The 121,896-nt window shown below is 41.8% G+C and overlaps 2 protein-coding genes and 1 non-coding gene across 3 annotated transcripts; 2 read left to right on the top strand and 1 right to left on the bottom strand.

Annotated features, from left to right (window-relative positions):
- Positions 1-872: 872 nt before the first annotated feature.
- Positions 873-13,925, top strand: Hbegf (heparin binding EGF like growth factor). The gene is made up of 6 exons (XM_042692080.1): positions 873-1,173; positions 1,402-1,569; positions 3,887-4,064; positions 10,703-10,858; positions 11,643-11,733; positions 12,500-13,925. Exons 1-5 carry the CDS (start codon positions 1,128-1,130, stop codon positions 11,713-11,715), a joined length of 621 nt encoding a protein of 206 aa, XP_042548014.1. The 5' UTR covers positions 873-1,127; the 3' UTR covers positions 11,716-11,733; positions 12,500-13,925.
- Positions 13,926-38,686: 24,761 nt separating this feature from the next.
- Positions 38,687-109,019, top strand: Pfdn1 (prefoldin subunit 1). The gene is made up of 4 exons (XM_042692060.1): positions 38,687-38,754; positions 42,274-42,440; positions 67,444-67,528; positions 108,622-109,019. Exons 1-4 carry the CDS (start codon positions 38,722-38,724, stop codon positions 108,703-108,705), a joined length of 369 nt encoding a protein of 122 aa, XP_042547994.1. The 5' UTR covers positions 38,687-38,721; the 3' UTR covers positions 108,706-109,019.
- On the bottom strand, positions 44,123-44,195 carry Trnaa-ugc. Its single transcript has one exon. It is a non-coding gene; the product is annotated as a tRNA-Ala (tRNA).
- Positions 109,020-121,896: the final 12,877 nt, after the last annotated feature.

Raw genomic sequence — 121,896 nt, 5'->3', positions numbered from 1 at the left:
GGCAGCACGTCCCTGGGAGCTGAAATACCCACTGAGAGAGTCATTTCTTAGGGTCAGGACACTGCCTTCAGAAGATCCCTGTAAAAATGGAAGGGTTGGAAGGGAAGCACATCAATCTCCTGGCACCTGTTGACCAGAGCCTCTCTGATCTCAGAAGTTTAAGGATTATAATCCATCATAAAAATTCTACCGTGGGCTCTTGTCACTAGACGAAAGCGGGGAGAAGCTACTCTAAGTTTCTTCTGCTGGGGCTAGATTGGCACCAGGTGTGTGCAACTTCAACTCTGCTCACCTCGGGCTCCTAAGAACCGTTTTATATTCTTGTGTTTCGATTTTAAATGATTAATGAGCTAGCTAGTCTGCATTGATAGGCAAAAGAAAGAAAGAAGGAAAAAGAAAAAAAAGAAATGAAAAAAATAAAGCGAGCTTCTGAAACTCTGGTGACACTCACGGGTGGAAAACCCCACTGGTACGGAGCTGGGATGGTCTAAAGAATCAGGCCCGAAACCCAGCTCTCTGATCAGCAGTTACAACGCTGCAGCTCTCCAGGCGTTTGGGGGAAAGGTAGGACCGGTCCCTGCCACCTGCCGATCGGTGGCCCTACCCACTGCCAGGCCTCCACTGCCCTGGCTTGCTCCCCAAAAATGTGAGCGCGGCCTGCTCCACACGCCGCTTTCCCATCGCGCTCGCCCGCCCGCGGGTCCGGGGCTACGTTGGTTGGCGGCGCCATGGGCCGGGCTCGCTTCCCGGCCCGAGAGGGGGGCGGGGAGGGGAGAGAAGGGGGCGGCGCCCGGCGGGGCGGAGCTCCGGCGCCTCGCGGAGCCTTATTCCCCACGGCGCGACGAAGGAGTGCTCAGTCCGCCCGAGGAGCTGCACGCGGCACGCGGCTGATCGGCCTGACGGAGGTGTTAGGGCTCGGGCGCGGACCCCCGGGGAACAGACCGACGCGCGGCGGCTGTGAGCTGAGCAAAGGTCCCAGCCAGGCTTGCACCCACAGAGGCAGGCGGCTCACAGTGCCCGGCGGAATCCTCTGCGCCCCCCTCCCCGCCTGCCTCCCGTGCGGGCTCTCAGTGCCCGCCGCTTCCAAACTGATTGCTGCCTTGCTGACTCTGCCCGGGTCTGGGAACATGAAGCTGCTGCCGTCGGTAGTGCCAAAGCTCTTTCTGGCTGCAAGTAAGATAGCTGCTGACGCCCCCGAGGTCGGGGGCGGGGGGGGGGGGAATGGGGGCGCTGCGCGGAGGGGGGGGGAGCACAAGGAAAGATCGCTGCAGCGTCCCCGACGCGTGCCACTGCGTGCCACTTGGTGGGGCCCGTGCGCTCCGGCGGGAGGGCGTAGACAGCCATGCACGGAGGCGCGGGGTCTAGGTGGGGGTCTTATGCGGCCTTGCCCTTGGTTCTCAGTGTTCTCCGCGTTGGTGACTGGCGAGAGCCTGGAGCGGCTTCGGAGAGGGATGGCAGCTGGAACCAGCAATCCGGACCCTCCCACTGGCTCCACGGACCAGTTGCTACCCACGGGAGGTGCCCGAACCAGGGAGGTCGTGGACTTGGAAGAGTCAGCCCTTTTCAGAGGTGGGTGAGGGGGCTGCCCACTACTGGACTCTGGTGAACAGTTGAAGAATAATCAGATCTAAGATGCATCCTTTTGGGCGCTCCTGTGGATTATTTATGCAGGACTAGAAGCAAAAGCTGATGGCATTGCAGAAAGCTGGGCATCTTGAAATGCAGGTCCCAGGTTCTACTGTCTTTTTTTTTTTTTTTTTTTTGGTCTTTGGGTTCCACTTGGTGAGTTATCACCTTCTGGATACTTTGGAGCAAACTGAAGCAGGCAAGTTGTCCTCTGAAGTAAGCTAAGCTAGGTAGTAGGAATATAGTTGAGATGCTTTTCTTAGAGTTCCTATGTGAAAATGGATACAAGTCCTGCTTTCCAAATCCAGTGATATGGAAAATATCTAAAGTGGAGATAACAGATGTGCCACTTATAAGCACAAAATCGGTTTGCAGTGATCCTCTCCACCCACTTATCTTCAGATTGGGGAAATGGAAGGGAATGAGGAACTGGTGGCCTACCTAGGTGAGACCAGCTCCTTTGGGGAGGCTTTAAAAGGTGAGCCTTGGGGCCTTAAGGGGCTGTTTTGAATATTCCTGACACCCGAAGACTTCTCAACCAATTGAATCCCCAAGGAGACTCCAAGGGGAAAGAACCACGTGGGTTCCTCCCACCTGCCTGTGTGGCTAAGGTTGAGAACAGATATTGATTGGGCATAGTCCAGATCCTGCTGGTTTCCCTGCCTCTGGCTACCTGAAGTGATTCTCAGGGGTGGAGCAGAGTCTAAGCCCTGTGACCCGGAATAACTATATTTGGTAGGGAAGATACTCACCTGTTCTAGCCCCGCCTGTCACTCAGCTGCCTTTCTCCCCCTTACCTGAGAGCTTCACTTGGTTGCTCTAAGTGTTTGCTCCAAAGCTGAACCTGTATTCCCAGACTTCATCCTCTTATAGTGGCCCTTGGGGTCACCCATAGCCTAAACAGCCTAGATTCTCCTGGCTCTCTCTTCCTAAGCTGGGCAGGGCTGGGCTAGGCTGTGACTCACTCTCCTTCCCCCACCCCCCCAGTCCCCCACCCACATGGCTGCTCCTCATACCTCTGCAGACCTGACTCACTCTGGGTAGAAGCCTAGCTGTCACTCTGCCATTCTCTCACTCTTTATGATTATTTGGACTTCCTGCCTGGGTCTCTGTGTTCCTCACTTGGCCACCTGCCTCACCTGGGATGGATTACATTTTTAATCCTTCATGGCTGTGGGCAAGTCAGTGCCCTTCAGGATTCTAAGTTCTTGAAAATGTAAGGCCATAATCTTTGGGGGAGCCACTTCTAGCTTGAGAACTTTTCAGTCTCCAGTCTAATGTTTCATTCTCGCCTTTCTGCCAAACATAGGCTATAGCCATAGACACTGGACGCTTTTCTATTATTGGGTGCAGGTGTGGGAAAGAAGCTGGTGTCAGACCCTGGAACTAGTGAGCGTAGCCTTTGTCAGTCCCAGCTGAGTGTCTGGGTAAGATTGTTTTCCCCCCAGCCTCTGAATTCTGGGAAGAAGTGGGGAGTCACTTTTAACCTCCTTATCCCTTATACACATGTATTTCCCCCCAAAAGATCAGAGAACTATAAACATAATATTTGAGGATAGATGTAAATGGAGAGAAGGGTAAATATTTTGCTTGAAATGGGAAAAAGACAGCCTTTACCAGGGAGGGATAAGCTGCTTGCTATTTCTGAGCTGGGCCTTGATACTAATGGGAATCCCAGAGGGGGGTCACCTGAACACACAGACGCTCTTCTTATTTTAGAAGCCTCCTACCCCAAAACATCCAACTATCTTCTCCAAAAGCAATTTTTGTCTGTGACACTATCTTCCTGCAAGTGGGTCACTGAGTGAAGTAACAGGAAATGAAGACTAAAATAGAATGAAGTAGATGCGGGGGGAGTTGGAGATGGAGGTGGGAGGTGGACAATGGTGTGGGAATGAGTTTGGTAGCCTTGCTTGCTACTATTGGCTGCTATTACTCAGGAGCGATAGCATTTCCTGAATGAGGTTCTTAAGTTGGGACCTATCCTAGCCTCTACCTCCTCCTGAAATGCCATTTTTCTAGTGGTTCTACACAGTGTCCCTCTAGCACGTGAGAGGTACCAAACCAGAGAGTCTTCCCAAACCTCTGATGCTAGGTAGGATCAAAGCATACACAGGTGTGGATGGGCCCATGACTGTAATCCCAGCACTCAGAAGGCGGAGGCCTAAGGAGCACAAGTTTAAGGCTAGCCTTAAAACAGACTTTTTCTCAAAAAAGTGTCATAGAATCAAAGTCTTACCAGCGTACCTTCCTCCTGCAGTTGCTTTATCCTCCAAGCCACAAGCTCTAGCCACGCCAAGCAAAGAAGAGACGGGGAAAAGGAAGAAGAAGGGCAAAGGATTAGGGAAGAAGAGAGACCCATGTCTTCGGAAGTATAAGGACTTCTGCATCCATGGAGAATGCAAATATCAGAAGGAGCTCCGGGCTCCATCATGCATGTAAGTGCCCCTTCCCCAGATGGAATCTCAGCACACTCTCCGCCATGTGGCTGTTTCTCCTTGTTACTGTTTCTTGAAGTCACAATTTCACCCACGCTTTTTTTTTTAACCTTCGGGTGGAAGTTCAGAAGAGGGAAAATATTTTTAGTCCACAGAAGCCCCTTCCCCCCACTACCAAAGAGAATGCAGTTTCCTGTGGTATGGGTTTGTGACACTCTTCAATCCTCAGGGACATTTCCGGCTTGTCCAGAAATGAGCATGTGGCTAGGAGAGCTAACTCCTGGAGGCAGCTGGTCCTTCATTCCTGCCTTGTGCATTTTTCTGTGTGGGAGGTGGTAGAAAATATGGCAGAACAGGTTCCTGGGTACAGTGGAGCTTCTGTAAGCAGAAATGAGGTGCATTCGATCGCATGCTGTGCAGGTATTGTATACTAGGAGGATGTGTGCTTATGAATGAACAAATGTAGGTTAGTTCTAAGGCATGGTAGGGCTGTATAGAGAAGAATATATACAAGGAATGTACAGAGAGGAATCATTGTGGGGCAAAGGGAACCCCCCCTCCCCAGTACTGCTTGCTTCCTCACTGCACCATGGGCCAGGAGAGTATTGGCCTTTGGTCAGGGGGTACTAGAACACATTCTTTGTGTAAGATTAAAAGGAAATAGAACCCAACCCAGCAGGCAACATCAGTCCTTCCCTGGCAGGAGTGTGGGTGGAGGGGCTGTGGGTTGCTTAGCTTCTCCTAGCCAAACCCAGCATTCGGCTGCCTTGGCAACCCCTCAGGGATGACAGCACTGCCATGTTCTCTGGAGGCATAATGTCACCACTGTGCCTGAGGCCAACACCCCACGTCAGGCTGCAAACATCCGTCTTCTTTCCTGTGGGGACTCAGCAGACTCCGGGGACCTTGTGACCTGGAGATTCTGGGTGTGCTAACTCACTATTGTGTGCATTCTGTCTCCCATCTTATCAAGAAATCTCATAGTGTCTCTTTTACCTCTGACTGGTGCAGATCCTTGGCTTTTTTTTTCCTTTTTTTTTTTTTTTCTTTGTCAGTTGTGGGGCTTAAACTCAGGCCTGAGCACTGTTCTTTAGCTCTTTTGTTCAAGTGCTCTACCATTTTGAGCCACAATGCAGCTTCTAGTTATCTGGTGGTTAATTGGAGGTAAGAGTCTCATGGACTTTTGTGCCCAGATTGGCTTTGAGCCACGATCCTCAGCCTCCTGAGTAGCTGGGATTATAGGCATGAGCTATCAGTACCCAGTGATCCCTTGACTTATACAAACTTCTTTGTCCAGAGCCTGGTACCTGTGGCTCACGCTCAGAATCCTAGCTCCTCAAGAGCCTAAGATCTGCAGTATCACAGTTCAAAGCCAGTCCAGGGCAAAATAGTCCAAGAGACTCCATCTCCAATTAGTCATCCAAAAGCTGGGTTAGAGGTGTGGCTTAAGTGGTAGAGAGCCAGCTGTAAGCAAGTAAACTAAGGGAGGACTCTTAAGTTCAAGCCCCGGTACTGGCACAAAAGCAAAACAAGAAAACATCTTGACTTGTGAGTACATACTTAGCAGAGCTGCCCCATATTTGGCAATCAGCAGAGAAACCCATCTACAATCATTGTGTCCTTTCTTGCAACATCCTTGTTAGGAGCTTGGCATGGGAAGAGATTGTTTAAGAGTGGTGTAGAGCCATGCGCTGGTGGCTCGTTCCTAGCTACTCAGGAGGCTGAGATCTGAAGATCACGGTTCAAAGCCAGCTCGGGCAGGAATGTCCGTAAGACTCTTATCCCTAACCATCTGGAAACCAGAAGTGGCACTGAAGCTCAAGTGGTAGAGCACTCACCTTACCCTGAAGAGCTCAAGGACAGTGCCCAGGCCCAGAGTTCAAGTCCCAGGACCAACAACAACAAAAAAAAGTGGTGAAGAAAGTCTTCTTAGGGCTGGTTGAGTGTTTGCTTTGCATGCATGAGGCCTTGGGTTCAATTCTTCAGCACCACATAAGCAGAAAAGGCCAGAAGTGGTGCTATGGCTCAAGTGGTAGAGCGCTAGCCTTGAGCTGAAGAGTTGAGGGACAGTGCCCAGGCCCAGAGTTCAGGCCCCATGACTGACAGAAAAGAAAAGAAAAAGTCTTCGTAGTATCCTTCCCAATGTCTGGAACAGAAAGAAAATGTTTTGTCTTACGTTTGTAAAATGGCATCATTAGCTCAGGATGGAGAAAGTGACTCTTAAGGCAGTCAAGATGGACTGAGACCAGGAATCTTTCTGGGCTACATTGGCCCAGGGCATTTTGATGAGTGGATGTGGGACTAAGAACCCTTATAAGGCTACTGTCCTGAAGAGTTAAATCTCAACTGACCACCTGAACCCAGAGATCCTGATAAGTGTGCCCAAAGCCATCTTCTCAGTGGCCCTAGGATAATAGTGGTAGTCATAATGTTAACATCTCCCCCTCCATCCCAGAGCTTAGTGTTTACATTTAATATAAATGAAACCCAGTGGGTGTATTAAGTACCTACTTGTTGCCAGTTGGTCTTCTAAGAGATGGGGAGAAGATATGGTCCTTGTGGTTTCCAAAAGCCCTTTGCTGGGTAGACAAGATTTTCTATTTCTACTTGAAAAATGAGGAAACTACAGCCAACAAGTTGCATGAGATCAGCAGCTAAATAAGTAGATAGAAATAGAACCAGGGTCTCAGGTGCCTTACTCCAAGGTCAGCATGCTTTCCATGTCTCCAGGCCCCACTGTTGGCTTTCATCTTTCTTCCCAGTCCTGACCATGAGTTTGAGCAAGATTTTATAGAGGACAGCTGTTGTTCTAGAGCACTCTTAGGCTTAAAGCGTAGCGATCTGACTTGAAGATCCATGCCAGCTTGCTGGACAGATTTTCATGGGGTAGATTCTGTGTGTGGTCTGGCTGCTTCATATGTCCAGGTACTTAGGGGAAAAAAAAAAGAGCTTTTGGGTTGGGGCAGTATGACATCTGTGCATTTATCTCTGGGGAGTCTTTGTGGTTCCTCCTTGTTTCCAGATCCAGGAACCACCAGCCAGGGTGTGTCCAGGCTGCTGTGGTAAACTTGGGGCTATCGGGCTTCCTAAACCAACCCTCTGCAGCCACCATAAATAGGAAAAACCTTCTGTGTCATCAGCCAAGTTACCCTCAAACAGTTTCCTGGGGCTTTGTCCTGGCCACTGACCCAGAAATTGGCTGCGAAGTTTCCTGTGGCTGAAGGAAACCTGGGAGCATATGTGTTAGGGAGGACGTAAAGTTGGAAGAGAGACAGGCGTGGAGCCTGTATTTGGTCACACTGCCCAGATGCCCAGAGGATTGTGAGCCCTTTCAGTTGACTCCAGCTGGCTTGGGTTCCCTATTTGAGATAGCAGCTGTACCCTCTGCAGGTCCAATTATATAATAAATCACACCTATGTAGGACCTTCCTTCCATTAAGTGCTTTCATCCATATTATCCACTTAGATCTATTGACAATGCTCCAGTGATATAGTCACTTATTGTATTAGGACACCAGTCTTAGAAAGGTAATGTGACTTGCAAAAAAAATCAGCTGGCTAGAAATAGCAGCAGAAAGCTGAGCACTGGTGGCTCATACTTTGTAATCCTAGCTGCTCAGGAGGCTGAGATCTTGAGGATCCAGGTTCAAAGCCAGCCTGGGCAGGAAAGGCCATAAGACTCTTATCTCCAATTAACCACCAGAAAACCGGAAGTGGCGCTATGGCTCGAAGTGGTATAATAAGCAGAAAAGCTCAGGGGGTGTCCCATGACTCACCACCCCCCCAAAAAGTAGTGGAACCAATCTGATGATATGCTATTCCTGGTGTCCTCCAGCAAATGATGCCCCTCCATCTGCTGGAGTCTAGTCCCTAGAGAGTTTTGTATTGTTGTTGTTTTTGTACCAGTCCTGGGCCTTGAACTCAGGGCCTGAGCACTGTTTCTGAACTTTTTTTTGCCAGTTGAGCCACTGCTCCACTTCCAGCTTTTTGGTGGCTAATTTTGGGTAAGTCTCACAGACTTTCCTGCCTAGGCTGGCTTTGAACCTCAATCCTGAGATCTCAGCCTCCTGAGTAGCTGGGATTACAGGCATAATGCCACCTGTACCTGGGTTCTTGCTTCTGTTATACATATTCTGAAATGGGTCACAGACATGGAGCGGAGGAATTTGTCCTAGTTTGATGGACATGGGTGCTGGCTTTGGACAAGACACATGATCTCACCCCCACCCGGGGATGCTTGGAATGTACTAGATCCCCCCTCCCCCTTTCTTCCCTAGGGGAAGCCAAGAGATGGCTGCTAAGGGAGGGAGAAGTGGGTAATATTAGGATGTTTACATTATTATCCTTTTGACTCAGGCTGGAGGTGGAGGGATTATGTAACTGAATTGCCGGACTCTGAGGCCAAGCTTTATTTCTATCATCTGAGTAACTACCTGTGGGGTTTGAATGATAGACTAGAAGTACAAACAGACTTAACTTCAGTTCTCCTCTTCTGGGCCAGGACAGTCTCTGAAGTCATGAATCTTGGTTCTAGCACTCACTAACTTTGTAATTTTGGCAACTTATTTAATGAAAGTTAAGCCTCAGTTTCTTCATCTTCAAAATGAGAATAGTAGCTAGATGCTGGTGGCTCATGCCTATAATCCTAGTGACTCGGGAGGCTGAGATCTGAGGATCACAGTTTTGAAACCAGCCCAGGCCGTGAGACTCTTGTCTTCACTGAAACACCAAAAAATAAAACCAGAAATGCATCTGTGGCTCAAGTGATAGAATACTAGCCTTGAACAAAAGAAGTTCAGGGACAGCAGCCAGTCCTTGTGTTCAAGCTCCAAAACTAGCACACACAAAAACTGGGGATACTAACTCCTTCATAGACATGGTTTTAACCTGAAAGGTCCCAGGTTCAATCCCTAGCACCAATCAAATAAATAAGATTAAGCGAAGCATCTTTGTAAAGCAGCTCAGAGTACTTGGCTCATAGTAGCCTTTGATGTTTGCTACTTATTAGTGCCAATTATTAAGGCTATGAATAAATAGAAATAACAATACAGTCAGAGAGCAGGGCTAGATAGACCCAAGAGCCTGTCAGATGTGTTACCTTACATATGTGAACCTTTACTGTTCCAAATGGGAAGAATCAGAAATCAAAGTGGCTTCTGTTTAGTTTTGCTGCTTTCTAGTTAAACCTAAGTTCTCTAACTCCTGATCACTGTGCACAGGTGATTTTCCAGGATATTCCTGGCAGCTTCCTCCATGCCTTGATAGGTTTGGGGTGACTTTTTATCCCCCCATCCCAGGTGATGCATGCCATGCATAGAAAAAGCTGGGCAAAAAACTATGTGTTCTGGGCATGACCTACCTTTATCCTGCAGTGAGCTGGGTCTTGGGGAGGGAGAGGTACAAGGCAGTACTATGGTAAGGACAGAGATGCAGCACTACTCAGCCTGACTTCTGTGCACTGCTGAGTGGCTCCTTGAGCATCCCTGCTGCCCTGTCAAGAGAAGGATTCTCCCTGAGGCATCAGGTGCACAATTTCCTTCTCAAAGAAAGTGCAGTTAGAGGACCATACAGTTCTCAGTGCCTTTGTCAGCAGCTAGTGGCTTCATGTCCCCAAGCTGACAGGCTGTCCCTGCCCCTGGCTGGGTAGGTTGGCAGCCTGCTGAGCCCAGAGTCAGACAATCCCCATCAGTGCTTCTGCACTGCTGTGTGACCTTGAGAAGCCACTTCACCTTTTTGTAGAATAGGGCTCCCATAAACATCAAAGGATCTCTGGAGTCCAGAGAAAGGAAGGGATATGAATGTGTTTCTTCAGCAGTTTTTCTAAAAGCTTCAAGGAAATGCTTTGTTAGAAGAAGCAGTTGCCACTTAAGAAGAGCCAAGGGATTGTTTGTGACATTCTTTTACTGTGGCAGGGCAGCTGGGCAGGAAGATGCTATCTTGGTTTTGTTTGCTTTGTCCTGTGATGAAGGAGGCCTGAAAGCTCCACATTCAGAGGCAAAGGCTATAGTGAGGCTCCCAGGTTGGGCCCTGTACTCAGAGGGAGCTGCGAGTTAAATGAAAGAAACTTGAGAAAAATGACTCCTGGCAAGGGAACAGGGCCTATTAATAGGCTAAGCAGCAGTAGGGAGGGACTGGCCGCTGGAAGCATTGATGGGCAAGGCTTGATTTATTTCTGGGTTAGAATGTTGAGGGGCCTCACTGGAGGGAGTGATACTGAATCCCCTCAACTCAACCCACCGCCCTGGGGCCCCAGCACTCTTAAGTGGCTTAAACAGATTGTCTTAACACACATGTAATAAATCAGCCACACATGGAATAGATCTAAACTGAGACCTTCAAGTCCATCCTCATTTTTTCCCTGCCTGGAGCAGGACTCTGGGACCAGAGAACCAGAGGAAGTAGTAAGTGGGAGGACAACAAAGGAAGGATGAATGCGAGGGAGCATTCAGAGGGCCATTTTCAGAATGCTCTTAAAGGAGAAAGCTAGAGGAAAGGTAGAAATCATGAGCAGAGATCGAAAGACTGAGGGTATAGAAAATGGAGTTTGGCTTAAATAGGTAGAACAGTGCAGAGAGAGACATAGACAAAGATGCCAAATCATTTACCCTCCTCTCCTTTGTTTTTTGGTCTTATAATAGCTGCCATCCAGGTTACCATGGAGAGAGGTGTCATGGACTGAGCCTACCAGTGGAGAATCGCTTGTATTCATATGACCACACCACTATCCTGGCCGTGGTAGCTGTGGTGCTGTCATCTGTCTGTCTGCTTGTCATCGTGGGACTTCTTATGTTTAGGTGAGTTTTGGGGAACCCATCATAGTCTGGGTCTGCCAATCTCTCCCTTTCTACTTCATCTTGGGATTCCCCAACTGTTGAACGCATGAACCCCATTCTCATGCCTCTAAATCCTGAGCTAGATACCGGGTGCAGATTCTCTAAAAATCTACTTTGTCGGGCATGGCATGAGGCCAGCTAGTGTTTTAGAGCCCAGGACATACATAACAGACTCTGTTTCCTCACAAGGGTTTGTTTCCTGTTTCGGGGGCCCAGGGACTCACCCATAAAGCCACCGTTTCACACATTTCTTTCTCTTGGCTCTGTTCTTCAGTGCATTCGTGTGTTATTTGGTAGTGAAGATCTGAATGATACTTTTGATATATATACTTTGAATTCTGAGATATCTGAATCAGGCTAAACGTCCAGTCTGGGTATATTGTAGGTTGGGGAGACCTGAAATATGTGTTTTCAAGTGGTACAACTCATCCATTGTGAGACCTAGAGCAAGGTACCTGTTTTTTTTCTGAGAACAGTAATCTTTCAGTTTTTATACTATTCACCTACCTCATGAGGATATTGTAAGGATCAAATAAATGTAGGTAAAATGTAACCTGCTGGTAGATACAGGCATCCCTCAGTTGGCCTTTGTCCAGAGATCTATGGGACTGCCATACTCTCTGGAGTTTTCCAAGTAACGGAAAGAACCAGCAAGGCAGAGTTCTTAGGAAGGACCTGCTCTGAGACTTGCACATTCTCGTTCTTACAGTAGGCAGCTCTTGCTCACAAACCTTACTTTTCTTAGGTACCACAGGAGAGGAGGTTATGATGTGGAAAATGAAGAGAAAGTGAAGTTGGGCATGACTAATTCCCATTGAAAGAGACCGATGCTCAAGGTAATAGCACATCCTTTGCCCCTAGCAGCATCAAGAGCCAGGGTATAGGTAGTCTCCTGGTCTATTTCAGTGAGTACTGAATTTTTCTCTTGACTAAGGGCTGGGGTATAGGCTAGGGGATTGGGAAGAGAGGTTACAGTGCACAATTATTTTTAAAAAGAACACTGGTGAATTATCATCAGGGTGTACGTTGTTAGATACCCATCCCCCCACCCCTACCCCCTGCAAAAAACCCAAATACTTAGAAGGTCAGCTTCTCCTTACCTCAGCCCCTTTCACTCCCTGACTCCCCCTTTTGTGTACAGGTGTTAGAACTCAGGGCCTAGCACCTGCTAGGAAAGCACTCTTATCACTTGAGCCGTGCCTCAGCCCTTTTTGCTTTTTCAGGTAGGGTCTGAAGCTTTTGTTTGTGGCTGTTTCAGGCAGAGATTTTCCCATTTATGAATCCTGTGTAGCTAGGATTACAGGCATGAGACATAGTATTTGACTGCTCTTTTCATTTGTTTTCTTTTGGGGGAGCAGACTGAGGTTTAAACTCAGGGCACAGTCTACCACTTGACCATACTCCCAACCTACTCTTTCCATTTCTTAAAACTGGACCATGGAGACTTTCTGAGACTTCTTTAGACTGGACCCAGCTTCCCCCTTTCCCCACAGTATTGGAGATAGAACCCAGGGCTTCATGCATGCTAGGCTAGTGCTTTAATACTCAAGCCACACCCTTAACCCTTGACCTAACTTTAAATGTCTTTCTCTTGTGCTGTAGGAATCTGCAGGGATGGCCTCCTCTGAGAAGACACTAGTTGATTGCAGGTCTGCAGAGGGAAAAACTTTCCAATAGTCACAAGACTTTATCAACCCTAGCTTTGGTATCTCGTTTGGGCCTCCCATAATTGCTTTGCGAAAATACCAGAGCCTACAAGTGCCAAACTATATGTTCAGTGGGATGGAGATCAGAAGAAAACAAAAATCAGGACCTTCAGGCCCTTCTGATTCCCCGCCACCAAACCCACTTCTCCCATCAGTTTATTTAAACACTTGTCTTCTGGACTAAAATACCAGCTAAATTCCATATGCTCCAGGATCTTTCAAGAGAAAAAGAAAAACAAAAGAGGAAGAAAGAAAGACTGTGGCCTATGGAAGAAAGCAACAAAGTTGAGAAGCCATGTACTCAAGTACTCACCAAGGGATCTACTATTTGGACCCTCCAGTGCTGGACGAGCTAACTGTGAAATACCACAAACCTGAGAACTCGAGATTTTGAGACTTCTACCCAGAGGGGAGAGAAAAAAAAAACAACTATTTTTTGTTGTTGTTCGTTTGTTTGTAAAATGCCTTTTAAATTATATATTTATTTTATTCTATGTATGTTAATTTATTTAGTTTTTAACAATCTAACAATAATATTTCAAGTGCCTAGACTGTTACTTTCGCAATGTCATGGCCCTCCTTGCATCCCCACCATCTGGCTCAGTGCAACACACTGTCACAAATCTGAGATGGCTCTGTGACCTATATGTGGCAGTTCATTGTTTGTCTACATTTCTAAAGATACCCCAGGAGCAGAGTGCCCCCAGGGAACTGCGTATGGTCAGGATGCAGGAGTTGACTTGGTCAGACCCACTCTATGAGTTGGATTGCCTAGGCGATTTTGTCTACTGTTTGTGTTTTGAAAGCCCAAGGTGCTGATGTCAATGTGTACCTGATATCGGTGTTTCCCTGTGTCCTCTACCCACCAAATCTCAGAAGAGATTGGTTATCCATACCTATGGCTGTCCTAGCCTCTTACCCCTACAAACCCAGGCCCACAGAGTGGAAACCCGCTCTCCCTTGTGTCAAGACATTTCTCTTACTCCTGCCATTCTTCTGGTGCTACTCCATGCAGGGGTCAATGCAGCAGAGGACAGTCTGGAGAAGGTGTTAGCAAGGAAAAAGACTGAGGAGGAACAGGAAACGTTAGCATCGACCTGTTCTTGAAAAATTGATTAACTTGTTATTCTCTATAGAAGAGCTGTTTGGAGTTGGTGAAAGTTTTGGGTAGCGTCACCCATCTTACGAAAACTACAAACATTTGCTGTTATGGTCCCTTCTGGAAGTTTCTGGTGCCATATCTGAACTGTTACAACCTGTATTTCCAAACCCGGTTCATATTTATATTTTGCAATCCAAATAAAGATAACCCTTATACCACAGTCTGCTTGTTTTAACTGGGCACTTGTTACTATTGTTTTTGGTGATTACTGGTTTGAATTCAAGGCATCACTTGCTAGGTAGCTACTCTACTACTTGATGTCCCCAACCTTTTTGCTTTAGTTATTTTTCAGTTAGAGTCCTATGTTTTACTTTCTCAGGGCTGGCCTGAATCTTGATTCTCCTACTTACATCTCCCAGGTAGCTGGCATGACAGATACATTCCACTATGCTCAGCTTTTTATTGGTTGTGATGGATTCTCATTAGCTTTTTGTTTGGGCAGTCCTGAATCCCAGTCCTGTAGGTTTCTACCTCCCAAGTAAAAAGATTTTTCCAAAATTAAGGGCACTTTTTTGCACTCCACACAGTGCTATTAAGGACCAATGCCTGACTTTAGTAATCAGTTAAGATGTCGAAAATAACTGGTGTACTGAGTTTCTTTGAACTCTGTGGGTTCCCTTTCCTGCTTCCAAGTTTCTAGTCTCAAGCCCTTAGGCTGGATTGGACTTTTCTGAGCATACTTTGTTTCTCCAGCTGAGGTTTCCTGCAGGTTCAGGGTTTCCTGTCTTTCAGCTGCTCTCTCCTGCTGCCTCTGTTACTAATGGAGTTCCTCTCAGAAGTCCTCTAGGCTGCTGTACTATTTCAATAATGAGGATTGAACTCAGATCCCTTTGTATGCTAGGCAGGTGTTCTGCCAATTGAGCTATGCCTCCAAGTCCTTAGGCTTTTGCTAGGTTGATAGAGTGGCTCTGAGAACTTCTGAATCTTCATCTATTACTTTTTTCTCATTTTTTCTTTTTTTATTTCTTTCTTTCTTTTTTTTTTTTTTGCAAATCCTACGGCTTGAACTCAGGGCCTGGGCACTATCCCTGAGCTTCTTTTGATCAAGACTAGCACATCTGAGCCATAGCACCACTTCTGGCTCTTTCTGTTTATGTGATACTGGGGAATCAAATCCAGGGCTTCATGCATGCTAGGCAAGTACTCTACCACTAAGCCACATTCTCAGCCCTATCCACTTCTTTAAAAAAATTTAAAAATAAAGTAGTACAAAGGGACTTTTAACATGTCAGTTTATGAGTACAATGAATCGATTGCTTCTGCACCCACTTTTTTTCTTTTTTGGTTCAAGTCCAACACTCAAACTTGGTACCTAACACTTTCCCTCATTAACTAGTGCTCTATCAACTGAGACATGCCTCCAACCCCTGCATCCACTTAAGATTGCTCATCAGAAGTTGGCCCTCTGAGCACTGAGAAACATCTACCTTTTCTTTCTTTTTCTTTTTGTCAGTTGTAGGGCTTGAACTCTAGGCTTGGGCGCTGTCCCTGCGCTCTTCAGCTCAAGGCGAGCACTCTACCGCTTGAGCCACAGCGCCACTTCTGGTTTTCTAGTGGTTTACCTGAGATGAGTCACACGAAGTTTCCTGCCCAGGCTGGCTTTGAACCACGATCCTCAGATCTCAGCCTCCTGAGTAGCTAGGATTAACAGGAGTGAGCCACCGGCGCCCGGCCATCTACCTTTTCTTGACAGGCCCTCTTTTAGCTTTCTATATTTTAATTTTTTGTACTTAATATAATCATCAATAGGCTTATAAACATTTAGCACTCACTGAATGCTTACTACATATGAACACTGGCTACATGCTTTATAGGAACTATCTCACAACTTACAACAATCTGGACGGTAGGTGCTTATTATTAAAAGAAAAAAGACAAGATGTGTATTGGCAAAACCTGACTCCCAAGCCTGCACTCTAACCACTAAGTTACACTCTTAAGTTCTACAGCCTGGACTGGTTTTTCTCTTCTTCTAGAGATAAGAAAATGAAGAAATCATATGTAAAAAGAGAACAACTCCTTATCAGAGTTCCTTCTGCCTCCAGTTCACAAATTCATGAAAGGTGGTCCAATGTGCCTTATTAGGGTATAGTAGAGGAGAAAAAGGACAAGCTAACTAAAATTTTGGTCTAAGTCCATGCTTCACTGTTTGTTAGGGCAGTGCCTTCATGTATGATACTTAGTCTCTGAACCTGTCTGTAAAATAGAGATACTTATATGAGCTAGCGGCTGGGAATGTGGCTTAGTGGTAGAGTGCTTGCCTAGCATGCATAAAGCCCTGAGTTCAATTCTTCAGTTCCATATAAGCAGAGAAGGCCAGAAGTGGCACTGTGGCTCAAGTGCTAACCTTGAACAAAAGCCTATGGATGGTGCCCAGGCCTTGACTTCAAGCCCCGGGACTGGCAATAAAAAAAAAAGGACTGGAGCTAGGGAGTAGCTCAAATGGCAGAATGCCTGCATTGCCAGTACTGAGCCCCTGAGTTCAAACCCCAGTACCACCAAAAGATTGAGGGTATGGATGGGTTTGGGAAAGATGAGAGAAAATATTGAAAGGGGTTATATTGATCAAGTGCATTGTACTCATAATCTGACTTGTTATATTGTATTGAAACCTCTTTGTACAACTACTTAAAACAAACAAAAAAATCCAGCATCTCTGGATCATGCCTAAAATCCTAACTACTGAGGAGGCTGAGATCTGAGGATGTAGTTCAAAGCCAACCTCCAGGCAAGAAGGGCTCTTCTCTCCAATTAACCACCAAAAAAAATGAAACTAAAACAAAAGCAAACCTGGAAGTGAATGTCTCACTCAAGTGATAGTCTTGAGCAAAAAAAACTCAGGAATAGCACCCAAGCATCAAGCCCTAATTTCAAGCCTCAGGACTAGCACCAAAAAAAAGAAAGAAAGAAAAAAGAAAAAAGATATCTATTTATCCTGAAGGTAAGCTACACTTTTGCATAATATGCAGAAGGCCCTGAATTTGATGTGTACTGAAATAAATTACATATACATATATATTTCTATATCTATCTTAAAGAGTTGCAAAGTAGTTGACAATAATACAGTGAAATCTCTTGATCTGTTGAAATCATTAGAGAAGGAGTAGAGGGATAAGGGAGAGGCATAGGGGGTGAGTTTGATATAGATATGTATATTTGTACAGAAGTTCACAGTGATACCCTCTTGTGCAACTATTAATACATTTCTTTTTTTGGGGGGGGGGGGTCCAGTCGTGGGGCCTGAACTCTGGGCCTGGGCGCTGTCCCTCAGCTCTTCAGCTCAAGGCTAGTGCTCTACCACTTGAGCCACAGCGCCACTTCCAGCTTTTTTTTCTTTTTGTTTATGGGGTGCTGAGGAATCAAACCCAGGGCCTCATGCATGCAAGGCAAGTGCTCTACCACTGAGCCATCTTCCCAGCCCCATGAATACATTTCTTTTTGGACAATGTCACCCCTTCCCTCACTCTCTCCCAGTTATGCTAATAACTATCATTAAAAAAAAAAAGAAAAAAAACAAATTGCTTATCTGAGTGCTGAAGTTCAGTTTTCATAACTGCAGGAGTCAATAAGCAAATGTTTCCTTTTTATATCTGAAAGAAATAGCAAAAAAAAATATATAAGGTTCATTTTATGTTCTACAAGATAGTGATCTCTTTATCTTTATTTCTTTTTTTCATTCTTTTTTTTTTTTTTTGGGTCCGGCATGGGGCCTGAACTCTGGGCCTGGGCGCTGTCCCTCAGCTCTTCAGCTCAAGGCTAGCGCTCTACCACTTGAGCCACAGAGCCACTTCCCGTTTTTTTCTTTTTGCTTATGTGCTGCTGAGGAATCAAACCCAGGGCCTCATGCATGCAAGGCAAGCGCTCTACCACTGAGCCACCTTCCCAGCCCTCTTTTTCATTTTTGAGACAAGATCTCATTTTGTAGCTCAGGCTGGCCTGGAACTCATGATGCTCCTCTCTGAGACTCTGATATGCTGTTAATGCAGGTATGTGCCATCATACCTGGCTCATCTATTAATAATACTAGAAGCCAGCTTGGTTACATAGTGAATCCACTAAAAAAAGAAAGAAAGAAAGAAAGAAAGAAAGAAAGAAAGAAAGAAAGAAAGAAAGAAAGAAAGAAAGAAAGAAAGAAAGAAAGAAAGAAAGAAAGAAAGAAAGATTTCTATTACACTTTTTTTTTTTTTTTTGCCAGCTCAACTCTGGGCCTGGGCTCTGTCCCTGAGTTTTTTTGTGCTCAAGGCTAGCACTCTAGCATGTGAGCTATAGTTCCACTCCTGGTTTTCTTTGTAGTTTTAGTGGAGATAAGAGTGTCACTGACTTTCCTGCCCACACTAGCTTCCTCAGATCCTCAGATTTCAGCCTACTGAGTAGTTAGGTTTATAGAGGTGAACCTCCAGTACCCAGCATGTTATACATTTAAACAATTTATTTTTTAAATATTTAAATTATTTTAGCCATAAAATGCTCCTAAAGTTCATAGTTCCAAATCTAAATAATTATACTTACATTATTTAATTTTTTGCTCTTAGATACTTTAGTAACTATATATTGTATTATGTATTATATACACAGTTTTTTCCTTAGAAAATTACTTTCAGTATTTTTTTGAGGGGGGTGTGGTTCGGTTGTAGGGCTTGAACTCTGGGCCTGGGCACGGTCCTTGAGTTCTTCAGCTCAAGGCATGCTCTTTACCACTTGAGCCATAGAGCCATTTCCAGTTTTCTAGTCGTTAATTGGAGATAAGAGTCTCATGAACCTTTCTGCCTAGGCTGGCTTTGAACCATGATCCTCAGATCGCAGCCTCCTGAGTAGCTAGGATACAGGTATGTAATACTGGTGCCCAGCTCAGTATTTTTTTTTAATAGAGAATTCCCTCAAATAATGGCATAAATAACCTGGTTACTCTATCATATCATTCTGAAGCCACTGTTTTGGATTTCTCATGAGTAGAAGCAGCATCATTGGTCTATTAATAATCATTTGGATAAAATGGTAGTATTTCCTCCCAGAACTTAAATGACCTATCCAAGGAGCAAATTAATGGCATGTCTAGGATTGAAAACTAGGCCTTTGCATTCTTTCTTTAGAAACAAACATTGCTTTTTAAGCACTGTTTCATATTTAACCTCAACTGCAATTTCAAAGGAGCCCTAAAGATCTTTATAGGTCTTTGAGGATTTAAGCACCCATGGAACTGTGGAACATTGTCCAAATATATCACTTTAACTAGACTGGTCTGAAATTCTTCCCTTTGTCAACAATGCCTGAAATTCAAGCTTCCTGTTGGAGAATGCTAATACTCTTGGGAATAGCTATGCTTTAAGCCAGTGGCATTCTTTGCTGGGGTAATTCATTTTAGCCTTATTCATTCAGCAAATATTTGTGAAGGCCTCCCTATCACCTTCCAAATGAGATTCCTGTTCTGAAGGAGAGGGTATTTTGACACAAGATGGGGGTGAAAAGAACTCATTTTGGAGCAAAGACATTCATTTATTCTCTCCAAAAAAAAAAAAAAAAACTGCCTGTGCTTAGTACAGGAGGCTCATACCTGCAATCCTAGCTACCAGGAGGCTGAGATCTGAGGATCATGGTAAGAAGCCAGCCCAGGCCAAAATGTCTATGAGACTCTTATCTCCAATTAACTACCAGAAAAAAAAAAGTGAGCTTTGGTTCAAAGAGGTAGAATTCTAGCCTTGAGCAAAAGAGCTCAGGGACAGTACTCAGGCCCTGAGTTCAAGCCCCACAATTAACAACAATAACAAAAAAATTGACTGGGCACTTCAAAATGTCAAGAACTAGGGCTGGGAAGGTGGCTCAGTGGTTGAGCACTTGCCTTGCATGCATGAGGCCCTGGTTCGATTCCTCAGCACCACATAAGCAGAAAAGCTGGAAGTGGCGCTGTGGCTCAAGTGGTAGAGCACTAGCCTTGAGCTGAAGAGCTGAGGGACAGCGCTTGAGTTCAGGTCCCATGGCTGACCAAAAAATAAAAATAAATGTCAAGTACTGTTCTTGTCACTAGAGAATCAGTCTCTTATCAATGAATAGTACTGACAGTGGACCACAATACATGCATGCATAAATTGGATAATTTCAGATATAAGCAGTTTCAGAATAAGCAATGTGCTGATGTGGGTGGGTACAGAAGTCATTTGTATAAGGGCGGGGGCGGGGGGGGGGGGGGCTTCTTCTTTGACAAGGTAACATTTGACCTGAGACAAGCAGGGATCAGGCATGTAAAGTCCCTGAGACAAAAAATAAGCTCAGTGTGTATAAGGGACCGGGGGAACTGTATAATGTGGAGCCTCCTGGACATGGTAAACAATTTGGAAACCAATAGAGTAGTGTGTGTGTGCGTGCGTGTGTGTGTGTGTGTGTGTGTGTGTGTGTGTGTGTGTGTGTGTGTACCAGTACAGGTGCTTGAATTCAGGGCCTCAATGCTATCCCTTAGCTTTCATGCTCAAGGCTGGTGCTCTACCACTTGAGCTTTCTGGTTGTTAATTAGAGATAAGAATCTCCCTGACGGAGCCAATTATGAAAAGTGTGACATAGATTAAGATGCATTGTACTCATGCACTGACAGGTTGAATTGTGACCCCTTTGTACAACTACTTAAAATAATAAAAAATACAATTAAAAAAACTCTCATAGATTTTCCTGTCTGGGCTGGCTTCTAGCCAAGATCTTCAGATTTCAGTCTCCTAAGTGTAGCTAGGAGAACAGGAATAAGTCATTGGTGTCTGGCTCACCAATGTAGTATTTGTGGCAAGGAAGTGATATGATTTGATTTACATTTCAGAAACATAACTACTTACAGAAAAGGGGTTCTAGAAGGCACAAGTGGAAAAAGCTAGATTACTTAGGATACCTCTACTGGTGTAGACAAGAGGCAGTGGTGGACAGAAGTAGGACTGTAGCAGAGAAGTGGAAAGAAAGAGAGAGAGAAAGGAAGGAAGGAAGGAAGGAAGAAAGGAAGGAAGGAAGGAAGGAAGGAAGGAAGGAAGGAAGGAAGGAAGGAAGGAAGGAAGGAAGGAAGAAGGAAGGAAGGAAAGAGGAAGGAAAGAAGGAAGGAAAGGAAGGAAGGAAGGAAGAAAGAAAGAAGTCAAATACAGGATCTGTTTTGGAAGAATCACATGTTAACATATGCTGATGAACTGAGTGAGGGTGTGTGAGGAAAAGAAGAAGCAAGGATGACTTCTTGGAATTTAGCCTGAGCAACTGGGTAAACAATGGCTCTTTTAATCAATACAGAAAAGAATGGGGGCAAGTTCAAGGGGCCATGGAAATCAAGAATTCTTTTGCAGCTATGTTAAGTCCATGTAGGGTGAAGGACGGCACTGCAGAGAGGGAAGTGGGAGGAAAGATGATGTAAGGAGGAGTAAAAAGAGGCTAAAAACCAGGGGGCTGTGGCTCCTACCTGTAATCCTAGCTACCTAGGAGGCTGAAATCTGAGGATCAAGTTTTGAAGCCAGCCTGGGCAAGAAAGTCTGTGAGACTTTTATCTCCAATAAACTATTAATAAACTACTCAAAAAAAAAAAAAAAAAAAAGCCAGAAGTAGCACTGTGGTTCAAGTGGTAGAGTGCTAGCCTTGAGCAAAAGAAGCTCAGGGACAATGCCCAGGCCCAGAGTTCAAGCTCCAGAACCAGAAAGAAAAAAAAAAGAGGCTAAAGCAGTGCTTTTTGTTTTTAACCTGAAAATGGGGAGTGGGGAGGAAGGATTCTTGGTCCTTGTATGATGTTCTATAGCTCTAACATCCATTTCTCATGTAGGATATTCCTTAAGCCTCACATGTCCCAGGAGATTAACCCCAGAATTAATGGTCAAGGGCTCTGAGGCTCAGAGGGGTGAAGTAACTTGCATTAGGTTACTCTTAGATAATATAATTTTCCTTAATGCTGACCTTACTCAGCTGGACCCAGGCTCCTCAATGACAGTGAATTCATCCTGGCAACTATTCTTCACAGAGGTTAAGGCAAGATGCTGTGTCTTCCTCACTGTGGTAAGGTACCCAGGCCAGACCAGGCCTTCAGGGAATCAGGACAACAGGCAGTTGGATATACTGAGGCCAACCTCATCCAAGAGCAGAGGAAGAAATCAGAACTGCGCCTTCCCATGATTGGTTTCCGGAGTGTCAGGCCACCACCAAATTAATGTAATTTGGAAGTTGTTGTGGTTTGGGTTTTTTTAACTTTTAAAATTGCACTCCCCCCCCCCCCTTGATTACCCCTTTGATTGATGGAGAAGAGAGCAGGGACCTCTTAGCTCACTGCCACCCACACAGCTGTGAAGGAAGCCAAGCTGCCCCTCTTGCTCTTTTTAGGACATCCTTTCCTCTCTCTTCTTCCCTCCTTCGTTCTCTCCCTCCCTCCCTTCTCCTTTTATTTTTCCCTCCCAACATCTTGTCTATTACTAATCAGCAGGGCATCTCAGGAAAAGGGCTCCTTTCAGGGCAGAGTGCTGAAGTTGGTGGGTCAGACCCTGTGTGGGAGGCTTTCCAAAGACATATGATGTGGGTGTATGAACCAGACAGATGGGAGGAATTAAGTCATTCTTTTCCCCAACCTTTATTTCCTTGCCCAACCTAAAAGTCAGTGGGGTGGTATGCCCACAATGAAAGGCTAGTTTTATTTCTACTGTCTCCCTTGCTTTAACGGTGGGTAGCCTTTAGTGAGGGAAGCTACCAGCTCATTCTCTCTTCATGCCTTTAATGTGTGAACTAAGGATGGCTACACAAACCAAGCATTTACCCAAGGTTTTCTAGAAAGTCTTGACCTCTTTTTATTTTCCTAATGGCCCTGGGAAACTCAAGAAGGGGCCTTAATCAGATGCATTTAGGACTAAATGCTGCCCTGAGAAGTCTGACATAAATTCAACCCTATAGACATAGATAACATTTCTGTTTTTTGTTTTGTTTTGTCTTGTAGTTTGTTTTGTCCTGTAGTTTGTTTTATCTTATTTTTTTTTTTTTTTTGCCAGTCCTGGGGCTCGAACTCAGGGCCTAGGCACTGTCCCTGGGCTCCTTTTGCTCAAGGCTAGCACTCTTACCACTTGAGCCACAGTGCTACTTCCGGCCTTTTCTGTTTATGTGGTACTAAGGAATTGAACCCAGGGCTTCATGCATGCAGGGCAAGCACTCTACCACTAAGCCACATTCCCAGCCCCATAGACACCATTTCCAAGGTAAGTACTTAATAAAGACCTGGAGAAAATCAATCATTCATCTCTGGTCCCTTCTGAGTTGATCACTCTTCCTCTTGCTCCCATATCACCTAGCCTTGGAAAATGCAAGGAGAAAAAAGATTATCTTCTCATAACAGCTCTGCTATTTCTCTCCTATGGTGTTCATACCATTGTGCATTGCTGGTATTTGTTCATCCATTTCTTCTACTGTGGAGTCATGTAGGTCACGGAGTCCATCCTTCTACAGTTCTGTATTCATCTATACTGCACCCAGTATAGTCTGTCTGTAGCATGTCATAGGTCCTCATGAAATGTTTGAGGCATGCATGAATGAATGGACATTTGAGTAAGTGAATGATGAATAAATAATGAGTGGAATAGAGGTTAAGAGTTCAGGTTCTGAATCAGACAAATCTGGGTTCCAAGTCTGATCATGTCATTTGGGTGAATTATTTAATCTTTCCAAGCCTTAGTTTTCTTATTAGAGTTTTTCTGTGTATAAAGCATGTATGACAGTGTCTGGATAAATACTCAATAGATGATAGCGATTACTATCCTCTGCTATTTTATCCATGGTACATCTCATATGTATCTCCTTTTCTAGATTCATGGTCTAGTGAGTCTTTTCTGGACTCGGGGCTTGACTGGGCTTTCCCTATGGATACAAGTTGAGGTCAGACTCCATAAGGGAAAACAGCATGGGGGTTGCAGAAAAGAAGCAACAATGATAGAAGTCTGCAGAAAGCCAGGCAAACAGGTCCTCATTGTAGCAAGCTTTCTTTGCTGGCAGTGTCCTCAGGAAAAGAGTGCTGCATTTAAGGTGCCTGAATGACAGTTGCATCAAATATGTGACCTTTGCTTAGGAAGCCCGGTTTCCATGGTGAGCAAGACCTTACACTCTCTCAAGCCACGCACTGTGGCTCTCAGCTGGCCTGGAATGTGATGGCAGAAGACCCAGTAGCTGGATGGGGACATCTGTCCAGGGCTGCCCCCTCCAACATCTCCAGGGTCGAAGAGGGGCTGAGATAGCCACCTAGGCTGTTAGATACCCACACTAGCATTTCAACTAGGAAGGATTTACACTGAGGCCTTAACACCATCCCCTCCACCCTATCCTATGTACACAGTCAGTTGGGCATAAGCCAACTGTCAAGCTGACCAGAAAGAAGTGCCCCTTGCTATGTCCCCTCTTTCTCCCCCACTCCCATGTTAGGCAGAGGTCCTGACCCTTTCTACTTCATCTTGGCAGACTGGGCTAGGAGAGAGTGTCCGCCTTCCGAGCTTTGGCAGAACTTGTGTTCAGTCTGTTCTGCAGCTGCCAGAACAGGAGCTGAATGCCCAGTGCGGCTGCCAAAGCTCACTAACTTCTTTCTTCTTTCCCTGAGCTATGCAAACGGAGGCTGCTGAGGAATGCAGCAACTAACCTCCCCACCTCCCGCCTCCCTCTTCCCAGAGTCTATGCTCCCCCACCCCCCCAGGCTGGAGTCACACCAGAAAAATGCAGGAGAGGAAAGAAATCCCCCAATGTGTCATGACATTACATTTCCGCCTGGTGCTCAGAAACAAGAAAAGTAGGGGGCAGAGGCCGGAAGGTAGGATAGTCATAGCCAGTCCTGTGACTGGCTCACCTCATTGTTCCCTAGGGCAGATCACCTGCTCCGTTAGGGCTCAATTTCTTCATTAATAAGTGGAGACCAATCACCCTGATTCAGATCATGAAGAAACTCTGAGAATTAACCATTTCTATCACTAAGGAAACTCATGTTTCTATGAGGCACCAGAAGATGCCATATCACAACTTCTATGTGGCAGGCATGGATTCCTGCTTTGTCCTCGAGACTAAGAACAGCCCTCTAACAGGAAAAACAAACAATTAACAGGCCACAACAATGAAGTATCAAGGGAGTTATAATGGGCAGTTGGAGGTGGTAGATGCAGGGGTCAGGAAGGCCACTTCTCTGAGGAAGTGAAATTGAAGCTGGAACTTGAAGAATGACCGGCTGTGGTCCTTGTGATGAGGGAGGTTGAGTTTATCCTATGTAGAGGGAAACGTCAGAGCAGAGAGGAAGGACAGTGTGAATGAGGAACCAAAAGGAGTTTGGTGCATTCAGGGGAAGACTGCTGAGTTGGGATCAGGAAGGGGAGGGCAGTACTAGATCATTCAGGGCCTTCATGACAGTGCCACAGAGTTTGGATGGATCATCAGGGTGATAAAGAGCCAAACTAGGGTGTTCAGGTGAGGGTGGGAATGGTGTGGCATGAGTACATCTACTTTTTGGTTAATGACTAAGGCTGGAGAGATAACTGAAGTAGTGAAGAAGAGATGTATATGAATGAAAGAGATAGGTGGAGGATGAGAGAAAGGGAAAAGAACTCAAAGGGGTAATGGATAGGAAACAAGAAAGGCCCTGAGTTTTAGGCTTGTATGTTTGGGTAAAAAGTGTAGTATCCCACAAAAAGGTGCGAGGTTTCCAGGGACTGAAGACAGCAAATCTAATTTGGGCCACAGTAAGTCCATAGAGGTTACTACCATGCCATTAGGAATGGCTAGTATACAGCTGTGAGAATGGAGTCTGGAGTCAGGAGAAGGGCTCTGGGATAGAGAGGTGTTATTGGCTTGTAAAGAGTTGGGGAATAATTAAGATCACAGAGTAATTGCTCTAACAAGAAACTTCCACTGTGATAGGCTTAGTACAGTAGTTGATTTCTCATTCAGGTAATGGCTAACGTCCAAAAAAGGAGATTAAGTAGGAAGCTCTTCTCCAAGATCAGGGGCCCAGGTCCTTTCATCTTATGTCTATGACATTTTTGTTGTTGTTGTTGTTATTGGTCAGGGGACTTGAAGTCAGGGCCTGGGTACCGTCCCTGAGCATCTTCGCTCTAGTCTAGTGCCGTACCTCTTTGAACCACAGCTCTATTTCTGATTTTCTGGTGGTTAATTGGAGAAAAAAGTATCATGAACTTTCTTGCTCAGGCTGGTTTCAAACCACAATTCTCAGATCTGAGCCTCCTGAGTAGCTAGGATTTCAGACATGAGCCACCAGCACCTGGCTCTGTGCCTTTTTTTTTTTTTTTTTTGCCAGTCATAGGACTTGAACACAGTGCTTGAGCACTGTCCCTGGGCTTCATTTTGCTCAAGGCAAGCACTCTACCACTTGAGCCACAGCACCACTTCTGGCTTTTTCTGTTTATGTGGTACTGAGGAATTGAACCCAGGGCTTCATGTATGCAAGCACTCTACCACTAAGTCACATTCCCATTCCACTCTGTGCCATTTTTAATCCAGGGCTTACAAGGTTGCTGTGATAGAGGATCATGTATGTATGGGATCTTCTGTCTCTCTTACCCACATAGTTTAACTGGGTGCCCACAAGCAAGAAAAAATGAGTTTGTCATTCTATGGTAGTTGACAGGATAAGAACTGGGCCTTGTACTCATTCATTTATCCCTATTTTTTGGTGCCTAGACACACAAGGCCCAAAAATGAAAACAAGCTGCTTATTCCTCTTCCTTCTTCTCCTCCCTTCTTGGAGGAGAGAAAAGGCTTCAACCAATTTTAGTGCCTTCTGTAACCTGAAGTTGAAATAATTCGTTAGTATTTAATCATTTTGGCTGTGACACTGGCTATATCTGCTCTTCCCCAAAACTTGCTTCCATTTACCCTCACTTCACTTTTCTTCTCCTTAGCAAACACTTATTGAGTATCTGTTATGTGCTGAGTACAATGGCCAGTTTTTAAAATGCAGCGATATAGTAGGCAGAAGTCCCTATATTAATTAGTTTATTGTCTGCCTCTCTACTAGAATGTAATGCTCAAAGTATAATGTGTGTCTTTTCTTGACTACTCTATCCCTTGCACCTAGATCAATGCACCTGGGAGAAACTTTGGGAAAAACTGTCAGTAAATAGATGGGTGAATGAAAGCCCTTGGAGAACTCACACCTATAATGAGCATTATTGAAGCAAAAGAACACAGTGACTACATCTGGTTCAGGAGGTTGAGGGGGCTCTTCCTAGGGAAGTTTAGAGTTCTAAGATAAGTGACTGACAAAGCAGATGGAAGATTATCGAAAAGCTAAGTATAGATTGAGCACTAGTGGTTCACCCTAGTAATCCTAGCTACTCAAGATGCAGAGCTGAGGATAATGGTTCAAAGCCAGCCTGGGCAGGAAAGTCCTTTTATGTCCAATTAACCACCAGAAAACCAGAAGTAGAACTATGGCTCAAAGTGGTAGAGTGCTATGCTTGAGCAAAAGATCTCAGGGACAGCGCCCAGGCCCCAAGTTCAAGCCTTACAACTGACCAAAAAAAAAAGTTTTCATGGAAAAAAGGTCACTGAAGCTGGAATGCATAGGTTTCCAGAGGAGAAGCAGCATTTAGAGGCAAGAAAATGCTTGACATGTTTTAGAAATTCAAAGGAAAACATGGGATGGAGCCACTAATATGAAGGAAAAGTTCTCTCGAACGCCATTTTCAGTCTGTGAATGAATCTAACACCTCTGATGGACTTAAAAAGAATAATAAAATAAAATGTATTTTGTTCACTGAGAGAACAGAGAAATATCTAACACTCTACAGCCACAAATTCTTGCTACATGCATAAATGAACAAATGAACAAATTCAGTGTATGAATAGATGTTTTTTGGTTTGGAAACTCAAAATACCAAGAAATAATGGAGTTGTACAAATGTTCTATTGTCCTAGAGGTTGAGGACTTGGAGAATCTGACCATCTCTGAAGAGAAGACTCAGGGAAACCCAGTGGGGGTAGGTCAAAGAACCTATTTTCCTGGATATCAATTGTGGTCACCATGAAAAAGGCACTTTGGCTGCTTTTGGATGTTGGTGTTTTTCTCTATGGCTTGTTGAGTATCAGGTCTCCTTTCCAGGAATTTAATTTTTCTCCTTGTCATAAACACTTGAAGTATTTACATCAGAATGAATTTAAATGTCAAGGCTTGAAGTAATTTTTCTTTCTTTCTTTCTTCCTTTCTTCTTTCTTTCTCTTTTTCTTTCTCTCTTCCTCTCTTTCTCTCTCTCCCTTCTCTCTTTCCCTCCTTCCCTCCTTCCCTCCTTCCTTCCTTCCTTCCCTCCCTCTCTCCTTCCCTCCCTCCCTCCCTCTCTCTCTCTCTCTTTCTTTCTTTCTTTCTGCAAAGTGTTTCTTTACTATTTTCTTATAGAACTCCAACCTCTAAATCCATTGAGGTTTTTTTTTAAGTGCACGTTTTCTGGGTCTCAATACTGATCCTCATTGAATCTACTCTTCTGAGACGGCTTGATCTCAGGTATTTTAAAGCTCCCTGGTAGGCTGGGAGCCAGTGGTTCATGCTTGTAATCCTAGCTACTCAGGAGGCTGAGATCTGAGGATCATGCTTCAAAGCCAGCCTGGGCAGGAAAATCCGTAAGACTCTTATCTCCAATTAACCACCAGAAAACTGGAAGTGGCGCTGTGGCTTGAGTGACAGAGTGCTAGCCTTGAGCTGAAGAGCTGAGGGACAAAGACCAGGCCCAGAGTTCAAGCCCCATGACTGAAAAAACAAACAAACAATACAATTTATATTTAGTGAAACAGAGAGACAGTATTCAGTGTCTTTGAGCTAAAAAAGCCAAACAACATTAAGACTTGTCGCTAATTTCTTTGAATGGGACCCTCACGTCCAAAGATCCAAGGTCCCTATTGCAAAGCAAGGCTGTTTCCATGCTATTTGGGGAACATGAAGGATTATCTTCATGAAGTTCATGTACATTGAAAAGCAATTCATTTGTTCATTAGGAGAGAATGAAAACGATCAAATTTTGGCCTTTTTTTTTTCTTCTTTTCAATACATGTTAAAATGTTCTCTTTTTTGGGGGGGAGAAGGAGGGTACCAGTACTGGGGTTTGATCTTACATCTTTTTTTTCCCTCAAGGCTAGAATACTCTACCACACTCCACTTCTGGCTTTTTGCTCATTAATTGGAAATAAGAGTCTCACAGACTTTTCTGCCCTGATGGGCTACTAACTTTGATCCTCAGATCTTAGCCTCCCAAGTAGCTAGGATTATAGATGTGAGACACCAGCACCCAGCTTAAACTGTTCCTTTGAGAGATATATTTTACTGTTTTGGAAAGAAGCTAGTTATCTTTTACCCTCAGTTCATATGTTTTATGAGTGGGAAATGATACCCCTAATCTGCCAGCAATAACAAGAACTGCACCTTGCCAATCAGAACATTTTATGCCTCAGGCCCTTGGGTTTGGTTCAGAGACAGTCAGGTGACCCATGGTAGGCCAAGGATGTCCAGTCCTTGGACTTTTTCTGGAACTGTAAAGGAAAGAGGTATTGTTTCTTTCTACTACAGAAGAATATAAGCCTAGAGTTGCTAGTAGAGAGTATCACCTATGTAACCTAACAGGTGGCTGGATCTGGCCCTTCTTTCTTTTCTTCCTTCCTTCCTTCTTTCCTTCCTTCCTTTCTTCTTTCTTTCTTTCTTTCTCTCTCTCTCTCTTTCCCTCCCTCCCTCCCACCCTCCCTCCCTCTCTCCCTTCCTTCCTTCCTTCCTTCCTTCCTTCCTCCTTACTATCTTAATGTTGGTCATGGTGCTTGAACTCTGGGCCTGGGTGCTTTGAGCTCTTCAGCTCAAAGCGAGTACTCTACCACTTGAGCCACAGTGCCACTTCCGTTTCTGGTGGTTAATTAGAGATAAGAGTCTCAAGTACTTTCCTGCCCCAGGCTGGCTTTGAACCATGATCCTCAGATCTCAGCCTCCTGAGTAGCTAGGATTATAGGCATGAGCCACTGGCACCTGGTTGGGCTTTCTTATTTTAAGTAAGTTCATTGCTTACTACATGATACATATACTCATGTTCTAATTCACAGAATGAACAATATTAACATTTTAAATTTCTTGTACTTAAAAACTCTTATTTAGGGCAGGGAATGTGGCTTAGTGGTAGAGTGCTTGCCTAGTATGCATGAAGCCCTGGGTTCAATTCCTTAGTACCACATAAACAGAAAAAGCCAGAAGTGGTACTGTGGCTCAAGTGGTAGAGTGCTAGCCTTGAGTAAAAGAAGCTCAGGGACAGTGTCCAGGCCCTGAGTTCAATCCCCAGGAATGGCAACAAACAAGCTCTTATTTAAACACTTAGAGCTAAGCCTGTGGATGTAGCTCAGTTGTAGAGCACTTGCTTTGTGTGTACAAAGCCCTGCTTCCATCAAACAACAATAAGAAAAAAATTAGAGCTATTAAAGTGGGTGCTCTGGGGGAAGCCTTAATCACTTGTCCTAGGTTTGGTTCCAAGAGTAGAAAAACATTGCTTTGAGGTGTTATTTTTGGTGCCTATTTATAAAGTAGTTGTGAAGTTTTGTCTACATTGCAACTCAACCCCATTGTACTCCTCTTCCTGTTCTAAAGGACTTTGGTGAGCTGGGGTGATAGAGGCAAGGATTCCCCACGAGGCTATTGATTTCCCTGATTTTATTTTCCAACTCTTGGGCAGTTTCTATTCTTGGCTATCACTTTAGCAGATCCCACACCCTCACTAAGCAATGGGATATCTAAGGCAGACTCTGCTAGGCTGTGTTTTCCATACCTTTTTCTTCTATACATTTAAGTCATCAGGGTTGATTAAAAGTCCTAACTTGCAAAAAAGTATGAATTTTCTTTGATTTTTTTTTTTATAAACAAATGAATGTGGCAAGACGCCTAGGAAAAGCCGACATCAGTTCCTGCCAGTGACGACTCACTTCCTCTCCTTGCAGAATTTCCTATGACTGTGTCATTCGCTAGGCACAGTGAAAGCGCCTTTTTCCTGCCCAGCAAGGTCCCAGCCCAAACTTACTTTGTCAGCTGGAAGGTTTAGCTCAGAGTTTCTTAGCAATGTGTCACTTGGAAAGGTTCCTTCCCTGTCTCCTTTCCTTAGACTCTCATGAAGCAACTATATAATCTAACAAATATGTCTACTACCTTCCATCATCCTACCCCTAGACAGATTGTTGTACAAAATTCACTTTCATAAGAAATGGGACAGATTGTTTTCTGCAGTGTGTGTGTGTGTGTGTGTGCGTGTGTGCGTGCGTACAGACCCAAGTATTATACATGTGGAGCATGTGCTTTACCACTTGGCTAACTATGCCCTTTTTTTCTTGAGACAGGGTCTCACTATGTAGTCTAAGCTGGACTTGAATTCATGATTTTCCTGGTTCAACCTGAGTGCTGTGATTATAGGTGTGCATCATCACACTCAGACCCTTGCTCCAATTTTTTTTTTTTTTTTGTGCTGTTACTGGGGCTTGAACTTAGGGCCTAGACACTGCCCCTAGCTTTTGTTCACTCAAGGCTGGTGCTCTACCACTTGAGCCACAGCTCTACTTTGGGATTTTTGTTGGTTAATTGGAAATAAGAATTTCACAGACTTTTTTTTTTTGCCTAGGCTGGCTTTGTACCAGAATCCTCAGATCTCAACTTCCTGAGTAGTTAGGATTAGAGGTGTGAGTTACAGGTGCCCAGCTTGGTTTGGTTTTTTAAGTAAGTTGTGGTGATACATACATGCATGGTGATACATACACACCTGTAACCCTTAGCTTGAGTGACTAAGGCAGGAGGTTTCTGAGTTTGAAGCTAGGCTACATAGCAAGTTCCAGACCAGCCTGGACTCCATAGGAAGTGATTGGTCACTCCTCTGCTCATAGTCCCCCAGTTCTCTTGATGACAAGATAGAATCCAAATTCTTGAGCTTCACTTGGAAGGTCCTCCAGCACTGGCTTTGCTTGCTTCTCTAGCCCCTCTTCTTCTTCTTTTTTTTTTGGGTCCGGTCGTGGGGCCTGAACTCTGGGCCTGGGCGCTGTCCCTCAGCTCTTCAGCTCAAGGCTAGCGCTCTACCACTTGAGCCACAGCGCCACTTCCGGCTTTTTGCTTATGTGGTGCTGAGGAATCGAACCCAGGGCCTCATGCATGCAAGGCAAACACTCTACCACTGAGCCACCTTCCCAGCTCCATAGCCCCTCTTCTTGTGATTGACATGTCTCTGTGTTCCAGCCATACAAAACAACTTGCATTTTCCTGAAGGTACCAATCTTTCTCTTGCCTTGGTGTCTGTCTCTTCTAGGAATTCTCTTTCTTCTTTCTTTGCCACACATAACCTTATTTTCATTTGAGCTGAAAGCCTGGTGTTGGTGCCTCAGGTCTGTAATCCTTGTTACCCAGGAGGCTGAAATCTGAGGATTGTGGTTTGAAGCCAGCCTAGGGGAAAAAGTCTGTTAGACTCTTATCTCCAATGAATCAGCAAGAAGGTGGAAGTGGAGATGTGGCACAAGAGGTAGAACACCAACTGTGAGGGAGAAAGCTAAACAAGAATGCAAGGAGCTGACTTCAAGCTCTACTATTGACACTGAAAAAAAAAGACTCCTGAGTTGATCTGAGAAGGAAGTTTTGCAGTAAAGCACCTGCCTAGCATGATGAGACCTGAATTTCATCCTCTTACAAAGATATAAAAAGATTCCTGATTTAGGAATCCTTGTCCTCTGTTCTTCCATTTCTGTGATTGCTTCCTTTTTCGCAGAATTTTCATGTTATTTAATAATTCTCTGTTCATTTATCTATGACCTCTATTATACTGTAGATTGGTGTTTTATCGATTTGTAGATCTGCAATGCTTGACATATAATTAAAGCTAATGTTGAGTTAATATAACAATATGTCAGGAACTTTATTTTTTTGGCCAATCCTAGGGCTTGAATTCAGGGCCTGGGCACTGTCCCTGAGCTTCTTTTGCTCAAGGCTAGTGCTCTACCACTTGAGCCACAGTGCCACTTCTGGCTTTTTCTGGTACTGAGGAATTGAACCAAGGGTTTCATGCATGCTAAGCAAGCACTCTACTACTAAGCCACATTCCCAGCCCCTATGTTGGGAATTTTGCATAATGTATTATCTCTTCATCATCATATAACCCATGAGATGGGGTACTACCACCAATTCCAATTTTTTTTTAGTGCCAGTCCTGGGGCTTGAACTCAGGGCCTGAGCATTGTCCCTGAGCTTTTTTGCTCAAGGATAAAGCTCTACCACTTGAGCCATAGCTCCCTTCCCAGCTTTTTGGTAGTTAACTGGAGATATGAGTTGCATGAACTTTCCTGCCTGCACTGGCTTTGAACTACTATCCTCAGATTTCAGCCTCCTAACTAGTTAGTTATGATTATTGGTGTGAGTCACTGATGCCCAGCCACAATCTCTATTTGATAGTCAGAAAGACGGAAGCTTTGACAAGTTAAGCAATTTTCCTTGAATAACACAGCTAGTAAGTGGTAGAAACAAGATGTGAAATTTGGAGGTTAGATTGAAAACCCAAACTCTTACCACCATTTTAAACTTCCTCTCAAACTGAATGAATCTTTGTGAGTTTATTTAGCTTACAAAGGGTGAAGACCAAATTATAAGACAAATAGAAAATAGCTTCATAAGCTGAAAACATGTGTCAGAAACTGATCACTTCCAAACACCTGTCCTCTATTTTTCTATCATAATAATAGAATTCTTGCTGTTTAAACACATAGTTGCCCATAATAAAAAAACTAAAGTTCCCAGCCTCTTTTACAGCCAGGAATGACTATGTGACTGTGTTTGGGCAGAGATGACGGGAACAGAGCCAAGTCTATACTTTCTGAGACATGCCTTTAAATGGAAGAGGTGAGGTACAGGTCCTAGGCCCTTCAGAACTGAAAACTTACACTATGCTGACCTGAAGACCAAGGCAACTTGAAACTTGTGGCTCTGTGATAGGAGAAAACTGAGACACAGAAAAGTGACTGGCCCAATATCCCATAGCTTTCTTTTCTCTTCTTTCTTTCTTTCTTTCTTTCTTCCTTTCTTCCTTTCTCTCTTTTTTTTTTCCATTGGTCCTGAGGCTTGAACTTAGGGTCTGGGGGCTGTCTCTTAAGCATTTTTGCTAACGTCTAGTACTCTACCACTAGAACCATAGGTCTACTTCTGCCTCTTTTGGGGGTTGAGATAAGAGTCTCAGGGACTTTCCTTTCCCAGGCTAACTTTGATTCCTGATCTTTGTATCTTAACCTCCTGAGTAGCCAGGATTACATGGACCCTGTCTCAGCTTTTTTTTCCTATAAGTCTAACATAGTGAATCAGCAAGATCTAGATCCAAGTAGTATCACAGATGTGACAGATGTGGAAGTTGAGATAGACATTGAAGAACTTATTAAAAGATATGAAGAAATGTGGAGAATTATGCAAAGTGTCAGAATAACGTATCATTTATTGGAACTGAGAGACTAATTAAAGTGCTCAGTTAGCATTATTAATTATGTAAGTGAAATATTTGACTGCTGAACTCAGCCAAAAAACACTTCAAGTAAGTGCCTTGACTGAAGATGTTCTGAGCCAGGAGTGGGTGGCTCATGCCTATAATCCCAATTGCTTCCAGTTTTGGCTTTTTTCTGGCTCATTGGTTATAAAAGTCTCGTGGAGGTCTGGAAAGGTAGCTCAGTTGTAGAGTGTTTGCCTTGCATGCGTGAGACCCTGGGTTCAACTCCTCAGCACCACATAAATAGCAAAAGCTGAAAGTGGTGCTGTGGCTCAAACCTTGAGCTGAAGAGCCCAGAGTTCAAGCCCCACGACCAACCAAAAAAAAAAGGGGGGGGGGGGCTGGGAAGGTGGCTTAAGTAGAGTGCTTGCCTAGCATGCATGAAGCCCTGGGTTCAATTCCTCAGTACCACATACACAGAAAAAGCCGGAAGTGGTGCTGTGGCTCAAATGGTAGAATGCTAGCCTTGAGCACAGAGAGGCTCAGGGACAGTGCCCAGGCCCTGAGTTCAAGCCCCAGGACTAACCAAAAAAAACACAAAAAAACAAAAAACCTCCAAAAAAAAGTCTTGTGGATTTGTCTTCTCATGCAGACTTTGAGCCTTGATCTTCAGATCTCAGCCTCCTGAGTAGTAGAATAAATTTTTTTTGTAGTACTAGTGTTTGAATTAGGGCCTAAATACGTGGTAGACAGATGCTACCACTTGAGCCAAGTCACCAGCCCTAAGGAATAATGACTTTAAAGAAAGTTAGAAAGTGTTATATCTCCTTTTCCCCCTCCTCCTTATTGCTTTGTTGTGCATGCTAGGCAAGCATTCTACCAAGGTACATTCCCAGCTCTGGAAGTGTGTCTTGAGAGAGGCAGAAACCTCAGGGAGAGTTCAATGGGGACATTGTCTTTGGCTTGTGTGATGGGAGACGTGATACTCGCTTTACTTTGAAAGATACACTCTAGGACAATGATAACTTAATTACATCAACTAATTTATGGAGTGCATAGTATGTGCCTAGTGCTAGGTTCAGAGAATATTATCCTCATCTCTGATCTTATTTATTCCTCACAATAGGTCAATATTTTTATTCTCAAATTGAATTTGATGAGATTGAAGCTCATTAAAGATAAGTGGATTGTTCCAAGTCACACAGCTTGTAAATGAAAATGGAGCCAGGCTAGTAGGCCAAGTCTTGAATCTGGAGTTAGAGGTTTTCAAATTCTCTCTTCTTTTTCTCTCTATGTTTAGAATAGGTATATTTCCATTTCCAAAATCCAATTGCTATCCATTCTTTTAGTTTAAATACTAGGTCTTTTTATAGCAAACATTCCCAAAATTTCGCTCTCAAACAATTACATCATATTGATGGGAGTGTTGGCAAAAATACAAATTTCTCAGCCTTACTCTCAGAAACTCTAAATTTGGGTAAATAACATTTATTTATTGCTGTCCTGAGAACTTAATTCACTCCCACATACTAGCATACCTTCTACTACTGAGTTACATCTCTAGTGTGAAATCTTTTTATCTTTTTTTTTTTTTTGTCGGTCTTGGGGCCTGAACTCTGGGCCTGGCGCTGTCCCTCAGCTCTTCAGCTCAAGGCTATTGCTCTACCACTTGAGCCATAGCATTACTTCTGGCTTTTTTCTGCTTATGTGGTACTGAGGAATTGAACCCAGGGCCTCATGCATGCAAGGCAAGCGCTCTACCACTGAGCCATCTCTCCAGCCCTAGCCTGAAATGTTTTAACAAAGTTATTTGGCCTCTGAGAATCACTGTGTCTAGAAGATCTTCATAGGAAACATCAATAGAAATAAATTCTTTCAGAGAATACTTCAACCACGTCTTTATTTTTTAAATTAACATACATTAGTTTTAAAAGGGGAGATTTCAGTGTGACATTTACACACACACACACACATATAATGTTTTCCAGTCAAACTTACCTCCTCTATCAATGTCCTTTACCCTTCTCCCTCCTTCTAAAACAATTTTAACAGGTTTCATTGGTCTATTTTCAAACATGCAAAAAACTCATTAGTTCTCCTCCTGTTTGTACTCCCTCTCCCCAGCACTGTTTGTTTTACTTTTCTGTCTTGTATATGTTGGTACTGAGGCTTGAACTCAGGACCTCACACATTCACTTGGCTTTTTCTGCTTAAGGCTAGTGCTCTACCACTTGAGCCATACCTCTACTTGTACTTCTGTTCTTTTTCCTCCCTCCCTCCCTTTTTCCCTCCTTCCCCCTCTACCCTCCTCTCTCTGTCAGTGCTGGGTCTTGAACTTGGGGTCTTAGTTGTTTGTTTTTTGTCCCTGAGCTTTTCTATGTTGATCAAGGATATGTTCTACCATTTGAGCCACAGCTCCACTTCTGGCTTTTTTGGTAGTTATTGGAGATAAGAGTTTTATGGACTTTCTTGCCCCTGATGGCTTTGAACTGAGATCCTCAGATCTCAGCTTCCTGAGTAGCTAGGATTACAGGCCTGAGTCACCAGTGCTTGGCTTTTTGTTGGTTAATTAGCGATAATAGTCTCACAGATCAGGTTGACTTCAAACCTTGATCCTCAAATTCCAACCTCCTGAGTAGCTAGGATTGATTATAGGTGTGAGCTATTGCCAGCTCTTGGCTTTAAAAAATAATATTATTTTAAATTTTTAGTGTGTTAATTGTATCAAGGGCCACTGCTAAGTGCTCCTTTTTATACTGGTTTGTCTGAAACTCAGGGCTTTACTCATTCCTGACAGCACAGGTACTAGTTGAAGTCTAACTGAAGTTTTAAACCTAGGCCCCAAACTCCAAGGATTCGTACCAGATTTTCCCACAGGCCCCCATGTGGGAGATGTTAACGATGAAAGGCTGAGAAAGGAATTATTATTCAGCCTGAAACATGACTTCAGAAGAGGCAAAATGAGTACTTCAGCTCATCTTCAGCCAGAATGTGGCTGTTTAAATAGACAAAGAACTGAAGGCAGAAGAAGAAAGCATTGCATGAATACTAAACAGTTCTGGTCAAAGTGTGGCCTGGTGGCTCATTATGGAGGAGTCCTGAGCAGAGCAGGTGTTAGCAGTTGAGTGAACTAGTTTTGGTCAGGATAAACAAGTTGTTGTTGCCTAGTGGATAGTCTATAGGAGAGAGGAATTTTTTGGAGCGTGGGGAAGAGGAGAGGGAATACTGGGCTTGAACTCATCTTCGCTCAGCTTGTTTGCTTGACTGGTGCACTACCACTGGAGTTATACCTCCAGCTATATTTTTGTTTTTGAGACAGTCTCAGGGGACCTTTTTGTCTTGCTTGGCTTGAACAGCCATCCTCTTGATCTCAGCCTTTTGGGTAGCTATGATTATGAACATGAGCCACCAGTGCCAGGTCTGAGGAAGAAAATTCTGCTGTTTTTTTTTTATTATTGTGAAAATACTGTACAGAGGGGTTACAATTACATGGGTAAGATAATGAGTACATTTCGTATCAAGCATTGTAGCCTCCTCCTTTGTTTCCCCTTTCCATCCCTTCCCATCCTTCCCCCCTATCCTTCTCTCCCTCCCCCCCCACCAAAGTTGTAAAGTTCGTTTTCGACATAACCTTGTACATCTCATTATTGCAATGCGTCCACCTGTATCCCTATTTAAACGATTTTTTTTCCCTTCCCCTCCACAAATAATAACATCAAATACAGTGATAGTAGGGGTTATACCGTGGGGGAGGGACATACAGAGCAACAAAGAAATAATCTTTTAAATGTGTTAGAAAGAATCACATGAGAGAAAAAAAACATTTGAATGCATATCTTGGGGTTCATTTCCCTAACATCAACTTATCTGACCTTTTCTGCTTCGCTCAGACATATACTAGTTATTGCAAATAAGGGAAACCATGGGACCTATGTTTCTTTGGGCCTGGCTTACTTCACTTAATATAATTTTTTCCAAGTCTTTAATTCTCCTGTTCTTTATCTTGGGAGCAGTTTTCTCCTTCCTTGTAATGATGTTACCCCTAAGCCTAGTATTTCTTAGGTTCTAAGGTGATTGTACAGAGAATGGCTTAGAGCAAAGGCAGGTAGAAAATGGATGCAGGGGTGAAACATTTCTCCTATTTTTAGTTTATGGGCCCAAGTAAGGTCATCAGTACGTTTCACCAGAAACACCTTAAGTACCTGTTACAGAAGTACTGAACTATAGATTATGGATAGCGCTGATCTACATATCAATTTCAATTCAATAGCAATAACTATTTGTCAAATTGCCCAAAGCCACACACAAAATCTGCAGCTTCTCTCTGGAAAAGCAAGGCATATCTGATTTGTTACAAAGAGAAGTCAAACTGAGTTGATTACAAATGATTGTTCATCCCTGCTTGGGGAATAAACCAGGTTAGTGCGACTCCTGCGCAGGCGCAGAAGCAAGGCGGACAATAAAAATCTCCAAGCGCACCCTTCCCCCCGCCCACTTTCCGGTCTGCTTCCAACGCGCAGGCGCAGAGAGTGCGTCAAGATGGCGGCCCCCGTGGATCTGGAGTTGAAGAAGGTAAAGTGGGGTTTTGACCAGGTGGATCCTTCATTGGAGGGTGAAGAGAGTGTGGGCAAAAATATTGAGGAAGGCCCGTGTCGCGAAAAAGGAACGGGGCTCCCGAGGAGTGCGGGGCGTGGTTTCCAGAGTCCCCCGGCGGCCCGTCGTTGTCCTTAAGCTGGGGTGGGGGCGAGCGGCCCTGGCCGGGTGGGCGCCGGCTAGGCCCGGGAGCGGCTGCTCGTCTGTGGGGGGCCTGGTGCCCGTGTGTCCTCACGTTCCAGGCTCCAGAGCCCTCCATCTGGTTGCATTTTGAGCCGTGTGCGACTCGGTGACACTAATAACTGCAGCGTTTCAACCTGGAGCCCCTTCAGGTCGCCTGCCTGGAGCTGAGATATCGATGGTTCGGTCTCATGTTTAGAAAAACTCCGAAGTTCTTGTCTTGTTTTCAGGCCATTGATTCAATATCATAATCTTGAAAGGCCTCAGTGTCTCCACTCCAGAAAGTTAGGCACTGACTTAATAGGGGATTAAGTGCTGCGCCCTTCCCCGGCTCCCTTTTTGAAGGACTTGTCAAGAAAAAAAAAATTTAAGTTTTGCAGATGTGGTCACTGTCAGGAGATTGGATTGCTCTCCTACCTCCACCAGTTGCTTCTACAAGGGTTGCTTCTCACACATTCCCCCCCCCCCCCCCCCCCCACCAAAGACTGATGTGGATTCTAAACAGTACTGGAACTAGTTTTCTATAAAGTCTCAGAGATTAGGACTAAAATTCAATATTAATATTCTTATTTCACCTCCCATGATATTTTGATGATTAGACACTTCAGGTGAGCAACATCGCTAAGTAATTGCTTCTGGCTGGTAGCATACATACCCGGATAATCTCAGTTCTGGGAAGTTTTTTTTTTTTTTGGGTCTGGTCATGGGGCCTGAACTCTAGGCCTGGGCGCTGTCCCTCAGCTCTTCAGCTCAAGGCTAGCACTCTACCACTTGAGCCACAGCGCCACTTCCGGCTTTTTTCTTTTTGCTTATGTGGTGCTGAGGAATCGAACCCAGGGCCTCAGGCATGCAAGGCAAGCACTCTACCACTGAGCCACCTTCCCAGCCCCAGTTCTGGGAAGTTGAGGCAGGAGGAAGGCAAGTTTGAGGAAAACCTAGGATGGCTGTCTTAAAACAAGAAAAACAAAGCTAAACTTACTTTTTTTTTGGGGGGGGGGGGAATTTAAAGTTAATTTTTTATTATCTTTAGTTATACAAAATTTGCATTTAATAGCAGTTTATTCATACAATAAGTCCTCACCAAGATTGCCCCTTTCAGCGTTCTCACCCATCCCTCCTAAACCCACTCCCTCCCTCACTTTTCTTTTTAGATGAGTCAATTTATACATTTCACATCATGGTCAGAGCTCTTCCTCTGGCAAAACTCAGACTTGGTACTCTTCAAACATTAAGTCCTTACCGTACCATCTACTCAGCCCTAAGCCACCTCTGGGCATTTTAAACTGTTCCTCTTAATAAAGCTGTTATTACTCTGAGATTATTACCAATTTGTCTTCTTTTTGCCATTTTTGTCTTGAAACTTGTGAATTTACTTCCTTGCTTATTGGCTGTACTGAAGTTTGAATTCAGGGCCTGTGTTTGCTAGGAAGGCACCCTACCAGTCAAGCCCACTACTTGTAAAACCTTATGAACAGTGTCCTTTTATGCTGCAGGTTTTTTGTTTGTTTGGTTTTGCTTTAACAGTATTCTTATACTGTCAGGTAATACCTGAATTTTACATTTCAGAACAAAATTGTGCATTCTAAAATTTTGCCTTTTTTGCTGTTGTGAAAAGTTGAAATTTAAATCATGGTTTAGTTAGAATTAACAGAAATCCAGCTGTAAATGGCCTCACCAGTACTCTTTGAATTTTTGTTAAGAAAGATAGACAAGTACAAGCAGAAAATAATTGAGTTGAGTAATTTGGACAATAATTAAAAATGTGTTTAAAGGTTTTATCCTCTAATGTCTTTACAAGGTCTTTTTTGTGTGAAAACAAACAGGAAATTTCTGGCACCTCTCTTCCTTTTTCTCCACTCTCCTGTCTCCCAAATAAACTTTTGATGTCTTTTTAGTAGGCAGAAACAATGTTAGAGTAAAAGGTTAGTAGCCAGCAGATGCTAAATGTTATTAAGCTGTGAATTTGACAGCAAGTGAAAGTCATTCTAAGCACTTCAAGAGTATCCAAGTACTGTTTATCTTCCAGTTAAGTTAGTAAACACAAGGGTCAAATTTGGTATGGTATGTAGAGATGAAGATCATGATGTAATTTTGCCACTGCTTTCACATTTTTTCTCATTTTTATCTTTCTCTTTCAAATATTTGCATGTTGTAGTAGTTGGAAAAATTCCTGAACTAAGTGTCAAAAGAAATGGATTTAAGTGCCTGCTTTTCCAGCTAATTGTTCAACCCTAGTTTTTTTTTTGTTTTTGGGTCCGGTTGTGGGGCCTGAACTCTGGGCCTGGGCGCTGTCCCTCAGCTCCTCAGCTCAAGGCTAGCGCTCTACCACTTGAGCCACAGCGCCACTTTCGGTCTTTTTTCTTTTTGCTTATATGGTGCTGGGAATCGAACCCAGGGCCTCAGGCATGCAAGGCAAACACGCTCTACCACTGAGCCACCTTCCCAGCCCCCAACCCTAGTTGTTCAAGCCACATTTCTCCCTCCCCCTCTCCCTCTCTCCCTTTCCCTTCCCCTTCCCCTCTCTCCTCTCTTCTCTCCTCCTCTCTCTTCTCTCTTTCTCTCTCTCCTCTCTCTTCTCTCTTTTCTCTCTCTCTCTCTCTCTCTTTCTTTCTCTCTCTTTTGGCGCTCATCCTGAGGCTTGAATTCAGGACCTAGGTGCTGTCTTTGAGCTTTTTTGTGTTGTAAAGCTCCACTTCTGACTTTTTGGAAGCTTACTGGAGCTAAAAGTCTCATGGACTTTCTTGCCCAGGCTGACTTTTGAACCTCCATCCTCAGATCTCAGCCACCTGATTAACTAGGATTACAGGCATGAGCCACCAGTACCCAGCCACTTTTATCTTCTAACTAATTTACTTACTTAATTTGTAGCGTGTGGGTGATAAAACTGCTACTCCTTACTCATACTATTGAAAGGAATAGATGGGATATGTATATTATCACTCATAAATATGTACATGTATATATTTTGTCCCTCATTGTTTCTACATATTTCAATATGGACAAGTGCTTTGAAGTGTAGTTACTTTTATGATTCTTGTTTTGGGCCTCTAGACTTCATTGAGTCATTTATTGCTTTATTTTGTCTACTTGATATGGTTATATAATGTGCACTTATTTTGCTTCAAATTGATTACATCTTCTGAGGATAGGATAAACTCAGACTTTAGCATAGCTTTCAATTATATGGTCATGTTAAATATTCAGTAAATTTTACAACTTTGTCTCTGCTAGCATGTTCTGTTTTAATAAGTTTAGATTAGTCTTAAATGTTTTCTTTGAAATGTTTTACCTACTAAATCAAAGACTTGTTTTTGTTAGGCCTTCACAGAGCTCCAGGCCAAAGTTATTGACACGCAACAGAAGGTGAAGCTTGCAGACATACAGATTGAACAGCTAAACAGAACAAAAAAGCATGCACACCTTACAGATACAGAGATTATGACTTTGGTAGATGAAACTAACATGTATGAAGGCGTAGGAAGAATGTAAGTAAAATATATCCTTAATGGTGTTATCTTGGGAAAGCTTTAATCTGAATCAAGTAATAAAATTTCTTTGTTTTTTAAAAAAATTATCTTTAGTTGTACAAAGGAGTTGCCATTCAGAAATTTCTTCATTTTCAGACTTGTGTTAATGTGTCAGAAAAATGGCCTTCAAAATCATCTAGTGAAAAGCCTTTTCTAAAAAAAACCTAGAATTTCAGAAAGATAATAAATGTTTGAATTTATACTTTGGAGTACATTTCTTACTCTGCTTTCTCTACAAATGTATAAGATCACTAAGAAAAATAAGATTTATTATGGAAATATGTTTATTGTAATTTTGTATGTGAAAATTTAGTTGGTATGATTTTAATCTTTTTATCCTTGAAGAATTTATTTGGAGTTATACAAATCATAAATCTTTTAGACAGCTCACCCAATTTGTAAAATAAAAATAGAGATTAATTTGCCATTTAGGTACCATCATTCTAAAAGAATAATTTTCATGTGAGAAATTTGGTAAACTGGGCTGGGAAGGTGACTCAGTGGTAGAGCGCTTGCCTTGCATGCATGAGGCCCTGGGTTCGATTCCTCAGCACCACATAAGCAAAAAGAAAAAAGCCGGAAGTGGCGTTGTGGCTCTAGTAGTAGAGCGCTAGCCTTGAGCTGAAGAGCTGAGGGACAGCGCCCAGGCCCAGAGTTCAGGCCCCAGGACCGCACCAAAAAAAAAAAAAAAAAAAGAAATCTGGTAAACTAACATCTTTTTTTTTCTTCTAATTTTTTTTGCCAGTCCTGGGGCTTGAACTCAGGGCCTGGGCGCTGTCCCTGAGCCTTTCTGTGCTCGAGGCTAGTGCTCTACCACTTGAGCTATAGCACCACTTTCGGCTTTTTCTGTTTATGTGGTTCTGAGAAATAGAAACCAGGGCTTCATGTATGCCAGGCATGCATTCTACCACTAAGCACATTCCCAGACCTTACCTTTTGTTATTTATTTATTTATTTATTGGTTGGTAGTGGGGCACTGCCCCTGCGCTCCTCAGCTCAAGGCTAGCACTCTACTGCTTGAGCCACAGCACTACTTCCGGTTTTCTAGTAGTTTATTGGAAATAAGAGTCTCACGGAGTTTCCTGCCCGGGCTGGCTTTGATCTATGATCCTCAGATCTCAGCCTCCTGAGTAGCTAGGATTATAGGCGTTAGCCACACGGGCCCGGCTCTTACCTTTTGTTATAATCAACCATTTTCAACTTTTCTTTTTTTTCCGGGGGAGGGGGGGGGTCCGGTCGTGGGGCCTGAACTCTGGGCCTGGGCACTGTCCCTCAGCTCTTCAGCTCAAGGCTGGCGCTCTACCACTTGAGCCACAGCACCACTTCCGGCTTTTTTCTTTTTGCTTATGTGGTGCTGAGGAATCGAACCCAGGGCCTCATGCATGCAAGCACTCTACCAATGAGACACCTTTCCAGCCCCCATTTTTAACTTTTTTCTCTCAGCATATTATCTTTGTGAGAAAGAGTAGGTTTGCTTCATATTTTTATTTATTTATTTTATTTTTATTTTTATTTTTTTGGGGCCGGTCGTGGGCCTGAACTCTGGACCTGGACGCTGTCCCTCGGCTCTTCAGCTCAAGGCTAGCACTCTACCACTTGAGCCACAGTGCCACTTCCGGCTTTTTTCCTTTTTGCTTATGTGCTGCTGGGGAATCGAACCCAGGGCCTCATGCATGCAAGGCAAGCACTCTACCACTGAGCCACCTTCCCAGCCCCTTGCTTCATTTTTTTTTTTTTTTTTGGTCGGCTGTGGGGCTTGAACTCTGGGCCTGGGGGCTGTCCTTCAGCTCTTCAGCTCAAGGCAAGCGCTCTACCACTTGAGCTACAGCGCCACTTCTGGTTTTCTGGTGGTTTATTGGAGATAGGAGTCTCACGGTCTCTCCTGCCCGGGCTGGCTTTGAACCACGATCCTCAGATCTCAGCCTCCTGAGTAGCTAGAATTATAGGCGTGAGCCACCAGCGCCCGGCTTTGCTTCATATTTTTTAAGAAGAAAAGAATGGAAAAGCTCTTAAGTACAGGTCACATTGGAAAAGCTCTTAAATACAGGTCACATTCCATTATAGTGAGCTAAAAGGAGATTTTCTTTTTTTATGGGGGAGGTACAGGAGAAGGGTTTTTCTGGAATTTAGGAATATTAGGTAGTAAGTGAACCATTATTTTAAGTTATGAGTTTTTCTAGTTACAATGGAATTTGACCTCAGTCTTCGGATGTCTTGTTTTGTGATTGAGATGAAGGAAGCATAACTTGTAAAATTTAGTAATGACTTTAAAATTACATCATGAGCAGTAGACACAACTTGTGACTTTAAAAATTAATCTCATTTTGGATCAGAATATGGTAAATTGTTGATCTGATTTGTTTTTTGAGAATGGACATTATGTCATTTATAAATTGTATCTCTGAGTTCATATTTTTCATTTTGGCTTTTTTTAAGAGGATTTAATTTTGTGAGTTTTTAAATAGTACAAAAGAAGTTAAGAAAAAATAGAGTATTTGATTATGTGTTTATGTAATACCAAGTGCATTGTTTTCATTCAATACAGGGTAATTTTATCCTTAATGTAAATATCTATCTGTAGGTCTTAAAGTAGCAAGGCTAGCTTTTCTAGCATGCTATTAACATTGTATGCTTGGATTTCATACCATTCTACAAGCCATTGTTTGTAATAGCTGAAGAATCCCTTTTCCAAAATAGACTGTTTCACTATCTTTGGCCTTTTGAGTTACACTGAAGTTTTTATTTTTAGTTAGAGTAATTTCATTTATTAAACATTTAGCAGAAGTGATGGGAGAGTTTGCATTTTTCTTTTCTGCATATTGCCTGAAGCACTATGGATAGGTTGTATTCTATGCAAAGAATGTTACCAATTAAAGGCTCAGGTATGAATTAATGATAGAATGGCATTATTTTCAGAATGTGTTCTTAAGAGAAACATGTAGTTTCAAATGTTTGGGTAAGCCTTGCTTTTAAACTTTGTGCCTTATGCATTGCACTAGCGTCTGAGTTTGACCCTACATTGTAAGGGCACGTAAGGTGAATAGTGTTTGTTATTTGGCTAGAGTATTAGTGCCCCGAGAGGAAGAAAAGACTTGCTGAGTATTAGTCTGGTCATGAGGATGTTCTTTTTCTTGATGCTAAACCTGAAATATCTATTTCTGAATTTATGATCTTGAGTAATCTTGGGTATCGCTGTGATTCACTCCTTTAATACTAGTCTTTACCTTAAGTTGTCTTCCTTTTTGAATATTAGTTGGGAATTCTGATTATAATATTAAATTTTCCCAAATTTTTGTTTTTAAAAGAGATTATACTCTAAAACTGTTCTTGTGTTAGCACCTGCAATAGATTTTTCTGTATCTGAAATTCAGACCTCATTTTTTTTAATTTTAATTTTCTTATCAGGGTGATATACAGAGGGGTTACAGTTACGTAAGTTAGACAATATATTTCTTGTCAAACTCCTTACCCTTCCCTCATTTTCCCATTATTTCTTAAGCATTGCAGTAGCTCTTAACTGTTTTTTCCTGCCTTCTGTCTGTACTGATTCTTCACACTTGCCAGAATCAGTCATGTCAGTGTTCTTCATAAGCTCTTCTCTTCTTTTTCTATTGACTATGGGGGGGGGGGGGGGGAAATCTAAGCTTGTTAGCCTAATATTCATGGTTATTCAGAATCTGTCTAGCTAGCCTCAGGTCCATCCACTTTGTACTTGCAGACTCAGGATAGCATATATATTCTTCTTCTTTTTCTGGTTTTGTTATGTGTTGAGAAGGATTTTGAAGTTTCATGTGGACTTTAAACATGCTCTTATTGATGACTGATGGGTAGAAGAGTACTAGCACATGTACTAGAAATTTTTATCTGTAACCTTGTACAAACATGTTCTTGTACCTTGCCTTTGTTCATGCTGTTTTTGGCTTACAATATTTCTTTTTCCCCTGTGAAGTTCTCTTAAAGTTATAGTTCTCTTAAAGATATAGCTCATTCTTAAAATGCCTCTAAAGATTTGTGTAGCCACTGCAGTAGACTTACACAATCTTTTCTGGGTGATAATAGGGCTTTTGTTTCTATAGTCTTTAGAGAACTGGAGTAGCTTTGTCCAGCTAGATCATCACTCTGATATCATAGACATATATTACCTTAGTTTCCTCATTTCTTAGTATAATGTATGGCACAAAGGAGATGTTCAGTAAATATGTATTGGTTTGAGTTCAATCTGCTTAATCTTGACTAAAATAATTAATTTTCTTTTGGTTCTTCAGAAAAAAAGATTTATAAAGTGCTCAGGGGGCTGGGATGGTGACTCAGTGGTAGAGCACTTGCCTTGCATGCCTGAGGCCCTGGGTTCGATTCCTCAGCACCACATAAGCAAAAAGAAAAAAGCCGGAAGTGGCGCTGTGGCTCAAGTGGTAGAGCACTAGCCTTGAGCTGAAGAGCTGAAGGATAGCGCCCAGGCCCAGAGTTCAGGCCCCATGATCGGATTCCTCCCCCCCCCCCCCCCCAAAAAAAAAAGAATTAGTGCCCAGTCATTCTGTTTAATATATGATTTAGTCAAAGTGAAATTATAAAAGTAACATTTTTCTACTAAGGTCAAAGAAATTATTTCTCACCAAAATTGTCTTTGACCTCACAGGATCAGTGTGACAAAATTAGTTGTTAAATCTGTTGAGAACGTTTACTTAATACTAAATGCCAGCCAGTTGCAGAGATAGTCAGAACTGACAACAAAGAAACTGCAGACTTTCAGAGTTATGCTGAAGGTAGCCTAATTCTTCTGACAATTAAGGCTAGTCTGTGCAAAATAATTTCAATATAATTGTTTTTTTTTTTACGTTTCCTATCTTCATGTGGGGTATGCATTTGGTTTAAGAACATTGCAAGCCCTTCAAGCTTGTAAGAGAAATTAGTAGAAGAAATTACTGCTAAAGACTTCTTACAGTTGCCTATTTTTGGTTTAAAATAAGAAAAGTCAAGCAAAGAGGGTCAGGGAAGATGAATTGTTATATACTGTAAGCTCTGAGAATTCATTGCTCAAAGCTATAGTCCATCCAGTCTTTTGGCAGGTTGCCAGCACATTTTAGTTCTCTTACTTCATATTCTTTGGAGAGGCTGTTATGTAGCCTGATACTACTACCACCAATTTCTAGTTTTGCTACTTAAGCTGTTTGTGAGCTGACCTCACCCTACTGCTTTGAGAACTATGATGAAAGTTACAACTGTGGGATGATCTGTCTGAATATTTGGAAGTGTTTGTCTTTGCATCTTTCTAGCATGCAAAGAGGGAGTACAGATTCGAGTCAACGTGATGTGAATATTTCTTGTATTTTTTCATAAATGAGGCCATTTATGTTTGCTTGTGGGCAGTTTCCCTTTTTTCTTTGTATAGTACAAGATAATTGAAAAAATGTTTTACTTTTTTTTGCAAGAATTACATTTGGAGTTCATATAAATGACATTTAATCATGCTACTGTTTCAAAGGACCATCATTAGAATAAATAAATGTCAAACATGTTTATTAACAGCAGACAAGATCCTGGTCCTGATTTGATGTGAAGAATATTATTCTAACACCCTTTTTGTTTGGGTACTATGTAAATTTCCACAAGAGACAAATTGGTCTTTATTTATTTAAATGTAGGAGGAACTTGAGTAGATTAGCCTTTGAGAAGAATGAGTGCCTTTTTAAAACTTGGAACCTAACTAAAAATAACTTTGTGTCATATTTAAACTAATTTAGAGGTATGCTACCATTCTGTGGGTATTTTTTACATTTAAGGAACTAAGAATGAACAATGGTATAAATCTACCAACTAGATAAGTGTCTAGCAATGCAGAAATTGCTGTTTGGGAGCAGTGTTGCTATTTCTACATGTTGAAGTAATTTAATGGTTTATCCTTGATGGTTGAAAGATCTAGTGGCAAAACTTGAGATAAATGTAGCACAGGTAGAAAGTGAAGTACTAAGTATAATTCTAATAGGTAATAGATTTTAAAAAAATTAAGACAACTAGGCATTTTGAACATAGAAATTGAGACTTCATGACATTGAGATTGAGCTGTCTTTGTTTAAAATTTTCAATTTTTTTGTGGTAATCTTTTTTTTAGTGTTGACCTATAATTTGAGTTGTTATATTCAGTAAAGGCAGGATGATTACTTTGCAACTATTGCAACTCTTTTATAGTTTCATGTAGCTATAGAGTACATCTTAAACTGAAGAAAATGTTATATTTTATTCTGAGATGAGAAAATAAAAATTTTAAATCTTGGTATAGTAAATATTTTTATTTTTTGATAAATGCTGTTAATAATGTAGTAAAAATTATATTGTTGCTTTCACCAGAACGAAGTTTAGTTTTTTAATAATTTAGTGCTTACTACAGAAGGTAAAGTAGATACTTTTGTTTTGAAAACCACATTGCAAATGCAAACTTGCCTATTTATATTTCCTTAAAAGTATTAATTTATGGGCTGGGAAGGTGGCTCAGTGGTAGAGTGCTTGCCCTGCATGCATGAGGCCCTAGGTTCGATTCCTCAGCACCACATAAGCAGAAAAAGCCAGAAGTGGAGCTGTGGCTCAAGTGGTAGAACGCTAGCCTTGAGCTGAAGAGCTGAGGGACAGCGCCCAGGCCCCGAGTTCAGGCCCCATGACCGACAAAGAAAAAAAAAATAAATGTAGTAAATTTATATTTTAGAGTCTAGAAAATAAAGATAAAATGTCAAAAGTAATAAAATTTTTTTAAGCTTTTTTTTTTTTTTTTTAAAGAAGAAAAGTTCTTGGCATTCAGAAGCTTTTACTAAGAGAACATGACCCGCCCTTCTTAGGTTTTTATACAGAGCCATTTAAAGTCATGGCTGTCAAATTGCTCAGAGTTCTAAATGAAAAAAATAACTTTTCCTGTTGTGCAGGGAAAAATGACTTCAGTTTTATTGATATGTATGTATATAACCCCAGAAAGGCGCACTTTTCTCTTGCATAGATTGAGTACTCTGGGGAAGGAGATTTTTGAGTAATGTTCTTAATTCCCTTAAGATGTCAGTGCTTTAAAAAATGATGTTCATTACACCTCTGTTCTGCCTCTGTCTACAATGACGTCACTGTTTTTACACCAGGAGAGGTTAGCAAATGTTTTTGTAAGACTTACATACTCATGTTTCTGCAAAAGAGTACTTTAATAATTCTTTCCTTTCTTCTTCTCCCATGGCTCCAGACTCTAAATATTCTCACCCAAACACAGGAAATTAATTTTGAAAAATGCTAATTGCAGTCTATTGTCAAATAAGTTTATTTTGGAGAGTACAAATGTGCTAAAATAAACTTTTTATTTAGTATGTCCTGTTATGTATGGCGTTAACTTCTTTTTTTTTTTTTTTTGGGTCCGGTCGTGGGGGTCTGAACTCTGGGCCTGGGCACTTTCTCTCAGCTCTTCAGCTCAAGGCTAGCACTCTACCACTTGAGCCACAGTGCCACTTCCGGCTTTTTTCTTTTTGCTTATGTGGTGCTGAAGAATGGAACCCAGGGCCTCAGGCATGCAAGGTGAGCCCTCTACCACTGAGCCACCTTCCCAGCCCCATTAACTTCTTTAGTCTATAAATTTGCTAAAAAAAAAAAAAAAAAACATAAAGATAATCATTCAGTTATCTGGAAGACTGCTTCTTGTCATTAAGAAAAACAGACAAACAAACCCTAGCCAGGCACTGTTGGCTTACACCTATAATCCTAGCTTCTCAGGAGGCTGAGGATCTCAGTTTGAAGCCAGCCTGGGCAGGAAAGGCCCTAAGACTCTGAAGGGGCTGTGGCTCAAAGTGGTATAGCACTGGCCTTGAGCAAAAGAATCTCAGGGACAGTGCCCAGGCCCTGAGTTCAAGCCCCAGGACAGGCAAAAAACAAAAACAAAACCCCCACAAAACCCCCAATAAACCAACGAAACCTTGTTTTGTTTCTTGCCAGTACAAGGGTTTGAATTTAGGGCTTTTGAAGTTTGGTCAGCAATGCTCTACCACATAAGTCACACTTCTAGTCTTTGCTAGTTCTTTTGGAGATGAAATCTTATTGACACCCTTTCTTGCTGTTCTTATGTAAATAAAAAATGAATAGCAGCAGTCTTGAACTGTGTTACTTTGTTACTGAGGAATTCTGTGCTATAACTGACTTAATTCTGCCTGAATTTCTCTAAAAAGGAAACAGTCAATTTTAAGCAGTACCAAGAATTTTCTGATTTTAGCTGCTGCTTATCTCATAGTGGCAAATTTAGGAACAACTTACTGTCTAATCTGAGTGAGATGACTGAGATGTTCATGTCAAGGAATGTAATCTGCCTAATGCAATGTCCAGAAAAGAGTTCAGAAAAATACTCACCTAGAAGGTAGTCCATATATGTGAAGACATACTTGGTAATGAATTGTTAGTGGTCTTTTCTTTTTCTTGAATCAAAAATTCTTGGGCGGAGTGCCAGTGGTCCATACTTAAAATCCTAGCTTACTTAGGAGGTTAAGATCTGAGGATCAAGGTTCAAAGATAGCCCTAACTGGAAAGTTCACAGGACTCTTATTTTCAGTTAACTACCTAAAAATCTGGAAGTGGAGGTGTGGCTCAAGTGGTAGAGCACTAGGCTTTAATAAAAAAGCTCTGCGACAGTGCCTAGACCCAGAATTAAAGCCCCAGTACTGGCACACACACACAGAAATGCTGGGAATTATTATTGTGGTGGCTACCTCCTATAATTCCTGTATATTTGTCAGGAGGGAAGATGAAGCTAGATGATTGAAACTTTGAAGCCAGCTTGGGCTAAAATAGGAAGACCTATCTCTGGAATGAATGAATAAAATATTAGCACTTGGGAGCCTGAGACAGGAGGAACATGAGTTCTAGGCCAGCCTGGGACTACATTGTAAGACCTTTTCTCAGAAAATTAGCCAATCAAAAAAAAAAAAAGCCTAAAAAAATTCCTGGGATCTGCAAATAACCATTACCCTGGTGGAATAATTAGAGTTGCAGTGGTTTGCGTGCACCAGTTGTGCTGTGCCTTGTGAAGAATGTATGATCATTTTATTTTTAGGATATAGGTTTGAATGGGCATATCTGAGCGAATATCTCATGTCCAGGCTGAAACTCAAATTCTTGTTTTGAGGATAAAGTATCCTTGAAACAGACTAGATTACTTGGAAGACACTATCATTTAGGCTTTGAAAAGAGGATCTAAAATATTCTAATATAAAATTGGCACAGTACCAGGAACTAGTATTAAAAATATGCCTTTAGCTAGGTGCTGGTGGCTAATCCTATTATCCTAGCCACTCAGGAGGCTGAGATCTGAGAATCACAGTTTAAAGCTAGCCTGGGCAGGAAAGTCGTCCTGTGAGACTCTTATCTCCAATTAACCACCAGAAAACTGGAAATGGAGTTGTGGCTCAAAGTGGTAGAGTGCTAACCTTGAGCAAAAAGAAGTCCAGGGACAGAGCTCAGGACATGAGTTAAAGCCCCAGGACTGCACATGTACACACATACATATAGGAAATATTTTTAAATAGATAAGAGCATGTCTGTCCTAAGTTTAACCTTTTACATTGGCCAGGGGTGTGTGTGTGTGTGTGTGTGTGTGTGTGTGTGTGTGTGTGTGTGTGTGTGTGTGTGTGTGTGTGTGTGTGTGTGTGTGTGTGTGTGTGTGTGTGTGTGTGTGTGTGTGTGTGTGTGTGTGTGTGTGTGTGTGTGTGTGTGTGTGTGTGTGTGTGTGTGTGTGTGTGTCTGAGACTTTCATATTTGTGCTAAAGTACACATATTTCTCTATGACTTTGTGCTTTTATACCAGTTTTCTATTTATTTATTTATTTATTTGGTCCAGTCGTGGGGCCTGAACTCTGGGCCTGGGTGCTGTCCCTCAGCTCTTCAGCTCAAGGCTAGCACTCTACCACTTGAGCCACAGCACCACTTCCGGCTTTTTTCTTATGTGGTGCTGAGGAATTGAACCCAGGGCCTCAGGCATGCAAGGCAAGTGTTCTACCACTGAGCCACCTTCCCAGCCCTTATACCAGTTTTCTGTTCTGTATTCAGTATTAGGATTTTTTTATGCCTTCGTGCTTGTATTTTATCCATTGTCATAGTTTAACCTACTTACTAAAAGATCACAGCCTGAAGGAAGCTGTACAATAGTGCCATGCTTAGTAAGGGTAAAAGTGGTAAACGAGAGATTATCAGAGGAGATTATTTACTTGGAGTAAGTACCAAATAGTAGTTGTGATTTAAAAAGAGACTGATTTTAATTAGTAGAAATTGAGCCTAGCAGTGTGTGTTGCTTATCTGCAACAAGGAATGTTTATATATGGGATTGGGTTTCTCAAGAGATGATGATTTTCTAGTACTTTCAGTGATTTCTTTTCTCCTCATCTTCTTTGTCATATTTATAGTCTTTAGTAGATCTTCCTCCCCTTGACTTTCAGGAAACCACCTCTTGGGTTTTTCTTGTACTGTACCCTTTTCAATCCTTACTGTTTTCTTGTACTTTCACATTTGTGATATTAGATTGACATTGCATTTAGTTCTCCGAATTCTTTTTTCTTTTGCATTTACTCAAGTCTCTTAGTGACTTTTTTATTAAGTATTGTTATAATTTCATATGTCAGATTATGAGTACAATGCATCTTGATCACTACCGCCCGTTTTATTGTTCTCCCTCATCCTTTCAGTGCTTCTAAATCTTCCTCCATTTCCCCCCCTCATTGAAAGGATGAAATGAAGTTGTTGCCTATGTCCTTTTTTTTGTTCCCAGCCCTCCCCCGCCCCCCTTTTTTTTGTCTTCTCTTTTTTGGTACTAGGATCGAACCCAGGATGTTGCACTTGCTAGGCAAGTGCTTTGCCACTGAGCTACATTTATGGTATCTTTTCTTCTTTTCTCACAGTTTTTTCTGTTAATTGTCTTGCATTATTTAAAATCTTACATTTGTTAAAACTTTTAAATTTATTTAAAAAATTTAAATAAGATTCATACATAGGATATATTGAGAATCATTATATTTTCTAGTCCTAGGCTTTGATAAATATGTAGTCTTTTGTATCAAACATTACATTGTCACATTGATAGTTTTATTGTTCCCTAAATTCTTTGTGCTTTATCTATTCATCCCCCTTCCATCCTTCCTTCCTGCCTCTCCTCTCTGGTGATTGCTGATCTTTCTCTACTGGTTCTGTAGCTTTGCCTTTTCTGGAATGTCATTCAGTTGGAATCATGGCTACAGTGTGTAGTCATTTCATACTGGCAATATAGGCATACTTGGCAATAATGTGTTTTAAGATTTTTTTTCCATGTCATTGTGGCTTGATAACTCATTTCTTTTTCTTGTTGAATAATACTCCATTGTATGGATGTTCCACAGTTTATCCATTTAAGGATAAAATATCCATTGAGAGATATTTTGGTTGCTTCTAGGTTTTAGCAATTATGAATAGAGCTGTTGTAAACTTTTGTGTGCAGGTTTTTACATACATAACGTTTGCAACTCATTTGGAAATACTGAAGAGTATAATTGTTTGGTCATATATTTAACTTTATGAGAAGCTTCTAAACTATTTTTCAAAGTGGCCTGTACTACTTTGGCATTCCCTCCAGCAATGAATGAGCGTTCTTGCGCTGTATCTTCACTAGCATTTGGTAGTGGTGTTAATATTTTTGGATTTTGTCACTATATTATAGATGTGTAGTAATATCTCACTGTCAATAGAAGTTGCCATTCTCTACTGGTATGTGATGTTGAATATATCTCACCTGCATCTTTTCTGTGTGTGTGTGTGGGGATTTGAACTCAGCCTTGCACTTACGTGGTAGGTGCTCTAAAACTGAGCCACTCCTCCTGACCCACATGATTATTTTTTCTCTTTCTCTTTGATAAGATGTCTATTCAGATATTTTTTTTCTTTATTTTTTTTTCTGTGGTAGTAGGGATTGAATTCAAGGCATATTTGCTAGGCAGGTGTTCTGTAGCTTTTAATATGGGCATTTTGTTTTTGTTGTTGTTGCTGTTGTTCAGTTCTTTGTATAAATTTTATGTTAGTCCTTTATTAGATAGGTGTTGTGCAAATATTTTTTTTTTCTTTTTTTTTTTTGGGTCCGGTCGTGGGGCCTGAACTCTGGGCCTGGGCGCTGTCCCTCAGCTCAAGGCTAGCACTCTACCACTTGAGTCACAGCGCCACTTCCGGCTTTTTTCTTTTTGCTTATGTGGTGCTGAGGAATCGAAACCAGGGCCTCAGGCATACAAGGCAAGCACTCTACCACTGAGCCAACTTCCCAGCCCTGTGCAAATATTTTCTATCTATAGATTTTTATTATTTTTAGCCTTTTGTTTTTAGAATGTTTCTTGACTTAACCATACTATAGGATGTATCAGGTTCATCTTGTATTTACCTGGTGTGAACACTAAAATGAGTCTTCTCCCTAAAATTCTGATTCCCTTTACTGAAGAATGATATTTATAAACCAAGATATGGTTACTGGGTATGTTTGTTGATACCGTGTACCACTATTTCTAGGTCCTCTCAGTGAATAGACAGATAGGTACAGGTATAAGTATAGGTGTATATTCAGATCTATAATTTTTAAAATGTGTATCAATTATATATGTTAAGCTGAGTTCACACTGAGTTCACACTGACACCTACTTTTGTTGAAAACTAATAGAGTTCATTCTGGTCTTTATTACTTATCTGTAACTTGCTCTCTGCCAGAGAGGATAAAGGCATGAGCCACCAGTACCCAGCATTTTTCTTTTTCTTTCTTTCTTTTTTTTAATGCCAGTCCTGGAGCTTAAATGCTTGGCCTTGGTGCTATTCCTCGGCTTTTGTGCTCAAGTCTAGTGCTCAACCCTTGAGTCACAGATTCACTTCCAGCTTTTTTGGTGGTTAACTGATGATGAGAGTCTCATAGACTTTCCATCCCAGGCTGGCTTCAAACCTCAATCCTTAGATTTCAGTCTCCTGAGTACCTAGGATTACAGGTGTGAGCTACTGGTACCTGGCTCAACAGTTGTTGTTGTTTTTTAATAAAAATATCAACATTCTTTTTCTTAGTCACATTGAGACTCTTTGTTTTGGTTGGGGGGGGGGGGAGTTGTTTATTTGGTTGGTTGGGGACTTGGAACTAAGGGCCTATATGCTGTCCCTGAGCTTTTTTTTTTTTTTATGTTGTTGTTGGTTGTAGGGCTTGAACTCTAGGCCTGGGTGCTCTTCGTCAGCTCTTCAGCTCAAGGCTAGTGCTCTACCACTTGAGCCACAGCGCCTCTTCCTGTTTTCTGGTGGTTTATTGGAGATAAGAGTTTCAGGGACTTTCCTGCCCAGGCTGGCTTTGAACCGAACTGAGGTCCTCAGATCTCAGTCTCCTGAGTAGGTAGGATTACAGGCGTGAGCCACCAGCACCTGGCTCCCTGAGCTTTTATGTTTTTTTTTTTTTTTGGCTGGTCGTAGGGCCTGAACTCTGGGTCTGGGCACTGTCCCTCAGCTCTTCAACGCAAGGTGAGCACTCTACCACTTGAGCCACAGTGCCACTTCCAGTTTTTTCTGCTTATGTGGTGCAGAGGAATTGAACCCAGGCCTCATGCATACAAGGCAAGCACTCTACCACTGAGCCACCTTCCCAGCCCCTGAGCTTTTATGTTTAATGGTAGTATTCTGCCAGTTGAGCTACAGCTTGACTTCTGATTTTTCTGGTGGTTAATTGGAGATGAGTGTCTCATGGACTTTCCTGCCTGTGCTTTATACCACGATCTTCTGATCTCAGCCTCCTCAGTAGCTAGGATTACAGGAGGGAGCCACCAGCACCCGACTCACAATGAGACTCTTAAAATACAAATGTTAAAGTCATTTCCTTTCGGGAAGTAATCCTGGGGATTGAATCCAGGGCTTCACGCACTCAGTTGCTTTAGCACTAAGCTATAGTCCTAGCCCTGTTAAAACAATTTCATGATTAATCTGTTATTTGTTTTGTTGGGAGTAGATGTTAATTCATTTCCTGGATGGTTTATATTTTATATAACCTTATATTTTCCAGCTGGCCCTGAACATACTTGCTCAGGTGATCCTCCTCTAGAAATAGGGAGTTTCTGGGCCTACAGGTGTGTACTGCCATGCCTGTATTTAGCTTTTTTTTTTTTTTGAGGTATTATTTATATAGAAAATATTTACCTGTAATTAAAATATGTTTATATAAACTAATGTATCTGTAAAAATTATATATTTGTTTAACAAAAAATCTAAAAATCTTAAAAAAACTGACAAATATACTGTTATGAAATTATCACTACAAGTTATAGAAAATACACATCATCCCAAAGTATTTTTTCATATCCATTTGTGGACAAAACTCTCCCTAACTCCTGGTTAGGATTGATTTGGTTTCTGTCCTTGTAATTTTGCATTTTTTAAATGTGTTATGGAAATAGAATCACACCATATGTAGCTTTTTTGTGTCTGAATTCTTTGACTTAGCATAATGTTTAATGCTTTAGATATTTCTCCATAATTTTTCCATATGACAGTAGTTTGTTCCTTTTGTTCCTATTCTCCCCCCCCCCCCCTTTTTTTTTGGTTGGTTGTGGGGCCCGGAACTCTGGGCCGGGGCTCTGTCCCTCAGCTCTTCAGCTCAAGGCTAGTGCTCTACCACTTGAGCACAGTGCCACTTTTGGCTTTTTCTGCTTATGTAGTGCTGAGGAATCAAACCCAGGGTCTCATGCATGCAAGGCAAGCATTCTACCACCTTCCCAGCTCCGTTTCCCCTTTTTTTTCTGAATAACATTCACCTATATATCTCACCATAATTACCTCTGAGTTGAATTGCTGGGTTGAATGAAATGTGATTGGGTTTATAACAAATCCTCTGTACCAAGGAAAAATGACTTCACTATTTTGCATGCCAATCAGAGTGCATGAGTCTTCTAATTTGCTTTGTATCTTCTTTGTGTTTATGCTGGTACCAGGGCTTAAATTTGGGGCCTTCAGGGCCTTAGCTCTTGCTCAAGGTTTTTGATCAGAACTGGTGCTTCATCACTTGAGCCACATTCCTGTTAGTTTTTTTGCTGGTTATTTGGAGATTGAGTCTGGAGGACTTTTATACTTAGGTTGGCTTTGAGTCTCAGATCTAAGCTTTCTGAGTAGGTTAGAGTTATAGGCTTGAGCCACTGGTGCCCAGTTTGCTGTATATTTTCATCAACATTTGGTATTGCCTTTTTTTCTTTTTAAATTCTAGCTAATAGGTGTCAAATGGCATCTCACTGTGGTTTAATTTGCATTTCCCTAAGGACTAATGTTGACTGTATTTATCTTTCATAAAATTCACCTCTTCTTTGGTGAAGTTTCTTTGGGAATCTTTTGATGATTTTTTTGAAAGATAAAATTCAGATAACATTAACAATTTTTTTTTTTGGTAGTGGTAGTTTTTATTTATTTGCTGGTATCATGTCTGAACTTTGGGCTTCATGCTCACAGCTGGTGCTCTACCTCTAAAGCCATGCTTCCAGCCCAGGTTTTTGTTAGTAAATTGGAGATAGTGGCTTGCAGACTTTTCTGCCTGGGCTAGCTTCAAATTGTAATACTAAGTCCTAGCATCCTGAGTAGCTAGGATTACGGGTGTGAGCCATTGATGACTGATTGATACTGAGGTTTAAAATCAGGGCCTTGTGCTTGTTAAGATGCCTTCTCACTTGAGCCATGCCTCCAGCTCATATTTTTCCATTTAAAGTGTACAGTTCAGTGGTTTTTCTATACTTATGAAGTTCTGCAGTCATAATCCTTTTCTGATTCCAGAACATACTTGCCACTTCTAAAAGACTCCTCCAGTCCTCCTGTGCATTAGCAGTTATTTATTTATTTTTTGGTCTGGTCGTGGGGCCTGAACTCTGGGCCTGGGCGCTGTCCCCCAGCTCTTCAGCTCAAGGCTAGCACTCTACCACTTGAGCCACAGCGCCACTTCTGGCTTTTTTATTTTTTTCTGCTTATGTGGTGCTGAGGAATTGAACCCAGGGCCTCATGCATGCAAGGCAAGTGCTCTACCACTGAGCCACCTTCCCAGCCCAACATTAGCAGTTATTTTATGTTCTCGATGTCTACAGATTGGCCTCTTGATATTTCATGTGTGAATGGAATCATGCAATGATATAATACGTGGTTGTACCTGTCTCTTAGCATTTTGTCTTTAAAGGTTCATATATGTTAGAGCTTGTATCAATTCTTTTTTTTTTGTCGGTCGTGGGGCTTGAACTCTGGGCTTGGGCGCTGTCCCTGTGCTCTTCAGCTCAAGGCGAGTGCTCTACCTCTTGAGCCACAGCACCACTTCCGGTTTTCTAGTGGTTTATTGGAGATAACAGTCTCACGAACTTTCCTGCCCAGGCTGGCTTTGAACCTCAATCCTCAAATCTCAGCCTCCTGAGTAGCTAGGCTTTGTATCAATTCTTAATTTCTTTTTATTGTTGAATGTTTTATTGTATGACTGTACTCGCTTTTATCTTAAATATATTTTTATTTTTAGTTGACACATGGTAATTGTATGTGTTTATGGGGTATAGTGTGGCATTTCAATACATGGCTTTCAGTATATAAGATCAAATTAAGGTTATTGACTTATCTATCACTGAAATTAGTATTAAGAACACTGAAAATCTCCTACTAGCTATTATGAAATGATTGTTGTCCACCATAAAACCATAGTTCTCCTGTTCTGTAGAGTATTAGAAATCATTTCTCCTATCCAGCTACAGCCTTGTACCTATTAGCCATCTACCCCTCCCACTGTAAGTCTCAGACTCTGGTAACCACTCTTCTTTACTTTGATGACTTCAACCTTTTAGCTTCCACATGTAAGTTGTACCACTTATTAATCTATTCATGTATAGATATGCAGTTGAATTGTTGCCACTTTTTAACTATTATAATACTGCTTATGAACATTTATGTGCAAGTTTTTATGCAGACATGTTTTCAGTGACTATTTCTTGGAGAGGAATTGCTAGGTCATATGATAATTTTATGTTTTAACATTATTGAATAGCTGCCTGTTTTCCACAGTAGTTGTAATCATTTACATTCCTGCCAGCAATGTGTAGGGTTCTTTCTCTCTCCCAACACTTATTATTTTGTGTGTGTTATGTTTTTGTGTGTGTGTATGTGTGTGTGTGCGTGCCTGTGTGCACGCGCACCAAGTAGTACTGGGGTTTGAACTTAGGACCTCTTACTCTTGCTTAGCTTTTTTGCTTAAGGCTCTACCACCTGAGCCATACCTCCACTTCTGGGGTTTTTTGCTGGTTAGTCTTGGATTTGTCTGCCTGTGCTAGCTCTGAACCGAAGGCCTCAGATCTCAGCCTTCTGAATAGCTAGGATTACAGGCATGAGCCACCAATGCCTGGTTTGTTTTTTTTAAGTTGAACTTGAGGGCTGGGAAGTTGGCTCAGTAGTAGAGTCCTTCCCTCGCACACATGAGGCCCTGGGTTTGATTCCTCAGCACCACATAAACAGAAAAAGCTGAAAGTGGTGCTGTGGCTCAAGTGGTAGAATGCTAGCCCTGAGCTGAAGAGCGGAGGGACAGTGCCCAGGCCCAGAGTTCCAAGCTTCACGACCAACAAAAAAGAAATATTTGAACTTGAATTCAAAGCCTCTTGCTTGCTAGACAGGTGTCTACCACTTGAGTCACATCCTTATTTATTTATTGGCCAAAGCGGAGGACTGAACTCTGGGCCTTGCACTTGGCAAGCAAAATTCTCTTCCACTTAGCTAAAGGCCCAACCCCTCACATCTTTATTTCATTGAGATTCTTCCATCCCAAGCAGGCAAGAAACTTGCTCTGTAGCCCATGCTAGCCTGGAACGTCAATCCTCCTGCCTTACTTTCCTGAGTGTTGGAACTATTCTTATTCTTTCTCTCTCTTTATTTATTTATTTATTTTTTGGTCAGTTGCGGGCTTGAACTCGGCTTGGGCATTGTCCCTGCGCTCTTCAGCTCAAGGCCAGAGTTCTACCATTTGAGCCACAGCACCACTTCTGGTTTTCTAGTGGTTTATTGGAGATAAGAGTCTCAGGGAGAAGCTGGGAAGGTGGCTCAGTGGTAGAGCGCTTGCCTTGCATGCTTGAGGCCCTGGGTTCGATTCCTCAGCACCACATAATCAAAAAAAGAAAAAAGCCAGAAGTGGCGCTCTGGCTCAAGTGGTAGAGTGCTAGCTTTGAGCTGAAGAGCTGAGGGACAGCGCCCAGGCCCAGAGTTCAGGCCCCACGACCGGACCCAGAAAAAAAAAAAAAGAATCTCAGGGATTTTCCTGCCCAGGCTGGCTTTGAACCTCAATCCTCAGATCTCAGCCTCCTGAGTAGCTAGGATTACAGACGTAAGCCACCGGCACCCGGCTAAAAATTTTTTTTTTTTTTTTTTTTTGGGTCCAGTCGTGGGGCCTGAACTCTGGGCCTGGGCACTGTCCCTCAGCTCTTCAGCTCAAGGCTAGTGCTCTACCACTTGAGCCACAGCGCCACTTCGGCTTTTTTCTTTTTGCTTATGTGGTGCTGAGGAATTGAACCCAGGACCTCATGCATGCAAGGCAAGCGCTCTACCACTGAGCCACCTTCCCAGCCCCTAAATTATTTTTTTTATTATACTACTTCATCTTCTTTTATTAGCACACATTACTTATAGAAGTGGTTCATTGTGAAATTTCTACACATGTATACAATGTATCTCAATCAACCCCAGTCCCTCTATCACTCTTCCTTGCCCCACTCCACTTTCTAATATTTTCAACAAGTTTTGATGTTCTGTTTTCATACATGTAATTGAACTACTTCCACCATATTTATTCTCATTCACCCAACCTCCTTCTGCAAGTCTCCTGTAATAGAGCTTTTTCTCTTTTCTCCACTCCTAACCCTACTTCATCTCTCTCACATCATCTCTTACTATACATTTTGAATATTATGAGCCTGTAAGAAATTGTTACTGTTTTTCTTTAGATCAGAGATTGGCAAGTATTTTAATTATTTACTTTTTTGTCAGTCGTGGGGCCTGAACTCTTCGGCCTGGGCACTGTCCCTCAGCTCTTCAGCTCAAGGCTAGCACTCTACCACTTGAGCCACAGTGCCATTTCCAGCTTTTTCTGCTTATGTGGTGCTGAGGAATCGAACCCAGGGCCTCATGCATGCAAGGCAAGCCCTCTATCACTGAGCCACCTTCCGAGCCCCTATTTATTTATTTATTTTAATAAGCCAGATAACACTTATTTTTGCCTTTGCTGGCCTTGTACTCTGCAGTTCTTTCATAATTTTGCCATTGTAGTGAAAAAGTAGGCCATTGGCCTTATATAAACAAGTAAGCATGACTGCATTGGCCTGCAAGCCATAGTTTGCCAACCAACTTTTTTTTTTAAATTAGCATATGTTAGTTGTACAAAGGGTGTTTCATTGTGACAATTTCACACCTGTAAAGGATTATCCCAGATCACCCTCCTTCCTTATCACTTACTGCTCTCCCTTACTATTCCCCTTTTAAAAACAATTTTAACAGGCTTCATTGTTTTATTTTTGTATACAGATTAAAAATAACATTGTCTACATTTAACCATGTTCATCCACTATTACTCTTCCTACTCCCACTTGTGCTCCCATCAGAGCTTGTTTTACTTTCCTGTCATTCATTTTTTCTTTCTTTTGTTTTTTTTTTTTTTTTTTTTGGTCGGCCATGGGTCTTGAACTCTGGGCCTGGGCGCTGACCCTAAGCTCTTCAGCTCAAGGCAAGCGCTCTACCACTTGAGCCACAGCGCCACTTCCGATTTTCTGGTGGTTAAGCAGAGATAAGAGCCTCACAGACTGTCCTGCCCGGGCTGGCTTTGAACTCACATCTCAGCCTTCTAGGTACCTAGGATTACAGGTGTGAGCCACCAGTACCTGGCCTCATTTTTTCTTTTAAGAGAGTATTAATTGCACCAAGAGGTTTCACCATGGCATTTTAGATGTGTATATATTGCCTTTTATTGTTTTCTCTTTCATTGAGCTCCCAGTCAGTGATGAACAACTTTCATTGAGGTTCTTTATACCATCTTCATACAAAGTTGCACTATATTTCAAAATTATTCACTCTTCATCTTTCTTTTTCCTTATATATTTTTTTCTTTTTAAGGAAGTTTATTAGAAAAGAATACACTGTCAGTAGGCTGAAAATGGGTTATGTTGAAGTGGCTAAGAATGACCCCTGTATTTCTTTTTTTAAAGGAAAATAGTTTTTGTTGCTTTCTTAGGAAAATAGTTTATTTGGAATCAAATTTGAGTTACACGGTTACTCAGAAGCACTCATACCGTGAATAACGTGTTCCTACCAACTATTAAAAAAAGCTCCAAACTATTTCTTACTGTTACAATAGAACAAATTCATTTCAATTGGTACTGTTTATATTCATCTTATTTATACTATTTCTAATTCTTTTCATTTCTTTGTAAGTTGCCATCATTAGTTGTATATCTGTTTAGTTTGCTTTAATATAAAAATTAACGTATCAAGTACAGTATATTTGCATGCATGTATATAGTGTACAGTTTGAGTCCAATTAAGTTTTTTCACTTTTCAACCCTGTATAACTTTTCACTGTGTCTGTAGTCACTGTCTATTTTTAGCTTTACAGTCCTGGGGCTTGAGCTCAGGGCCTAGGTGCTGTTGTCCCTGAGCTTTTGTGCTCACGGATAGCACTCTTAATGCTTTGAGCCACAGCTTCATTTCTAGCTTTTGGTAATTGGAGAGAAGAGTCTCAAGGACTTTCCTGTCCAGGCTGGATTTGAACTTGGATCCTCACTCATATCTGTGCCTCTAGAGTAGCTAGGATTATAGGATTACAGGAGGCAGGAGATGCTGGCGCCCTGCTTTTTTTTTTTTTTTTTTAAACTTCCATATGAGTATTTGTTTTACTATGTTCTATTGTACTTGATATAATGACCTCTAGTCCCATCTATCTGGCACAGGATAGAATTTCATCCTCTTTTATGACTAGAAATTTTTACACTATGTATACATATTCCATTTATACATTATATTACATACCTGGCATGCATTTGTTGATAGGTACTGAGTCTGAGTTCATGTCTCAGCTATTGTGAATAATTTGATTATATACTTGGGAGTAGAATAGCTAGATGAGCCACCAGTGCCCGGCCCTGAGCTCTTTTTGTGCGAGGCTAGCCCTCTACCACTTTCAGCCACAGCTCCACTTCCAGTTTTCTAGTAGTTCCTGGAAATAAGAGTCTCATGGACTTTCCTGCCCAGGCTGGCTTTGAACCATGATCCTCAGATCTCAACCTCCTGAGTAGCTAGGATTACAGTGCCTGGCTTCTGCAAGAAAGTTTTCTTGAGCCACTTCTGTTTTTGTTGTTTTTCCTGTTTATGTGGTACTAAGGAATCAAATCCAGGGCTTCATGCATGCTAGGCAAGCACTCTACCACTAAACAACCTTCCCAGCCTTGCAGGTGTTTTTTAGGTCCAGAGGAGTGAGGCAAAGAAGCAAGACTAGTTCATTCTTACTCATTCTTTTTGTGTTATTTCATTTGTGGCTGTTCGGAAGTTTAAGTGCCACTAGGATATATTGTCAGACATCCTATATGTTTCACACTTAGTGCGCACTATGGAAAGCATATTTATTTTTGTTTCTCTTTGTTTTGTTTTTATTTTTATTCATTTATTTATTTTGGCAGTACTGGGTTGGAAATAGAGTCTGGTGTTTACTAGATTGGCAGTCTAAGCCACTTCAGCCCTAAGAAAAACTGTTTTTTCTTATTCTGAGTAACATGTGTTCAGATGACCATACTTTGGAAGTATACCCAAAAAACATTGGTTCTGGATTGTGTTTTGGGCAGGTGAACAGCACTTTTGATTTATGCTCATGTATAAGAAAGTGAAATTTGCTGGGGTCTGGAGGCTCATGCTTATTAGTCTTAGCTACTCAGGAAGCTAAGATCAGATGATCTTGACTTAAGCCAGTTTGGGCAGAAAAGTCCAAAAGATTCTGTCACCAATTAACTAGCAAACAGTTGGGCTGAATTCAGGGTTCAAGTGATAGATCACCAATGGTGAGCAAGAAAGCCTTGTAAGAATGCCAAAGTACTGAGCTCAAGCCCTAGTACCTGCACATACACAAAAAGAAAGTAGAAATCATGTACTAGCTTGTAGGATGATGTAGAACATAGCTTCTGATGTTTCTCACGTAATGAAATCTAAGCCATCAGAGAAGTGTATTGTTCAGCTAGCATAATTACGATTAAGTGAGGATGTAATAACAGCAAGTTACAAGGTTTTGAGAGTTGACAGTGAAGGGCCATAGAGCATAAATTTGCAGGTGCAAATGGAGGCCTTTTACAGAGTATTGACTCTAATCTTGGTTATATAATCCTGGGTATTAAGCACATATGCATTCCACGTGACACTGGAGAATACTTTTCTTGATTCATTTTTCCATTGTGGCACATTTTGAATCCCAGAATCTTTTATCTTCCTTTTTGTTACCTTACCTATAATCAGGCAGTATCTCTGAGATTCTCTACATTGAGAAACATTGTATCTAATATTCCTTTATGAAAATAAGACTATATTTTCTCCAGATAGTATCTTATAATTTACTGTCTTTTAATTTAATTTTAATTTTTTTTTTTTTGTTGGTTGTGTGGCTTGAACTTTGGGCCTGGGCATGTCCCTCAGCTCTTCAGCTCAAGGCTAGTGCTCTGCCACTTGAGCCACAGTGCCACTTCCAGTTTTCTAGTGGTTTATTGGAGATAAGAGTCTCACAGACTTTCCTGCCCTGGCTGGCTTTGTATAGTGATCCTCAGATCTTAGCCTCCTGAGTAGCTAGGATTACGGGTGTGAGCCACCAGCACCCCACTTTACTGCCTTTTTAAACAACATAAGGTGTTTAAAAAAGATTTTTTAGAAGTCTAGGTATTTCTTGCAGCTCTTAAAAATCTCTGTATTTTTTTAAAATGGAGGACTTAACCAAATTTTATATAAATTGTGTTTGAATTTTGACTATGTAACTGCTTTTTGAGGTAAACATTTGTGGTTACACTGTGGTACTCATCCTTGTTTTTTAAAACTTTCATAGCTGAGATGTTTTAAGCTTATAGTAGTTGGTTGGCCAGCCTCTGACCTTTGAAGTTGGCACAATCCAATGTAGTTACCTCAGGGATGTGTGGCCATGGAAAAACATGTTTTTGTTGTTGAGTGTTCTTGCTTTCTAGTAATTTTATTTTCTGCTCAAGGGATTTAGTATCTGTTCAAATACTTTCTTTTTAAAGGACACATAAGTAATGACTTGACCTCTAATCTTAGCTTTGAAATTTTCTCAGACACTAATAAACATGATGTCTGATAACCTATTATTTGAGAATACTACTTATTAGCCAGCAATCAATGCTAGTTAAAAAGATATATTTCACTTTGGAAATTGCTTATATGACTAAAAGACTTTCTTAATAAAATTATACATGTGATGATATTATTTGGCAACTCTTGGACCTTGTTTTATAATGTTTCTTACATGGTGTCACCAAGACCTAATTCAGTTCAAAAACAACTCTTCTCAAATCTGGCATGACTTAGTTCTGAGAAAAATATTTTGTGCACCACAGTCTTATCCAAAATAGTACTTGTCTCTTGGAACTAGTAAGTAGGAACATTTTTGACATGAAGGTTGTATATAGGAAAAGATATAGATTTAATTAATACTTTGCAATATGGGCAATCTTCCTAGCATATAATTTTTGTAAAATTCTTAGAAAAGTTAAAGTTTCTACCAAAGATTAAGATAATCAGTTAAATTAGCTTGGCTGGCCATATAAGAAATGTGGCTCAGTAATTCATGGAGTGAAAAAGAGAGGTTTATCAGATTATATTAATAGATAATGACAAAGTATATTCATGAAGAAGGAAGTTTCCTCTTAGGTATCAGAACATAGCTTGTTCTTTTTGGTCTTGTGTTTTATGGTAACAGAGCCTTTTGCTGAGATGTCACTTGGGTACAGTGTTGTTTCTGTTGGCTAGAGAGAAGAAATTACATATTGTTACTTTAAATGTGCTTTCTTGTTAAGGGATAATGTTTAGTTCTCTACTGTTGAATTCTACTGTAAAAAGAAGAAATAGTTTGTTTGATTAGTGATAATCTTTACTTGAAAAATTTTTTGGCCTGGTTAGGTGGTCCTGAAAGAGGTCTAAATAATTGGGGTTTCCCCTTGGTTCTAATTGAAGGGAAATAATTATAGTTCATTTACTTAAAACAAAACAGTTTGTTCTTCCATTCCCTGCAATAGAGTAATGAACATAAAGCCTCAAAACAGATTCAGTGTTAACTTTGAAAGCTTCTGCAATATTTCTGCCCTCATCTGGTAAATAATGTCCGTGATTATAAAATGGAAAAAAATGAAATTTTCCATTTGTGCATTTTGAGCTTTTCAGAGGTATTACACACTCTGGAAATAATAATAATAGGCTTATACAGTGATTTTTGTGTGAGGAGCTCATATAAACACTAATGCATTGATCCTAACACAGTACTTAATTGTAACTTTCAAAGGTCATGAGTTAACTGCTGTTACCAGAAAATTAAAAAAAAGAAAAGCTTCAATTTACAAATACTATTTAGAAAAGTCTGAATAAAAGTGAAGTTAGATAAATGAAAAAAGTTACAGAATTTTTTTAATGCTGATTTTCTCCTAAAATATTTTTATGACTTTATTTTTTTAATGAATCTACTTGAAGCCTGGTTCCCTTCTTTAATTAGAAATAAAAAGCACTTTCAAGTCATTATTTGTTTTCCACAAAGAAGGCTTACAGACTGTAGTGGTTTCCTAAGTTTTTCACATTAACAGTATATTTTTCTTTTATCTTGAGTTGAGATATCAATTTTCTCATAGTGAAGTTTGTAGCATATACCTATTGATTTTGATGAATATGTAGCTTAATTTTCAACTTTCTTTTATAGGTTTATTCTTCAATCCAAGGAGGTAATTCACAACCAGCTGTTAGAGAAACAGAAAATAGCAGAAGAAAAAATTAAAGAATTAGAGGTAGGTTTGAATGAATATTGGCAATAGTGGTCAGAAAAATTAATAACCTCATTGTGTCATATTAAATGAAAATGTGTTTCTGAAAAGGTTCATGTTATATTTTTCTTTGGTCTAATAGTATTAGAGCATGAAATAATATTTCATGGCAGTGTAGAGACAAAACAAAAAAAAACCCTTTTGGAACAGTGGACAATTTTAAAGATAGGATGTTGTTAATCTGAATGTATTTTCATCATTGGCTTTTCATAGACAGGTCTATTTCTAAAAAAGTATAAAAAGAGCAATGCATAAACACCACAGTGGTCAAGTTTTTCAACTTTTGTTTAGTAATTTTGTTTTTCAATCCAAAAAAATGGGTTTGGTGAGTAGATTGTGCTGGGTGGCATTAGAATGAGTTGGGTGATAGAAATAGTTGTTAGAGGTGTGGTGTTTCTGTTACATGTCATAATTTCTTTAATCTAGATTGTTTGAGGCCAAGACTAGCTGGTGACAAGAGCTAGTTCTTTCTGAGGACTTAATGAGCTCAGATTGTACTTAATGAGTTGTCACTGTCTAAAGAATGGTACTCCAATGAAAAAATACATTGATTTAAGCTAGGATAAAAGATGATAGAAAAGAATGAGTAAATTTTTAAGAAATTGAAGTTTATTACTATTTCCTTACATGTTAAGATCTTTGGGATATAGTTTTTGTTCTTTGGCTCAAATCCTGTATTTCTTAAAAGTAAGACTGGACAAAAAAAATTGGACCAAATCTTAAGGACCAAAATTTCTCAAGATGGTGGTGGATATACCATGATTTAATAGTTTATTTTATCTAATTAGTCTGTGAACTATTTGAAGCAATGTTTAGAATCTGACTCAGCCCACTGTTGAATTGGGAGGGGGGACACCCCTATAGACACTGGGTATTTCTCGGGGGCACTGGCCTGGAAACATGTAGTATATAGTTTTGTTTGACTGCTGATAAATAAACTTGAGGATAGATTTTTGACTTAGAAAGATGCATTGTAAAAACAAAACCAAAAAAATAAAAAGAAACAACAAAATTTAAGATAAAATTGCTATCCTGTGGTAACCAGGTGGTTGTTAAATTTTGTTTCTGTTTTCGTATCAGTATTGGGGGTTTGTCCCAGTGCAGGCCATTGTCCCTTAGCTTTTACATTCAAGGCTAGCACTCTACCACTTGAAATATAGCTCCAGATACATTTTTTTGCTGGTTAACTGGAGGTAAGAGACTCAGTGACTTTTCTGCCTGGACTGGTTTTGAACCATGAACCTCAGATCTCAGCCTTCTGAGTAGCTAGGACACCTGGCTATTGTATTTATATCACTATCTGCTCAACTGTTTTGGAGTAAATTTTATATTCTGTTATATTTTCTATCTAATAAAAAGCTCATAAATGAGACACTCAAAACTATTTCATGTAGATAAAACAGTAAATGGATCTGGGCATACTGGCTTATGCCTGTAATCCTAGTTAACTTGGGGAGGTGGAGATTTGGAGGATTGCAGTTTCAGCAAGATGTTGTGAGACATTCCTCTTAACCGATGGAAAAAAGCTTGAGTGTTGAAGCTTGGGTCTGTCATCCCAGCTACTTAGAAACTATAAATAGTTGAATCTCTTTCCAGGCTAGTCCAAGCAAAAAGCAAGACCTTATTTAAAAAATAATGAGGGGCTGGGAAGGTGGCTCAGTGGTAGAGCGCTTGCCTTGCATGCTCGAGGCCCTCGGTTCGATTCCTCAGCACCATATAAGCAAAAAGAAAAAACCTGGAAGTGGCGCTGTGGCTCAAGTGGTAGAGTGCTAGTCTTGAGCTGAAGAGCTGAGGGACAGTGCCCAAGCCCAGAGTTCAGGCCCCATGACTGGACACACACAAAACAAACAAACAAACAAAAAAACCCAAAACTAAAAAAAAGATTACTTTAAAAAAAAAAAAAAAGAAAGTGAAAAGGTCTGGGATAGTGGCTCAAGTAGTAGAGAACCTACCTACCAAACATAAGGCCCTGAGTTCAAACTTCAGTACCACCAAAAAAAAGGGGGTGGAGAGTTTACAACTAGGTAAACATGTCTAAAAAAAATGTCCTGATGAGTAAGTAGCAAGATACTTATATATCTATATATCTATATATATATCTATATATAGACATAAGTAATATATTTATTATTTTTTGTCAGTTATAGGGCTTGAACTCAGGGTGTAGGCACTGTCCCTGAGCTCTGTTGTGCTCAAGGCTTGTGTTCTACCACTTTGAGTCACAACTCCACTTCTGGTTTTTTGGTTGTTAATTAAAGTTAAGAGTCTCACAGACTTTTCTGCCTCGTCTGGCTTTGAATTGCAATCCTTAGATCTCGGCCTCCTGAGTAGCTAGGATTACAGGTGTGAGCCACTACCACCCAGCTGTAATTTTACATAGTTCTCTTTTATGCACACACACAAAACCCAAGATCTATGTAGGAACATTTGAAATGTTTTATATAAGGAAATTACATTGTTTTATATAAGGAAAATACATTGTTTTATATAAGGAAATTACAGAAGACACTGGGGATAAAATGACTTTTTTCTTTTTGATCTGTGCTGAATAAACTATAAGTATCCATTAATATTTATAATTTAAAAAATTATCAAAATGCAGTTGCTGCAGAAGATTTATTTTGGTGCATATTAGAATTTTTTTCCCCAAAAGTTTGACTTTTTAGTTTCTTAAATTCAGCTTATAGAGTTTCTTAAATACAACTAGACTATTCTGATAGCTTTCATATAATAGAAGCAGATTAGTTACCTTTTGATTCCTGTTTCAAATGCTAATTAAAGCTACAAAAACAAGCAAAGTTAAGAACTCTAGTCTGTATCCTAGGAAGTTATTTTGTTTCTTATTTTAGCCTTTTGTTATTTATATTATAAAAACAATACAAGTACACACTTTAAAAAAAAGTCAAAAATTCTAAACAATGAAAATAAGACTTTTTCTCTTTTATTTCCAAATGTCACCTCCATAGTTTGGAGTGTACCATTTCCAACTTTCTTCTGTATGCAAGTATTTCAAATACATGTTTATAGGTTTTTGTTTTTTTTTTAAGTAGGAATTACAGCATGTTTTCCATCATTTGAAAGTTTTCTTTTGGGTTTAGTGATATAATTTTTGTGTGTGTGTGTACAATTTCTTGTTTTCCATTTCTCCTACCATTGTAAGCTCGTTACCTCAACATTCAATTATTATTATTATTTTTTTTGGGTCCGGTGGTGGGGTCTGAACTCTGGGCCTGGGAGCTGTCCCTCAGCTCAAGGCTAGCGCTCTACCCCTTGAGCACCATTTCCAGCTTTTTTCTGCTTATGTGGTGCTGAGGAATTGAACCCAGGGCCTCAGGCATGCGAGGCAAGCACTCTACCACTGAGCCAACTTCCCAGCCAACATTCAGTTATTATATGAACCATATTTTTGCACTTAGCACACAGGTATGCCTTGGAGACACTATAGATTTGGGTGATAATAAAATGATTCTAATAAGGCTATAATGTCTTGTTTCCAAATGCCTATGAAAGTTGTGTTTAAACTGTTTTTGGTGATACTAGGACTTGAACTCAAGCTTTGAGAGTGTTCAACAGGCTATCAACTTGAGCCATTCCTCTAACTAGTAGTGTTTATACTATTAAATTGTATAATGTTTTTAAAAAAGGTATATACCTTAAATTAAAAATACATTATTATTGTGGCCAGGTGCTGGTGGTTCATGCCTGTAATCCTAACTACTTAGAAGACTAGGATCTGAGGCTTATGGTTCAAAGCCAGCTTAGACAGGAAAGTCCATGAGACTCTCTACCTACCAAAAAGTGGTACTGTGATTCAAGGGATAGAGTGCTAGCCTTGAGCAAAGAAGCTCATAGACAGTGCCCAGAGTTCAAGCTCTAGAACTAGTGCACGCACACCCACACCCACACTATGCCCATCCCTCCCTCCCAAGGTTCTTTTCTGATGGAGTTGGGTTCTTACCTCAGTGATACGGTGGTGGTGGTGGTTTCTGAAGGTTGGGATAGCTGTGGCACTCTCTTAAGAAATAGTTTGCTGCATCATGTGACTCTTTTTTTTTTTGGTCAGTTGTGGGCCTGAACTCTGGGCCTGAGCGCTGTCCCTCAGCTCTTCAGCTCAAGGCTAGTGTTTTACTACTTGAGCCACTGCACTACTTGCAGCCTTTTCTGCTTATGTGGTGCTGAGGAATTGAACCCAGGACCTTATGCATGCAAGGCAAGCACTCTACCAGTGAGCCACCTTCCCAGCCATCATGTGACTCTTTTATGAAAGATTTCTTTGTAGCACATGGTGCTCTTGGATAACATTTACCCGTAGATGAACTTCTTTTCAAATCAGTCCTTTCAAACTTGGCCACTTTATCAAATAAGTTTATATATTACTCCGTTGTTGTCTTCAACAATTTTCACAGAGTCTTCCACCAGAAGCCATTTTCTTCACTCATGTATATGAATCAACTCCACTCTACCTCTGTTAGTTTTGTGTGGAGATTGTACCAATTCAGGCTCCACTTCTAATTTTGGTTCCCTTGATACTTCTCTATATCTGCAGGTATTTCCACCACTGAATCATGAATCCCTCAGTCACCCATGAGCGTTGGAATCAACTTCCTTTAAACATTTAATAATATTGATGTTCTGACATCTTATAAATCACAAATTATGAGTGCCTATACTAGAGCTTGAACTCAGTGTCCCTTTTTTGGCTTAAGCCTGGTGCTCTAACACTTTAGGCTCAGCTCTACTTCTGACTCTTTTTTTTGGGTCTGGTCTGGGGCCTGAACTCTGGGCCTGGGTGCTGTCCCTCAGCTCTTCAGCTCAAGGCTAGTGCTCTACCACCTGAGCCACAGCGTCACTCCAGCTTTTTTCTTTTTGCTTATGTGGTGCTGAGGAATCAAACCCAGGGCCTCAGGCATGCAAGGCAAGCTCTCTACCACTAAGCTATCTTCCCAGCCCCAGAACAGATATTCTTTAAACAGGCATGAAAACAAAATTAATCTTATACATCTTCAGAACTTTTGTTGTTGTTGTTGTTATCGGTCATAGGGCTTGAACTTTGGGCTTGGGCGCTGTCCCTCAGCTCTTCAGCTCAAGGCTAGTGCCCTACCACTTGAGCCACAGTGCCACTTCCGGTTTTCTGGTGGTTTATTGGAGATAAGAGTCTCAAGGACTTTCCTGCCTGGTCTGGCTTTGAACCACAATCTTCAGATCTCAGCCTCCTGAGTAGCTAGGATTACAGGCGTGAGCCACTGGTGCCTGGCTCAGATCTTCAGAACTTTTGGGTGACCAAATTCATGGCCAATAAGCAGAACAATTTTGAGAGGAATCTTTTTTTCTTAAGCACTAGGTCTCAGAAGTGAGCTTACAATCTTTGGTAAAGCATGTTGGAACAGTTGTGCTGCCAACCAAGTATTGTCCCATAGGTCCCAGCCAGAGTAAATCTAATATTCTCAAGGGCCCAAGAATTTTAAGTAAATATGGCTTTCAATTTCAAGTGACCAGCTGCATTAGCCCCTATTTGCCATCAGGCAATTGACTTCTTGAGCTGTTAAAAGTCCTAGATGGCATCTGCTTCCAATAGAAAGCTGTTTTGTCTACATTGAAAATCTGTTGCTTAGCACAGCCACTTTCCTTATCTTAGCTAGATCTTCTGTATAACTTTCTGCAGCTTCTGTATCAGTATGTGCAGCTTACCTATGCCTTTTTTCTTAATTATTATTACAAAGGTGATGTACAAGAGGGTCACATTTCTTTCTGGACAGTGTAACCCCTTTCTTGCTCTCAATTTTTCCCTCCCATGCCCACCCACAAGTTTTACGATGGCTTTGTTTTTTTGTCGGTTATGGGAGCTGAACTCTGGGCCTGGGAGCTGTCCCTTAGCTCTTCAGCTCAAGGCTAGCGCTTTACGTACCACTTGAGCCACAGCACCACTTCCGGCTTTTTCTGTTTATGTGGTGCTGAGGAATCGAACCCAGGGCCTCATGCATGCTAGGCAAGCACTCTACCACTGAGCCACCTTCCCAGCCTCTTACCATCCCCTTTCATGTAATGAAGATAGGTAACTAAACCTCAAAAAATAGCCCCTGTTAGTGTCTTGATTCTGTAGCCTTCTCACCTCTCTCAGCCATTGTGGAACCAAAGAGATCAGTATTATGCTTTGACTTAAGGCTGTTTAAAAATATTTTTTTATTATAAAGGTGATGTACAGAAGAGTTTCAATCACAAGTTGAGTAAAGAGTACATTTCTTTTTGGACAATGTTACCCCTTCCCTTACTCTCTCCCAGTTTTTCCCTCCCAAACCCACCTAGGGATGTTTTGGTCTTTTATCTAAGCCATCAATCCTTTCTTTATAGGAGCAATAAGACTATTTTGCGTTATCGTCATTTGTGTGCCCACTGGCACTTTGCATTGTCTTCAAGAACTTTGCCTTTGCATTCAGCCTGGCTGTTTGGTGTAGATAGTTTAGTTTTTGACCAGCTTTTGGCTTTCAGTATTCTTCACTAAGCTTAATCATGTCTAGATTTTGATTTAAAGTGAGAGGTTTTGGTTAGGTTCTTTCATTCACTTGATCACTTAAGACACAATTTGTGGAGTATTCTATTGCTCTAATTATGGTGGTGTTATATCTTAGGAGAGGTAGAGAAATGAGAGAATAACCAGTATAGTGGAGCAGTCAGAACACATATCAATTAAATTTACTGTCTTATATAGACTTGGTTTGTGGTGCCCCAAAATAATGACAATAATAATAATAATAATCTAAAAACAAACATAGATCAAAAGATACAGTAATAATGAAAGAGCTTAAAATACTGTGAGAGTACCAAATATAACAGATATACAAAGTGAACACTAGCTATTGGAAAAATGCCCAGTGCTTCATTTTCTTTTTGGCTTGACAGAGTTAAGACAACTTTCAATTTTGAAAAAAAAAATCTGCAAAGCACAATAAATGAGGTATATTTGTTTTTCCCAATACTGCATTAATCTGTATGTTTAACAGTATCAGCCATTACATACTCCTCCTTAACTGAAGCAATCCCTTATTTTCTTTTGCTACCCTATTAACGTTTGTATCAGTCTGAAGCCCACTTGTGAAATAGAGACACATTAATTGTAGTGTTCAGAGCTTCTGATTTTTCTTCTGGATATTCAGGTGATGAGAAATGTGAGAGAAAACAAATTTCTCCTTCGTCTATGGCTGGCATTTAAATATTATTACTCAGTGCACAGCTAAGAGCCTATATTTTATTTTGCCTTGTGTTTTTAGGAATGTTTCTGCTCCTATTATTTTTTAAAATTTTTATTTATTTTTTTGTCAGTTGTGGGACTTGAACTCTGGGCCTGTCCCTGTCCCTCAGCTCTTTAGCTCAAGGCTCACACTCTACCTCTTGAGCCACAGCGCCACTTCCAGTTTTCTAGTGGTTTATTCAAGATAAGAGTCGCAGGGATTTTCCTGCCCTGGCTGGCTTTGAACCCCGATCCTCAGATCTCAGCCTCTGAGTAGCTAAGATTACAGGTGTGAGCCACCAGTGCCTGGCTCTGCTCCTGTTATTAAAGATGGCATTTCACTTACTTTTGACTTCCATTGTTGTTGTAAGGAGATGCTTAATTGTTAATTTGTCTGTTCTTTTTTGCTTTTCTTAATGTTCTTTAATTTTTATTATAAAGATAATGTACAGATAGGTACAGTTATGTAAGTCAAGTAATGAGTATATTTCTTTTTATACAATGTCTTTTCATGCTTTGTGGTTACTCTGGGATATATTTAAGAATTTTTTTCTCTTTTTCTCCTACAGTGCTGAGGTTCAAATCTAGTGCTTCACATATACTAAGCAGATGCTGTGCCACTGAGCCATATATGCAGCTCTCAATACTACTTGGAATTTTTTGAATTTCTTTAAGGATAGTTCTGAAAAATTTTTAATCTTCCTGAACATTATTAATGTTTCCTTCTGGGATAGTTTCTCACTTTAAACTGGCTATCACCTCCTTTGCATAGCATTTTTTCTGGATTTCCCTATTTCTAATCTTCCCTTGTGTAATATTTAGCATAGGTAGGTTATAACAACTTTTGTGTCTGGGGCTTGAACTCAGGGCCTGAGTACTGTCTCTTGAGCTTTTGTGCTCAAGGCTAAGATTCTGCCACTTGAGCATAGCTCTACTTATAGTTCTTTGGTGGTTAATTGGAGGTAGGAGTTGCAGACTTTGTTGCCTGGGCTGCCTTCAAACTTCTGTCTTCAGATCTCAGCTTCCTGACTAGCTAAGATTACAGGTGTAACCCGGCACCTGGCATAATGACCTTTCTAAAATGTTATATCCAGTCATGTTTTCCTCAGTATAAATTTGTCATTGTTCTTAGGATAAAGTTCAAACTTTTTAACATACTTTCAAAGTAGTTTATGGAGTGACTCCTGTTTATATTTCTTTATGTTCTTCATTTCCTCTTATGCTGTATGTTCTACCCATGCCAGAAGCATGGACTTAGGTTTTCCAACTTACTATGCTTTTTTGATTCTTCTGAATTTTTGAAAAGTAGTTCTACATGAGTACTTTTATCAGCTCCATATACTAAACCATTCAGATAGGAGAACAGGGCTGTTTTTCTTGAGAAGCATTTTCTAGTTATGTACTGCTTCTCTCTGATTGCTCTATTAGCTCCTTAGCACAGTAGGGGAATTGAACTACCATCAGGTGAACTCAGCACAAATGAGATTTTCTATTACTTGGGAAGTTTGATTCGGATTTAGATATCTAGCTTTTTTCCCCCCTAAAACCTTCCAGTTGTTGTTCCTTTCAGTTCCATATTCTTTATGTGGACCCATTTATTTATCAGTCCAACGCATTTCATCTTAACTCTATATAAATAATATCAGTTTCTATCCTTAGTTACTTTGCAATTGAGAGAGGCATGCAGACAAAGGACAGGCTATTTCCTTTTTGCATATTTTCATCTCTGAAAGAGTTGGAAGGGTCTGGGTCCTAGATTTAGATTTGAGTTAACTAGTTGGGACCACTCTGTATGCTTTCTGACTCCTTCATAACAGTCAGTGTGGGTGGCACTCTGGATAGACATTATTTATGACATAGACACTGCTGGTTTGACTTTGGTTCTCTGATCTAAGAGTTTATCTTTATTGTAAAGTTCTTAGATTTTCCTATTTAGCTCTTTTTTTTTTTTTTTAAATCTGTCTCTGCAGTTGTGAAAACTGAAGTTCAGCATTCAAAAGAGCTAGAGCTCAATCGTTTGTTTAAAAAAGATTATTATTAGCATATATTAGTTGTACAAGGGAGTTTTCACTTGTGACACCTTACATACAATATATTCTGGCCAAATTCATACCCTGTCAGTTTCTTGTACTACCCTTTCCCCTTAAATGCAAGGTTTTATTGTTCTATTTTCATAGATATATATAAATTACTTGGACCATATGCATCATCATCATGTACCCTTGCCACTAGTCCTCTCCCCTCCTGCTGGTACTCACCATTTCCATGAAGCCTGTTTATGTTCCTGTCCTTTTTTTTCTTTTTTCTAGTATTTCATCAAAAGGTTTCACCAAGGTATTTCAGATTTACACATATTTTAATCAGAATAGCCTTTGTATTGCTTTACTCTCTAATTCTACAATGATTTATAGCTTTCTTTGAGATTCCTATGCCATAAATGTTTTTTTCATGCATAGTTGGGATGTATTTCAAAATTATTCACCATCCATTTTTTTTCTACTCCCTCTCCTTCAGCCCCCTAAACAGTCAAATAGTTAGAAACATGTTCTAAGTGTATATGACTGTGTATATGCTTAGGTATATGCACACACACATATATATGTATGTACATGTTCATGAATAAGTATGTCCTTTAGGTGTTGCTTCCACAAATGAGCAGAAACAAGATAATGGCTTTTTTTTTTTTTTTTTTTCCCTGAGACTGGGTTTGTTTAAACTGGGTACCTGATGTTTTCACTCATTGGCTGGTGCTTTACCATGCCTCTGCCCTACTATTTTAGCTTTTTGATCTTGGCTTACCTTATTCAACATGATGTTTTCTGATTCTATCTGGTTTCTTAAAAATGACATAATTTCATTTTTGGCCATGTAATATTTCACGGTATATCACAGCATATCTTCTTTATGCATCTATCTCATCTGTTGTTGGGGCAGTTTAGCTGCTTCCACAGTTTGACAGAGCTACAATAAACATGGTTATGTAGGAACTGGGGTTGGAATTCAGAATCTTAGGCTTGCTAAGCTGGCTTTCTGCCACTTGAATCACTTCAGTCCAGCTGTTTTGCTGGTCATTTTGGAGATATAGTCTGTTGAACTTTTCTGGCTTCAAATGCAGCTACAAAGCCTTTTGTAGTAGCTGGGATTACACATGTGAGCCACTAGTGTCCAGCTAGGTCTCTTTCTTAGATACTGATTTGCCCTCCTTTGAATGTATGCCCAATAGTGGTATGGTAGGATCATAGGTAGTGCTGGTTTTTTTTTTTTTTTAAGGAACTTTCTTGATACTGATTTCAATAATGCTTGTTCTAGTTTACTGTATTCTTACCAACAATGCATGGGGGTTCCTTCCTCCTCTTCTAGAACCCCTCTATGTACTTGGCAGCATTTGCAGTTGTTGTTTTCTTGATGGATGCTATTCTGGCTGGAATGAAATGGAATCTTAGTGTGTTTTTTCACTTGTATTCCCTTTATGGCTAAGGATGTTAAACAGTCTCATTTGTATTTGGTCTTCTTGAGACAGTTCATTTGCACATTTATTAATTGGATTATTCTTTTGCTGTTTCCTTTTTTGAGTTCTGGATATTCTTTATCCATTGAATAGCTGGAGAAAATTTTCTTTGATTCTGTGGTTCTCTCTTATTTTTGAATTCTTTCTTTTGCTATGCAGAACCTTGTTTATGGTAGTCCCATTTGTCAGCTCTTACTTGCTTATCCTCTGGGCAACTTAGAGTTCTATTAAGAAAATACTTAGGAAAATATTTGTTTATAATTTCCAGTGTTTTTCCCATGGTAGATTTAAGGTTTCAGGTCTTTTGAGTTCTTTGATCCATTTGGGGTTGATTTCGGCAGGGTGAGCGATAAGGACCAGTTTGTCTCTTGCAAGTGGATACCCAGTTTGCCAATACCATTTATTGAAGACTGTCTTTTCTCCAGTATATGTTTTTGTTTCCTTTGTTGAAAATTAGTTGGTTGTATCTGTGTAGTTTTATATCTAGGTGTTCTGTACTGTTCCATTGGTTTTTGGGTCTGTTTTTGTGCCAGTATGATGCTGTTTTTGTTACTATGAACCTGCAGTATAGTTTGAGGTTTTTGTATTATGATACCTCCATTTTTGCCCTTCTACTTAGAATTGCTTTTGTGATTTGGGATCCTTTATGCCTTCATGTGAACTTTTGGATTTATTTCTTTAATTCTGTAAGGATGATGATGAGGTTGTGTGTGTGTGTGTGTGCACGCGTGCACATGCATGCCCACACTTACATTCTTTTGGGGCTTGAACTCAGGGCCTAGGTGCTGTCCTTTAGCTTTTTTGCTCAAGGCTGGTGCTTTACCACTTAGCCACACTTCCATTTCTGTCTTTTTGGCGATTAATTGGAGTAAGTTTCACTGACTTTCCTTTCATTTTGTGCTGGTTCTAGGGCTTCAACTCAGGGCCTGGGTGCTGTTCTGAGCTTCTTTTTGCTCAAAGGTAGCACTCTACTACTTGAGTCACAGCTCTACTTCTGACCTTTTGGTGGTTAATTGGAAATAAGAGTTTCATGGACTTTTCCTATCCAGGCTGGCTTTGAATCATAGTCTTCAGAACTCAGCTTCCTGGGTAGCTGGGATTGCAGGTTCTTTGTATAATTTTTAAAATCTTCATTTCATTGATTTATGCTCTAATGTTTATTATTTCTTTTCTGTCTGCTAATTTTGGGTTTAGCTTGTTCTTGTTTGAGGGGCAGCAATTAGAGTATTCGAGAGCTCTTTTCTTTTTTTCATTTAGGTATTTAGAGCTCAACTCTTGGCCATATGAATCTCAACTATGGGGAATCCTGGATATAGCTATTTTCAGTGTTATGTTTGAATATGTTTTGGCTGTTGTTCCCTTTACTCTTTCTCTTTTGTGTCAGATGGGGGCCAAACAATGAGTACTTCAGGCTCATCTGACTTCAACCTAAATTCTCTGTTATATTTTAGGTACATGCATATACTGGTTAACCACATTTTTCTCTCCATCAAGCAGAATTATTGCCCTTTCTACCACCAGTTACTTCAGCAATGATAGAGTAAGAACAAGGAAATATTGCAATACCAGAGTTGTTGAAATAGCTCTCCCAGGCTAGGCTATAAGTAAAAATTTAAAGAATTATATAAAGTCTTAGTTTTCAAGATCCCTTTTTTCTCACAAAAATGACAATTTTGGTTTGACTAACTAAAATTATATGTTAACTGAAATAAATAGGAAGAAAAGTAATGAGAGAACTGGATAGGAGTTGCCTTTGATACTCTGCAGTTGGCTTGATTCTAATATTTTGATGAGAACATGTTTTGGAGAAATTCCCATGTTTGAGGAAATTTAGCTCTGCCTATTGAGGGTGATTTTTTTTTTCCATAGTATGGGTGGCACTTGCATGGATGCCTAGTTTTTCCCTTAGTACTTCATTTTAGAGTTGGTATGATAAGACTATTCTTTGGATGCAACACTATTAGACTGCTACATGATAGGCACTGATTTGGGGGATGGGCAAAGAGCTGGTAATTTGGCTTGAATTTAGAGCCTTGCTCTCTCACCTTTCTTTGCTCAAGGCTAGAACTTGAGTCATGTCTCTAGTACAGCATTTTCCTAGACCTTTCCTGACTAGGCTGGCTTTAAATATTGATCCAGGCCTAACCTTCTAAGTACCTAGGATTGTAGGTGTGAGGACAGATTATAGGTACACAGCTGATAGGCACTGTATTTTTAGTGAAAAGAGGAGAGAAAGTAAGAGCAGAGTTGGTGATAGAATGTTGTTGTTGTTTTTGTTTTGCAGTAGTCCACTAGCCTAGGCTGGTCTCGAACTTGAAATGTTTCTGCTTCAGCCTCCTAAGTGCTTGAATTACAGGCCTGTGCCACCGGAATGTCTTTTTTTTTTGTCGGTCGTAGGGCTTGAACTGTGGGCCTGGGCACTGTGCTTCAGTTCTTCAGCTCAAGGCGAGTGTTCTACCATGTGAGCCATAGCGACACTTCCAGTTTTCTGGTGGTTAATTGGTGATCAGAGTCTCATGGACTTTCCTGCCTGGGCTGGCTTTGAACCTCAGATCCTCAAATCCTCAGATCTCGGCCTCCCGAGTAGTTAGGATTATAGATACGAGAGATCCACCAGTGCCCGCCAGCACTAGATTTATTGTTTTTAAGACAATGTTTCAAACATAAACATATAATTCAGAAGATTCTAGTTTTATGTACATTTTCAGCAATCTTTTATTAAGTAAGTAGTTGTATAAAGAGGTTACAATTCCATGTCAGGTTGTGAGTGGAATGCATCTTGATCAGTATCATCCTTTCCATCATGCTCCCTCATTTCCACCCCAAGTTACATGGTTTAATTTTTACATAATGTACATTGAATATCATTACTGCATTTGCTTACCCTTTCTCTTTCCATTTGTGTGCCCCCTCCTACTCCTCACACAACCTCTACTTGTGCATATGTGCATGCTGCATGTGGGTAGGCAGTATGGGGGGTTTGAACTAAGGCCTTTGTGTTTTTACTTGGCTTTTTTGCTTACTGCTGGTTTGGTTGTCTACCACTTGAATCTTGCCTCCAGTTCAGGCTTCTTCTTGCTGGTTAATTGGAGATAATCTTTTTTTTTTTTTGTAGTCATGGGGTTAGAACACAGGGCCTCAACTTGGTAGGCTGGCACTCTACCACTTAAGTCATAATTCTAGCTTGTGGAGATAAGAATCTTGAGGAAGCTAGGATCCAGTAGCTTATGCCTATGTAATCCTAGCTGCTCAAGAGGCTGAGATCTGAGGAACGAGGTTCAAAGCCAGCTGAGGCAGGAAAGTCCATGAAACTCTTATCTCCAATAAACCACCAGAAAAACTGGAAGTGGCGCTGTGGCTCATGTGGTAGACCACTGGCCTTGAGCTGAAGAACTGAGGGATAGAGCCCAGGCCCAGAGCTCAAGCCCCATGACCGACAAAAAAAAAAAAAAAAAAAAAAGACCTGGTAAAAATATTGAGGAATTGTTTGTCCTGGTTGGCTTTGAAAACCATGACCCTCAGATCTTCACCTCCTGAATAGGTAGGATTGTAGGTATGAGCCACTTGCACCAGCAAAGAGCCTTAAAAAAAAAGTATATTGCTGAAACAATTTCTGTGTTGTTTTGACTTGGGGACGGTTGGACCAAGTGATTAAAAAAATTTTTTTTTGTTGCATACATTGGGATTTCATATAGTTACCTCTTTATAAACTATAGCATTCATTTGCACTTTTGACATTAATAAAAATGTTATTTATTTTAAAATAGTTTCCAGTTATTTAAAACTTAAGTCTAAAAGAACTTGGTGGTAGGAAATCCTAGAGTTTATAGTGAACTAGATATAATGTGTGTTTTGATGTCTAGGGCTTAATGTAGCTGCAGAATCTTCTTCTGTAGCTTTCAGAGTAGGCAATGATCTGCAAAGCCCATCTGAACATTCCCTATATATCATTATTACCAGCATGTTGGTTAGTGGTACATGTGTTATGATCCAAGAACTGAAATTTGTCCAAATGTAAACCTATTTGTGATATATTTATTTTTTCAATAGGGCTGAAAGAACTTAAGTGTAAGCAGAATAGCTTTTCTTATTTATTTCAACAATATATATTACAGATATTTTACAAATACACACCTTTGATTTGGTACTTCCCTTATAGTTCTTTATTTATGATTAAGGTGAGAAACTTGAGGTAATTGGACTTGCGTTCCATCTGGCCCAGAGTTCAGCTTTTTGATCTTGATTTAGTTGTTTTCTTCTTGGACACATTGCCAATGTGCTTGTCACCCTCCTGTGCACATACCATGCTATTCCTTTGAATGTGTTAGTGACTTCTCGTTTACCTAATGTATTCTTTTTTGCCTTCATAGCCATAAATATGTCTTTAGCCTCTTTCTAATCATGCTTGAGAGTTCCTCAAGTCATTTAAGACTATCTAGAAAATGATTTCTTTGATAAGTAAGACTTTGAGGGTTTTTTTCATGTTAATGCCTACCTTCCTTTTCTTTTTTTTTTTTTTAAATTTTATTTTATTTTATTTGAGAACATACTGTACAGAGGGGTTACAATTACATGGGCAGGATAATGCATACATTTCTTACCAAGCATTGCAGCCTCCTCCTTTGTTTACCCTTCACCTCCCTTCCCAGCCTCCCCCCTCCCCCCCACCCAATCATACCCCCTCCCCCCCCCCCCCCCCCGACATTGTAAAGCTGGTTTTGACATGACATTTTGTACTTCTCATTGTTGCAACAGGTCCACCTGAATCCTTAAACGACTTGTTTGTCCCCGTCTCCTCCACATGTTATACTGACATCAAATATAGTGAAAGCGGGGGTTACACTGTGGGGGAGGGACATACAAAGCAACAAAGAAATAATCTTATAAATGCGTTAGAAACACATGCATGAAAGAAACAAAAACATTAAAATACATATTTGAGGGTTCGTTTTCCTAACATCACATTCTCTGACTTTTACCTATACTAGATATTGCAAATAAGGGAAACCATGGGACCTATGTTTCTTTGGGCCTGGCTTACTTCACTTAATATAATTTTTTCCAAGCCTTTCCATTTCCTAACAAATGGGGAAATGTCATTCTTTCTGATGGAGGCATAGAATTCCATTGTGTATATATACCACATTTTCTTGATCCATTCATCTACTGAGGGGCTTCTGGGTTGGTTCCATATCTTAGCTATGGTAAATAATGCTGCAATAAACATAGTTGTGCTGGTAGCTTTAGTGTGGTCTTTTTTGTAAACATTAGGGTAAATGCCCAAAAGTGGGATTGCTGGGTCATAGGGGAGTTCTATGTGAAGTCTTTTGAGGAACCTCCATACTGCTTTCCAAAGTGGTTGAACAAGTTTACATTCCCACCAACAATGAAGTAAGGTTCCTTTCTGTCCACATCCTCTCCAGCATCTGTTGTTGTTAGAGTTCTTGATTTTTGCTGTTCTAACTGGAGTGAGGTGATATCTCAATGTTGTTTTGATTTGCATTTCTTTTATGGCTAGGGATGTTGAACATTTCTTCATGTGTCTATTGGCCATCCTTCTTTCTTCTTCAGAGAAGCTTCTCTTTAAGTCTTTCGCCCACTTACTTATTGGGCAGTTGTTTCTTTGAGGATTTGTTGTTGGGTGGTTTAATTTTTTGAGTTCCAAGTATATTTTAGATATGAGACCCTTGTCCGTTGTATGGCTAGTAAAGATCTTCTCCCAATCCGTGGGCTTTCTATTGATCTTGCTAGCTATGTCATTTGCCCTGCAGAAGCTCTGCAACCTTATGCAATCCCATTTGTCCAACCTTTCTTTGATTTCCTACCTTCCTTTTCTTATGACTGTATGGTAAGGAGAAATTAATCAGCCAACTTCCCCCCCTTCCCCCCCCCCCTCCCCGACCTGGGGCCTGAACTCAAGGCCTGGGCACTGTCCCTGAGCTTCTTTTGCTCAAGGATAGTACTCTACTACTTGAGCCACAGTGCTACTTCTGGCAGACCCAGAGCTTTATGCATGCTAGGCAAGCATTCTACCACTAAGCCACATTCCCATCCCTCATCTTTTTCTTATACCCTAGATTCTCCTGATCAGTTTCAGTTCTCACATCACAGATGTCCTGAAGTAATAGATACTAGCAAGGATAATAAAGGTTGTTTCATGATCAATATGGGGAGAGCCATACCTGTATTTAGTGAGCTTGAGACACATATCAATTGTAAAGAACAAAAAGATCTCCAGTTTTACTAGATTAGCAATTCCTGATTTTAAAGCCTTATGTTGATTTAGGAGTTCTTGATTCTAACTCTTGTTGTATTCTACGTTAGTTTCTATATCTGTAAAATGATTGGATTTATTTTACAACTTTGGTCTTTTTCTGAATTTCTACTTTGGCAGGAAAAATACCTCTAGAATGAAAATATGAAAAGTAGCAAAATAGAAGTGGCGCCGTGGCTCAAATGGTAGAGTGCTCGCCTTGAGATGAGGAGCTGAGGGACAGCACCCAGGCCCAGAGTTCAAGCCCCACTACTGACAAACAAAAAGAAAAAATAAAACAAAAGTAGCAAAATAAAAAGTATCCTTGTGTATCTAGATCAGGGCCTGGGTGCTGTCCTTTAGCCATAGCGCCACTTTGGATGTTTGTTAATTGGAGATAAGAGTCTCACATACTTTCCTCCTGGGGTAGCTTTGAACTGTGATCCTCACATCTTAGCCTCCTGAGTAGCTAAGATTTTTACAGGCCTAGCCAGAAATGTTTTGTTCTGTATTTTCAGTGGAATCAGGGCTTGAATTTAGGAGCTTCAAGCTGAGCTAGCTTGCTCACAGCTTGTGTTCTTAAATCACACTTCCAGCCCAACCTTTTGTTGGTTAATTGGCAATGAAGTCTCACATACTTTTCTGCTTGGACTGACTTCAAACTGATTATCCTACCTAAGCCTCTAGAATAGCTAGGATTATAGGTGTGAGCCACCAGTGTCTGGTAAAGCTAATATAAAAACTACCTACAGATTTGCCATCTACAGTGTAACCGAAGATTATGGCATATTCCTTGATGTCTTTGTAATAGTCACTTGTGGCATATAAACATAAGCATGTGATAGTCTAAATGTAGTTTGTGTTAGGCATCACTTACATTAGCAATACACTTTTTTCTTTTCATAATTGAATTTTTAAAAATGAGCGCAATTTTTAATAGATGTTATTTTTTGAGAAATTTTAGGTGCACAGCAGAATGAAGTGTAAGGTACAGAGATTTCTCTTATTCTCTGTACATATACAGCTTCCCTACAAAATCCCACATCAAAGGGACACTTCTATGTCAGTCAAGGGGTTTGAACTTGGGGCTTGGGCACTGTCCCTGAGCTTTTTGCTCAAGGTTAGCACTCTACCACTTTGAGCCACAGCTCCACTTCTGGTTTTGGGGTGATTAATTGGAGATGAGTTTCATGGAATTTCCTTCCTGGGCTGGTTTCACACTGTGATGCTCAGATCTCAGCCTCCTGAGTAGCTAGGATTACAGGTATGGGCCACCAGCACCTAGTGGACACATTTGTTAATACAGTGTATCTACTTTGACACAGGAGACATATACTTTTGGATAGAGCTGTGTTGACATGTTAACTCCACATACATAAATAAATATGCCTAGGAAGACATAATTTTATTCATTTATAGCGTGTTCTGTACTGTCTTATGATACAGTATTGGCATTTATGTCCTTAGTGTTCAGAAAGTGCTGTTGTTTGATTAGATCCCTTGAGTGTACATTGACATTGTATAAATTTTACATTGTCAATTCGTATAAAATGTATTTTTATACATTTTAGTTAATTTTAAAAGTTATTTTACCATTAATTTTACCATTTGGACTTTGTATTTTTTTTTGCTATATTTCCTCTACAAATAGAATATATAGGGATGGTGTATTGCTAGTTATGATTAATTGGAAGAGACTCTCCAATCTCACTTTTGTGTTGCCTTCAAATAAGTCTCTCACCTGCTACTAGCATAATAAAAATATTTGAATTCCATCACCATTCATTGGATACATAATCATCCTTTAAGGGAGTTTTTCCAGAATGGATACAGATGGTATTGTACACCTAACTTTTGTGTAAAACAGTTTATTTAATTTGCTTCTGCTTTTGTGTTTAAGAAAACACATACTAGGATGGAACAATACTCTAGGGCAGGAAGCCTTATCAGTTTCCACTGGTGTTTTATAAGCACTTTGTTTTTATATGTGACCCTAAAGGCTGGAATTGTGTGATGCTGTAAAGACATGGAAAATGGTTCTTTCTTGGGGTTAGAGGAAGTGATGACTAGGTTTTTTTTTTTTTTTTTTCTGGTAGTATCTGATAATCCCCCTCCCTTTAGCTATTCTAGGCATGTTTAGTTGTCAGGCGTTGTCTGGCTAAATTGCTAAAAATAACAAATAAGGGGGAGGCTGTTCTAAGGCCAGCTCTTGCCACTGTTTGTAATCTGTTTAATTTAGTTCCTAGGAAGAAAGGGTAAAAGGAACATGGTGCTATTCCCATTGAATGGATTTTTTGTTTAAAGTGCTGACAAGAACATTGTTTGAGCTTTCCCTTTTCCTAAACCCCCTAGGGCTTGCCTGCCCACATCCACTTATTGTGGGGAGCCTGTGTCCAGGGCTCAAAGAGCATGCTCTGATTCAGTGGTTGTGCTAGAGATTAAACAGGCAATTGTGGTCTTTTGATTGCCTTTTAATGTGGCTTTTGACAGTGGGAATGTGCAGTTAGCCTGTAAGAAAGAGGAGGGAGGGCTGTGATTAGAATTGGTAAGTATATAAGAAAAACATTTTGTTTAGTGCTTTCCCTTAACTAAGTGTTTTGAATCAGGCTCTTTGATAATATTGACCATACATACTATATATACTCCAATCCACGTGCATTTAACTTTAACCCACAGTATCAGCATAAAAGTTCTGCTTTGATTTGGCTTTGCACTTCTCTGTCTTTAGCTTCTCCCTAATAATAGAAATAACTGTTCATAATACAGAGATAGCAATCTAGTCCTTGCTTGTGAAGCTGTTGAAGATCACTGAGGATGCGATTTAAATGCCTCTCCTAATGCTTGCTGTATATTTAGTGGCTGTGAAAACCAGGTTTATATATTCAGTTAAATTTCTTGTATTCTGCATTCTTTGTTAACTAACCCAAGGATTTTATATTCTGAAGTTAACTGATTTTTGTATACTGAAGTCTCATTTGAAATTCTTTTCCTTTGGGCATTCATTTTGTTGGGGGGGGGGAGGGTAGGATTTGAAGGGAAGGTGTTTAAACAACCACTTTCTAACACCAAAGGTGGGAAATAGGCAGTTTTCACTAGAGATTTTTGAAGGAGGACATGGAAAAGTCTTGGGAAAGCCTACATTAATGAAGATCCTGGTGTTTACATAAAGCTTTGGGATCTGAGCATATTGACACTGCAGACTTTGGAAATATTCTTAAACGTTTCTTAGGTCATCAATCTGACTTATTACTAGATTCATACATTGTCCAGGTGGGAGATATTGGCAGGTTGGACTAAAATGGTGGTAGTCGAGGTGGTCAGACTCTAGATAGACTTCAAGTAGAGACAGGGGTGAAAGGGTGAGTCAATAAAGACTGAAATTTTGAACCTCTTCCTTCTGCATATAATATTCACTCTTCAGTTGCAGAGGTCTAGGATGGACTCAAAGGAGAGAGGGGTATTTCACTGGGTTTTCGAAAGTTAGGAAGGAAATTTGCTAGTTGGAGCTGAAGCAGAGAAGAGTACCTTAGAGTGTGGACAAAAGTGTGTACTGATGTTAGGCACTAGTGGTTCATACCTGCAATCCTAGCTATTCTGGAGTCTTGAGATCTGAGGATCACAGCTCAAAACTAGCCCCAGTAGGAAAATCCATGAGACTTTTTGTTTGTTTGTTTTTGTCGGTTGTGGGGCTTGAACTCTGGGCCTGGGAGCTGTCCCTCAGCTCTTCAGCTGAAGGCTAGCCTCTACCACATGAGCCACAGCGCCACTTCCAGGTTTTTGGTAGTTTATTGGAGATAAGAGTCTCATGGACTTTCTTGCCTGGGCTGGCTTTGAACCACAATACTCAGGTCTTAGCCTCCTGAGTAGCTAGGATTACAGGCGTGAGCCACTGGCGCCGGGCTGAGACTGTTAACTCTAGTTAACAACCAAAAAGACAGACATGGAGTTTGGACTTAACTGGTAAGAATGCTAACCTTGAGCAAAAAAGCTTAGGGACAGCACCCTGACCCTGAGTTAAAGCCCCAGGATTGGTGGGAAAAAAAGTCATATAAAGGAGCAGTGATTGGTATGCCAGGTTGGAGGGAAAATGAGGCTGGAAAAGTCCAAGAAAGGAACTAAAATGAATGAAATCAGCATTGCTTCTACTTACTTTGTCTAAGCACTACTCATTCCACGCAAGTTTTTACCATTGATGATGTGATTCATTCATTGTGGTTTGCATAGAGCATTCCATAGGTAGTAGGCTCCACAGAGATTATCTCACGACAGACATCCCTCATGTTTATAGGAGCAGATGTGTTATTGCTAACTCTTAGATCAGTGTTTTCTAGTCAGTTTTCAGGCTTCAGAACTAATTTTAAAAGCAAATTATGGCAGGAGGATTATGAGTTTGAAGCTAGTCTGGGCTACATATCAAAACCTTGAGTCAAAAAAAGAGGCAAATTGGGCTCTTTTTCATGATGTCTCTTGGCTAGCAGCTACATCAAGATGAAGCCACTGGCTGTCACAGACTCACTGAAGTAGATGATGAACAAATGCAAACTTTGTGCTTTTTGAAGCATATGGTCACAGAAGTTGGTGCTGATGCTCTGGTCAGAGAATGGATTATGGGATTTGAATCAGTGATGGGACTAACAAGGTTTTCCCATGAAGTGGGGTGTCTTAGCCCATAACCCACTGAGTTCACCTGCTACTGAGTCTGGGGTATTCCTGTTACAGACAAAGGAATTACTTGGGGTTACAATGTGGGTGGCAAAATGAGTGTTCTCAACTTATATAAAAAGAGGAGCAGAAGATACTATGGTGCTCTGTTATTATGGGCCCCAAAGCACTAGCAGAAACTGCAAATATTTCAATCTCTTAAGATGATGACCAGGCTGGGAAGGTGGCTCAGTGGTAGAGCGCTTGCCTTGCATGCATAAGGCCCTGGGTTTGATTCCTCAGCACCACATAAGCAAAAAGAAAAAAGCCGGACGGAAGTGGTGCTGTGGCTCAAGTGGTAGAGCGCTAGCCTTGAGCTGAAGAGCTGAGGGACAGCGCCCAGGCCCAGAGTTCAGGTCCCACGACCAGGCCCTCCCCCCCCCCAAAAAAAAAATGATGACCACCAGTATGTTCTCAGAAAGTTCTTGAACAAAGATTAAAAACCTAGGACCCATTGCACCCAAGGTTGAGCATCATCTTACTTTACATGTCCTACAACATAAATGCTGGCATGGGCCTCTGCAGAAACAGTGTACTAAGAAAAATGAGCAGGATGCTACAGAACATGATGAATTTTTGGCCAAGAAAATGAAAGAAGCCAAAGGAATATGCCAGGAACAGATTGCTAGGAGTTAAAGGCTGTCCTCTCTGAGAGCTTCTACTACTGAATCTGGCCAAGAATAAGAATCTTAAAAGAGTAACAAATAAATGACCAGACTTCAGAGTGAGGGTAAAAAGAGTTTGGTTTGGGCCAGCTTATAGATGAGATGCTACTAAATACACAGGGGAAAATGTTGAATAGATGGTTGGATATGTGAATGAATCTACTTTAGGTTACTGAACAAAGTTAATAATTATCTCAAGGAGCTGTATGCAAAGTGTCCCCCACATGTGCACCCCCCAACAAAGAAATTGTTTAAAAATGGTCAATTTATAGGTGGTATTTAAAGTCACAGAGGTAGATTCAGTTAAGAGAAAAGAATTGCTAGGATTCATACACTGGAAAAAGGACAAGGATTTATTCACTGGGGTCATTGCAGTAAATGTAGAGGTATAGCAAATGTGTAGTGTGAGACTGAATAACAGTGCTTGCCCCTTGCCCATGTGGCAAACCTCTGCTGAGAAGGATGGAGACAAACATCCTCTATGGTTAGGAAGCGCGCGCATGCGTGCGTGTGTGTGTGTGTGTGTGTGTGTGTGTGTGTGTCTGTGTGTGTGTGTCTGTGTGTGTGTGTCTGTGTGTGTGTGTCTGTGTGTCTGTCTGTCTGTCTGTGTGTCTGTCTGTCTGTCTGTCTCTGTCTCTCTGTCTTTCTCTCTGTCTCTCTCTCTCTCTCTTTCTCCTGGGGTGTATGTGTGTGTGTCTCTTTCTCTCCTGGGTCTGTCTCTGAGCTGCCTTTTGCTCAAGGATAACACTCTACCACTGGAGTCACAGCACTACTTCAGTTTTTGTCTGAGTAGTTTGTTTGAGATAAGAGTTTCAGACTTTCCTGCCCAGGCTGGCTTCAAACCTCGATCCTCAGATATCAGCCTCTTGTGAAGCTAGGATTTACAGGTGTGAGAGCCACCAGAGCCTGGCAGGAGGTTGCAATAGTAGCTGTTGGTTGTATTTGTCCGGAATTACATGTATTGTGTGGTCTTCCTTACTAGTACAGACCCTGAAGCACGGCACTTTTCCTTGGCTCAGAAAAGCAAGTCTGTTCTTCTTGGGAGGGATACAGAATGTAGAAATTGACACCAGATTAGGCTCAGAGCCCCTGCTCTGCCTGTGGGACCTCGCTTCTGGCAGGGAATGGCTGAGGACATTATAAGATCCTTTTAGGAACCTTTAACGTTGAAAAACTGCTTCAGGGGCATGGTAGCTCAACCCAAAGCCTGGAAAAACAAAACAAAAACTAGTTCAAAACTATTTGGCATGTTTGCTTTTGTCTATGAAAGTATTCATCTGGCTGGCCTCTTAATTCTTGATTCTCCTGCCTTAGCCTCCTAAGTGTTTATAGGCTTGTACTACTGTGCCTGTCTTGGCAAGATTTTGTCTTCTATACTTGATTGTTGTTGTTGTTGTTGTTGTTTTAAATTCATTGTTCAAAGGGGTTTCATTTTAAGTTACCAGTATGCATCTTGGTCATCTCCTATACTTAAGGAATACCTTTATTCCCTGTGCATACTCTTACACATTACACACATACTTTCTTCCTGTCCTTGAGACTCAGGTATGTTCTGACCTGAGAAACACTTCAACCTTTGAAAACTTGTAGTTACCTTAAGAATTCCTTAGCAAGAATCATAAGGCCTTGGCTTAGTAAGGCAGAATTTGAACATATGGCTATGAATCTGAATTTTTTTTTGGGGGGGGGGGGGGTCTGGTCGTGGGGCCTGAATTCTGGACCTGAGTGCTGTCCCTCAGTTCTTCAGCTCAAGGCTAGCGCTCTATCACTTGAGCCACAGAGCCACTTCTGGCTTTTCTATTTTTTCTGCTTACGTGGTGCTGAGGAATCGAACCCAGGGCCTCATGCGTGCAAGGCAAACGCTCTACCACTGAGCCACCTTCCCAGCCCAAATCTTAATTCTTAACTCTGCCATTTACTGCCATCGTACTTAAATTTAGTGTTTCTGAGCCTAAAAATTGTCTCTATAAAGTGACAGCAGCAGTGATGTTGGGATGGAGGGGATAATAAATACCATTAGCTTCCTGCTCAAGGATGAAACAATGGAAGAGCAGACAGACAAAAGAATTGTATCTTTTTTAAAAAAGTCTATTTTACCTTTATTACTTATTAAGAGTAGCTAGTAGTTGGGTGGTGGTGGCTCATGCCTATAATCCTAGCTACTCAGGAAGTTTAGATCTAAGAGTTAAGGTTCAAAGTTACCCTAGGAAGCCAACTCAGCAACCCTTTTTATTTCTAATTAATCAGTAAAAAGCTGGAACCTAGGAGCATGGCTTAACTGGTGGAGCATCAGTTGTAGACCTAAAAGCCAAATGAGAATCTAAGGACTTAGTTCAAGTCCCAGTACTGGAGTACATACAAAAACGATTGAAGAATGTGGTTTATTATGCAACAATAATGACACCAGAGTTAGAAATAGAAATGAAAGGTGGGACAACCAGAGGTCTTTCTGCAGAGGTAGGCAGAGCCTGATATCAGAGAATTGTGTACTTTTGTAAGCAAGTAGCTTCTGGCAGAGTGGGAGAACTGAGGGGAATAAGTGTATCTTCCCTCATAGAAAGTACCTGCCTGGTGAGTTGCTACTTATAAATCACTTACTAGTGATGGTATATGGTACGTATTGAGTTCAGATTTTATTACTGATTGAGCATATTGCCACTAAGTGCTTATAAGATAAAAAGGTATTTTTAATTAGGGTAAAAAGACATAAAAACGTAAGAAAGTTAAATTAACACATACCTATCTACTCACCACCAAAAACTGACAAATGTTAGCTGGTGATTTTCTTTGCTATGCTAAAGATCTAACCCAAGTCATTGTACATCCCTTCCTCCCACCCCCCTCAATTTTCTCATCCAAGGCTATTGGAAACTTTTTTTTGTTGTTATTGGTCGTGGGGCCTGAACTCTGGGCCTGGACACTGTCTCTCAGCTCTCCAGCTCAAGGTTAGCACTCTACCACTTGAGCCACAGTACCACTTCTGGCTTTTTTCTGCTTATGTGGTGCTAAGGAGTCGAACCCAGGGCCTCATGCATGCAAGGCAAGCACTCTACCACTGAGCTACCTTCCAAGCCCAGCCCTAGCATTCTGTAGTACTTACTTTATTATTGTTGTTGTTGTTGGTTTTAAATGCCTCTGTGGGATTTGAATTCAGGACCTTGGCATTGGAACTGTCTCTTTTTTTTTGTTCAAGGCTGGTGCTCTACCACTTGAACCACAGCTCTACATCTGGCTTTTGCCGAGTCTCATGGACTTTCCTAGCTTTGAATCATGATCTCCAGATCTTAGCTTCTTAATAGTTAGATTACAGGTGTGTGAACTGCCAGCACCCAGCTACTTTCTTTTCTTTTTTCAAAAATAGAACAGGACTGAGATATTATATCATCCTAATATCATTGCCATTAACCAGAAGCAACCACTATTGAGTTTGGTCTGCATCTTATATTTGATGGATGGCATCATGTTGTTCTTACCTTTTATGTTTACTTTTTCATTCCATAGCAGGGTTTTGAACTCTTACCTAAACTAAAAAGCATAAACGATTCATTTTTAAGCTGCCATTAGAACATACAATTTTCTATGTTTTCTTTGAAGGATCCATTGTTGGTGTAGTATTCATTATGTTTGTGTGGTAAAAGCCTGAAGTCTGCTTCTTCAAGAAGTGTAAATAAAGCCCTGAGTAGGGCTAAATTGATTGGTTTGACGTCAGTGCTATCTGCTGCTTTTACTTCTAAATAGTCATGGTCTTTGGTGAAGCCATCTCAAGAACTTGTTGCCTCTGTCCATGTTTTGGATGGAGATCACATGTCCTTCTTACAGTCAGAATCAAAGAAGGGGAGCCTGAGTGGGAACACAGGACCAGGTTCTAGACTCCAGCTACTATATCATTCATTTGGAGTCTGAAAAAAAGATTCTTAAGGTTATTCTCATTAGAGTAGCTGGACATTCTAATATATGTGCTGTGCTCCCTGCTTCTCCCAGACACTTTTTGAGTCAAGGGACTAAGTAGTTTTCTAATTGGCCTGTCATCTGAAAGTTGAAGAAAGGGCAAAGTGAAAACCACCCTTTGAATCATGTTTGCAAAGAGGATTGTGCCAAGGCTCTTTTATTACTTCGGTATCATTATAAATTTAATTGGTCTTATGTCAGCTACTTAGATCAGAGCTAATAACATATGAAACTATATTCTGTTTACATCAGTTCCATGGTAACTTGGTGGGTGTGGAGTTGGGGACAAGTGGCAACTGTGACGTTTGGTCTGTTGAGTGATTTCATCATGGTCTGAGCTCTGAGCACCCTGGATGGGTGATGTGGACCTGACCTCTTACAATGCTTCTCAGAGCACTCTCCTATGAATAAAGATCTTGGGTTGCTTGTCTAACCTGCAAAGTTAGCTTGGAGTTGGAGAATATCCTTTTCTTGGGTGATTCTGACAAGTACAACTACAAGTTTTCGCTTTCTTAATTAAAAGAGAGCCATAGTTTTTGGAAAGCCTTATAAATAGCTCTTTGATAAGGGAGCACATTTGCAGTTCTCCAATTCTGCCCTCTGCTGACCCATACGAATCAGCCCAGGCGGTGCCTATGAGTCATGCATCTGTGCTTGTTTTCACTGTCTCTAGGTCCTTTTATGGGTTTCCGGTTGCCATATCTCTATTTTTTTAGTTGCATAAATATGTTACTCGATTGGAAAGTGGCGATGTGATCACATAGACCTTTTCCTACCCTTGTTTGTCTCTTGGCTCTTCCAAAGTACCTCATTGACTCATTAAATGGTTAGTACTTCTGCTTGCACCACTAAGTTTTAGAAATAAATTTGTCACTTTATTTTACCCTGGCCAGTTTGTGTGTATATATATTACTGTGAAGTCTTTGGGTGGAGTACAGACTGATTTGGTGATGAAAATAATTTGTCAGGAAGTGGCTTGGCCAATCCTGTTGTCAGACACAAGAGATTTAATGTTCCGTCTTTGCCCTCTACTATGCTGTGCAGCATTTTGAGAATAGCTTCCCTCCCATTTTTTTTTTTGGGGGGGGGGGCTGGTTCTGGATCTTGAACTGAGGGTCTGTGCACTGTCCATGAGCCACAGCTACATTTTGGCTTTTTGGTGTTTAATTGGGGATAATAGTCCCACGGACTTTCCTGCCTGGGGTAGCTTTGAACTGTGATCTTCAGATCTTAGCCTCCTGAGGAGCATGAGCCATCAGCATCTGGCAGAAGTTACTTAAAAAACCCACACGGGGAAGGTGGCACAGTGGTAGAGCGCTTGCCTTGCATGCGTGAGGCCCTGGGTTTGATTCCTCAGCACCACATAAGCAGAAAAAGCTGGAAGTGGCGCTGTGGCTCAAGTGGTAGAGTGCTTGCCTTGAGCTGAAGAGCTGAAGGACAGCGCCCAGGCCCGGGGTCAGGGGGGCAGAGGGGGTTGAGGAGGGAGGCACACAGGTGGAGGCCTGGCTTAGTTGGTAAAATGCCAGCCAATGAGCAAAAGCAAGTGAGTTCAAGTCCTGGTCTAGGACAAAACAACAAAACAGTCCTTTGGCCAGGTTCCAGTGGCTCACCTTTAATCCTAGCTACTCAGGGGCTGAGATCTGAGGATCATGGTTCAAAGCCAGCCCAAGCAGGAAAGTACATGAGACTCTTCAGTTAAACACCAAAAAAGCTGGAAGTGGAGCTGTTGCTCAACTGTAGAGTCCTAGTCTTGAGCATAAAAGCTCAGGGACAGCATCCAGGCTTTGAGTTCAAGCCCCAGGATAGATGTGCCCTTATGCACACATGCACACACATACTCACACCAAAACTTGAAGTAAAATTTATGTAACATAAAATTTACTGTGTTGCATAATGGACACCCACTCTCTAATTATTGTTCCCAAAAGAAACCCATTACACTCACCATTAAGCATTGACTTCCCATTCTCCCACCACACAGCAAACATTTCTGTTTCCATCTTTGTAGATTGTCTGGTTTTTGTTGCTGCTGCTGTTTCGTAGTACTGGGCTAGAGCTTTCTGTAATACTGGCCTCGTGCTTTCTAGGCAGACATTCTATTGCTGAGTCATACCTCCAGCCTACATTATCTGTTCTTGATGCATATATACATATACATATATATAAATGTACATATACATATATGTAATGTGGCTTTTGTGTCTGGCGTCTTTTATTTAGTTGAGGTATTTTCAGAGCTCATCCATGTAGCATTCAGTATGTCATTCCCTCTTTAGTCTAAATATTCTATTGTGTAAACATACCACAGTTTATCCAGTTGATGTAAACTTTCATTTTTTTCCACTTTTTGGCTCTTATGTGTAAGGCTACAGTGAGCATTCATAAATTTTCTTTGAATACCTGTTTTCATTTCTCTTGGGTATGTACTTCAGAGTAGAATTGCTGGGTCATTTAATGTTTTAAGTTTTTGAATGACTGGTTCCTGCAGCAGTTATACCAGTTTACATTTGTACCAGCAATATATGAGAGCTCCAATTTCCTGACATCCTTGTCAGTATATTTTCAGTTTTTAATTATAGCAGTCCTTGTGAATGTAAAGTCATTATGGATTTTTTTTTTGGGGGGGGGGGGCAGTCCTAGGGCTTGAACTCAAGGCCTAGGCACTGTCCATGAGTGTTTGTGCTCAAGGCTAGTGCTCTAAGCACGTGAGCCACAACTCTACTTCTGGCTTTTTTTTGGGGGGGGGGGTGGGTGGTAATTTAGAGATAGAAATCTCATGGACTTTGTTTTCCTGGCTAGCCTCAAAGCATGATCCTCAGATCTTCAGCTTCCTGAGTAGTTAGGATTACAAGCTTGAGTCATTGGCTCCTGGCCTTAAATCATTTTTTAACTTTACTGTCTATTAGGGTATGTTTATTGTATTTCTTTCTTTCTGTTGGTCATGGGGTTTGAACTCCGGGCCTAGGCTCTGTAGCTCTGTCACTGAGCTCTTTTGTTCAACTTTGAGCCATAGTACCACTTCCATTTTTCTGGCGGTTAATTGGAGATAAGAGTCTCACAAACTTTCCTGCCCAGGCTGGCTTAGAATCATGATCCTCAGACCTCAGCCTCCTGAGTAGGTAGGATTGCAGGTGTGATCTACCGGTACCAGGCTTGTTGCCTACTCTTAATACTTTTCCAACATTGTTTTTCAATGCGAGACTTCTCAACTTTGTTTATATCACAGCAGTCAGAAGATTGTATGTACTCTATTCACCGGAGTATCTGGTGAAGGGTGGTCAGCCGCAGCAGCTGCCTGGGGGGCTTCGGCTGCCTTGGTCTAGGGATCTGTATCTCGAATGCATCTGTTGTCTGTTCATGACATGACTGCATTCTGTGGGGAGCTGCATTCTGATTCTTGTTCTACACTTCAGCTGGATTAAGAATGTTTTCAATGGAGATTTGGCTTTTGTCACTTCTTAAAATGAAAACTTTGTGGATATCTGTTGTCTTCAAAATAAATATCAACACTTTTGAATTCGGTATAGAATTAAAGTCTAATGTTAAAAATAAGTGTACTTCAACAATATAATTTTAGAATAAAGTTTTATTTTCTGGATAAAATATAGTTAATTATATCAAATTTAAATGTTACCTTATAATAGTAAATTCCTTAAGAATATTTAAACTTCTTTGAGTACTTCCTACTCCCTCCAAGACATCAAAACATTGTAATCTTGTATTAACTAATCTTCTATGTGAGTTTTGCCTTATTAAACATTGTGCCTTATTTTATTAAGTTTTGTTGAAACCAGGTCTTCATTTGTGAAAATAACGGTATTTTATGCTTAATGAATATCTTAAAAAATCTAAAATCCTTTTAATGTTTGTATTTGCCTATTATATCATTGCTTATCTGTTTATTGAACTTTCAATACATGAATCCATTAAAAATGGCTTAAAAACTGGCATAATTTGACTCAGTTTCCCTAGTCTCATCTCTGTGTATTTTCCTTCTCTTGCTTCCTCCCTGTCTCCCTTTCTTCCTTCCCCCTCTCCCTTCTTCAAGTTTACTCAGTTCCAAACACACTGTGCTCTGTGTGACCTTTGTACATGCCGCTCCATTCACTGCCCAGGAAATATCCCCTCCCCCCACTTGAAACTGCCACATAGTTAATCCTTGCTTGTCCTTTAGACCTACATTCAAAAGTGCCTGATCCTTGATTGTATCAGGTGTTTGCTCTATTAGACTGGGCTTTCCCTGAGAGCCCTTATTCCAATAGTAATTTGGTGTCTATGCCCTAGGGCAGTGAAGAGGTGTGTGACCCAGTTACTGCTCTAATCTCAGTGCTCTTAGGGTCTGACATGAACTGTTGTGTTAGTAAATCTTGACTAAATGAATATGTGCCAGTTCTTGGTGCTAGGGATGAAGATGAATTAGATCAGACAAGTTCTCTTATCTTTGGGGAACTTGTGCTGAGATGTAGACAGTATAGAAATAAGCAAGAAACTATCATGTAGAAAGGTGATAAATATTAATATTTATTATAGATTATACTTTATGTTAGTATATATAATGCATTTATATATATATATATATATATATATATATATATATATATATATATATATTCCCCCCTGGTCCTGGGGCACGAGCTCAGGGCATGGGTGCTGTCCCTGAGCTTCTTTGTGCTCAAGGCTAGCGCTCTACCACTTTGAGTCACAACAATTCTGGCTCTCTGGTGATTAATTGGAGATAAGAATCTCATGAACTTTCCTACCCGGGCTGTCTTTGAACCATGATCCTCAGATCTTGGCTTTCTGAGTAGCTAGGATTACAGGCATGAGTCACTAGCACCTGGCAGAGGGTGATATTTTAGAGTTTGTAGGGACGGACTACCTTCAATTGAGTAGCCAAGAAGACCTCTTTGTTAAGGACAAAATTTCTGCCACACTCTGAGTAAAAAGAAACAGCCTCTTAAAAGTATCTGGAGGAAGAATGCTACAGGTGGAAGGTACAATAGTCACTGTTTTAAGATGGGTGAAAATTTGGTGGATTGTAAGCAAAAGCATGAGAGATCATGAAGGTATAGTGAGCCTTACTGTCCAGGTTTGGATTTTATTCTAAGTGTGATGGGAAGCTGGAAGAGGATTTTGAGCAGACTTAAGTCAGGAGGGAGGTTTTTGTTTTTGTTTTTGTATTTGTATTTGTTTTTATAAAATATTTTATATATTATATATATTTAATATATCCTTCCTTTCTCTTTTTCTTTCTTTCCCCTCCCTTTCCCCTCTCCTTTCCCATTCTCTTTCCTCACCGCTTTCTCCCACTTCACCAGTAGAAGGTTTTTGAGCAGATATTTATTCTGTTAAGGTATCCATTATAAACCTTCAGGCTTGGGCTAGGATGGTACAGTGTAGTTAGAATAATATAGATTAGAATTGTATTTGGAAGTTAGTAATATTTGCTGATAGAGGTTGAGTTTGAGGAAAATAAAAGAATTGGACATAGCTTCTGTATTTTTTGCTTTGTTTTCATGGTTTTTCAGTTGAGTGCCATTCACTGAGATGATTATAAATCAGTGGTCTTTGTTGTAAACACATTAACTGAGTTTAACATCCAAGAATATATGTTTTGTAAAGAAGGGGATATGAAAATCAAGAATTAAGGGAAGTCAGGGTTGGCGATATAATTTGAAGGTCTGAGGCAATTGAGCGCATCTAAGAGGTGGCATTGAAGGGGTGGAGAGCAAGCATCGCAATGATATCAAAGGAAGAAAGGGTGTGTGCCATGAAAGCTAAGAGAGGAAAGTATTTTGAGAATTTTGCTGAGTGCTGTTGATTGAGTTACATGATTATAGAGAAGTGCCCACGCTTTGGGCAGTGGACAGATCCCTAGGCCTGGATCACAATCAGTTCATTAGAGCAGATGGATGAGTGCTGGAGAGCAAGTAGAATTAAGAGGCAGCTATTAAAACAGTCAAAGAAATTTTTCTGAGAAGGGGGCTATGAGGTCACAGAAGGATTTATCTATTTATTGTTGGTGTTACTAGGGTTAGAATCCAGGGCTTCACACTTGCTAGACAGATACTTTACTGCTGGGCAAGGCCTCCAGTCCCTTTCTGCACTGGTTGTTGTTGTTGTTGTTATTATTATTACAGTTATTATTGTGGGTCTTGAACTCAGGGCCTGGGCATTGTCCCTGAGCTCTTCTGCTCAAGGCTAGCACACTACCACTTTGAGCCATTTCTGGTTTTCTGGTGGTTACTTGGAGATATGAGTCTTACAGACTTTACTGCCTTAGGCTGGCTTTGAACTGTGTTCCTCAGATCTCAGTCTTCGGAGTAGCTAGGATCACAGGTGTGAGCCACCGGCTCCCGGCTGCAATGGTTATTTTTGAAATATGGTCTTGCTTTCTGCCCAGACATTCACCTAGACCACAACAATCTAGTTTAGGCATCCTATTTAGCTGGGATGACAATACACACCATTTTGCCCAGCCATAGTTGAGAAGTAGTCTTGAGAACTTTTCTATTCAAGGTGGCTTTGGATCATGATCCTCCTCATATCAGCCTCCGAAGTAGTTAGCTACCAACACATAGCTAAGAAAGTCAATCCCTCTCCCCCTCCCCGCCCCTGTAATATTTGCCTACCCAAGAAGGATCTTTCAGAAAAAAATAAAGGTTAAGAAGAAAGAGGAAGGATAACAGTGGGAATAAAGTGCTTGGGGATGCAATCAGTGCTTTACTGGAAGGATTCTGTTTTGATTCCTATGAAAACCCAGGGGCATTCTCTATTACAACAGCAGAAGGAGGCCATATACATGAGCATAATAGGTCCAATAGTAAATTTGAAGAAGAGTGACCATCAGATTGCTTTTATTTTCCCTTTGAGCTGAGAAGAAGAGAGGTAGAAGAGGTTTGAGGAGACAAAGTACAAAATTATTTTGGAGAACAGATAAGTTAATAGAATTTCTGTACAATACAGAGTGTCATTTGAGATTCATGGCTCTGCATTTGAAGAAAGAATAGTCAGCAGGGTTATTTTCCCCTAGTCCCATTCAGCTGTAAAGGCATGGAATGTGAAGGCAGTTTGGTCTAACCTGGGTTGACATTTTGCCAAGTAGATGCAGCAGAGTGAGGAGGCCAAGGAAAAAGAGTGGGAAATGGATATGAATGAGGGATAAGCTGGGTAAGGGGAGAATTTATGGAAGTGTAGTACACGGTAAGTGTGAGGAAGCTGAAAAAATGCTAGCGGAGAAGTATCACAAGTGAGCTGGAAGAACATGAGGTGGTGGGGTGAAATTAAAATTTCTGCGGTGTTGACAGGATCTAGAGCATTTCCATGGGCAGGATGGCTGATGTGGGGAGTGGCAGGTACAGTAATAATTATGAGGGGAGAGAAGGTTCTGGAAGAACTCAACTTGCAAGGTGTGGCAGTGGTGTGGATGAAGATGATGCCAGCAACAAATAAGGGTTCATCCATACACAAGCTGTTGTTGGAAAGGGAATTGGGTGAGAAAGCATAATGTCATGAATTTCAGAAGCCAGTTATTGAAGGAAAAAGCAGGAGAAATGATTTGGCAGTGAGGTGAATGAATGGAAAGATGGATGAATGGAAACTTAGGCTTTTATTAGACAGTTTTCATTGAAAGTTAAAATCTCTACTGTATTGCATTAAAGCTACATCTTTTTTTTTTTAAAGAAGACAGGTTGGCAAATTGGATAGGCCTGGCAGGCCGTACCCAGGGAGGTCGCAGCCGGGCCTGTGAGTCACACCGTACCACTGCCTCCCACATCGTCTATGGCTGCTTTTGTTGTAGTTGTAACAGGCCTAAAATATTTCTTATCGGGCCCTTTATAGAAAGAGTTTATTGATTCTGATTTATGCAGTGATTCATACAATTCATGGAACCTCAGAATCATCTGGGGGGGCTACAAAGCATAGATTGGGCTCTCCTTCAGCATTTCTGATTTCGCGAGTCAGGCTTGGTTCCCAAGAATGTACATTTCTCATAAATTCCTGGGTAAGGTTTCTGGGATAGAAAGAATACTTGAAGAGCTGTTGCTTTTAAGGTAGTGATTGAGTTCCTTTTCCCTTTGATCTTTGCTAAACCGAATGTCTCAGACCAGCCTACTTGAGCACCTATCACTTGGCATGATTTACTAGCTTGCCTTCATTGTTTTAGGCCTGTGCCCTAAATGATAATGATTGTTTGGACTGTGCCTGGTGGTCAGTGCCATTTCCATTGGACTAGTTGTCCCTCCTGGCTCTGCACTTAGCTATGAAATTCTGTCTTGTCCTTTCCCTGATGTCTGATAGCCTGAAGCTTAAATGCAGCTGATAGAGTAGGAAGGCTCATGGACTATGGAGGGACTAGCCACTAAGGTGCGGAAGAAATAAGATTTCCTCCCAGTGTATCTCTGCTATAAGGTGCTTGAGCAGTGTGGAGGTTTGTCCTGGCAGATTGAGTTGGGGTGGGGACCAGCAGGTGATTAGGAGAGATTTACACCCTTTATGGTAGCAGTGTCAGTCCTCTAGCAGGTAAGTCAGGCCAACGAGAAAAACAAGGTCTGTGCTTACCCATACCAAGTCATTTGTGCCTATGCTTGCTCTATCTTTGTAGTCTCCCAGCTCAGCAGTCATTTTAGAGGCCAGTGGGTCTTTGATGGGAGAGATGTTTCTAGTGCGTTCACAAGTGGCTAGCCAGCTTCTACTCCCAGCCCAGGTTTTGCCTCCTTTTCCTGCTCAGCCTCCCTCACGCATTCAGTCATGGGAGCTACTTGTCTTCCCTGAGCTCGGCCCAACTCCTGCTGGCCCCAGCTCCCCTCCACCTCTCCCCTTTCTTCTCGGCTTGTGCTTGTCCTCCCCGCTGCCATCCATATTTTGCTGTCTGCCAAGACAGGCTTCCTTAGCCTTCAGTGAATTCTTGGCTTCTTGTTAAATTTCCCTATGGTAGGTGGCAGGCACTCTCTTCTGCAGAGTGAGAGGAGGTAAAAATCAGTGAGCCGGGCGCCGGTGGCTCACACCTGTAATCCTAGCTACTCAGGAGGCTGAGATCTGAGGATCACGGTTCAGAGCCAGCCCAGGCCGAAAACTCTGTGAGACTCTGATCTCCAATAAACCGCTAGAAAACCGGAAGTGGCACTGTGGCTCAAGCGGTAGAGCACTCGCCTTGAGCTGAAGAGCCCAAGGGTTCAAGCCCCACGACCAACAACAACAAAAAATCAGTGAGAGTCTTGGGCTTTTAATTTGAATACAACTGGCAAGACAATGAGAAGGTAGCCCTGGCTTTCAGTTTTCTCATTAGTAATAGAGTTGTCAGGGGTCTACAGAAGCTTGAAGATAGATTGAACACAAGGGAGAAATTGGGTAGGTCAGAGCAGAAGGTTTCTGAAGACAAAGATCTCACGAACATTAGGGACAGAAGGGAACTTAGGATGGGTCTTATGTGTTACTTCCAAAGCCTGAATTGGAGACGGGCCAACTAGAAGGGCTTGTCAGTCTACCATGTCTCCTCTTTCCCCTGAACTCCGTTTTACTTCTTCTATTCGTTTGTTTTGCCTTGATGAGAGTTCATTTGAAGAAAGGGGTCTGTGGCTAAAGAAGAGCAGGGAGGCCTGGTGAGGAGATACACTGGTGTTGTGCAGATCTTCACTTTGCAATTGGAAAGAATCAGAGGAAAAACGTTTCTAATAGCTAGGTATGGTGGTTCATGCTTATAATACCAGCACTTAGGCTGAGGCAGAGGGATTAGGAGTGCTAGGACAATCTGAGGTACTACTTATCAGACTTAGAACAACAAAACCCTCTTTTCTATACCCCCAAAACATAACAAACTCATTATATAGAGAGAGCTGGGGACAAAGTTTCTAAGAAAAGGCAAAGTCTGTAGATAGTGTCATAAGATGAATTACCTCAGAAGTCTAATTGAGAAATGGTCATGTTGGGACACTTCTAGAGACTTGAGCCTCTTCCCTTTAGTGAGAATGAAGGGGGCCCCTTACTCTGCCGATGAGCAGTAACTCTAGCCATGTCACTTCCCTAGCCATGCTACCCCACAGGAAGCCTCAGAATTTCTCAGAATAAGAATGTTGCTGCAACCAGAGCTTTGTGGTTTGATGCCACTAGAGAGACTCCTAGGGACAGAAGGAAGGGCCTCAGCAAGATGCAAAGAAGCTGCCTTGCGGGAGGGCAGTGCAGGCAGCCCGGGACTGCAGTGGGAGGCGTGGCTTCCTCATGCCCTGTGTTCACTGGACAGTGCTTGTCTCATGCAGCTCACTGAGACCCTGAGGGTGACATCTGAGGGAGCAGTTCCTTAAGTATTTCAGAGCTGGGGCATGGGAAATGAAGGCGATTTGTTTTGTAGTTGTGAAAGTTGACCCAGGAAAGCCCAAGGGCCAGATCCTTAGGGCCGTTCTCTTGTAGGAATGAGGCTTTGATGTCCCCATCAGCTGAACAAAGTTTCAGTTTTGAATCTGTGTATAGCTAAGGGCAAGATACTGGAAGTCTGTGTCCAAACCAGAAAACCTCTGTGGAAGATGGTTGCTTTCTGCCTTTGCTGCTTCTGGTGCATGTTCATTTATTCAAGTTGGAGGAACACTAAAAAGGAGCAGTGTGACTACAAGTAAATCCATTCAGACTCAGTCCTATAACAAGTGATGCAGTTATATGCCAGTCATTCTTCTAGACACTAGGCCGCTATCATGAGGCAGAACAGAGTCCTGTTTGTAGACCTTTTTAGGGAAGCCAGGCGCATAGTGACTGTTTTAGAGTGATAAGTGCTGCCGAGAGAAATTTTGTTGAGAATTGGACATAGTAAAAAGGTCTTTCAGGTAAGGTGACCCTTGAGAAAGGTCTGAAAGAGTGGCACTTAGGAGGTCATAAGGGTAGAGCCCTGGGGCTGGGAAGGTGGCTCAGTGGTAGAGCGCTTGCCTTGCATGCCTGAGGCCCTGGGTTCGATTCCTTAGCACCACATAAAGAAAAAAGCCAGAAGTGGCGCTGTGGCTCAAGTGGTAGAGCGTTAGCCTTAAGCTGAAGAGCTGAGGACAGCGCCCAGGCCCAGAGTTCAGGCCCCACGACCAGACCCCCCCCCCCCCCCAAAAAAAAAAAAAAAAAAAAGGTAGAGTCCTTTGGGTAAGATTAGTGCCCTTTTAGGAGGGAAGCTCATTTGCCCTTCCACCATGAAAAGGGGCCATTTGTGGACAACCGGTCTTGACCAGGAACAGAACCTACTTGATCTTGGACTTTCTAGACCCGGAACTGTGTGACCCAGAACTGTTAAGCTGCTCAGTCGATGGTATTTTGTTTCAGTAGCCCATAGGCAAAAAGGCTTTGCTTTTAACTGGATGAGCTGGGAAGCCATCTAAGGGCTTTAGGTTTAAAAGCTGACACTGACATTGTATGTAGAAGGAACCTAAGGGTCAAGAGCAGAAGAAAGTGGACTTCCTAGGGGGCTCTTCATTAAGGTCAAATTCGGTATACATTTTGGACAAGGTTAATGGGATTTTTGCTTGGCTGGATGTTGCTATTAAAGATGATTTAAGGATAATGTAAAATGTTTTTATTTAGAACATTACCAGAATGGAATCGTCAATTATAGAAATGTGAGAAGACTGTAGTCCTTAGAATTTCTGTCTTGAGCAGTTTTAGGAATGAGCTGTGGAGATCCAAGGAGGAAAATGGTTAACGTAATCACTGGCTCCTTAATTTTCTTACTTTCTGAAAGCCTCATCTGTGTTTCAACCAGTTCTGCATTGATTTAAAATTTTTTTTTATAATTTCATTGAGATTAAATGATTACATAAACTTCACAAATTTCACAGTATTGTAGGATAGTGATATTTAGTTAAAGTTACAAACACATTTTAACCTTCATAAAGCAAGTTGTCATTTCTACATTGATTTTTTTGGGATAAGTATAATGCCAACATATGAACTTTTAGGGACACTTAATCTAGGCTAGGGCTCTGAAACTCATTGTGGTGAGAGCTAAGTCAGGATAGGTTCCTTTGGGTCTGGACGACCCTTGGGAGAGATTGTGTGTGGGGACACACACAATCCTTTGTTGATTTCCTAAGTGTATAACAAGTTACCACAGGCCAATGATTTAAAACACAGCATTGTCAGGCTGGGAATGTGGCTGAGTGATAGAGTGCTTGCCTCGCATGCATGAAGCCCTGGGTTTGATTCCTCAGTACCACATAAACAGAAAAAGCTGGAAGTGGTGCTGTGACTCAAGTGGTAGAGTGCTCGCTTTGAGCAAAAGAAGCTCAGGGACAGTGCCCAGGCCCTGAGTTCAAGCCCCAGGACTGGCCAAAACAAAACAGAAAACACACAGCAATGTCTTCTGTCATGGTTCTGGAAGTTAGACGACTCCAGAATCAAGGTGATACGTGGCTATGCTGTCTGAAATTCCTTGGGAGGAATCCTTTCTTAACCTCTTCCAGAGAAATTGCTTCAGTTTCTGCTCCTTTCCACACATGGCATTTTCCTTCTCTGTATCTGTCTCCACATGGCCTTCTTATAAGGACATGAAACACTGGTCTCAGAGTCTACGCTAATTCAAGATGACCTCACTTTAACAGGGTTAACACCTACGAAGACCCTCTTTCCCAGTAAGATCATGTTAACTTGAAGCAAGGATTTGCGTTTGTGTGGTTTTTTTGGGGGGTGGGGGTGAGAGACAGTTTACCTCACAGAACATGCTTTGGTTTCAGTTTGAGGATCTTCTGGGCTTAGATGTGTTTGTGGATGAGACACCATTGACATAGTTAGAAAATGGGTCTCACTATGCTGGGAGTTGCCTCTGTCTCTTGGAATTAATTTTCTAAAAAGAATTTCCCATTAAGTTCATTTATATTGTTATTTTAGAAACTTAAAGACCTTAGGAATATACAAGTAGTACGATTCATGAAAGTAAAAGAAGGAAGAATGTTACAGTATGGAATAAAGTATTTTTATAACTGAGAATGACAACCTGAATTTGTCCAGAGGCCTGGGGTAGTCGGGCAGAGAAGTCTGTGCTGATGTTCAAGTTTATAGTTTTGCCAGCTGTGACATTAGCAGAGCTTGAATGCAACAGACCCCAGAGTCCCTGAGCACTGGCAAAGGCAGGGAAAACCTTTTTTTCGCCAGTCCTGAGCTGGGCCCAGAGTTGCCCAGGAGTACGTGGCGCTTCCTGTGTGACTGCTGTTCCCTCTGTACAACACCCAGGTGTGCATTCTTCAATGATGTGTCAGGATTTATTGGTATGTGCCTCTTTTTAAGTCCCAAGTAAACTCGAGGGTTGTTTATCAAAGGAAGTTCAAGTTCTTGCTTTGCTATTACAATGATAGGACTGTATCAGTGTAGCAGTATAATTAAACAAAATTCCTTAGCAACAGTATACATTTGTGATCTCAATTGTTACCACAGTCACAGTGAGTTGTATAGAGATCCTGTTGTGTTGTAAGGGTGTGGGAAAGTTGGCAGGTGGAAGATGAGTAGACTGGGCATTTTAGCAGAAAGGAAATTCAAAGTTATAATGGACAAGAGTCAGAGGTTCATATAAGAACTGGTAAGATTTGTGTCTTAACTACAGAAGCATTTGGCTTCTGTAGGGAAAAGCCTCAGAATGTATCATTTAATAGATACCTTGCCAGAGAGTGGGATAAGGTAAAAGCAGGGACATGGAGATGAGGATCAGGAAGATTTGATGCAAGTGAACGCTGTGAGGAATTGTTCATCTCCATCTGTCCTCTAAAGTGACCGCCTAAGGCCTGTCAGGCTATGATGCCACCTGAAGCACAGTAATGTGTGATGCTCTCTTCCTTAGCCTTTCTCTGGCTTCTCTGGGTCATGTGGGCACTTAGAGGGCAAAGAAGGGTTCTGGTGGCACCTGGGCTGGGCTCTGCATACTGGCTTCAGTGGACTCCCAGTCACATGCACCCTGAGAGGGGATGGTTGTATTTCCTCAGGATGTGTGGGTTATTCCGCTGCAAGCCAGCCTTCATTTCATGTCTGCTAAGTAGGAATACAGACATAACTACATCCTCAGGGCAGGGACCCGTGGTAATGCCACCATACATCTGGGGTGAGCACAGGGCAAGTAATATACACAAATCATTTCCTTTTGACTCATCTCTTCTTATCCTAGTCCAGATGTGGCTTCTGAAAGTAGTTAAATATCTTTGTGTAAATTGAGATTTTTTAATTTAGGACCCAGATGGGTCAGGAAGTAAACTTCCAAAAGGTCTGCTTTACTCAGTGTGTCACTGTCCTGGGTTTCTGGAGGCAGCAGTTTCATTAGGAAAGCAGATCCTTCCCCTTCCCTCCCCCGACTCATCTGCTGCAGTGAGATGTGTGTCCAATGCTGAGTGTTCAGGGCAGTCACTGGCTGGACAGAGCAGTGTACCCCCTACAGCACCAGGAGGTACAGGCACCTGGCCCCGGCCATGGAAAATCTTGAGAAGAGACAGTCCATAATAGAGCAGGAGCTGTCCTGGAATTTCCTGTCCTTTGTCTGTCTGGCCTAACTTGTACATAGACAGACGCCTGTTTTTTAGAGCCAACAGCCTTCTGGGGAAAGAGTGCTGCTGCCTTCCATGGGAGCAGCTCCGAGTCCTGCCCAGGCTATCTCCTCCCTTGCTTGCTGTGGCAGATGGGGGAGCACTGTGGGCATGCATGTGCCTAGAAGTCTTGATCAGCGATTATGATCATAGTGTTTGGCCATAAAGGCTGCATCTGCCAGCCCACCTGTTCTTCCTGGTCCTAACCCTTCTTGTTCTCATATTGCAGCAGAAAAAGTCCTACCTGGAGCGCAGTGTTAAAGAAGCTGAGGACAACATCCGGGAGATGCTGATGGCACGAAGGGCACAATAGGAGATCTGAGAGAAGCTCTTCCCTCCTGATTCCTCTCATCCTGGCAAGAACTGAGGGACTTGTGCCAGGGTAACATCCTCCCTCAGGCTAGATGGACCTTTTAATCTGAATGGCTTCAAACCCCCCCTGTCCCTATATTGGGATCTCTTTTGGGTCCCCCCTCTGTATATGTTCCCTGCCTCTGCCTAGGAAATCCTTGGAGCCTGGGTTGAGCCAGGAACTCCCAGGAGAAGGAAGACAGGGTCCAGGGCAGATAAGGAAACTTTGAGCCTGCTGCTAGGTAAACTGTCAGACCAATAAAAGGCTATGTCCCATTCTAAGTTTGTTTTTCTTGAGCCAGTAAGAATAAAGCAAGAGGCAGCATCATCTCCTAGTTCTGAATCCCTTTCTTGTCCCTTTCTGGGAGCCCATGTGGTACAAAGAGGAGAAAGACTGCTTAGGTTCAAGGCTGAAGTGAAAAGTGGCAATGGCTGGTGGCCTCAAGATTCCCTTCTTCCTCCCAAACTTGCCAAAAGTTAGTTCAGTAGCAAGCAGCACTCTTTAGCACCACACACTCAAAAATCATGGCCTTTTTTCCTCTAAAGAGAAAGGGCTGATAGTTAATGGCACTATTGATTTGTAGAGCAGAAGGTAAGCAGGTGCCAGCAGGGAACTGAGGCCTCCACTGCCAGCCAGGCTAGGAGAATCTGACTTGCTTGGTGGCATTTCAGCGCCACCCTGTGGTGAAAGGTGGGATGAGTAGCTTAGTTGATGAGTAAGGGAAAAAAGGAAGCCTTTGGGCTGTCTCCTTTTTTTGGGTCTGGTCGTGGGGTCTAAACTCTGGACCTGGGCGCTGTCCCTCAGCTCTTCAGCTCAAGGCTAGCGCTCTACCACTTGAGCTACAGCACCACTTCTGGCTTTTTTTCTTTTGCTTATGTGGAGCTGGGGAATCAAACCCAGGGCCTCATGCATGCAAGGCAAGCGCTCTACCACTGAGCCACCTTCCCAGCCAGGGCTGTCTCCTTTTAACTGTGGGCTTACTCTTCCAGGGAGCAGGCCTGAAGCAGCCCAGTCACCAAAAGTCCCCCTTTGTAGGCCACGGACCAAATCACGTTGAGCCCATTTTGGAGGTAAAGGACACAGAGCTAAAGGACACTCAGACTGTTGGGATGTGGCCAGAACAAAACAGTAATGAGGCTCCTTGTGCACTGGACAGCAGCATGCAACCCAGACAACCACATTCTGTGAACCAACTCTAGCCTGCTGAAGAGTAATCAAAAGGTAACAGAGTCCAAGAGACAGATCAATCCTAGGTGTTCAGATTATCTGCAATAATTCAGACAAGTGAAGTTTTGACAAATTTATTGAAACATACAGGGTGTAAGCAGAGAAATCATTCAGTGGTATGTTACATCTTGCCACTATTTTAAATGTATAATTTAAGAATTATAAATATATATATTTAATAACTAAGCCTTTGGCCAAAAAATAAAAGGAAGGTCATTTAGCACATTTGTTAAAGATCAATAAGAAATGGATTTTGAACACTAGAAAGACCAGTCACCAAATTAAACAGCAGCAACCCTCAGTAATCTAAAATCCCATAGTATTGAAAGTGGAGGTGTCTGCACAGGCTAATCAATACAGCAGTCAGAAGAGATGGGGCAGGCACACTATTGAGGTGGCTGCAGAGCCAGCAGAGCACGAGGGCCCTGCTCAGGTGAGCATGTCCCAGAGACAGCAACAACAGAGAGCAGTCCAGCAGGCTGTGAGGCAGGTGGATGGGCCCAGATCATCTCTTCTTTGGTCTTCTACCACATACACTGCAGGGAGAAATGAAAGGAGAGTGAGAAGGGTATGCTGCAAACCTCAGCCCCACAGCATCCCTGGTCAATGGCGGGGGCAGCTTCAACAATAGTCATTGAGCAGTCTGGGTTTTTGTTCCTGCCATTGCTGAAAATGGAGGATGGTGACTTGGTCCATCAGCTACTTTCCTTCCTCCCATCATTCCAGAGAACACTCTCAACCTCTCAGGAGTAACAACTAAGGCAGCCAAAATAAATAAGGAACATGGGGGCGGGAGAAAGGCAGGCATGCCTTCTTCAGATATAGCTAAATTATTGCCTGAAAGCAAGACTTAAGTCTTAAAAGGGGTTTTAAGTCCTGTTTTTTCAGTGCTTTGTTGTTTTTTTCTCCCTCATACCTGGACAGTACGTAAACTGTGCTCCCAAACTCCCAAAGCATTAAACCAAGCAGGGACTAAAGTATGGCCAAGTGAGACAGATGGCTAGAGCCTATATGGTGGTATTTTGTGAACCTGGCCTCCACTCTTGTGAGAATGGAGTTAAAGATCTGAGTGCAAAACAGATCCACAGGTAACAGACCACTTGCCCCACTGGGGCTTGTGCAAGCATCCCCTGAGAACTTATTCTAAGTAGCTGGTAGTTAACATTTAAAAAAAAAAACTCAAAGCCACCTCCACCATCATCAAACTCATAAGCGGTAAGGACTTCTCAGATTTGCAAAGCTCATGAATGTACAGATCTTACAAACTAGACCAGTCCTTTTTCCAGCTGTCTTGGAGTTCTATTTTGGTGTTGGGGATCTATTTTTATGCCTCTTGGCAGCTCCTCTGAGGAGTTGCTAAAATGCTCTGACTTACTAGGGAGCTTCCCCAAGTCCTCCCCTTGTATTGGTAACCCCTGTTCTTCAGGGATTGTCCTTCCCTTCTCTGGCACAGATTTAAGCCAGCAACAGAAGCAGAGGGTTCTGGGAGAGGTGACTTGTCACCATCATGGAAGCCTGGTCAAAAGGGAGAGGCTGGCCTATTCTATTCTGGGGCTTTGTAAGGTATGTGCCCCATGTTGTCCCTCCAAGAACCCTGAGATAACACCAGCAGCCATGTTGGAAAGTAACTCCACACTTAGGACATGCTAGTCTCTGGCAAGCCAGTCCTTCTCAGGCCCAGCTGGGCTAGAAACAGAATCAGGAGGAGCACAGGACTGTGGGGGCTACGCCCTGCTAGCAGAGGCTGCTCTACCCTTGGCAGCAGGAAAGCCCTCGGCAGTGTCACTGCCTCTGCCTCGATGATCTGCCCATGTCCCCATCTCATGTCCTGCATGTGCAGCTCTCAACAGGGAAAGAGAACAGAGAGTAACCTCTCTGTAACCCAGGGGACTGGCTCCCTTGCCAGCTCTAGAAATAACCTGCTTGATTCATGTGCAGGCTTTTGCCAGGCCTCAAGCCAGATCCTGCCGTGAGAGGCTCCTAGTCTCCAGCAATCACTTACTGGGGTGCTCACCAGTGCTAGACATCCATTTTGTCATCCTCTCCAGCCCCAGGAACAGGGCTTTCCCTTCCACCTGAACCTTAGCAGACCTGCTTCCTTTCTCCTCCAGCTCAGCCAAAGGACATCATTGATGGGGCACATGTCATGTCATGTGCTTAGAAACCTGGGAAACTAGGGACTCAGAGCTCATCACTCTGAGACTGCCAATAGAGGAGAGGAATAATAGGCTGTGTCAACCGAGACAAGTAAGTGTCGGTATAGCACTTAGAAACTGAGGCACTTATTTCTGGGAGGAAGGGCAGAGTCTTCCAAAGTCCTATGACTTTCCCCCCTTTAAACCACTGGGGCCAAGCCTGCCCTCCCCTATAGAAGTTGGGCAGGTGGGGTCTGCAGGTTCCCCCACAAGTTATCCAAAGCAGGAAGTGACTGGCCCAGGAGAAAGCTCTTAAGAAAGACTTCCTCATTTCTCTAACCACAGGCTGTGGAGCCCAGAAATGAAGTCTCAGAATGCTATCCTCTGGATGACTAACTGCCCCTGGGAATAAGGCTGGGGACATAGAATCTCTGGCACCTGCTGCACTGAGATGCTCCTTGCCTTCTGCTTCTCTATCAACCCTATCACCCCCTAATAAGGAAATTTGCCTGAGGATTCCTATTACTTCCCCCATTGGCCAGCCAGTATACACCCATGCTGTGTGGGCATGTTAGCAATCTTTGTCACCCAGTGGTGCTGAGACAAAGATGGCTCCTACCCAGCTGTTCCAGACCCAGGCCAGATGGGCTGACCAAGCAACTGCTTATCCTGCCAAGCAGGGTATGAAGATCAGGGCCCACCACAGTTGTGTAAGATAGGGAAGAGCATGCCTAGACTCCACTGCCTTTGTAAGTCAGCTCCTTGGTCTCCATTCTTGCCTCTCTAGCCTCTCTCCTTGTTTTTTCTCTCTCCCCCTCTCTACTCTTCCCCCTTTCCCTTCTCCTCCTCCCTCTCCCCTATTCCTCTATCTCCTCTCCGCTCTGCTCCTCTCCCTTCATCTCCCTCGCTCTCCTTTTCCCTCTCCCCCATGTCTATTTCCTTCTCTCATTTCTCATCTGTCTTATTTCCCTTCTCCTTTCTCCCCACCCCCCTAAAATGTGTACGTGTGTGTGTGTGTACGTGTGTACGTGTGTGTGTGTGTTGAAAGAGGAATGGGAGCAGGTGCCTGGAAAGTTCAGTACCTGGGAGGCCAAGTGGGCCCTGTTGGCCAGCCTGGGAACGGAGGATGGGCTCCTGATCCATGTAGACCTTAATCCCTCTAGCTTCCATGCACATCAGCCCAATGGTTAACCTTCCACCAGTGGGCCCCATCGTGTTCAGCCTGTGTCCTGATCCCAGACAGTATCATGGTCTACCATAGCCAGAGCAGTGAGTGATGGGCCTCAGGACTGGCCCTCGAGACACCATGGCCACAGCACCTTCCGAGAAGTGCCATCAGTGGAAGAGACGGCTTTGCTAGGAGCAGGGGACCTGTAGTCCTGTCCTTCATGCAGGAGCAAAAAGAACAGACTTGGAGAGAGGAAGGGTTTGTTTTGTTGGTGTGTTTGTGTAGTGAGATCATTTGCTACCAAGCAAAACTCTGCTGAAAATAAAACGCCATCAAATTGCCTGCTCAACTTGATGAGCACCAGGAAGTGTGCAGAGGGAGGTGAGTGAGGGCAGCAGGAAGCATGGGAACCAGCCCTATTTCCAACCTCCCAGACCTTATTCAGGCAGATCAAGGCTCTATAGTTTGGATACTGGAGTCTGAAGGTGAAGAGAATGGCCCAGCAGGACTATGGGGCTGGTCGAGATGGCATAGGCCTTGTCTCAGGCTCCAGGACAGCAGCTGTCTGTGCCAGCTGTGCTTATCCCATTCCTCAAGCTGTCCTCCAGCTTCAGCCCTGGCCTCACAGAGGCTGAGCTAGGACAGACCTGGTCTCCCAAGTCCCTTCCTTCTCCCTGCTTTTGTTTCCCTACTGACTGCTGCTCTTCACACTTAGTAGCAGTGTTCACATGAACTGAGCTGGAAAACATGAGCACCCGTTGACCTGTGTGTGGGTCCTTGTTCCTAGGTCTGTATAAGTACATCACCACCATCCTGTGAGCAAGGCCACTACCCCAGAACCAAGGCACCTTATGCTGGCCTAACAAGCAGGACTGTACTGCCACCACCGCCTGGCTCCACCTGGCTAGAACTCTGTCCTTGGACGAGCTCCTGGGGTCCTAAGGAGAGGGTTGATTCGGATTCTGGGACAACTGAGAACTCAGACCCTGAGCTGCGGGTGTAACTGCCTCAGGATCACCTGGGCTAGTCATTTTGGTAAGGGGATGCTGAGTTCAAAGAAGGAAGTGCACAGTGAATATGGGCAGGTCACCTGACCTGGTGCTCCTGCTTCCTGGCCAGGGCGCTGTACATCAAGGTAGCTTACTCCAAACCAAGAAGTCTGGCTGCCTGCAATGTGACAAACGGGAGGGGCAAGAGGACTTTCTCCTTTCTGTGCCTCTGTTCTAAAGCCAAAGACTGTGCCTGAGGTTAAAATCTAGACGTCACCCAGAATGTCAAAGTCCCACATAACTGTCAAGTGGGTACACTGAACCAGAACATGCACATAGCATCCCAGGAGCAGGCAGTTGGGTTAAAGGGCCTACACTCGTCCCTTGCTATATTGTGGCTTATTGTGGCTTCACTGTATCACAGGTTTAAAAAAAGCAAATTAAACAGTGATCCTTCACCTACTGCAGGGGTTACAGTCCAGAGACCCTCGCAATAGGTGAAAATCTGGGAAGTAGCAATAAGTGAACCGCAATATAGCAAGGGACAACTGTCCAACACTGCTACTTCACTGTACTTCAGTTTCCTTGGCCACCCGGTCCCTCTAGCCACGTCGTGTTTTAAAGACAGTGGCTAAGTATACAGGATCAAGTTTCAATCTAGACTGCCACGGATAGGCTATGTGCTATAGAACAAGTCACAGCTTTCCTGTGCTTCAGTCTTCTCACAAAATAGAGCCAGAGATGTGATGACAAAAATGTAAAAGGAGGTAAAGTGCTTCTGGAGCTGGCACGGGCCAAGGAAGGAGCACTTTATAGGGGCTACTTACAATAGGTGACATCCTATGGGGAAAAAAATCAGGGAAAGGGTAGGTTTTCTTTTGAGTCTGCATGAGAGCAGGGGCCCTGCCAACCAATCCAGGAGAACACAGATATTTGTATCTGTAGCTTCAAATTGTTAAAGGATGATAAAGGTGAGAGGCAGTATTCTACTGAGAAGAAAGGGAAGGAAGAGGGAGGCCAGTGGGGACTGGGGTGGCAGGCAGGGTGCACAGCTTTAGCTGGGAAGATGCTTCAGAGATTGGCAGATGAAATACTTAGATATCCATTTCCTTAAAGGGAAGAAGAGCTGCACACATGAGCATTTCCTAGGTGTGGTGGGTCTACAGCTGTCACCGAGGAACACTGTAATGTGAGGCCGGTGAATGATCAGGTTGGAAGACATTTCAAAGACTACTAAGGACCAGCTTTTTCTCAAAATAACACACATCTGATGCTTGAAAATTCCAGCAAGACTGCTTTTGTTTACCAGATCTCAGGAAAAGGGACTGAGAATATCTTTTGTGGTGACAAACATTTAGAGACACAGCTGCCAACAGTGTTTTTCAGACAAGGGAAACTAAAAACATTTTCTGGTCCACAGCCCCAGAATATTTAAGAGATAAGCTCCCCTCACCTCCCAGGTAGAGATGCTGGAGGAGGGAGGATGACACTGAGGAATCTGACCAAGACATAGGTGAGAGGGCTAGAGTGTACCCCATTTTCCTGCTGAGACACAGCTACAGTGCTGGAAGCCGACTGCTCTGGTGCCAGCAACCAGAAGTTCAGAAGTGCTTGGCATCTTCCAATAAAGCAAAGATTAGATGAAAGCAAAGAAGTTAAAACCAGGTCCCATATCCCTCATGTCCTTTGTACCACTTGAAAGTTCAGCAGACCTGAGCTGAGGTCCCAGTGCTGCTGTTCCATACATAGTTTAGTGTCTTCAGGTAAGTCACCTACTTCCTCCACTAAGGGTGAGAGGACTGCCTGGAATACCACACAGATGCTGTGGTTATTGTCATTAAGGTGGTGAAAATGAAAGCTCTCAATTTACACACAGGCAAGTTTCACTTCAGTGTAAGTGGGCTGGTGAGCACATTCCATGAAGCATGAAATGAAGATTCCCCCCGACCCCCAGGCACTCACTTGTCTGACGGCACTAACCCGAGGGCCTGTCCAGAGCAGCGCACACGTGTCTGGGTGCTGGTGGCTGCAGAATACATACACGGTTTGGCCTTGTCAGACAAGGCTCCAAACACCCACTGGGGTGAGAGAGCACAGCCACGGTGCCATCAGCCAGCTGCGGCTCTATCCACATGAGCTACAAGACGAAAGCGTTACAGATACCCTCAGATCTTAGGAAATAACCAGATGTTTCTCAGGCAACTGTGAGGTGGAATCAGCAGCTAAACAGGAACCTCAAAAGTGGCTTATTAGGGTGACTGCCCCCTTTCCTCAGCACAAGACCTTTGAAAGCAACCCTATATGTCTTGAGAAAAGAAACGCCTTATAAACATATCTTCAGTGTGGGGAGGAAGCAGTTTTATCCTGAAGCTAGCCAAAGACTTGGTGGGGACTGAAGAGTAAAAAGGAATACAACACAGCAATTCTTCAGCACCCTACTAATCCACTACAGGTTCTCTTGTTACTGCCTCTGACAGACCAGACAGAGTGTGTGTGAGCTGGGGAAGACATCACTATAAAGATCAAGTAGGAGGCAGGTCCGTAAGCATGAGGAGACCCCAGATGTGTTGGGGCAGAAGACAAAATGATTTTCCAATACCATGGGTAACATTACAGCAAAAAGAGGGAGGTAGCTTACAAATGTATCCTTAATGAGGTTTTCAGGGAAATAAAATAAGCACATAATTAACCAAAGCCTTCCCCCCCCCAAGATACTACATACTCATCAGAATGGCTAAAATGAAAAATACTGGCAATATCAAGTTCTGGTGAGGACACAGAATAGCTGGAATAAACTCATTGTTGTTGATAGGAATGCAAGATGCTATAGCCACTCTAAACACAGAAGCAGTTTTGTTAAAAATATGTTTGTCGACCTAAAAACAACTATGCTTGATAACATATACAAGGCACAATGCATTTACACAAAAACAACTGACTAAAAGAGGTATACTTAAGGAATACAAAGGCATAAGTCTAAACAACTAAATACTGTTTATCAAAATGAGTGTCAGGAAGTGGAATCCTCTTTTTTGGGGAAGGGGCATGTAAGGGGCAGCACAGGACTAGAAGGAAGAAGATGGAGCAAGTGCAGTCATTCCATGTACAGGATGTAAAAAATGAACTATGTAACATGATGGGATGGGCAGGGGGGGATTGGAGAACAAAGGAAAAGCTGACACCAAGCATTATACTCAACCTGATTAATGGAATTGTAGCCCTTTGTACATCTACTTAGTGACAAAAATAACTCAAAGTATATGCTTCCAATCACCCAGAGGTTCTACTCCTGAGTAGTCACTTAGAATGCAAAAATCTGTATACAACCTTTACAGGGGTTGTAGTCACAATGGCCAAAAGGTAGAAACAATGCAAATAAAGTCATACCTCTGCATGATGCATTTCTACTCAGCAACGAAGTTCTTTCCAGATCCTCACAGAACATGCCAGCAGTTACATACTGATAATTTTGCTTATGGGACAGTATCATTTTAGGGTAAAACCTAACTTGCTCATACTTCTCTTGGCCATCTATATTGAAAATTCCAAAAGACCAAACCTATTCAAAGGGTGTCTGAGCTTCACAAATATTTTGGTAAGGTAGGAGATGGCCCTTTCACTCAGTCACAGAAATCCTCTATTTACTAGAGTTGTATGTAAAGTTGCTTTTGAAAAGGTTTATCTTTTTTTTTTCCTTGTGCTGGTACTAGAGCTTGAACTCAGGACCTGGGCACTGTCCCTTAGCTTTTTATTGTTCATGGCTAGCACTCTAGCATGTGAACCATACCTCCACTTCTGGCTTTTTACTGGTTAACTAGAGATAAGTGTCTCAGACTTTTCTGTCTGGGCTGGTCTTGAATCACAATCCTCTGATCTCAGCCTCCTGAGTAGCTAAGATTATAGGCATGAGCCTATAATCTTTTCAAATCTTTTCAAAGCCTGGGCTTTAAAAAAGTTTATTAGCAAAATCTCTGCTGATGATCCTGAAGCTTTAGACCATCATAGCTGTTGAGAGGGCCTTCTAGAGCCTGGATGGTTATCTGGTTATGTGTGGGATGGTTGTGTTGGATGCTCCAACTGACACCTCAGAGGACAATCCGTTTGAGAAAACATGTCTGTCTCCTCTGTCCAGGCTCAAAATTGAGTAACATTATTTTGGTGCCCTTTGTGTCTGGTGGGATCTTTCTGGAATTCAAAATGTTTGATAGCATAAATCTCTCCAGCATGGCCAGTGTTCCTGGTCTTTTGGTTCCTGCTGGTTCTTTGTACTTTAGGGCTTGCTGTTCCATGCCTTTCTTGAAGTTTGAGAAGTCTTGTCTTATAGTCTCAGCAGTACTGCCTCTTGGTGACAGCAGTGTGGCTAGCTCCGATGACACATAGAGTTCTCACCTTACCTGACCCTTTATTAATATCTTCCCTTCTTGATCGACCTGCTCAGCTTTCTGGACATCCCATCCTCATCTTCTACTCTGGACTATTTTGCAGTTTTGTTATCTGCAGATCCATGCTGGAATTCCTTAAAGCTCAGCAATAAGTTGCTATCTTTTCTTTTCCCTCTCTGCTCCTGCCCAACGGGATTTTTTTTTTTTTTTTTGACCTGCACATCTTTATTGTAGAACACGAAAGGTCATGTTGTATCCACTCACTCCCAGACTTTCCCAACATGATCTCACAGTTTCAATTACCACCACTAAGCCAAGGATTTCCCCATTTCCATCTTCATCCCAACCTTTCTTCCAGGCTGCAGGATTACTTAACATTGCCTGAGTGTCTAACAGACACCCAGACACCTCAAATTAACCCAATATTCACATACAGTTCCTTTCCCTGTTCTCAGCCTCTATAACAGTGCTACAGTCAGAAGTCCGAAAGGCTGGATCTGGACATCTCAACGTTTCGTCTTTAATCATCCATCACTAAGTCCTATTGGTCTTACTTCCAGATTTCTCAACTGTATTCCATTTCTCTCCAGCCTCACATATTTTTGTGCCCCTTCCAAACAAACTGAATCTCTTAAAATGCAAATCTGTTACTATCTCTTTGCTTTAAAATCCTTCAGTATCTTCCCATTGTTCACATCGCAAAGATCAAAATCCCTAAAACTTGGGCTGTGGGTGTGCTGTTTCTCATCACACGTTTCCAACATCCTGTTACTCTGCCACACCAGCTTCCTCTTCTAGATTTACCAAGGGACCCAGTTTCTCTCCTGACATTTGGACTTTGCACCTGCTGCTCCTACAACCATTGTGCCTATTAACATCTTTCAAATCTCAGTGTCTACATGAAACCATGGGAAACTGTCTAGGTCAGTGCCAGATTGTTCCTTATTTGTTCTCATGGCATTACATCTCTTCATATGAAAACATGTCTGGTATGAAAAACTTGGTACTTAAGAACTCACAAGCAGAAGAAAGGAGAGACTCCAGATGAGCCAAAGTGCAATTTAGTCAGGATTTATGGTCAAACGTGTGTACTGGATGGTGACAAAACAACAGGTTCCGCCCTCTCCCAAGCAGTAGGGAAAGATTTATGTGCTAAGACAAATGTGGCCTGCAATCAACTTGGCTTGGGCAAGGGGGATGTGGGGAGAGAATAGAGAGGGGAGAGGAGAAAGGAGAGCTGGGAGAGGAGAAGGAAAGGGGGAGAGAGAAGAGGGAGGAGAGAGAACAACACTATTAATACACCAGTTATCAATTAAACAATCCTGGTTTCATTGGCTATCTTAATGACTGTCATGAATGGTTTGGAATGTGTGCTAGGTGTGTCTGGTGGGCAAAAACATTGGTTACAATAATTGTGGTCATGTCAAGCTGGATCACAGTGTCATTTACTCCCTAGATGGGGGGAGGCTGAAGAATTGGGGGGGTTATTCTATGCGGTCTCTCACCTGATACACTAGAACTGTGCAGTAAGTTCACAGAATCAATGACTGTCCTTGGCCAAGTTAGTGGCTTGAAGGATGCCAAGGTACCCTGAGGAACTGCTCTTCTCCCACTGTGTGACAAAAAACAATTGAGTGAAATTCCTACCTGTAACCTTTAGAATGAAATTGCTTCCTTCAAGTAAAAAAAAAAAAATAAGCTTTTTTTTTTTTTTAAAGAAATCTATCCATGAGAGCATCAAGCTTATAAGCCAGCTTAACTTAAAATTAGATTTCTGGGAAGAAATCTAATTTTAAAAACCAACAAAGGTATTATAAGACAGCTAAAGAAAATTACAAGACAATTTAAGGACTTAAGATAAAAATACACTGAGATGGGCTGGTAGAACATTTGCCTAGCATAGTACAGCGTTGGGTTCCTTCCCAGCCCTGCAACAAACAAAATGATATAAAATGAAATGAAACAGAAACAGACATTTTGTGACAGGTAGACAGTATTGTAAATATGTTCTTTTCCAAATTACTCTGTAAATCACATGCTATTCCAATCAAAGCCAAATATGTCTTCCTGTAGAAACAAATCTAGAATAAAGAAGAGCCAAGAATAGAAAATTATGAAGACTAAGCAGTATATGTTTATGGGTATGCTGGAAGTAAGGAAGGCGCTTACCATACAAAGATTCCTGATTCTAGCCCATTCCTATGTGGGAACTTGGTAGGTGAAAATTTTCATTTCAAATGAATGGGAGAAAGCCAGGCACTGATAGCTCATGCCACCTAGCTATTCAAGGAGGCTGAGATCTGAGGATTGAGGTTTAAAGCTGGCCCAGGCAGGAAAGTCTGTTGAGACTCATCTCTCATTAGCTACTAAAACGCCAGAAGCAGGGCTGTGGCTCAATGCTAGAGCAGTAGCCTCCAGCAAAAAAGCTAAGCAAGTGTGCAAGGCCCTGAATTCAAGCACACTGACTGGCACACACAATCACACACAAACATGCACGCATGGACATGCATGCATGTACAAAACAAAACACCAAAGTCTAATAAATCAGGGGAAGGATGACTACAGATGTGATGTCTTTTGGTTTTCACCCATGGTTCCTGACTCATAACATATACCTTAAGGCCATAAAAATAAAGCTTCTAGTCCCTGTCAGGAGCTGGCTATAAAGATATCCTCTGACCTACCTTGTCTGGTAGTAGATCAGAGAAATGCCATACAGAAGCAAAGAACAATCTGAAAAGACAGACCTAGCTGGTTTTCCCCAGTTTGTTAGCATTAGATCACAGGCTTCTGTCTAGTCATGCTTCTATACACTGTGCTTCAGTCCTGCCTGAATCCAGAGGAAAGGGTTCACAGCTGAACATGGAAGGTGGTACAGCTGGAAAGAGGGCACAGAAGCCCCACACCCTTCCCCATATCATGCCCTCTGCATCTTCCTGTGTGTCCTACATTTGTAATACCCTTAGTTTTTTTTGGAGGGGGGGCTGCTAGTACTGGGGCTTGAACTCAGGGTCTGTCTGGGTGCTGTCCCTTAGCTTTTTTGTTCAAGACTGGCACTCTACCACTTGAGCCACAGCTCCAACCTCCTGTAATATCCTTGATAATAAACCAGTAAAATAGTTCTCTGAACCACTCAAGCAGATTATTGGAACCTAAGGAGTGGGTATACGAACTCTGACTTATACCCAATAGGTGATAAGTCCCTATAGAACTATCTGGGGCTTGTGGCTGGTATTGGAGGAAGGGCAGTC

Source organism: Dipodomys spectabilis, unplaced genomic scaffold, assembly GCF_019054845.1.
Source record: "Dipodomys spectabilis isolate Male_0828 unplaced genomic scaffold, ASM1905484v1 ptg000147l, whole genome shotgun sequence".
Lineage (NCBI taxonomy): Eukaryota > Metazoa > Chordata > Mammalia > Rodentia > Heteromyidae > Dipodomys > Dipodomys spectabilis.
Note: the sequence above shows the minus strand (reverse complement) of the source record. Positions and strands in the feature narration are given on the sequence as shown.

Bases quoted from the DNA above. Each gene is read 5' to 3' on its own strand.
- Hbegf (XM_042692080.1), top strand. From the start codon at position 1,128: ATGAAGCTGCTGCCGTCGGTAGTGCCAAAGCTCTTTCTGGCTGCAA. The intron at 1,570-3,886 runs GTGGGTGAGGGG...TTCCTCCTGCAG, and splicing joins AGAGTCAGCCCTTTTCAGAG to TTGCTTTATCCTCCAAGCCA. The intron at 10,859-11,642 runs GTGAGTTTTGGG...TACTTTTCTTAG, and splicing joins GTGGGACTTCTTATGTTTAG to GTACCACAGGAGAGGAGGTT.
- Pfdn1 (XM_042692060.1), top strand. From the start codon at position 38,722: ATGGCGGCCCCCGTGGATCTGGAGTTGAAGAAG. The intron at 42,441-67,443 runs GTAAGTAAAATA...TTTCTTTTATAG, and splicing joins TATGAAGGCGTAGGAAGAAT to GTTTATTCTTCAATCCAAGG. The intron at 67,529-108,621 runs GTAGGTTTGAAT...CTCATATTGCAG, and splicing joins AAAAAATTAAAGAATTAGAG to CAGAAAAAGTCCTACCTGGA.